The following is a 134,014-nucleotide window of genomic DNA, read 5'->3' as shown; positions in this document are numbered from 1 at the left end:
GAATGATTCTATGGCGCTGGCTATTCAGATTGATCGGCGTTTGCGGGAGCGCAAATCCGCTAAACCTTTGGCGGTGTTGTCTGAACAGACACCTGTCTCAATGCAATGTGATAGAATCCTGACTAGAACCGAACGACAAAATCATAGACGTCAGAATGGGCTGTGTTTTTACTGTGGTGATTCTACACATGTTATATCAACATGCTCTAAACGCCTAACCAAGGTTGTCAGTCCTGTCACCATTGGTAATTTGCAGCCTAAATTTATTTTGTCTGTGACTTTAATTTGTTCATTGTCTTCCTACCCTGTTATGGCATTTGTGGATTCAGGTGCTGCCCTGAGTCTTATGGACTTGTCATTTGCCAAACGCTGCGGTTTTGTCCTGGAGCCTTTAAAAGTTCCGATTCCTCTCAGAGGAATTGATGCTACGCCACTGGCGGAAAATAATATTGGACACAAGTGACCATGTGCATGACTCCTGAACATCGGGAGGTGATTCGTTTTCTTGTTCTGCATAAAATGAATGATTTGGTCGTTTTAGGTCTGCCATGGTTACAGACCCATAATCCTGTTTTGGATTGGAAGGCTATGTCTGTGTCAAGTTGGGGTTGTCAGGGAATTCATTGCGATTCTCCGCCGGTGTCTATTGCTACTTCTATTCCTTCAGAAGTTCCTGAGTATTTGTGTGACTATCAGGATGTATTCAGTGAGTCCAGGTCCAGTGCTCTTCCTCCTCATAGGGACTGTGACTGCGCTATAGATTTGATTCCTGGCAGTAAATTTCCTAAGGGATGATTATTTAATTTGTCTGTACCCGAGCATGCCGCAATGCGTTCTTATGTCAAGGAATCTTTGGAGAAGGGGCATATTCGTCCATCCTCTTCCCCTCTCGGTGCGGGATTTTTTTTTGTGGCCAAGAAAGACGGGTCTTTGAGACCTTGTATAGACTATCGGCTTCTGAATAAAATCACTGTTAAGTTTCAGTATCCTTTGCCACTATTGTCAGACTTGTTTGCTCGGATTAAGGGTGCCAAGTGGTTCACCAAGATAGATCTTCGTGGGGCGTACAACCTTGTGCGCATTAGGCAGGGAGATGAATGGAAAACTGCATTCAATACGCCCGAGGGTCATTTTGAATACTTGGTGATGCCCTTTGGGCTCTCTAATGCCCCTTCAGTGTTTCAGTCCTTTATGCATGATATCTTCCGGAAGTATCTGGATAAATTTTTGATTGTGTATCTGGATGATATTCTAGTTTTCTCGGATGATTGGGATTCTCATGTAAAGCAGGTCAGGATGGTGTTTCAGGTTTTGCGTGATAACGCTTTGTTTGTGAAGGGCTCAAAGTGTCTCTTTGGAGTGCAGAAGGTTTCCTTTTTGGGTTTTATTTTCTCCCCTTCTGCTGTGGAGATGGACCCAGTCAAGGTCCGAGCTATTCATGATTGGACTCAGCCCACTTCTGTTAAGAGTCTTCAGAAGTTCTTGGGGTTTGCTAATTTCTACCGTCGCTTTATCGCTAATTTTTCTAGCGTTGTTAAACCTTTGACGGATATGACCAAGAAAGGTTCTGATGTGGCTAATTGGGCTCCTGCAGCCATGGAGGCCTTCCAGGAGCTGAAGCGCCGGTTTACTTCGGCGCCTGTTTTGTGCCAGCCTGATGTCTCACTTCCCTTTCAGGTTGAAGTGGATGCTTCTGAGATTGGTGCTGGGGCTGTTTTGTCGCAGAGAGGCTCTGGTTGCTCTGTGATGAGACCATGTGCTTTTTTCTCTAGGAAGTTTTCGCCTGCTGAGCTTAACTATGATGTTGGTAATCGGGAGTTGTTGGCCATGAAGTGGGCATTTAAGGAGTGGCATCATTGGCTCGAGGGTGCTAAGCATCGTGTGGTGGTCTTGACTGATCACAAAAATCTGATGTATCTCGAGTCTGCTAAGCGCCTGAATCCTAGACAGGCTCGTTGGTCATTGTTTTTCTCTCGTTTTGACTTTGTGGTTTCGTACCTGCCTGGTTCGAAGAATGTTAAGGCTGATGCTCTTTCTAGGAGCTTTGTGCCTGACTCTCCTGGAGTCTCGGAGCCGGCTGGTATTCTTAAAGAGGGAGTAATCGTGTCGGCCATATCTCCTGATTTGCGACGTGTGTTGCAGAGATTTCAGGCTGGTAGACCTGACTCTTGTCCACCCGACAGACTGTTTGTTCCTGATAAATGGACCAGCAAAGTCATTTCCGAGGTTCATTCCTCGGTGTTGGCAGGGCATCCGGGAATTTTTTGTACCCGAGATTTGGTGGCTAGGTCCTTTTGGTGGCCTTCCTTGTCACGGGATGTGCGGTCATTTGTGCAGTCCTGTGGGACTTGTGCTCGGGCTAAGCCTTGTTGTTCTCGTGCTAGCGGGTTGCTTCTGCCCTTGCCCGTCCCGAAGAGGCCTTGGACACACATTTCCATGGATTTCATTTCTGATCTTCCGGTGTCTCAAGGAATGTCTGTCATTTGGGTGGTGTGTGATCGTTTTTCCAAGATGGTCCATTTAGTACCCTTGCCTATGTTGCCTTCGTGTTGGGGATTTGGTTTGGTTGTCTTCTCGGTATGTCCCTCTGAAGGTTTCCTCTCCTAAGTTTAAGGACTTACTAACCAAAAAATAATAAATGAGGGAAAAGCAAAAACAGCTTACAAACAAGAAAAAACCCCCATAAAATGGAATATTTTATTAAACAATATACTAAAAGACCAAACCCCTATCTAATAGGTCAATATCATGGGGGCAAAAGCCCCAACACGTAGAAACAAACACCCTATACTGGAACAGTCTCAGAGATATATAACAACAACTGTCCTATTTAAAGTGATATAGTGCCAGTGATATATAGTATCCAACTAAACGGGTGTACAGATGTACGTGCACTACCCCTACCAATAGGGCAAAATATTATTTTGCAACCCTACGGTCTCTTCCTACCTAGGTGCGGGGGTTGGCACCCTAAGAAAATGCGAGAATGGCGCCCCCGCTCGTACGATGGCTATCCCTGGTCTCCTACAAATTCCCTATAAGGGATAGAGTGTGAAACAGAAGGCCAGTGGGCTGTAAATAACTTGTCAAAATATGTGTTACTGCTAATACAGCATACTAGGCCCACACCCCGCAATGTGCTGTATGGTAGGGATAGAGGCAAAAGACTAAATATCACTTGTTGAAATTATAGGACAAAGAAAAAATGCCTAATAAACACACAGATAATAACCAGCATTATAAGGGACTGATACCATACAAAACATTAATGCCATAGAAAACATGACCAGAACGAGCCCCCACCAAATATACTTGGATGTAAATCAATACAATCAGTTCAATAAGGAATGCAGCAAATGATAAGTATATATATTATTAATAGTTGCAATATACTCATCTGCTGTAGTAGAAAATCCCAGCCGATCATACATCCAACAATAGTGGCTCACAAAGTGAATCGGGGCAAACAAACTCCGCAGAACATCTCTCGACGCGTTTCCCCCATAACAACGGGTTCATCAGGAGAGTCAGGATATCAGCATGGCAGTATAAAGATAAATACAAAGATAGGCAGCCCTATCTTTGTATTTATCTTTATACTGCCATGCTGATATCCTGACTCTCCTGATGAACCCGTTGTTATGGGGGAAACGCGTCGAGAGATGTTCTGCGGAGTTTGTTTGCCCCGATTCACTTTGTGAGCCACTATTGTTGGATGTATGATCGGCTGGGATTTTCTACTACAGCAGATGAGTATATTGCAACTATTAATAATATATATACTTATCATTTGCTGCATTCCTTATTGAACTGATTGTATTGATTTACATCCAAGTATATTTGGTGGGGGCTCGTTCTGGTCATGTTTTCTATGGCATTAATGTTTTGTATGGTATCAGTCCCTTATAATGCTGGTTATTATCTGTGTGTTTATTAGGCATTTTTTCTTTGTCCTATAATTTCAACAAGTGATATTTAGTCTTTTGCCTCTATCCCTACCATACAGCACATTGCGGGGTGTGGGCCTAGTATGCTGTATTAGCAGTAACACATATTTTGACAAGTTATTTACAGCCCACTGGCCTTCTGTTTCACACTCTATCCCTTATAGGGAATTTGTAGGAGACCAGGGATAGCCATCGTACGAGCGGGGGCGCCATTCTCGCATTTTCTTAGGGTGCCAACCCCCGCACCTAGGTAGGAAGAGACCGTAGGGTTGCAAAATAATATTTTGCCCTATTGGTAGGGGTAGTGCACGTACATCTGTACACCCGTTTAGTTGGATACTATATATCACTGGCACTATATCACTTTAAATAGGACAGTTGTTGTTATATATCTCTGAGACTGTTCCAGTATAGGGTGTTTGTTTCTACGTGTTGGGGCTTTTGCCCCCATGATATTGACCTATTAGATAGGGGTTTGGTCTTTTAGTATATTGTTTAATAAAATATTCCATTTTATGGGGGTTTTTTCTCCTAAGTTTAAGCCTCGCTTTATTGGTCCTTATAAAATTTTGGAAGTTCTTAACCCGGTTTCTTTTCGTTTGGATCTTCCGGTGTCGTTTGCCATTCACAACGTGTTCCATAGGTCTTTGTTGCGGCGGTACGTTGTGCCTGTGGTTCCTGCTGTTGAGCCTCCTGCTCCGGTGTTGGTTGAGGGCGAGTTGGAGTACGTAGTGGAGAAGATCTTGGATTCTCGTCTCTCTAGACGGAGGCTTCAGTATTTGGTCAAATGGAAGGGCTATGGTCAGGAGGATAATTCCTGGGTGGCCGCCTCTGATGTTCATGCGGCCGATTTGGTTCGTGCCTTCCACGCTGCTCATCCTGGTCGCCCTGGTGGTCTTGGTGAGGGTTCGGTGACCCCTCCTTAAAGGGGGGGTACTGTTGTGAGCTATACCTTTTGGCTCCCTCTTGTGGTCACTAGTGATTTGGCACTTGGATTGTCTTTTACCAGGTTGGTACTCACCTGCTTCGTTAGTCCATGGGTGTTGCTATTTAGACTTCCTGGAGTCTCAGTCCAGTGCCTGGCATCGTTGTAATCAGTTCTCTTCTGTTTGCTCCTGTCTTCAGGTCCTGGTTCTTTGCAAGATAAGCTAAGTCCTGCTTTCGTACTTTTGATCATTTGCATTGTTCTTATTTTTTTGTCCAGCTTGTACAAAATGTGATTCCTGATATCGCTGGAAGCTCTAGGGGGCTGATATTCTCCCCCCACACCGTCAGTCGGTTTGGGGGTTCTTGGATATTCAGCGTGGATATTTTGCAGGGTTTTTTGCTGACCATATAAGTCTTCTTACTATATTCTGCTATTAGTCAGTGGGCCTCTCTTTGCTAAATCTAGTTCATTCTTACGTTTGTCTTTTCTTCTTACCTCACCGTTATTATTTGTTGGGGGCTTGTATTACTTTGGGGTCTTTTCTCTGGAGGCAAGAGAGGTCTTATTTTCCCTGATAGGGTTAGTTAGTTCTCCGGCTGGCGCGAGACGTCTAGGATCAACGTAGGCACGTTCCCCGGCTGCTGTTAGTGTTTGCGCTAGGATCAGGTATATGGTCAGCCTAGTTACCACTTCCCTAAGAGCGAGTATTTATGTTTTGCAGACTTGCGGTAATCTCTGAGGTCCCCTGCCATTGGGACCATAACAGAGTCCTTCTCGGAACACGTCCAAATACCAGAAATAAATAAGGACAGCGCCACACAAGTTGGAGAATTTGCATCACATTTATTCTGCTTCCAGTTGCGACGTTTTGATCAAAAGAGATCTTCATCAAGCACAATACACATTACAAAAAACACACTTAAATAGTGTAAACACCACCCCCTAATTGACAACAGCCAATCATAAACATACAAATACATTTTTAAAAATACAATATCAAATCCATGTTTAAAACCACCCCAAAAGGAAATGAGTTGGAAAAGTACCTTGATGAAGGGTTAATGTCACCTTCCTATTGAAAGGTGACATTAAGCCAGATTAATAATGGAGACGTGTCAATTATGACACCTACCCATTATTAATCCAATAGTACGAAATGGTTAATAAAACACACACACATTATTTAAAAGTATTTTAATGAAATAAAGACACAGGGTGTTGTAATATTTTATTATACTGGTAATCCACCTGAAGACCCTCGTCCTGTAAAAAAGGTAAAATAAAAAATCAACAATATCCCATACCTTTCGTCGTTCTGTCAGTCCCACGATGTAAATCCATCTGAAGGGGTTAAATCATTTTACAGCCAGGAGCTGTGCTAATGCAGTCGCTCCTGTCTGTAAAATGTTGTGAATGAATGTAATGCAGGGGAATGTCCTGTAGTTACCTTGAGTCACGGTGATGCGCCCCCTGCTGGATGTCCTCATATGAACTCGAGCGTGGGAATTTTTCCCAGGCTCGAGTTCATATGAGGACATCCAGCAAAGGGGGCATCACCGCGACTCAAGGTAACTACAGGACATTCCCCTGCACTCCATTCATTCCCCGGGGTTTTACAGCCAAGAGCACTGCATTAGCACAGCTCCTGGCTGTAAAATGATTTAACCCTTTCAGATGGATTTACATCGTGGGACTGACTAAATGACGGAAGGTATGGGATATTGTTGATTTTTTATTTTACCTTTTTTACAGGACGAAGGTCTTCAGGTGGATTACTAGTATAATAAAATATTACAACACCCTGTGTCTTTATTTCATTAAAATACTTTTAAATAATGTGTGTGTTTTATTAACCATTTCGTACTATTGGATTAATAATGGATAGGTGTCATAATTGACGCCTCTCCATTATTAATCTGGCTTAATGTCACCTTTCAATAGCAAGGTGACATTAACCCTTCATTACCCCATATCCCACCGCTACACGGGAGTGGGAAGAGAGTGGCCAAGTGCCAGAATAGGCGCATCTTCCAGATGTGCCTTTTCTGGGGTGGCTGGGGGCAGATGTTTGTAGCCAGGGGGGGCCAATAACCATGGTCCCTCTCTAGGCTATTAATATCTGCCCTCAGTCACTGGCTTTACCACTCTGGCGGAGAAAATTGCGCGGGAGCCCACGCCAATTTTTTCCGCGATTTAACCCTTTATTTTACAAGCTACAGCGCCCAAATTTTGCACATACACACTACTAACATTAGTAGTGTGGAATATGAAAAAAAAAGGGATATGAGATGGTTTACTGTATGTAAACCATGTCTCATATCCTGTCGGGTTTGTGAAGGAGAAAGAAAAAGCCGGCAATTGAATTACTGGCTTTTAACATATCTCGCGCTGAATTAAATATAAATACAGTATATATATATATATATATATATATATATATATATATATATATATATATGTGTGTGTGTGTCTCAATGACATATGTATATATATATATATATATATATATATATATATATATATACTGTATATATGTTTTGACGAACATTTGAGCACATAAATCCATTAGATGTCGGTTTTGCAAGCCTGCGAGAAAATATTGCAGTACGGATGCCATACGGATTACATACGGAGGATGCCATGCACAAAATACGCTGCCACACCCAGCCTACGGATGACATACGGATTACTATTTTGGGAACATTTCTGCGTATTACGGCCGTAAAAAACGGACCGTATTTTCATACGCTGAGTGTGACGCCGGCCTATGTCTGAGAAGTCCACGGTGTATTTTTAGCAAAACAAAGGTCCAACCAATCAAAGTGAAGCATCCCCGCTGTCATGGTGATCATTGCTCCAATCATCTTCTAGATCCTTCCATATTGTGTCCCTTTACCAGTAACGATCGGAGTTCAGCCCTGATCGCTGCTGTCACTAGCAGATGCGTCAGACGCCTTGTGTAGAGGGAGCTCCTGAATCTGCTCCGTGACCAGCACCAGTCATGCACCGTGCACTCATGGCGGGTATCAGGAAGGAGACAACTCATTCTGCCATCTGCTATATACAGAAGCTAGAACCTTATTGAAAAAATGCTTTTTAGCCAAAAGTAAATGCTTTCATGTAGAAAACCTCCCAAAAGTGTTCATAAATATTAAATAGTTTTTACCTAGAAGTTTTACTCTGACACTATAAAATTAAATCTCTAATTCCTTATTGTTTCATAGTAAGAAACTTCACTTCACCTTCAAATTCACAATGTCCGAGGTTACCACTAATGCTACATGGGTTAAAAATTTGTTTTTTTAAACTTACTTAACTCAAAGCCCATCTCTCTACCAAAATCCAGGACTAATGTAGTCAGAAACTGACCTTTTTAGTTGCAGAAATTTTTGTACCAAATTTCTGCAATTGTAAATATATAATTTTTGTTTTACTTTGCCACTTTCATCTGATGATACTGATATAGAAAAGGAAATAGGTGTAAATATTCAATGTTTAATATAATTTTTGTATTCTTTCTGACTAGTTTTTATTAGCATTTTTTATTGATGTGCAGTTGTGATACCCCAAGGTCCTGGTTGTCACAGTGGCATTGCTTTCCTCACGGGGAGAGTGATGTCACGCTTGGAAGCGATGGAGGATTCCTTTTGACAAGTAATCAGCACATACAACACCATTCTGACTCCAGGCCAGAAGGGGGAGCTCTACACCCGACTTCAGGGGGGAGCTGCTCTCTCTGGTTGGGAGGAGGAGTCAGTTGCTAGGCAGTTGCTAGGCAGTTAGGAAGAGTTGACAGTTGGTGCCAGACAGCAGACGGGAGCAGTCTGAGGCAGAAGGACGAGTGAGGGGCCGTACAGCCTAAGGTGCTGTAGCTCCTAGATAGCGAGATACAGAAGGAAGAACAGTCTTTAGCTAACATGCCGGAGAGCGGAGAACAGGAGAGTGACAACAAGGGAGAATAGCTGCGACTGACCTACCTCCCTGATAGAGAGCAGATACCGGTAACCGGAAGATCAAGGTTGTGTCATACTCTAGGAGGCACAGCAGAAACCGGTAGGACAGCTAGACTACACGTAACCTGTCCGCCCTAATACCCATGAGACACAGTGACACATAGAGCCCGTGTCATGATAAAGACCCTGTAAAAAGGCTCGAGTCATCTGTCATACGGGTTTGTGTCCCACTTCAATAAAGGACAGAGATAACTGAGAGGACCTTGCTAAGAAGCCATAGGCAGTAAGGGTCTATAATACCACTGCGCTAAAAGGAAGGCTTTTAACGCCACCTAGTTAAAGGGGATTCTGAACTCGCTTCCAAGCCGGCCGGACCCTGCCTGTACCTGTGATCTGGTGCCCTGGACTGGGGCTGCCTGCTACCATCAGTAAACCAGGTAAAGAGACTGCAAACCTGTGTCCTCCATTCTTTATCGCACTACTCACCATCTTCATCTACTACACCGGGAGCCCTGGGGACCCAGCTTCACCTGTGGGAAGCTACACCATCCTAGCTGTCATAACATCACCCCAGTGGACCCTTTGAGGCAGCGTCGGTCATCCCTGACCGAATACCACAGGTGGCGTCACGAACTCTTATTATTTCACACACCCCTTTAAAGACCGTCCCTTTTACATGGGCACCCAGGGCCACGGACCAGGTCGCCGCCACCATGGCACATCCCTTTAAGTACTGGACCCAGTACCGAGTACTCCACTGCCCTGACGGGCGACTCATTTTGGCGTCACGAACAGGATGGACCGACCCAGCAAACGGGTCTTGTGCGCCTAAGAGACTGTGCTTAATTGAGAAACTAGAGAGACTTTATTGAATTGTGTACCAGAGACTTTAATGAGGTTTTGAAACATCGCCATCAAAACATCACCATTACTGCGTCACACGGTGCGCGCCCTTTGTTTTCAAAATAACTGCCAATAGCCGCCAGAAAGAGCGCCGCGAGAAGCGCAGGAAAAGAGGGGTGTGCCATTGTGGGCGGAGCCTGAAGTGAGAGCCGCAAGTGAGGACACCGTGCAGGAGAACCGCAAGTGAAGATGCTGCAAAGCCCTGGCCGGAGGACCGGAAAGAGTGACTAACCGCGCACAGGGGGAAACGCTGCAGACTCCGGAGGACAGGCGTCATCCAAACTGAAGGTTAGCACGGGGGAATGGAAATGTCGGACCTGGGAGGAGAACTAGCGGCGGTTGCAGCCGCATGATGCCCCCAGGCCCAGCGGTGGTCGCAGCCGCGGGTCCCATGATGTCCCCAGGCCCAGCGGTGGTCGCAGCTGCAGGTCCCATAATGCCACCAGTGCCCGCAGCTCCTGCAAATAGGCCAGACACCACCGCAGTAACAGCTCCAATAATGCCGCTATCCATGCCCTATATACCAGGAGCGGCCTGGCTGCCACAATAGTCAGGGGAGTCCCATACGCTAAGTGACTTTAAAGAAATGCCCTGCAGCCTATTTGAAGTATATTCCCTGACAGAACATCAAAAGGTCAACATCTTAACTGGTCAATTAAGTGGCGCAACTCAAAGAAAAGTAAAATCATGGCTGGATATTGAAAAAGGGACTGTGGAGTGGATATTTGCCAAACTTGGGGACACTTTTGAAACTCGCACTGCAGCAGAAATGAGGGTGAGATTCTTTGGATGTAAACAGAGGGTGCAGGACAGTATACGGGACTATGCCCTTAACCAAAATTGTGCAGTCCATGTAAATGCCCCCAAAAGAGAAGATCCAGCTAGCCTCCAGTCCAGGAGGATGCAGGCCTGAGGACCTGCCCTAAAATAAGAAGTAAAAGTGTTATAAATGTAATGTTGTGCATTTGAAAAAAATGTTTGCACTTGTGTTATGTAACGTTCAAGAAAGAAACCTCCCATAAAGGGAAGCAAAGTTGTTTTTTTTGCACTTGTAAATATGTTCTTGCAATGTTAAAGCCTTCTTACATCCCATAAAGGGAAGCTCAAGTTTACCTGTTTATCAGCACTTAAAAATTTTGTATGTCTTTTTAATAACCTGTAACTGTTGTTTTCTTTTCCCAGTCTCGGAGTACTGGATTTAACGGGGGGAAGTGTGACACCCCAGGGTCCTGGTTGTCACAGTGGCATTGCTTTCCTCACGGGGAGAGTGATGTCACGCTTGGAAGCGATGAAGGATTCCTTTTGACACTTAATCAGCACATGCAATAACATTCTGACTCCAGGCCAGAAGGGGGAGCTCTACACCTGACTTCAGGGGGAGCTGCTCTCTCTGGTTGGGAGGAGGAGTCAGTTGCTAGGCAGTTAGGAAGAGTTGACAGTTGGTGCCAGACAGCAGTCTAGAGCAGTCTGAGGCAGAAGGACGGGTGAGGGGCCGTACAGCCTGAGGTGCTGTAACTCCTAGATAGCGAGATACAGAAGGAAGAACAGCCTTTAGCTAACATGCCGGAGAGCGGAGCACAGGAGAGTGACAACAAGGGAGAATAGCTGCGACTGGGTTACCTCCCTGATAGAGCGCAGATACTGGTAACTGGAAGGACAGAGATAACTGAGAGGACCTTGCTAAGAAGCCATAGGCAGTAAGGGTCTATAATACCACCGCGCTAAAAGGAAGGCTTTTAACGCCACCTGGTTAAAGGGGACTCTGAACTCGCTTCCAAGCCGGCCGGACCCTGCCTGTACCTGTGATCTGGTGTCCTGGACTGGGGCTGCCTGCTACCATCAGTAAACCAGGTAAAGAGACTGCAAACCTGTGTCCTCTGTTCTTTATCGCACTACTCACCATCTTCATCTACTACACCGGGAGCCCTGGGGACCCAGCTTCACCTGTGGGAAGCTACACCATCCTAGCTGTCATAACATCACCCCAGTGGACTCCTTGAGGCAGCGTCGGTCATGGTGCATTATGTGGGGCTATTATACTGTTGAGTACTATGTGTGGCTATTATACTGTTGAGCACTGTGTGGGGCCCTTATACTGTGGGGCACTATGTTGGGCCATTACACTGTGGGGCACTATGTGGGGCCATTATACTGTGAAGCACCATGCGGTGCCATTATTCGGTGGAGCACTATGTTGGGCCATTATACTGTGAAGCACTATGTGGGGCCATTATACTGTGAAGCACTATGCAGTGCCATTATACTGTGAAGCACTATGCGGGGCCATTATTCGGTGGAGCACTATGTGGGGCTATTATACTGTTGAGTACTATGTGTGGCTATTATACTGGTGAGCACTGTGTGGGGCCATTATACTGTGAAGCACTATGTGGGGCAATTAATCTGTGAAGCGCTATGTGGGGCTATTATACTGCATGGAGCACTAAGTGGGGCCATTATACTGCATGGAGCACTATGTGGGGCCATTATACTGCATGGAGCACTATGTGGAGCCATTATACTCTGGAGCACTATTTGGGGCACATACTTTTGAGTGCTATGTGGGGCCATTATACTGTGGAGCACTATATGGGTCCCATTATACTGTCAAGCACTACATGGGGTGATTATACTGTATGGTGCACTACGTGGGAGCCATTATACTTGATGGAGAACTATGTAGCGTCATTGTACCGTATGGAGCACTATATTAGTTATATAGGTTGAAAAAAAGACCTAGATCCATCAAGTACAACCTTTCTCCACCAATTGTACATTTTTTCACTAGAATAACTATAACCCACAATGTTATGTGTACTGAGAAAATCATTCAACCCTTTCATATATAGCTGTCAGAATTGCCTTTCTTCCCCCCGCAACGAGTGCTCCCTGGTCCTTAGAATGGTCTTTGGAAGGAGTAAGTCCTCTGTACTGACAACACATATATTTATACATGTAAATGAGATCTATTCTGAGGAGTCTTTTTTCTAAGCTAAATTAATCCAAATTTTCCAATCTCGTCATATGAGAGGTCTTCCAACTGGATCCCGTATTCTAGACGTGGCCTCACAAGTGATTTATAGAGGGGTAATGACATGTTGTGATCTCTGGATTTTATCTCTCTTATTATACACACGAAAATCTTGTTTGCTTTTGCAGTTGCAGCCTGACATTGAGTACTACTGCTCAGCTTACTTATAATGAGAATACCCAAGTCCTTCTCGTGTTCTGTAGTCACGAGTATGGTCCTATTTAATGTATATTCAGCAATAGGATTACTCCGTCCTAGGTGCATTAGTGTACATTTATCCACATTAAATCTCATTTGCCAAGTGTTTGCCCATTCAGTCATCTTATCCAGATCGTTTTGCAATATTGTAATGTCAAAGTCAGATTTTAATATCCTACTTAGATTCATGTCATCAGCAAAGACTGACACTTTACTCTCAATCCCATCCAAAAGGTCATTAATAAAGAGGTTAAAAAGAATCGGTCCTAGATAAGATCCCTGCGGTCCCCACTGCTGACTATATGCCATTTAAAAAACAACCCATTTCCTTTTAGCCAATTCCTTACCCATCTGCATATAGTTTCCCCAGTCCCTGCTTCTGTAGCCTCATTATAAGGTTGTTATGTGGTACAGTATCAAATGCCTTTGCAAAGACCAAATAAATCACATCAGCTGCATTACCAACATCCAGAGTTGCATTCACCTCCTCATAGAAACCCAACATGTTGGTAAGACACAACTTACCGTATTTTTCGGATTATAAGACGCACTCCCCCCCCCCAAATTTGGGGGAAAATGGGGGTGCGTCTTATACAGTAATGCGGATATACCTTATCGGCGTGCCACTGCGGGTTTCCCGTGGCGGTGCTGCGCTGTGTCCTAGTGTTGCAGGGGGCTCTGCCGACATTCTGTGAAAGGCCAGAACCCCCGCAAGTTCTTCCATGGTTTCCTGACTCCTGTGTGGCGGTGGACTCCGGGAAAATGGCCGCCGGGAGGCGGCGCATGCGCAGATCGGGATCTTGGCATCGAGATCTCAGGAGATGAGATCAGCACCGGGGACACAGCGCAGCACTGGGGACACAGCGCAGCATCGGGGACACAGCGCAGCACAGCACCGCCACTGTGGACAGAGGACACAGCGCAGCACCGCCACTGGGGACAGAGCAGCACCGCCACTGGGACACCCGCAGAGGAGTGCCGCACTTTGGAACACCCACTCATCCCAGCCTGCGGCAACGCTTCACTCTTGTCTCCTCCACCAGCGACCCTGCGACCCCCGCTTCACTGCAGCCACCACCCCCAGTAAGCAATAAGACACATGGATTATAAGCACCACTATTTTATTAAAAAAAGTTTTTTCCCCTATTTTTCTCCTCAAAATTTGGGGTGCGTCTTATAATCCGGAGTATCTTATAAAGCGAAAAATACGGTATCTTTCATGAATCCATGCTTGTTGTCATTTATTGTATTATTCTCTTCAATATATTTCTGCAGGTCATCTCTTATAATGCCCTCAAAAACTACGCACACTCCTGATGTCAGACTTACTAGACAGTAGTTGCCTGGATCCACCTTCTTACCTTTGTTAAATATGGGTACCACGTGAGCCATCCTCCAATCCTGTGGCACCACCCCTGTTACAAGGGAGTCTAAGAATATGAGCTACAGCGGTCTGTCAATTACTGAACTCAATTTCTTCAGTATCCATGGATAAATGCCATCTGGGTTGGGGTATTTGTCAATGTTTTTAGTTTGCTCAGACGCAGGCGTACTTCTTCTTGTGTTAAACTAGTTATATCAGGTGGTGATTGTTGCCTTATTGAAATATCCCTGAAATAGAAAGTTCATTGGTTAACACTGATGAAAAGTGAATGTTTTCTGTGTCAGCCTTTTCTTTGTCCTCCATAATTATCGTGTTATTATCGTCTCTTATCCATTTCTTTTCTTTTTTGCATTGACGTATTTATAAAATTTGGGGGGATTTATTTTAATGTCGTTGGTGATTTGTTTCTCTGTAGATAACATTGCTAGCTTGATTTATTTTTTACTTTTGATATTGAAATCTTTATACTCCTGAAATGCTAATTCTGTATTCTCTGGCTTCAAGATTTTGAATGCCCTTTGTTTTTGTCTCATTAAACTTTGACATTTTATTACCAGAGAGTTTTTCTACAGGATTTTAGTATTTCCTTAAACATGCACCATTTATGTTCAGTATCCTCAGTTACAGGGTTACACCAACAAGCAGTTTGCAGCTGTGAGCGCGGATTAATGAATCATCCAGGGTACAGCGGCTAAACTTCCTTTTGTTATTTTTTTTATTAGATTTTTATGTAGGTTAAAAACAAGGCAAAAATGGCTTTACAAGATCCGAAATGTTGAAACAATTACTGTAAGTTCGTGAACTCATATGGACATGAAAATGTTTGCCATAAACAATTATACAAACAAGCTTAAAGAGGTGATGAATCCACTACTGGAAAATGCCGCCTAACTAATCAATACAGTGCCCCATAGAATAAAATACAATGTATACTCACAACTCACAGCAGTGCCACTTAAAGTCATGTTGGTGCCGCTGTCCCAGCATGTTTGTCAAATCTTTCTCAAAACAACTCTTACCATTGGTTTTATCAGAATTTGTTTATATTTCTGCCTACTCCCTACTTCCACCCAAGTCCAAACCTGCAAGTCATAGTCCTCTCCAAACATGGCAATGATAAAGTTTGTAGTAGTTACTGCACAATGCCACTTCTAAATGAGTATTGACCAAGACCAGGCTGAAGGAGAGAGGTTGCAACAACACCCTTAAAACTCTGGGCATCATACATCACACTCACACTAAGAAAATCCCTGTTATTATTTTATCTCTAGAAGCCGAAAAGCGGTCAACTATTTCTTTCGAAATAATGGCCCTATAATGACAATTGACAGGGCTGTCAACTTGTCATCCCTTTTGTATCTTTTTGTTATGTAACATCTCTTGATCTATCTTTGTGACAACCCTGACAGTATTGGGATTAAGATTGACGGTCATAAATAACATTGATTGAACATGAAGTTTTGCACATTTGCTGATAACCTTATGGTTTATAGCTAGCAATGAGCGAATACTAAAATATTCGGATTCATGAAAATTGGCACAAATAATTTCTAATATCCATGTATTCATATCGAATAACGAATCCAATGCAAGTCAATGGGAAAGCCGAATACATTTCTGCTGGACCCAACAAATAGGTCTAGGGGCATGAGAAAAAAGCTGAAATGGATGGGAATGAGCTAAAACTAAAAGGGAATAGCACGGAGCAGATGCCTGCACACCTTTCTGACTCACATATGGTATCTAGGAATAATGTTGTCAGACTATTGCGCCAGTTTTACGGATTTCTAAGAAGACCTACCAAACCAAACCTAAATTTTTGTTTTAAAGGGAAAAATGCTAAGAAACATTTTTTCCTTCATAATTACATGTAAATAACGCAAAATAAAAAAAAAAAATATATATATACATATATGTATATACTAGCTGAAGAGCCCGGCGTTGCCTGGGCATAGTAAATATCTGTGGTTAGTTATAGCACCTCACTTCTCTTATTTTCCCATCACACCTCTCATTTTACCCCTCACATCTCTCATTTTCTCCCTTACACCTCTCATTTTCCCCCTCACTCCTCTTATTTTCCCCCTCACTCCTCTCATTCCCCCCTAACTCTTGTCATTTTGACCTCACATCTGTCATTTTCCGATCACTCCACTATTTTCCCTCACTCCTCTCAATTTGCACTCACACCTTTTCATTTTCACCTCACACCCCTCATTTTCACCTCACACCTCTCATTTTCCCCTCAGTATATACATATTTGTCATCTCCCTTATATATAGTATATACCTGTATGTCATCTCCCCTGAAAATAGTATATACCTGCTGTATGTCATCTCCTCCTGTATATTGTATATGCCTATGTGTCATCTCCTCCTGTATATAGTATATACCTGTATGTCATCTCTTCTGTATATACTATATACCTGTATGTCATCTCCTCCTATAAATAGTATATACCTGTATGTCATCTCCTGTATATAGTATATACCTGTATGTCATCTCCCCTGTATATAGTATGTACCTGTATGTCATCTTCTCCTGTATATAGTATGTACCTGTATGTCATCTCCTCCTGTATATAGTATACACCTGTGTGTCATCTCTTCTGTATATACTATATACCTGTATGTCATCTCCTCCTATATATAGTATATACCTATATGTCATCTCCTGTATATAGTATATACCTGTATGTCATCTCCCCTGTATATAGTATGTACTTGTATGTCATCTTCTCCTGTATATAGTATGTACCTGTATGTCATCTCCTCCTGTATATAGTATACACCTGTGTGTCATCTCTGTATATAGTATATACCTGTGTGTCATCTCCCCTGTATATAGTATATACCTGTGTCATCTCCCCTGTATATAGGATATACCTGTGTGTCATCTCCCCTGTATATAGTATATATGTGTGTGTCATCTCCCCTGTATATAGTATATACCTGTGTGTCATCTCCTCCTGTATATAGTATATACCCGTGTGTCATCTCCTCCTGTATATAGTATATACCTGTGTGTCATCTCACCTGTATATAGTATATACCTGTGTGTCATCTCCCCTGTATATAGTATATACCTGTATGTCATCTCCCCTGTATATAGTATATACCTGTGTGTCATCTCCTCCTGTATATAGTATATACCTGTGTGTCATCTCTCCTGTATATAGTATATACCTGTGTGTCATCTCCTCCTGTATATAGTATATACCTGTATGTCATCTCCTCCTGTATATAGTATATACCTGTGTGTCATCTCCCCTGTATATAGTATATACACTCACTGGCCACTTTATTAGGTACACCTGTCCAACTTCTTGTTAACACTTAATTTCTAATCAGCCAATCACATGGCGGCAACTCAGTGCATTTAGGCATGTAGACATGGTCAAGACAATCTCCTGCAGTTCAAACCGAGCATCAGTATGGGGAAGAAAGGTGATTTGAGTGCCTTTGAACGTGGCATGGTTGTTGGTGCCAGAAGGGCTGGTCTGAGTATTTCAGAAACTGCTGATCTACTGGGATTTTCACGCACAACCATCTCTAGGGTTTACAGAGAATGGTCCGAAAAAGAAAAAAAATCCAGTGAGCGGCAGTTCTGTGGGCGGAAATGCCTTGTTGATGCCAGAGGTCAGAGGAGAATGGGCAGACTGGTTCGAGCTGATAGAAAGGCAACAGTGACTCAAATCGCCACCCGTTACAACCAAGGTAGGCCTAAGAGCATCTCTGAACGCACAGTGCGTCGAACTTTGAGGCAGATGGGCTACAGCAGCAGAAGACCACACCGGGTACGACTCCTTTCAGCTAAGAACAGGAAACTGAGGCTACAATTTGTACAAGCTCATCGAAATTGGACAGTAGAAGATTGGAAAAACGTTGCTTGGTCTGATGAGTCTCGATTTCTGCTGCGACATTCGGATGGTAGGGTCAGAATTTGGCGTAAACAACATGAAAGCATGGATCCATCCTGCCTTGTATGGAGCATCTTTGGGATGTGCAGCCGACAAATCTGCGGCAACTGTGTGATGCCATCATGTCAATATGGACCAAAATCTCTGAGGAATGCTTCCAGCACCTTGTTGAATCTATGCCACGAAGAATTGAGGCAGTTCTGAAGGCAAAAGGGGGTCCAACCCGTTACTAGCATGGTGTACCTAATAAAGTGGCCGGTGAGTGTATGTGTGTGTCATCTCCTCCTGTATATAGTATATACCTGTATGTAATCTCCTGTATATAGTATATACCTGTGTGTCATCTCCCCTGTATATAATATATACCTGTGTGTCATCTCCTCCTGTATATAGTATATATCTATATGTCATCTCCTCCTGTATTAGACCGTGTTCACACGTTATTTGCTCAGTATTTTTACCTCAGTATTTGTAAGCTAAATTGGCAGCCTGATAAATCCCCAGCCAACAGGAAGCCCTCCCCCCTGGCAGTATATATTAGCTCACACATACACATAATGGACAGGTCATGTGACTGACAGCTGCCGTATTTCCTATATGGTACAGTTGTTGCTCTTGTAGTTTGTCTGCTTATTAATCAGATTTTTATTTTTGAAGGATAATACCAGACTTGTGTGTGTTTTAGGGCGAGTTTCATGTGTCAAGTTGTGTGTGTTGAGTTGCGTGTGGCGACATGCATGTAGCGACTCTTGTGAGATGAGTTTTGTGTGGCGACATGCGTGTAGCAACTTTTTGTGTGTCGAGTTGCATGTGACAGGTTAGTGTAGCAAGTTGTGTGCAGCAAGTTTTGAGCATGGCGAGTTTTATGTGTGGTGCGTTTTGAGTATGTGCAAGTTTTGTGTGAGGCAACTTTTGCATGTGTTGTAACTTTTGTGCATGTGGCAATTTTTCCGCGTGTGCAAGTTTTGCGTGTGGCGAGTTTTCCATGAGGTGAGTTTTGCACGTGTGGCAAGTTTTGCGTGAGCCTAGTTTTGCATGTGGCGAGTTTTGCGCGTGGCGAGTTTTGAGCAGCGACTTTTGTGTTTTGACTTTTATATGGCGAGGTTGGTGTATGTGTGGTGAAATGTGTGCTGAGGGTGATATATGTGTTCAAGCACGTGGTAGTGTGTGGCGCCTTTTGTGTGTGTGTTCATATCCCCGTGTGTGGTGAGTATCCCATGTCAGGGCCCCACCTTAGCAACTGTACGGTATATACTCTGGCGCCATCGCTCTCACTCTTTAAGTCCCCCTTGTTCACATCTGGCAGCTGTCAATTCGCCTCCAACACTTTTCCTTTCACTTTTTCCCCATTATGTAGATAGGGGCAAAATTGTTTGGTGAATTGGAACGCGCGGGATTAAAATTTTGCCTTACAACATAACCTATGACGCTCTCGGGGTCCAGATGTGTAGCTGTGCAAAATTTTGTGGCTGTAGCTGCAACGGTGCAGATGCCAATCCCAGACACACACACACACATACATACACACACACATTCAGCTTTATATATTAGATATAAAATTATACCTCCCCTTTAGCATATGTTCACACAGAGCGTTTTGGCTTCAGTTTTTCCTTTTACGTTTGTGAGGGCTCACTTTCCTATATTTGGGAGGTCCCTCCCTCATTCCAAATTGTTAGCTAGATAGTGGAATACATATTCCCCATCCCTTCACAATGCCAGCTAAAACATGCCCATTTAAATTTTGGGCTTCACCCGCCACCACCACGTCCACCACCATGTCATTATGTGGCCCTCGCTTTACATTTTCAGAGTGCCAGCGGGTGCCGTGAAACCTGAGATTGGGAAGGAACCTCAGGTGGCCCTGTATCCTACATTTGGGAGAGCTCTCACTCCTACATTTGGGAGGTCCCTCCCTCATTCAAAATTGTTAGCTGAATAGTGGAATACATATTCCCCATCACTTTAGAATGCCAGCTAAAACATACCTATGTTAATTTTGGGCTTCGCCCGCCACCAGCACCATGTCCACCGCCATGTCATGATGTGGCCCCCGCTTCACATTTTCAGAGGGCCAGCAGGTGAAACCTGAGTATTGTGAACTCTACAGTTCATTTTGGCCATCAGATCCCAATGGTGTCATGGCGGGAGCAGCCGCTGTAAGTTGAATATACAATGAAGGAAATAATTATTAGATCCCTTGCTGATTTTGTAAGTTTGCCCACTGACAAAGGCATGAACAGTCTATAATTTTAAAGGTATGTTAGTTTTAACATTGAGAGATAGAATATAAAAAATAAAATCCAGAAAATCACATTTTATAAATGTATAAATGTATTTTGCAGTGAGAAATAAGTATTTGATCCCCCTGGCAAACAAGACTTAATACTTGGTGGCATAACCCTTGCTGGCAAGCACAGTAGTCAGATGGTTTTTGTAGTTAATGATGAGGTTTGTGCACATGTCAGGAGGAATTTTGGTCCACTCCTCTTCGCAGATCATCTCTAAATCATTAAGATTTTGAGGGGGTAGCTCGGCAACTCGGAGCTTTAACTCCCTCCATAAGTTTTCTATGGGATTAAGGTCTGGAGACTGGCTAGGCCACTCCATGTCCTTAATGTGCTTCTTTTTGAGCCACTCCTTTGTTGCCTTGGCTGTATGTTTTGGGTCATTGTCTTGCTGGAAGACCGAGCCAGGACTCCTTTTTAATGTCTTGCCGGAGGGAGAGGTTGTTACATAGGATTTTACGGTACATGGCTCCATCCATTCTTCCATTGATGTGGTGAAGTAGTCCTGTGCCCTTAATCCAGAGGATAAACAGTCGCACTCAAGAGTTTCATATCATTTGCAAAAAAAGGATTTATTTCAATCACCAGATAAAGAAAATTGCTTCACTGCAGTAGAGAAATGCAAACTATTTCATAAGATAACATTTCGACCATGTCCCTGGTCTTTATCAAACCTTATAATAGAGATTCAAGGAAGGGTAGAGTAGTGTAAAGTTGATAAATACTGAAATCCCAGTGTGGGCTTGTCTGGTGCTGCTTTGGGAATCACTGGTGAACTTTGTCCAGTGCCCTAAGCAGAGAAACACCCCCAAATATGTTTCCACCTCCAGGCTTGACAGTGGGGACGGTGTTCTTTGGGTCATAGGCAGCATTTCTCTTTCTCCAAACACAGCTAATTGAGTTAATGCTAAAAACCTCAATTTTTGTCTCATCTGACCACAACACCTTCTCCCAATCACTCACAGAATCATCCAGGTGTTCATTGGCAAACTTCAGATGGGCCTGCATATGTCCGTTCTTGAGCAGGGTGAACTTGTAAGCACTGCAGGACTTTAAACCTTTACGGCGCAATGTGTTAACAATGGTTTTCTTGATGACTATGTTCCCAGATGCCCTGAGATCATTAACAAGTTCCCCCCGTGTAGTTTTAGGCTGATCTCTCACCTTCCTCATGATCAAGGATACTCCACAAGGTGAGATTTTCCATGGTGCCCCAGATCGATGTTGATTGACAGTCATTTTGTATTTCTTCCATTTTATTACAATTGCACCAACAGTTGTCTCCTTCACACCCAGTGTCTTACTTATGGGTTTGTGGCCCATTCCAGCTTTGTGCAGGTCTATGATCTTGTCCCTGACATCCTTATAAAGCTCTTTGGTCTTGCCCATCTTGTAGATGTTAGGGTACCGTCACACAGTACCATTTACATCGCTACGACGGCACGATTCGTGACGTCGCAGCGTCGTATGATTATCGCTCCAGCGTCGTAGACTGCGGTCACACGTTGCAATCACGGCGCTGGAGCGATGCCGAAGTCCCCGGGTAACCAGGGTAAACATCAGGTTACTAAGCACAGGGCCGCGCTTAGTAACCCGATGTTTACCCTGGTTACCAGCGTAAACGTAAAAAAAACAAACCGTACATACTTACATTCCGGTGTCTGTCCCCCGGCGTTCTGCTTCTCTCCAGAGAAGCTGAGACGCTGGAGGACAGACACCGGAATGTGAGTATGTACTGTTTGTTTTTTTTACTTTTACGCTGGTAACCACGGTAAACATCGGGTTACTAAGCGCGGCCCTGCGCTTAGTTACCCGATGTTTACCCTGGTTACAAGCGAACACATCGCTGGATCGCTGTCACACACAACGATCCAGCGATGTCAGCGGGAGATCCAGCGACGAAAGAAAGTTCCATACGATCTGCTACGACGTACGATTCTCAGCAGGATCCCTGATCGCTGCTGCGTGTCAGACACAGCGATATCGTATGGATATCGCTGGAACGTCACGGATCGTACGGTCGTAGCGATCAAAGTGTGACTGTGTGACGGTACCCTTAGAGTCTGACTGATTAATTGAGTCTGTGGACAGGAGTCTTTTATAAAGGTGACTATGTAAGACAGCTGTCTTTAATGCAGGTAACAAATTGATTAGGAGCGTCTAACTGGTCTGTAGAAGCCAGTACTCTTAAAGGTTGGTAGGGGATCAAATACTTATTTCTCACTGCAAAATGCAAATAAATTTATATAATTTATACAATGTGATTTTCTGGATTTTATTTTTATATTCTATCTCTCGATGTTAAAATTAACCTACCCTTAAAATTATAGACTGTTCGTGTCTTTTTCAGTGGGAAAACTTACAAAATCAGCAAGGGATCAAATAACTATTTCCTTCACTGTAATACAGGAGTTGGGGGAGCTGTATGCTCAATGTCAGTAAATTGGATTCAACGACACACCAAAAGCATTAGAATTAAATTCTTAATACAGTGTATGCAAGCGAGGGCCTGTATTGTGGTCAGTCTATAACCCATGTCAGGAACATGTAATAAGCTTAATTTTACTTGGAAACAGCCTCTTCAGGGAAAAGAGACAGAAGTGCCATTGACCAATCTGCACAAGCCTATGCAGCTCTTATGGAAACTACCCAACCAGACAGAATTTACTTTTTGCATGGGTTTGAGCAACAATGGTGTAATTACAGCATATGGACCAGAGAGTGACGAGGTCTGTGGAGTGTATTACTCAGGTGACAGGCAGTGCTACAAAGGTCAGGTAAAGGCCTTAGCGTGGCAATGACCATGTTCCAATATGTGTAAGGCTGCGGTCTGAATAGGTCTGTGGAGCATATTAACCCAGTCTCTTAGACCTTCTTAAAATGTGAAGAAACTGTGCAATACTCCATCACCATTTTGTTTTTACCAGAATGCTCAAAATTTAAGGGAAGCGACAGTTTAATAAAGAGACACAAGTCTCATTTAGGAGCCTGGAAAAGCCAGGAATGGTCTTTGTCCAGCACCAGACAATGTAAAGTGCTAACAAATATGTATGCCCTATCTAATTAACAATTTGGGAAGAGACATATGTGCTGACAAGGGACAACTGAATGCTGCCCTGGGACAACAAACTGGACGTGGTTGCTGACTGTTGTGTCTGTGCAACTGCAGGTTGTGGACAGAGGAAGGGCCTGTGGTTTCACTCTCAGACACAGATTTTGTACCCAGGAGTTCCACCGACTTACTGGGGTGTTGCGTATGTTGGCAGTATATGGCGAATACTAACAGAGGTATTATGTCGAATTTCCCTTTATAAAGGGATGTGTGGGTAACTAGCAGCATATATATAGAGAGAGCATGTTTAATTACTTAAATTATTATTCTGTGTAAGGCTGAAACCTGAAAAAGTGTGTGGAGCATATTAATGCATTGATGTTCCACAAAGTGCAGACCCAAAAATCAACATCAGGCTCCCAGATACACACTTAAAGAGACCGTGAGATGGGCAACACAATAAAAAATTATAATAATAGAATATATAGAGATTGACAGTAGAAATTTCACCATTGCACAATGTACAAAGGTTTCCAAAATTTACCCAAGGGGTCTGTATCATACATGCCTAAAGAGACCGTGATGGTGACATCACAATAAATTTTGAAGTTATTATAATTGCTAGACATAGGGGGTACAAGTTTCACCATTGCACAATGTACATAGGATTACAAATTTAAAAACATTACCCATGTGGGGTATACATATATGACCACTAAGCTCTTGTAGCAGAAGCAGGAGGAGTAGGATGTGATTTCCAGAACAAAATGGGTTTGGATGGTAAGGGATGGACGTTAAGATAACTTCCAAAAATGGACATTTGGGCTGCTTTTACATTGGATTGCTGTCATCTGTACGGCTTACAAAGTCAGAGGAAATCCAGCCCTTGTTCAATTTTAGAAGGGTCAGCCTGTCTGCATTTTCCATTGACAGCCGTGTGCACCTATCCGTTATGCTTGAACTGGCTGAACTAAAAACCCGCTCAGACAACACATTTGCAGCATGGCATGGCAGCACCTCCTAGGCGTACAAGGAGTGGTTTGGCCAAGTGTGCAGCTTGGACAACCAATAGTTAAAGGGCACTGAAATATCAGGAAGGACGTTGGTATGGTCACTTAAGTACTCCTTCACCATCTTGGTCAACTTCTCCCTCCTCGTTATAGTTACACCCACAGATAGCCCTTGCTGATGTGACGGATTCTTGAAAATTGCCCAGTAGGTAGACATTCCTCCCCCCCATCTGAGTTGCACCTGTTGTCTGCGACCTTCCCATTCTTGTGGGTGAAAAGAGCCGGTACCTATGCCAGCAGCATTGTCTGAGGGTCAGGGCCGGATTTAAGAGGTGGGTGGCCCAGGGCCCATTTTGGAGGGAGGCCCATTTTTCAAGGTGCTGCAATATGTAATGCAAAAACACAAAATGAAACAAACGCAAGTTTATTTGCAAAAATCATTTATGCAGAGTAATTCAAGTAAAATCATTCATTTTTTACAATCCGGGCAATTTCCTTGATTTTCGTTCTGCAAAATCACTAATGATGTCACTAAAGTCCAATTCACGCAGTATATCTGACCTTGTCAGCCCTTGAAGTCCTGAAAGGGCGTTAAAGATTAAAATATGTACATATGTATCTATGTATATTGTAGAAGTTTGGGCTGTCTATATCAAAGACTGCTGCTGGGCTCTATATGTCAGAGGCTTCTGCTGGGCTGTATATGTATGAGAGGCTTCTGCTGGGCTGTATGTTATGATCCCAATGGCAGAGGATCTCTGATATTCTGTCAAGATAGCAAAAATATAAATACTGCTCTAGGGAGGTGGAAACTGGGCTAACCGCATACCTGATCCTGACACAAACAACTAAAAGTAGCCGGTGAACGTGCCTACGTTGGTTCTAGATGTCTCGAGCCAGCCGGAGAACTGACTACCCCTAGAGGGAAAAAATAAGACCTCGCTTGCCTCCAGAGAAATTGAACCCCAAAGATATAGAAAGCCCCCAACAAATAATAACGGTGAGGCAAGAGGAAAACACAAACGTAGAGATGAACTAGATTCAGCAAAGTGAGGCCCAATAGTCTAGATAGCAGAAAATAGATTGTGGACTATGCGGTTAGCAGAAAACCCTACAAAACATCCACGCTGAACATTCAAGAACCCCCACACCGACTGACGGTGTGGAGGGAGAATATCAGCCCCCTAGAGCTTCCAGCGAGTCAAAAATCAAATGTAAAGCAAGCTGGACAAAAACACTGAATAATGCAAACGATCCAAATTGTACAAAACAGACTTAGCTTTTCTTGCATGAGGCAGACTGAAAGGAATCCAGAGGAGACCAAATAGGTCTGGATACAACTGTCGGGGTCGTAACGACAATATACCCTCATTCACCAGTCATTCCAAATTAAACTATAAGCATGTGGTACCGGGTAAGAATGAGTCAGACAGGTAGCTGGTTCAATCTCAGTGCATGCTCGTGTGACTATGAGTCAGCCACGGTCATAGCAACAACTGGCTTTATTCTAGAATACACAACACTAAAAAGGAATGCAATAGGCGGGGTTTAAACAGTAACAGTATACGTCTAGTGTTCAATCTCTTTCTGATTCGTCGGACGTCTTCTGGTGGATTCCTCCTCTTCTTTACATTTCCAAGTTTCGATTTCTGAAGAAATGAATCTTAACCCTTCGGACACTAAACTGAAACGAAACTGGACACTGGCAGCCATCTTTAAATACAGTTACATTCGCAAGCAGATAGGAAAAACTTATTGTTTTACAGTATAAGATATAAAAGTACAAAAAGTATATAAGAAAGTATATTTTCTCCTTGACAATCCCCCCTAAACACTAAGTTTTTTCCCTTAAAGAAAGATCCTTTGAGACTGTCCATGTGATGGGAAAAAGGGGAGGTGGATTTCTTCATCCAGACACCTCAGAAACTCTCCCCTAGCGAGAGGCCTCCAGGCAGCTGAACCCTTCACTAACCTCACATGGAGTTCTCCCACTGTCCCTAAACTAAATCTCTTAGTATCATCTGAGAATGGGGGGTTTTGTCTACTCTCTTAAGGGGGACATACTTAGGGATCTCCCCTAGATCAGTACCATCGTACTCTGGTAAGTCTACTTCTTGATTAAGGAAGGTGCCAGTCGGAGTTGCTTTGGCAATAACCTTTTTGTACAAGGGAATAACACAACAGAGGATTATCGATTCAATTATAAGGAGGGCAATTAGTACCAAACAAACTTATTGAAGGAATCCCTTGATCCCACCTAACCAACTGGAGAAGAAAGATGTGTCTACTCCAGCATACATGACACGTCGTCTTATTGTCCTAATTTGTTCAACTTCTTTTAACAACCTTCAGGTCTTTCGGATCTACATTTCGCCATTCAGGTCTGGCTGTCTATATTTCGTCTCGTAAGTCTTTGGTCATACCATCAATGAATGTATTCACCAATACTCTAACATCAAGTGGGTTTATGGGACTGTACCTCATGTCTTCCCATTTCAGCTGTAACCGTCCAAGTATAGCTCTACACTCTCTCCTTTGTCACATCTGTAGAAAATCTTGATTTGCGTCCTAGCACATCACCTGTTTTTGTGCTCACCAACTACCTAGGCCTGCCTAGGTGCACTTATACGTCCATCATATAATCATTATTTGTCTGTAAAATGAGAAAGGTTGGTTCTCAGGGTCAGCCAATTGCTTTTGCGTAGCTAGCTAGTCAGAGGGCCTCCAGGGATAATACTCCTGTATCTGTCTTACCCTACCTGATGTGGTTGGTTCTCTGGTGGTGGGGAGTGACATGACATGCTGGTCTACAGCTCCTTCCCAAAAGGATTACTCTCAGCCTACTCCTAAAAGTTGATGTCCCCACTATCCGCCAACCACAATCCTGTGTCAGCTTCTTATATCACTACATGTGATCTTGTCTGGACAGGATTCAGTGTAATTCTCTTAGGTCGGGTTGCAGCACGGGTCATACAAGCGTTAGGGCCCAAGTCCTCAACTATATCCTGAAAGGCATCACAGCTATAATTAACAAACCTTTGTTCACTGTAATATATATAATTGATCCATTCAACATTTTTATTAATCTGCATCTGTGGTACTATAGAAGCAAAGCCGGCATAAATCTGGTTCTGGGCTTTAAACTGATCAGGCACCCCCCTTGGCACTCCAATGGCATCAATATATACTAGTGGATCTTCTTCATAACTCATGTGGAGCTGATTGAGACTTCTCCTCTTTCTGGTAAATTCATCAGGTATCTTTGGATCCCAAGATAAAATCTTGAACTGCATGGCTAGTTTACCAAGGGTGCATTGGCCTGTCCATGCATTAGGCAACCTAGGACGGAGCTTACCATCTCCACATAACCAATAAATATCATACATATATTGTGTATATTTGATTAGCAGGTCAGTATCTAGAGGACTGTTCTCTTTGCAAAAACCTGTCTCGGAGATCCCTACTGGTGTACCTGTGGTGTCGTGGGAATTATAGCAGGTGTAATTGTCAGCTAATACAGTTACTCCTCCTGGAACCTTTAGTTTGGGTTTCTCATGAATTAGTGGGACGTAATCTGGGCATTCAGTGGGCTTCAGACCTTTCAACAGATTCATGACACAGTCAGTGGTGTTGTCATCAGGAGAAAGCAATGCATCTGTGTAGATGCGTATTCGCAGCAGCACAAGCAATACATCCTACAGAGATATTCTGGACTCTTACATTGTATCTCACCCATTCTAACCACAGGTTTTTCCTTGGGGCTGTTTGTGTTTCTATGGAGAAAACCTCTTGCCAACTGAGACCTGGAATGGGGATCACTTCATTAACTACATTTTGCAAACGCTCACCTGGGCTTGTTTTAGCTGTACTGGTAACAGGGGCCTTGGTTGGTCTGAAGCTAATATCCTGGAGCTGTATATGGCCTAAATTCCCATGGTATCCACTACTAAATACATAATTATAATGCCTTCCCAGTACATACGTCTGTAGGTCAGCAGATTGGGGCTTTCAAAATTTAGGAGGAGGGGGTGACAACTTTTACCCCATTTACAGCCCCTAAGTGGTTGCAGAAGGGCTGTTAGATGCATTCTCTCACGAAGACTCCTACCCGTCCTATCCTTGGGAACATGGCTTCACTAGGTTTATATCCCCAATCATCTCCCGTATTCCAGGCAGCATCTGACCAATAATAACGGTTATTGTTGTCATTTCTGGTAACACACATATAAAACTGGATGATTCCCTCTACCACCCGTTCAGTCTCGAGGCACTTGACTACATCACAGAAATCAAATCGCAAAATATTTACCGGGGCTGTCAGGTTTACCCAGAGAATAGTGGGACCAGGATTCTTATTTACAATAGGGGCCGAAAAAGTAGGGGCGAGGATGGCCCCCAACCTCAAGATCAAAAACAACAGCAACATTTCCTTTCAGACACTACTGTGACTAAACACTGGTTCGGTCTCTTTTACAATGTGAAGCGTGGATCCAGGTGCTCTTTCCTTCAAGTTTTACTGCAGTGGGGGTGACCAGAATCACCGTGTGGGGTCCTTCAAATCTTGTCTGGAGACAATCTCTGCCCACAAACTTTTTCACATACACCAAGTCTCCTGGCACAAAGGGATGGTGTCCAGGAACCTTGTCTGGGTCTGGAAGAGAACTGAAAACGGTTAAATACACTTTGGCAAGGTGTAAATGTAAGGCCTGCACATAGCTAGTCAAGTCCTGGTACTTGGGTTGCAACTGTTATGGAAAGAAAAAACATTCAAGATTGGGGCTCCTGCCAAACAGAATCTCATACGGTGACAGTCCTGTCTTCCTGTTTGGGGTATATCTTACTGAAAACAAAGCTAGAGGAAGGCGTTCTGTCCATGGTTTACCAGTCTCTGTCATTGCCTTCTGGATTTTAGGCTTAAAAGTTCCATTTAGTCTCTCCACTTTTCCACTGCTCTACGGATGGTATGGACTATGCAATGCTTGACTTACCCCCAGTGCTGCCATTACCTCTGACATGATCTCTCCAGTAAAATGGGAACCCTGATAGCTTTCAATGACTTCAGGAACTCCATACCTGCATATGATCTCAGCCATCAGTTTCTTCGCCGCTGCCTTAGCCGTAGCTTTGGCAACTGGGTAGGCTTCTGGCCAACCTGAAAATAAATCAATGCAGACCAACACATACTCATACGTCCTTACCCTGGGCAACTGAATTTAATCAATCTGCAGTCTCTGGAATGAGTAAAGGGCCGGGGAGTGTGTTTGGATGGGGTTTTCACTGTCCTACTCTGATTATGTGTGGCACATATCATGCAGCTCTGTACCTGCCTGTCTGCGCAGGTGGAAAACCCGGGGGCAATCCATTGTTTCTGTAGGGTGTCACACATGGCCGTCTTCGAGTGGTGCACATTCCCGTGCAGAACCTGTGCCATCATTGGGTATAGTACCTGTGGTAGGCAGACCTTTTCACCCCTCCCCCATAGTCCAGTGACGGTATCAGAGCAAGCCCCTGTCTTTTGCCACCTATTTTTCTCCTCCTTACTTGCCTGTTCTTGTAACCGGGCTAAGATGTCTTTTGACACAAGTGGAGATGGTGGGGTGTCTAGGTGATGTACTTGAGAGGCTACAGGAGTGCTTGCTGCTTTCCTGGCAGCCTGGTCTGCCAGTGCGTTACCCTTTTGTCCGTCCATCAGTGCCTTTGGTATGTGCCTTTACCTTTATGATGCCTGCTTGGGTGGGAAGCTGTAGTGCATTCATAAGTTGCTGGACTGCCTCAGCATGTTTAAAGGGGTGGCCATTTACTGTCAGGAAAGCCCTGGCTCTCCAGATAGGCCCATAACCGTGTGCAATGCCAAAAGCATACCTGGAATCAGTGTAGATTTTTACAGTCTTACCTTCTGCTAGTTTGCTCTGTTTCTTGTGCAGACATATGAGCTGGCATTGACTCTGCCTTGATTACCTCATGTTCTGAGACCACAGCATATCTGGTACAGAAGCGTCCTTGGTCATCTTGGTGACGGGATCCATCTACAAAAAGCTCAAAATCAGCATTAGAATGGGCACACTAGAGACAGTAAGGAGGCCAGCCGTTTCCTAAGACATCAATTCTAGACAATCATGTGGTTTGGAAACCTGATCTTGTTCCTCTGGATCCATTCTAGAAAGAAAAAGAGTCTCCTTTTCCATGTCACCTACCCCTCCCCCATTTGGATCCATAGGAACTGGAAGAAGAGTAGTGGGGTTTAGGACAGTGCACCTTTTTCAAAATCACATTAGTAGGCATGAGAATAGCACACTGAAAACGTAGCTGTCCAGCCATGGACATGTGGCTAGGTCAGTGATGGGCAACCTTTTGAGCTTGGTGTGTCAAAATTCGCCAAAAAACCGAGCATAACTTGGGTGGTGTGTCACCTTGATAAAAAAACATAATTTTGCGACATGTATAGTTTAAATAACAAATATGTATAATTATAATTATTTAACTTACCTGCTTAGTGACTTCTTTGTTCATCTGTCAGTTGTTTTCTTTTGTTTTCTCGCCAAAAAACCGAGCATAACTTGGGTGGTGTGTCACCTTGATAAAAAAACATAATTTTGCGACATGTATAGTTTAAATAACAAATATGTATAATTATAATTATTTAACTTACCTGCTTAGTGACTTCTTTGTTCATCTGTCAGTTGTTTTCTTTTGTTGGTCTTGTTCTTGCTATTATTTAACTTGTGTGGGGTGCCGTGAACTAAGATAAGTGAGGGGGAGGGGGAATTCTTGCGATGGCGAACCTGTGGCATTCCAGCTGTTGCAAAACTACAATTCCCATCATGTCTTCACAGCCAAAGCTTTTGCTTGGAATGGCCAGGCATGATGGGAATTGTAGTTTTGCAACAGCTGGACTGCCACAGGTTCGCCATCACTAAATTTAGTGACTTTTTTGTTGCTGAATTTCACTAGCTAAATGTTCAATTGAAGGTTGGTATTTTGTACACTTCAAGACCAAGCAAGCGCTACTAAGTTCATCTGTCAATCTGTTTCTTTTGTTGGTTTTGATATTATTTAATGCTGAGAATAAGGTCTCACAAAAGTAGGTAGAGGGAAAAATAGTGAGTAAAGCCATTGCTATATTTTTCAGGGTGCTAAAAGTGTCTGGTAACCTATTCCAGGCACTCCAAATTTCCTGTTCATAGTGGCACTCCTCTTGATTCTCCAAGCGGCACCTTTCTAGATTCTCAAGCTTTGACCTCAAGTCAACAAACACCTGAGCCCAGATGCTGTCCTGAAATTCTGCAAGTTGCATCTCCAAATCATCAATTTGTATCCACTGGAAACCATTTAATTCCAAACTACTGTAGACTACTACATCAGGATACTTAATTATTTTCATGGTCTGTTCTAGGCTTCTAAATTGATGAAATCTATCACTGAACTGGTCAAGTAACGAGTCTAAAACATGCTGGTACTGTATATGCAAGGGTTCCATTTCATTTTGTACAGCTGCACTGGCCTTCTCAAAATACTTTGTTACTCGAGGAAAATACTTATAAGTTTTAGTTTCTACATCTCGCTTGAAAATTTTAAGTTTACTTTCAAAAGCTTTTATGTATCCAAACATAACGTCAATACTTTTGCCAAAACCTTGTAGCTTTAAGTTCAGTTCATTAATATGAACAGAGAGATCTGTAAAAAACATCAGGTTGTTGACCCACGTAGAATCATAGAGCTGAGGAAAGTTTCCCAGATCCTTATCCTCAAGAAATAGCTTAATTTCTTCAAAACACTCCACAAAGCGCTCAAGAACTTTGCCTCGGCTCAGCCATCTTACATTATTGTACATCAGCAGTCCACTGTAGGTGGAATCAACCTCCAGTAAAAGTGCAGAAAATTCTCGCTTGCGAAGGGGGCGAGCAGCTATTAAATTAACTATTTTTGTAACAACTGACATTAAGTCGTTTAAGTCAGTGAATCCTGCTTTGGCACATAAAGCCTCCTGATGGATAATGCAATGAAAAGGCACAATCGGATGTCCAATACCTTCCGTAAACAATTTAACAAATCCGACTTTTTTCCCCACCATGTTTGGTGCCCCATCTGTCGTCACTGACACAACTTTAGAAATATCAATGCTTAGGTCACAGAATGTTTGCATAACAACCTTACATATTTCACTTCCTGATGTACTTGTTGGCACTGGTACTAACTGTATCAACTCTTCTTTCATTGTGAGACCATCAGAATATCGACCAATAATGGCCAACTGAGCATGTGATGTGACATCAGTAGTTTCATCAAGAGAGATCGAAAAATATTTACAATTACTTATGTCTCTCTTTAATTGATGTTGTACGTTTGCGTTCAGTCTCATTATTCGGTCTTTTATGATATTTCTACTCAGTGGTAACTCAGATATTCTCTTAATAATTGCATCTTTATTCTGCATATCATGAAACAGAACTGGTGCACATCTTAAGAGAGTATCTTTAATAAATTCTCCCTCACTGAGTGCTTTTCCATGCTGAGCTATGGAGTGAGCAATGCTCAGACTTGCAGATGTTAAATTTGTAGAGCTTTTTACAAATTTAAGGATGGAATTAGATTGGCTCTTATGAAGGTGTAGCTGCCTGGAAATGTATTCCTTCCTTTCATCCTCACTTTTTTTCAAGAGCTGGGAATGATTAGTTTCAAAATGTCTATTTACATTCCACGTTCTGCTTACTACCGTTTCACTACATAGAACGCAAAATGATCTGCCATTTTTTTCTATAATGCCGTACATCTCAGTCCATGACTCTTGAAAGGGTCGGCTACTGCTACTACCACTCCCTTTACTCAACTTTGGTTTCTTATTTTGTGGCTTCTCCATGAGAGAATATTTATAGTTAGCCCTGCAATTAGCAGAAATAGGGGTTAATAAGGATGCACCACAAACAGTAATGGTGGTGAAATTGAGTCTGTACTGCAAGATGGCGTTCCTAATGGCGGGAAACGGCACCCATAGCACAGGCCTCTTCCAGCCTCCCCCTCACTTATCTTGGTTAATTGGCCAATGACACCCCACAGTTCACTAGATGACTAGATGATGGTTGCTGCCTGCAGACAGCACTCACAGGGCCTCCGGACAGCTATCTCTTCAGGCCTCAGAAGTCTCAGAAGGGCCTTCTGGTCGGCGCAGCAGGGAGCAGCGCAATGTCGCCCAAACAACTCAGATCCGACGCAGAGGCCTGGGACTTCCGGGAGCTGCGCCTGGCCTACCGGAAGTCCCAGGCCTAGACGCTCTGCACCGGAGCTCTGTTGTTTGGACCCACAGACCTCCTGCATGGCATCCGATCCGATAAAAAATCGGATCGGATGCCATTGTTTAGCATTCCGATACCGCAAGTATCGGGTATCGGCCGATATTTGCTGTATCGGAATTCCGATACCGAGATCCGATACTTTTGTGGTATCGGGTATCGGTATCGAAACAACATTAATGTGTAAAATAAAGAATTAAAATAAAAAATATTGCTATACTCACCTCTCCGACGCAGCCTGGACTTCAGCGAGGGAACCGGCAGCGTTGTTTGCTTAAAAATCGCGCTTTAACTTCCTTACTTGAAGTCCCGGCTTGTGATTGGTCGCGCGCCGCCCATGTGACCGCGACGCGACCAATCACAGCAAGCCGTGACGTAATTTTAGGTCCTTCAGGATTTTAAAATTACGTTCCGGCGTTGTGATTGGTTGCGTCGCGGTCACATGGGCGACGTGACCAATCACAAGCCGGGACGTCACGGGAGGCAGGAGACGCGCGCATTTTAAAATGCGCGCGTGTCCTGCCTCCGAGCACCGAGGGGAAAAAATTTCAAGCAGGTCGCGCAGGGATTCACTCACCCCTCCCATCTAGTACTGCATTCCTCAGCGAGTCAGCACAGAAGGGAGAACACAAAAGCCCAGCTCTTTGCCCCCCCCCTTTCTCCAAGCGCGTAGCACAGATGAGGAAAGGAGAAATCGCACAGCGGTCCGCTCCCTCCTCCCCCCTTCTACACAGCACTGATAAAAGTTCCGTATCTTCTACAAAGTAACAAATTGCAGCAGTTTTCAGACTTAATTTCTACAAAACTTTCCTATGATCCTCCGTGGTCTGGGCGGAGCCCCAAGGACGGCCCGTACGCACACACACGGCAGGTTTCCACCCAGGTTGGATTCTGCACAACAGTCCCTATGAGGAGGAAGGGCACTGGACCTGGCCTCATTAAATACATCCTGAAAGTCTGACAAAAACTCAGGGATCTCAGAAGGAGTAGAAGAAGCAATAGACACCAATGGAGAATCGCCATGAATCCCCTGACACCCCCAACTAGACACAGTCATAGCTTTCCAATCTAAAACTGGATTATGGGCCTGTAACCATGGCAGACCCAAAACGACAACATCATGCATTTTATGCAGTACCAAAAAACGAATCACCTCCTGATGTACAGGAGTCATGCACATGGTCACCTGCGTCCAATACTGAGGTTTATTCTCTGCCAATGGAGTAGAATCAATTCCTCTAAGAGGAATAGGATTTTCCAAAGGCTCCAGGACAAAACCGCAGCGCTTGGCAAACGAAAAATCCATCAGACTTAAAGCAGCACCAGAATCCACAAAAGCCATAACTGAGTAAGAAGATAATGAACAAATTAAAGTCACAGACAAAATAAACTTAGGCTGAAAAGTACCAATGGCGACAGGATTAACTTTTTTCTTTAAACGTTTAGAGCATGCTGAGACAACATGTGTTGAATCACCACAGTAGAAACACAACCCATTTTGACGTCTATGATCTTGTCGCTCGGCTCTGGTCAGAATTCTGTCACATTGCATAGAGTCAGGTGACCGTTCAGACAGCACCGCCAGAGGATTATCAGATTTGCGCTCCCGCAAACGTCGATCAATTTGAATGGCTAGAGCCATTGAATCATTTAGACCTGTAGGGATAGGAAACCCCACCATCACATCTTTAATGGTTTCAGAAAGACCATTTCTGAAATTTGCGGCCAGTGCACACTCATTCCATTGAGTAAGCACGGACCATTTCCGAAATTTTTGGCAATATACCTCAGCTTCGTCCTGACCCTGAGAGATAACCAGCAACATTTTTTCAGCCTGATTTTCAAGATTAGGCTCCTCATAAAGCAAACCAAGTGCCAGAAAAAACGCATCAACATTCACCAATGCAGGATCTCCTGGCGCCAGAGAGAAGGCCCAATCCTGAGGGTCGCCGCGCAAGAAGGAAATAACAATCTTAACTTGCTGAGCGGAATCACCAGAGGAACGAGGTTTCAGAGACAGAAACAATTTACAATTATTCCTAAAATTCAGGAATTTAGATCTATCTCCAAAAAACGGTTCAGGAATAGGTATTTTTGGTTCAGACATAGGGCTATGGATAACAAAATCCTGAATGCTTTGCACCCTAGCAGCAAGCTGATCCACACTAGAAGTCAGAGTCTGGACATTCATATCTGCAGCAGAGTTTCAGCCACTCAGAGAAAAAGGGGATGGAAGAAGCTAGGCAAACTGCAGCAAAAAAACAAAACAAAAAAACTCAGAACTTCTTTTTAATCCCGCTTCTGCGATGCATTAAACATTTTCTTTTGGCCTGGCATTCTGTTATGATCCCAATGGCAGAGGATCTCTGATATTCCGGCAAGATAGCAAAAATATAAATACTGCTCTAGGGAGGTGGAAACTGGGCTAACCGCATACCTGATCCTGACACAAACAACTAAAAGTAGCCGGTGAACGTGCCTACGTTGGTTCTAGATGTCTCGAGCCAGCCGGAGAACTGACTACCCCTAGAGGGAAAAAATAAGACCTCGCTTGCCTCCAGAGAAATTGAACCCCAAAGATATAGAAAGCCCCCAACAAATAATAACGGTGAGGCAAGAGGAAAACACAAACGTAGAGATGAACTAGATTCAGCAAAGTGAGGCCCAATAGTCTAGATAGCAGAAAATAGATAGTGGACTATGCGGTTAGCAGAAAACCCTACAAAACATCCACGCTGAACATTCAAGAACCCCCACACCGACTGACGGTGTGGAGGGAGAATATCAGCCCCCTAGAGCTTCCAGCGAGTCAAAAATCAAATGTAAAGCAAGCTGGACAAAAACACTGAATAATGCAAACGATCCAAATTGTACAAAACAGACTTAGCTTTTCTTGCATGAGGCAGACTGAAAGGAATCCGGAGGAGACCAAATAGGTCTGGATACAACGATGCCAGGCAAGAGACTGAGTCCAGAGGAGACTCAAATAGGAAACACCCGCTGCTTAACGACACAGCTGGAGCTCAGGCCTGCAACAAGACATACCTAACACAATACCGTTAGTGACCACCAGAGGGAGCCCAGAAACACAGTTCACAACAGCTGTATATGTATGAGAGGCTTCTGCTGGACTGTATATGTATGAGAGGCTTCTCCTGGGCTGTACATATATATGAGGGGCTTCTGCTGGGCTCTATATGTCAGAGGCTTCTGCTGGGCTCTATATGCATGAGAGGCTTCTGCTGGGCTGTATATGTATGAGAGGCTTCTGCTGGACTGTATATGTATGAGAGGCTTCTCCTGGGCTGTACATATATATGAGGGGCTTCTGCTGGGCTCTATATGTCAGAGGCTTCTGCTGGGCTCTATATGTATGAGAGGCTTCTGCTGGGCTGTATATGTATGAGAGGCTTCTGCTGGACTGTATATGTATGAGAGGCTTCTGCTGGGCTGTATATATATGAGGGGCTTCTGCTGAGCTCTATATGTCAGAAGATTCTGCTGGGCTCTATATGTCCAAGGCTTCTGCTGGGCTGTATATGTATGAGAGGCTTCTGCTGGGCTGTATATGTCAGAGGCTTCTGCTGGGCTCTATATGTCAGAGGCTTCTGCTGGGCTGTATATGTATGAGAGGCTTCTACTGGGCTCTATATGTATGAGAGGCTTCTGCTGGGCTCTATATGTCAGAGGTTTCTGCTGGGCTCTATATATATGAGAGGCTTCTGCTTGGCTGTATATATATGAGAGGCTTTTGCTGGGCTGTATATGTCAGAGGCTTCTGCTGGGCTGTATATGTCAGAGGCTTCTGCTGGGCTCTGTATGTCAGAGGCTTCTGCTGGGCTGTATATGTGTCAGAGGCTTCTGCTGGGCTGTATATGTATGAGAGGCTTCTGCTGGGCTGTATATATATATATATATATATATATATATATATATATGAGGGGCTTTTGCTGGGCTGTATATATACAGGGGTTGGACCAAATAAAGGAAACACCTAATGTTTTGGCATCATAATCTTCGAACATGTGATAAACATGCAAACCGTGACATATGGTAATGTTTTGTAGTTGATTATTTGTGTCATGTGATATGTGTATGTAAATTAACTGTTTGTTTTGCAGAAATATAAGAACATTGTTGAGAACCTGATACCAATGGCAGACCTCTCGGATTTTCAAAGAGGCCAAATTGTTGGTGCTCGTATGGCAGGTGCTAGTGTAACAGAAAGTGCCCGAATGCTTGGCGTGTCAAGAGGTACTGTCTCCAAAGTAATGACTGCGTTTGAAAGAGAAGGAAAAACGTCCGCAGTAAAGCACAGGTCCGGCCAAAAGTCAAAGTTGACTGAGAGAGACCGTCGGACTCTAAAGCAAATTGTGAGAGAGGATCGCAGGTTGGCTGCATCAGCTGGTTCGTTATCCTTGGTTGGTTTCCTATTTAGCTCACCTGGAGACTCAGTTCCTTGCCTGCTATCAATGTATTCAGTGCTCTTCAGATTCCTTGTGTCTACCTTGCTCCCAGTCTCTCCAAGACAAGCTAAGTTTTTGTTTGATCATTTTTTGATTATCAGTGTTCATTATGTTTTTAGTCCAGCTCGCTAAAATGTGATTTCCTCGCTTGCTGGTTGCTCTAGGGGACTGAGGTTCTCCCCCCACACCGTTAGTTGGTGTGGGGGTTCTTGAAATCTCAGAGTGGATATTTTGTAAGGGTTTTTTACTGACCGCATAGATTCCCTTTTCTATTTTCTGCTATCTAGTATTAGTGGGCCTCATTTGCTGAATCTGCTTTCACCCCTGTGTATGTGCCTTCCTCTTACCTCACCGTTATTATCTGTTGGGGGCTTCTATATCTTTGGGGATTATTTCTCTGGAGGCAAGAGAGGTCTTTTCTTTCTCTCTAGGGGTAGTTAGTTCCTCAGGCTGGCTCGAGACGTCTAGGATTTTTAGGCACGTTCACCGGCTACTTCTAGTGTGTTTGGATAGGTTCAGATTTGCGGTCAGTCCAGTTTGCCACCTCCCTAGAGCTTGTCCTATGTTTGTTACTTAGCTGGAGTATTTGTGATCCTCAACCACTAAGGATCATAACAGTATAGCAGGACCAGCAGAGTTATATCCGAGGTTCATTCTTCGGTGTTGGCGGGTCATCCTGGGATTTTTGGTACCAGAGATTTGGTGGCTAGGTCCTTCTGGTTGCCTTCCTTGTCGCGGGATGTGCGTTCCTTTGTGCAGTCTTGTGGGATTTGTGCTCGGGCTAAGCCTTGCTGTTCTCGTGCCTGCGGTTTGCTTTTGCCTTTTCCGAAAAGGCCTTGGACGCACATTTCCATGGATTTTATTTCGGATCTTCCAGTATCTCAGAAAATGTCTGTCATCTGGGTGGTGTGTGATCGTTTTTCCAAGATGGTCCATTTGGTGCCCTTGCCTAAGTTGCCTTCTTCCTCCGATTTGGTTCCTCTATTTTTTCAGAATGTGGTTCACTTGCACGGCATTCCTGAAAATATTGTGTCTGATAGAGGATCCCAGTTTGTGTCCAGGTTTTGGCGGACTTTTTGTGCCAAGATGGGCATTGATTTGTCTTTTTCGTCGGCCTTCCATCCTCAGACTAATGGCCAAACCGAGCGAACTAATCAGACGTTGGAAACTTATTTGAGATGTTTTGTTTCTGCTGATCAGGATGATTGGGTGACTTTTTTGCCTTTGGCCGAGTTTGCCCTTAATAATCGGGCTAGTTCTGCTACTTTGGTTTCACCTTTTTTCTGCAATTCTGGTTTCCATCCTCGTTTTTCCTCGGGTCAGGTTGAGTCTTCTGACTGTCCTGGGGTGGATTCTGTGGTGGATAGGTTGCAGCAGATTTGGAACCATGTGGTGGACAATTTGAGGTTGTCACAGGAGAAGGCTCAGCGCTTTGCCAACCGCCGCCGCGGTATGGGTCCCCGACTTCGTGTTGGGGATTTGGTGTGGCTGTCTTCTCGGTATGTTCCTATTAAGGTCTCCTCTCCTAAATTCAAGCCTCGCTTCATCGGTCCTTATAAGATCTTGGAAATCCTTAACCCGGTGTCTTTTCATTTGGATCTCCCAGCATCGTTTGCCATTCATAATGTGTTCCATAGGTCTTTGTTGCGGAGGTATGTGGTACCTGTGGTTCCTTCTGTTGAGCCTCCTGCTCCGGTGCTGGTCGAGGGCGAATTGGAGTACGTGGTGGAGAAGATTTTGGATTCTCGTATCTCTAGACGGAGGCTTCAGTATTTGGTTACGTGGAAGGGCTATGGTCAGGAGGATAATTCCTGGGTTGTCGCCTCTGATGTTCATGTGGCCGATTTGGTTCGTGCCTTCCACGCGGCTCATCCTGATCGCCCTGGGGGTTTTGATGAGGGTTCGGTGACCCCTCCTCAAGGGGGGGGTACTGTTGTGAACTCTATTTTTGGGCTCCCTCTAGTGGTCACAAGCGGTACTGTGTAGTGTTGTCTTTCTGCAGGTTGGCTGCATCAGCTGGTTCGTTATCCTTGGTTGGTTTCCTATTTAGCTCACCTGGAGACTCAGTTCCTTGCCTGCTATCAATGTATTCAGTGCTCTTCAGATTCCTTGTGTCTACCTTGCTCACAGTCTCTCCAAGACAAGCTAAGTTTTTGTTTGATCATTTTTTGATTATCAGTGTTCATTATGTTTTTAGTCCAGCTCGCTAAAATGTGATTTCCTCGCTTGCTGGTTGCTCTAGGGGACTGAGGTTCTCCCCCCACACCGTTAGTTGGTGTGGGGGTTCTTGAAATCTCAGAGTGGATATTTTGTAAGGGTTTTTTACTGACCGCATAGATTCCCTTTTCTATTTTCTGCTATCTAGTATTAGTGGGCCTCATTTGCTGAATCGGCTTTCACCCCTGTGTATGTGCCTTCCTCTTACCTCACCGTTATTATCTGTTGGGGGCTTCTATATCTTTGGGGATTATTTCTCTGGAGGCAAGAGAGGTCTTTTCTTTCTCTCTAGGGGTAGTTAGTTCCTCAGGCTGGCTCGAGACTTCTAGGATTTTTAGGCACGTTCACCGGCTACTTCTAGTGTGTTTGGATAGGTTCAGATTTGCGGTCAGTCCAGTTTGCCACCTCCCTAGAGCTTGTCCTATGTTTGTTACTTAGCTGGAGTATTTGTGATCCTCAACCACTAAGGATCATAACGGGCTGCTGCTGGGCTGTATATATATGAGGCGCTGCTGTTGGGCTGCATATATCAGAGGCTGTTTACCTGTATATATCAGAGGCTGTTGCTGTGCTGGCTGTATATGTAAAAGAGGCTTCTGCTGGGCTGTATATACTGTATATGAGGGGCTTCTGCTGAGCTGTATATATATGAGGGGCTGCTGCCGGACTGTATATATCAGAGGCTAAAACGTTAAACAATATCGTGCTAAAGGAAAAAATATATATATACATATGTACTTGGGGCTGGTAGTTTTTAGAAAACCACAAATAGACACACATGTATAGATATAATTGATTTAAGTCCGATCAGCCACCCTCAGAGGTTTATATACTGGGGTTCTGTATTAAACCACTCATATACTACTTCAGTTAGTAGTTAGTGTTTGCATATAAATTAACATATTTGTACGCTCCACATACCTTTAGAAGAAGTTATATCAAAAAGAGCTGAAGAGCTGTATGGAGATGCCTTGTAGTTTGCTGGGTTAACAGCTAATGCCCGTAGATCCGTATAGAGCTTTAACAGGTATGCGTGGTTACTGTGTCGCTCATAGATTGGAGTGATAGGCAGAGCCAGAAGCGCCCCGGCCGGTGGCGTCCCTGGTTGCACGAGGAGGAGAGGAAAAGGAAAAAAGGCCGATGCTGCTCGGCCACACGACCAAAAAGTGACGTCACTGGTCTATGGAATCACAGCGGGGTCGGTTAATTCTGACACAGTAACCACGCATACCTGTTAAAGCTCTATACGGATCTACGGGCATTAGCTGTTAACCCAGCGAACTACAAGGCATCTCCATACAGCTCTTCAGCTCTTATTGATATAACTTCTTCTAAAGGTATGTGGAGAGTACAAATATGTTAATTTATATGCAAACACTACGAACTGAAGTAGTATATGAGTGGTTTAACCCCTTCATGACCTTGGGATTTTCCGTTTTTCCGTGTTCGTTTTTCACTCCCATCCTTCCCAGAGCCATAACTTTTTTATTTTTCAGTCAATTTGGCCATGTGAGGGCTTATTTTTTGCGGGACGAGTTGTACTTTTGAACGACATCATTGGTTTTAGCATGTCGTGTACTAGAAAACAGGAAAAAAAATCCAAGTGCAGTGAAATTGCAAAAAAAGTGCAGTCCCACACTTGTTTTTTGGTTGGCTTTTTTGCTAGGTTCACTAAATGCTAAAACTGACCTGTCATTATGATTCTCCAGGTCAGTACGAGTTCATAGACACCTAACATGACTAGGTTATTTTTTACCTAAGTGGTGAAAAAAAATTCCAAAGTTTGGTAAGAAAAAAGAAAAATCGCGCCATTTTCCGATACTCATAGCGTCTCCATTTTTCATGATCTGGGGTCGGTTGAGGGCTTATTTTTTGCGTGCCGAGCTGACGTTTTTAATGATAGCATTTTGGTGCAGATACGTTCTTTTGATCGCCCGTTATTGCATTTTAGTGCAATGTCGCGGCGACCAAAAAACGTAATTCTGGCGTTTCAAATTTTTTTCTCGATACGCCGTTTAGCGATCAGGTTAATGCTTTTTTTTCTTGATAGATCGGGCGATTCTGAACGCGGCGATACCAAATATGTGTAGGTTTGATTTTTTTGTATTGATTTATTTTGATTGGGGCGAAAGGGGGGTGATTTAAACTTTTATATTTTTTTCACATTTTTTTTAACTTTTGTCATGCTTCAATAGCCTCCATGGGAGGCTAGAAGCAGGCACAGCGCGATCGCCTCTGCTACATAGCAGCGATCTGCTGTTCGCTGCTATGTAGCAGAAAATCAGGTGTGCTGTGAGCGCCGATCACAGGGTGGCGCTCACAGCTGCCGGTGATCAGTAACAATAGAGGTCTCAAGGACCTCTATGGTTACTATTCTGAAGCATCGCCGACCTCCGATCATGTGACGGGGGTCGGCGATGCCATCATTTCCGGCCGCCCGGCCGGATGCGTTAGTTAAATGCCGCTGTCTGCCCGCGCCTATTACGGGCACATGTCAGCTGTTCAAAACAGCTGACATGTCCCGGCTTTGATGCGGGCTCACCGCCAGAGCCCGCATCAAAGCGGGGCTTCTGACATCGGACGTACTATCCCGTCCGAGGTCAGAAAGGAGTTAATACAGAACCCCAGTATATAAACCTCTCAGGGTGGCTGATCGGACTTAAATCAATTATATCTATACATGTGTCTATTTGTGGTTTTCTAAAAGCTACCAGCCCAAAATATATATGTATATATATTTTTTTTTCCTTTAGCGCGGTATTTTTTAACGTTTTACCTTTATATTATACCCGACAGAAGCCAGCACAGCTTCAGTCTAAATACCAGCAGCTTTCCTTTCCTTTAAGTGTCAGCACGTGTGGTTTTTTTGACAAATTATATATCAGAGGCTGTTGCTGTGCTGCTGCGCTCCGCGGTGGAGAATCCTCTTCTCCCACCGACATCGTGGCTCCACCTCCTTCCTCAAAGGTAGCTGAACAAACTCTCATGTGATGTAACCCGAGGGAGCGATCATATAGCTGAATAGGTAGCGCCTAGAAGCTTATGTTGGGATCGGAGAAGGCTGCCGCATGCCATAAGCTAAGCATTAGGTACAGGGAGGGTACTAAGGAAGTCTGGCTAGGCTAGCCAGGTCAGTGGATGCTGACGCAGGTCAGGTGCCATGATTCTGCAGCTCTGCGCCAGCCACTGAGATGTAGGACCGTATCCAGGTCCCTACGCGTTCAATAGTTTCTCTTTTCTTAAATGTTCCTTATCATTAGAAATGGTTCACAGCAGAGACGTGTACTTTACATGTTTTGAGATATTTATCCCTATATTGGTGGGAGGCCCCCGCGTGGTGGGTGGCCCAGGGCCCGGGCCCACCCCTAAATCCGGGCCTGCTGAGGGTAATCTTTTCAGCAACTCTTCAACAATGGCCCTCTGGCATGCATGCACTGAAAAGGGCACGTCTGACTCAGACATGAGAGAAGGAAATTTCTCCTTTTACCATGGGTCAAGAAAGGTGCACAGCCAGTATTTCATGGTGGACAAAATGTCTTTCACGCGAGGGTCTTGGGAAAGGCATCTGGACATGAACAGTGCCAAGTGTAGCACACTACAAAGAGACAAACGTTCAATTTTTTTATATCGCCTTTATGATACATACCAACAGCAGACTCAGGAAAATGAGTGGCACTGGTAAATAGTGATGTTTGAGTATTTCAGCAGGCTTTGCATCAGTCTCACAACTGCTAGATAAATATACGCTATTTATTTAACCAATAGAAAATTATTATTTTTTCATATTGCCTTTATGACACACACCAACAGCAGAGTAAGGAAAATTATTCACACTGGTAAACAGTGAGGTTTGCGTATCTCTGCAGGCTTTGAGCAAGTCGCACAACTGCTAGATAAATATCCACTATTTATTTAACCAATAGAATTTTTTTTATATCGCCTTTATTACACGGCAACAGCAGACTCAGGGAAATTACTGGTAAATAGTGATGTTTGCTTATCTCTGCAGGTTTTTCGCCAGTCGCACAACTGCAAGTTAAAAATTAGTTATTTCAGAAATAGGTAATGAATACCATTGAGCAATTAGCTTTTAAAAAAGATGTTTAGTATATGTTGGCACTGAGGAATATTATTTAGCTGTAAAAAAAAGTAGTTTAGTATATGCTAGTATATAGGATTATTATGTAGCTCCCCAAAAAATTTATTTAGTATATGCTGGTACTGAGTAATATTATTTGGCTCTAAAAAGAGCTGTTTTCTATATTATGGTACTGGATCAAACCCTGCCTCTCTCCCTAATCCCACAGTGTGTTCCTACACTGTACAGCACAATGAAAACTAACAGAGACCTGCAGCATGTACTTGCAATGATAACACCCAGGTATTTCCCTCTCTCTCATATTAAATCTCTCCCTAAGCTATCTCCACCTAACAGAGAACTAATCTTCACTCTCAGTAGCTCGGGTATGTGCACACGATGCAGATTTAGTGCAGAATTACAGCAGATTTTTCTGCTGCAGAAACGCTGCAGAACTCCACTGTGATTTGCAGTACAATGTAAATCAATGTGAAAAAAAGAAGCTGTGCAGAAAAATCTGTGCAGAAACGCTGCAGATTTCAAAGAAGTGCATGTCGCTCCTTTTGTGCAGTTATGCAGCGTTTCTGCACCCCTCCATGATAAAAATCCGCACTGGTAAAATCTGCACAAAAACTGCACAGAAACTGCATCAAATCTGCATCTGCGTTTTCTGCCAGGAGATGCAGATTTAGTGCAGAAAATTCTGCACCACATTTCCTACGTGTGCACATAGCCTAAAAGAGCTTTTTGAAATCACGAACTCTCCCCATATGCTGCTTTCACTCTCCCTACGCTCACACTACTCTGTTTCCAGTTGTAATGTGCACAAAATGGAGCCGGCAGGGATTAAATATCCCCTATGATGCTGTAAGGCTAGCCAATCACAGTAATGCCACAACAAAGATGGCACTGGCATTACTGTGATTGGCAAGCAAGCCCAGCATGTTCAATGGCTGCAAATAAAGCGCCAAACATGCTGGGCGGGTCACTCGGATATACCGAGGTGAATATCAAATTACTCGCCGAGCAACAAATAGCCCGAATAGCGTACTGTGTGTACGAGTAACGAATAGTGCTGTATGTATTCGCTCATCACTATTTATAGCACACATCGCAACATAGCCCTTCTTTTTGATGTCGTAGTTATTTCAGGGAGTGGTCAAACTTTAAAATAAATATTTCCAAGTTGGAAGCATTGAAAATGTCACCTATTTTGCCTGGTGTGGTAATGGAATGGTGTGGTCTAGTAATGGATTGACCTGTCTAGGATTACCAATTTCCTTGGGCCTTTCCAAATTGTTTAGGGCAGACTTTCTCCTCTATTGTTCCAATTCCCTAGAGATGTAAACTACTGGAACTGTAAAGCATTCTCCTGGTTTGTTGCTACTGCAGACCATCCCAATTCCTATTCCCTCTTCTTTTTTAGCTTCATACAACATGCGTTATATGCTTTTATTGTCACGTAATAAAAAAAGATTTGCTTTTCCGTGAAGCTGGACTACCTCCTTTCTTGGATATGCTGTCCACGCTCCAGATCACAGCACTTACATGCTGGATTACATGAGCTGGATTACTTCCTACAATGAGACTGCCCAATCCCAATGCATGGAGGACCTGATAGCCCAGACTCCTGAAGAAAATGACAAATATCACTTGGTTTTATTGAAACACCATCCTATCCTTTCAAACCAATTGTACGCTTATAGCAGAGGTGTCAAACTGCATTCCTCGAGGGCCGCCAACAGGTCATGTTTTCAGGATTTCCTTAGCATTCCACAAGGTGCTGGAATCATTCTGTGCAGGTGATTAAATTATCACCTGTGCAATACAAGGAAATCCTGAAAACTTGACCTGTTGGCGGCCCTCGAGGAATGCAGTTTGACACCTCTGCTTATAGGATGATTTCACTCTAAGGACAAATTATTTACATATAGCTCTTGTAGCAATACGAAGTAGGCTAGGTTAAATCCTAGCTTTGCAGGCTATTGTTAGTACACCTGGCTAGCTCTGCATATAAACAGGCTAGCTGTTCATTTAAGCCAGTCAACTCAGGGAAGCTGACCAGACTGGATGTGACTTGGAGCAGGAAAGAGAGACAAGACAGAATTCCTCTCTGAGAAGATTCTGCACAGGCAGTGTTCAGAGAACTGCAAATATCAGTGGTTGCTATGGACAAGCTAGGACTAGCTCAGCCGTGTATGAGTAGCCAAGGTCTGTTCTGTTTAGTTATGCCTGGACAAGGCTATGGATTTGTTTATGAGATTGTTTTGGTATTGCGCAATTATTTATTTAGCATTTATTATATAGCGCTAACATATTCCACAGTGCTTTACATAATTATTGCTATCCCCAATGGGGCTCACAATCTAAACGCTCTATCAGTAAGTCTTGGAGTGTGGAGGAAAACTAAGTACCAGTAGGAAACCAATGCAAAATGTGAATATCACCTGCGGTTCCCTGAAGCAGACTGAGAATCTATAAACACCCAGGTCCAGGTGTGTCAATTAGAGCCAGAGGGAGGTTGCCACTGGGTCCAAAAGTCAGAAGGATTAAGAAGGAGTCTGCAATTCCAAATGCAGAGACCTTCTGCATCCAGATGCAAAGCGACTGTCTGCTACATCTAACACACCCATGACAGTTGCAGACAGGGCTGATTTAGAGACTGATATGAAAGTATTCATGGAATACTTGGATAGGCAAACTTTCAGACACGTAGGTCTCGGATACTGATTCAGGTACTGGCCGCACTAGAACCAGAGACTATGGGTTCAGGAATTTGGCAACACCAGGACCAGGAACTTTCGGTTTAGGACAGGCCAAACAAGAACCAGACACTTCGCGTTCAGGACACTGGCCACACCAGGACCAGGAGACCTCACAACTCACTAATAGACCACCACATTACCTAATGATTCTATGATGCTTGGTACCTCAATATTGGGGAGGTTGCCTTTTAAACAAGATGCGTCCCTTTTATTGACTGAGAGCCATTTTGAACGCAAGAGCACTGGCCCTTTATAAACAGGGCAGCGCGTGCACTTGGCATGGCAACATCCCTGCATGGAGAGAGAAGGGGAACCATGCAGGGGCATCGGCAATAACATTACAATAGACCATCTGTATATTGTGACCGTACAACCCCTTTAATTTCTTAACAACTTATAAAGTACATTTTCCTTATAGGTTGCAAAGTATGAAGCCAGTTCTGGAGCGGAGCCTGTTTCGTACCAGGCAGTTAGGCTATGTTCCCATTGCATTTTAGCCTGCTGTCAGTGACTCAGTTTGGGCTTACGTCTGAAGCGCCAGACAACAGGATTCAGGGTATGTGCACACGTCCGGAAATCCGCATTTTTTTTTTGCGTATTTTTTCCGTTTTTTTCGCGGTTTTTTTTAGCATTCTGCAAGCGTAATTAGCTTGCAGAATGCTAAAGTTTTCCAAGCGATCTGTAGCATCGCTTGGAAATCTGACTGACAGGTTGGTCACACTTGTCAAACATACTGTTTGACAAGTGTGACCAACTTTTTACTATAGATGCTGCTTATGCAGCATCTATAGTAAAAGATAGAATGTTTAAAAATAATAAAAAAAATAAAAAAATGGTTATACTCACCCTCTGCAGCCTCCGTTCCTATAGATGCCGGTGTGGTTCAGGACCTTCGGTGACGTCACGGCTTGTGATTGGTCGCGAGCGGTCACGCGACCAATCACAAGACAGTGACGTCATCGCAGGTCCTGAACCACACCATCTATAGAAACAGAAGCGGCAGCATGCAGCGGTGAGAGGCGGGAACACTCCGGGGCCATCGAAAGTGAGTATATGACTATTTTTTATTTTAATTCTTTTTTTTTTTTTACCAATTATATGGTGCCCAGTCCGTGGAGGAGAGTCTCCTCTCTTCCACCCTGGGTACCAACCGCACATAATCTGCTTACTTCCCGCATGGTGTGCACAGCCCCGTGCGGGAAATAAGCAGATCAATGCACTCCTAGGTGTGCGGAATCCCCGCAATTCCGCATTTTTAATGAACATGTTGCTTTTTTTTCCGCGATGGGATTTTTTTGCGGAAAAAATCGCAACATTTGCACAAAAAATGCGGAATACACTGTAAATAATAGGAGGCATAGGTTAGCATTTTTTTCGCGTTTTTATAGCGAAAAAACGCGAAAAAAACGCAAAAAATCCTGAACGTGTGCACATGGCCTCAGACTATTGTGATGATGAGGCCATCAACTATAATGCTTCAGAGTTACATTATGTTTTGTCAGACATCACTTTCGGCAATATAACCCTATTTGAGCAGAGCATCAAGACGTGGTCAACTGCGTCTTCCTTGGCCTCCAAAAACCTACTGATAGCAGGTTCATGTACCTTAGGGTAACAAAAAAAAAGAAATAAAAAGGATTAAAAATTTTAAAAAAGAAAGTTTAAATCCCCCTTCCCCCTTGAAAAATAAAAAAAAAACATATATGGTATCATGTTCAAAAGGGTCAGATTTACCTAAATATAACATTTAAACAGTAAGTTGATCATTGCAAAGAAATAAAATCAGAACCTCAGATGTGCATTTTTTCATGCACTGTGCTTACCCCCCCCTCCAAAAAATGTATGCAATAAATCGCAATATCACATTAACCCCAAAGTGGTATTAAGAAAAACATCAGCTCAGGGAGCAAAAAAATAAGCCCTTACACAAATTTATTGACAGAAAATGAAAAAAGTTGTAGGTCTCATAAAATATCAACACAAAATTATTTTTTTAGATTTTTAAAATGTATTTTTATTTATTGTATTTTTAAAAGAGAAAAGGTAATGCAATCACAAGGCACACGTGATGAAGTGCCACAACAAAAAGAACAAGAAGTACTGTCTTATCATAGGGATCTGAAAGCAACCCGAGCCAATATCACAAGTTGTACCTTGAACCTACACTTGCTTCAGCCCCAAATTTTTCATTTTCACAAGCATAACAGGATGAAATGCTCCATACAAATTGTTGTGCAATTTGTCTTGAGTACACCGATATCCCATAAAGGCGGACTTTTAAAACATTGGACAGTGAAAATTAAACATTTTTGGCACAAAAAATGTTGTTTTAGCCCAAAATTTCTAATTTTCTCAAAGGTAACAGGAGAAAATGAACCCCAAAATTTGTTACGCAATGTCTCCTGAGTATGTCAGTTCCCCATATGTTGTCAAAAACTACTTTTTAGGCACAGTGGAAAACTCAGAAGGGAAGAAGCCCCATATCAGAGTGCAGATATGCAAGTGCCATGTCACATTGGCAGAGCCTCTGATGTCTCAGGACAGCAGTTGCCCCATAAGTGACCCCATTTTATAAACTACACCTCTAAATGAAATAATTTAGAGGTCCAGTGATCATATTGACACAACGTGTTTCACTAAGTTTTATACCATTGAGCAGTGAAGGAAAAGAAAATTACGTTACCACTATAACTTTACTACGTTTTAGCCCCAGATTTTACATTTTTACAAGGAGAAATACGCAAAAATTACCACAAAATTTGTCACACAATTTCTCCTGAACAAGGCAATCCACCATATGTGGCTGTACAGTACTGCTGGGTCACACGGCGAGACTCAGGAGGGACGGAGCGCTAATCGACTCTTGGAAAACACATTTTCGTAGAATAGTTTGCGGACTCCATATACAGAGCCCATAAGTGCCATAAGAGCAGAATCCCCACCCTCCTCCTCAATTGACCCCAATTTGGAAAATTTTACCACTCTGGCAAACTTATCTACAGATGTAGTGAAGGTTTTGACTCCATGGGTGTTTTCCAAAAACAAGCTGCAATGGATGTTGCGAAGTGAAAATGCAAATGTGCCAGTATAGTGCCCATACATTGTGCCCAGCTCGTGCTTCTGGAGACACGCACCCCATAAATTAAGTGGGATCTAATCGCTATAGAAATGCCAAAGATGTGGACACTAGCTGCGGTTTAGACAAACTGTGGGGCTCAGGAGGGAGGGGGCATTTGGATTTGGGAGAGCAGATTTTGCTGAATTTCTTTTAGTGGGAGCCATGTCACTTTTCCAGAGACTTTGTGCTGCCAGTAATGTAGAATTCTCCTATATGTCTGTTAACAGATGATAAACCTGAGTGGGGACTTGTTTTTTTGTGGGTTGAGTAGAAGCTTTTATGGGTGGTATTTTGGGGTACAAGACATTTTGGATCACATTTATCCTGTGATCTAAGCTGAACACTTACATCGGGGGTTTCCAACTAAATCCACAAAATCAATGATTTGGATGAATCCCAAGATCCACTCAATATAACGAGAACCAAAAGGAAAAAGAATCAGCATAAAGTCCAGATAAATATGTAAACAAACTTTATTAACAATTTATTACAGGTTTAAAATGAGCAAGGCGATAGCCGAAACGTGCGTCGGGGGATACAGGGGTGAAGTGCCAATCCACGCCGTGACTTGTTTCCACATTACCTGGTATGTATAGTATTATATACTTAGTATGAAATATGCTTGTCAGCTAATCTTATGGACCTGTGTGTCCAATGCAGGCTTCTTTGAATCCTATGCACAGTCACTTTAACTTTCTGCTATACTAGCCTTGGCTATAATGTGGGCATATATATACTACAGGCACATACCCCCTGTTTCTGTAGGTGCGTGCTGAGTACAGCACGGGGACCACTTCCCTCTGCTCATTTTAAACCTGTAATAAATTGTTAATAAAGTTTGTTTACATATTTATCTGGACTTTATGCTGCTTCTTTTTCCTTTTGGTTGTTGATTAATTTAGGCAGTGGTCCTATATGTTCCTGCCCTTGGTCCCAGTTTTTCTGTACTGAATATACCCTATCTGGGTTTAAATACTATGTTGGTGACCTTATATTGTTCCACCTTAGTGTTTTATCAATATAACGAGGCAGACTCCGTCACACTTTTATGCACGCCAAAAAAGACGGACACCACTAGATTATAGGTCAGACGGTGTCCACATTGCATAATTATAGAGAATCTTCCGCCGGGGGTTCTGTCTGAAACACATAGTTCAGAGATTTACATGGAAATTCCGGTGTAAGCGCTCAGCGTAGAGCGCAGGATAAATGTGATCAGAGCCTTAGTGTGATCAACAAATCAACAGCAGGTAAAGAATTAGTTTTATTTATTTTTCTACGCCATTCCTTATGTGGTATAAGTGCTTAGACGACTTTATTCTTCGGGCCGGTGCGATTACAGCGATACCAGATTTATAACGATTTTTTTTTTCAGTTTGGCTGCTGTACTGTCACACATTAAAATATGCTTTTTTAAAAAATATATATACGGTAGTTTTTCATTGCCATATTTTGAGAGGTATAATTTTTCCATATTTCTCACAACAGTCATGTGAGGGTTTTGTTTTTTGTGGGACGAGTTTATGTTTCTATTGGTACCATTTTCAGGCACATAACATTTTTTATCGCTTTCTATTCCGATTTTTGGGAGGCAGAAAGAACAAAAGCCAACAATTCAGGTTTTTTTTATGCCATTCACTGTGTTAAATGTGATAAGGCAGCTTTATTATTCGGGTCAGTATGATTACAGTCCCCTCCCTCTCCCAACCTTCCAAATTTCGCATCCATAATACTATAATGCCATAATAGAAATCAAAGAAGAAAGGAAAAGAGAAGAGCAGAACAAGCGATAAGGAAATAGGGAGAGGAAGGGAGATGGGGAAGGGGGCGACACAAAAAAAAGAAAAAAAAATAGAATTATTCTTACCGTTAATTCGGTTTCTAGTAACCCACCACGACAGCACACCTGGAGGATGTTACCCCTTTCCTAATAGGGACAGGAAATGACAAGAGGTTAAATAACCCCTCCCTCATCCTCCCCTCAGTGTTATTATAAAGGACCACAGGAGAATGAATGCTTCAAATTATATTTATTCTTTTCAGAACGTATTTTAAGCAAAGGGAGGGATTACTCCTGCTGTCGTGGTGGGTTACTAGAAACCGAATTAACGGTAAGAATAATTCTATTTTCTCTAGTAACCCCCCACGACAGCACACCTGGAGCAGTACCCAAGAGTAATTTTTAGGGAGGGACTACAGCACTAAGGACTTTTTCTCCGAAGGCTAAGTCTTCTTTTGACATCAGGTCAAGCCTGTAATGTTTGGAGAACGTATGGACCGAGGACCACGTAGCCGCTCTGCAAATTTGCTCGATGGAAGCACTGGCTTTCTCGGCCCAGGAGACAGCTGTTGCTCTAGTAGAATGGGCTGTGAGCTTTCCTGGTGGTGGAAGGCCTTGAATTTGATAAGCCTCCAGGATTGCTCGTTTGATCCAATTTGCAATTGTGGATCTGGAAGTCTTCTTCCCTTTATTCTGGCCGAGAAGATGAATAAACAGATTTTGATCTTTCCTAAACTTCTCTGATGCATGAAGATAATAAGAGTACCATTCTTCGAACATCCAAGGTATGGAAATGTTCCTCTTCCTCATCCTTTGGTTCTTGATAGAAAGATGGAAGAATTATCTCCTGCGATTTGTGGAAATCGGAGACTACCTTTGGGAGAAAGGATGGGTCTAATCGCAGGATAAGCCTGTCTTGAAGAATCTTCATGTAGGGCTCATTGATTGATAGGGCTTGTAGTTCACCCACTCTTCTGGCTGTTGTTATGGCTACTAGGAAGGTGGTCTTCCAAGCGAGTTTATCCATGGTTATGGAAGATAAGGGTTCAAACGGTGGCAGTGTAAGTCCTTTCAGGACTATATTCAGGTCCCAGGATGGAACTATATTTATGGGTCTTGGAGATATGCGGGATGCCGCCGTCATGAATCTTCTTACCCATCTATGTTCAGCTAAAGACTGGTCAAAATAGGAGCTCAAGGCTGCTACTTGTACCTTGAGGGTGCTGGGTCTGAGACCCTTCTCTAGCCCATCTTGTAGAAAATCCAGGATCTTGGCTAGGTTTGGCTTATCTGGGTTAGGTTGTTCAGGAGCACACCATGTGATGAACGTCTTCCAGATCTTATGGTAAATAGAATTAGTAACCGTTTTGCGGCTTTTTTGTAATGTTTTAATTACCCTCCTTGATAGTCCTCTAGTTCTCAAAATTGAGAATTCAGAAGCCAGGCATTTAGGTGTAGCCTCTCGGGATCTGGATGCAGTATTGGCCCCTGGTAGAGAAGGTCTTTGACCGGTGGAAGTGCTATTGGCCCATCTATCTTTAGACTGATGAGGGCCCCGAACCAACCTCTTTTGGGCCAAAGTGGAGCCACTAGGATCACCTTGAGTTTTTCTGCCCTTATTTTCTGCAGGACTTTTGGTAGGACTGGCAATGGCGGGAAAGCGTATGCTAGCGTGAATGTCCATGGCTGGACCAATGCGTCCACAGCTAACCCCGGATTCATCGGATCTAGCGAGAAGAACTGGTCTACCTTTGTGTTCTGGCTGTTTGCGAACAAGTCCACTTCTGGCTGACCCCATCTTTTGACTAGTATCTGAAAGACTTCTGGGTTTAGGCTCCATTCTCCTGGATGGACCTCTGTTCTGCTCAAGAAGTCGGCTTGTACGTTTATCTCCCCTTTTATATGTAGGGCGGATATGGAGAGAACATGTTCTTCGGCCCACGAAAATATTCTTGCTGATATTGTCTTTAGATCTTCGTGTCTTGTACTTCCCTGGTGGCGAAGGTGAGCAACTGTTGTCATGTTGTCTGAGTATATTTTTATGTGGGAATTTTGTACAAGAATTACCGCTGTTTTGAGGACTTCTTCCACTGCCTTTAGCTCTTTGAAATTCGAGGATTTTTGTGCTATTTCGGCTGACCAGGATCCCTGGAATATGTGCTGGTCTACCGTGGCTCCCCAACCTTTTCCACTGGCATCTACTGTTATGGTCACTGCTGGGACCTGCAACCAGGGAACTCCTCTTATTAGGTTCTCTTTTTGTAGCCACCATGTTAATGAGGACTTTACATACGGTGGTATCCGGATCTTTTTGTCTAGAGAACCTGGGGATCCGTCCCAGCTTGACAGAATAAATGTCTGAAGTATCCTGGTGTGGGCTTGAGCCCATGCCACCATCTGGATGCAAGATGTCATGGTACCTAGAACCGACATGGCCCATCTTAGAGATACACACTTCTTGTCCCGTAATGTTCTTATCTTTGATGTAAGCAGGGACCGCTTTTGTTCGGGTAAGAAAGAGGTTTGTCTGTGGGAGTCTAATAAGACCCCTAAAAAGATCTTTGTTGTGGACGGAACCATATCCGATTTTTTGGGGTTTATCACCCAACCCAGGGATGACAGGATCTGGACTGTTGTCTGAAGGTGTTCCTGTAGAATTGGAACCGTGGGGCCCACTACCAAGAGGTCGTCGAGGTATGGGATTATGCATATCTGCCGACTTCTGATGTACGCCATCACCTCGGACATGACCTTTGTAAAGATCCTTGGAGCTGCTGATAGTCCGAATGGGAGGACATTGAACTGGAAGTGGTCTATAACTTCTCCCCTGGTGATTGCAAACCTTAGGAACTTCCGATAGGTTGGATGGACTGGGACGTGGTAATATGCGTCCTGTAAATCGATGGTTGCCATGACGAAGTCTTGCCCTATTAAGGGTACTGTTGATCTGATGGACTCCATTCTGAATCTTCTGTAGGTTACATATTGATTCAGCGGTTTCAGATTGATTATCATCCGATGGGTTCCGTTTGGTTTCCTTATCAGAAATAGGCTGGAATAATGGCCCTTGTTTCTTTCGTCTTTTGGGACTGGGGAGATCACATTGTTGATTAAGAGATCTTCTATCCCAGTTATCAGGGTGGACTGTAGCTTTGGTGTTGATAACGTTGTAGTTTTCATTCTTTTTTGGGGGTATGATGTAAACTCTATTTTCATCCCCTCTTTGACCAATTTTAAGGTCCACTGATCCACCCCGATCTTTTGCCAGACTGGGAGGAAGTTCGAAATCCGACCCCCCACTATGACGGCGTCATTGCTTTCTCTGGTTTTGGGGTTGTGAAAGAAAAAGATTCCTGTCTTTCCCTCCTTTCGGATAGCTCCAGCGACCTGTTTTACCCTTCCCTCTGTATTGAGGGGTATGCTCCTGCTGAGCGCGGAAGGGTTTTTTCCTAGGGTTTCTAGGTTCTGGTAAGGTCTTTTTCTTGTCTGAAGCCTTTTCCAAAAGATCATCCAAGGCTGGTCCAAACATATACTTTCCTTTAAAGGGAATGGAACACAGCCTCATCTTGGAAGTCATATCCCCAGACCAGGATCTTAGCCAGAGTGCACGCCTTACTGAGTTTGACAGTGCGGATGATCTCGCCGTCATTCTCACGGATTCTGCAGAAGCATCTGCTAAAAAGCCTGTTGCTTTCTGGAAGATAGGCAAGGAGGCCAGAATATCTTCTCTTGGAGTACCTGAGGACAAGTGCTCCTCTAGCTGTCCTAGCCAGCGATGCATCGATCTAGCAACGCAAGTGGATACTGAATTGATGCTCAGTAAAGATGCTGACGTCTCCCACGACTTCCTTAGTAGTCCGTCCATCTTGCGTTACAGAGGGTCTCTCAGTTGGGAGGCATCCTCGAATGGTAGCGTGGTCTTTTTGGCTACTCTGGCAATCTGGACGTCCACTTTTGGGACTTCTGACCAGCATGACGCTGTTTCGGCATCTACAGGAAATCTGTCTTTAATTTCTGCTGGAGTAGTCAGCTTCTTTTCTGGGGATTCCCACTCGTCCAGAACTAAATCTCGGATGTTTTGGTGAATAGGAAACACCTGACGCTTCCTAGAACGAAGTCCTCCAAACATCTCCTCTTGCACCGAGTGGGCCGTCTTTTCTTCCTCAACCTCCATAGTTTTCCTTACAGCCGTAAGGAGTTCTTCCATATCAGATGAAGAGAAGTAGTATCTTTCTTGCTGGACAGTTTCAGAGTCCAGGGATAATTCACCCTCCTCTGGGGGTTCGTCCGATGTCTCTCCCTGAGAGTCCTCCTGCTCTTCCTCCTGTGGATTAAGTTTTCTTTTCTTAGCCTCAGGAGGGGCACTAGGAGATGGTGTAGGTTGGGAAAGAGTGGCTAGAGATGTTTTAATCTCCTGCTGGATTAAGGTTTTAATCTCTTCTATCAGGGATGGCCGTTCCTCGCTGACAATTTTGTCTGTGCATTCTTTGCACAATGATTTTTTATATGAAGAGGACAGCTTCTTCATACAGACTGCGCATTTGCGGGTCATTTTTGTTTTGCTTCCTGATGTGGGTTCCTTGTCCCCCTAAAAAGAAAGGGGAGAAGGAATCATAAGACTACAACCCACATCAGGGAATGGACACCCGGGGCCAGATTACTCACTGGGGCCGGGATGGTGCTGTGTTCTGCAGGTGCAGAGCGCGAGGAAGCAGACATCTCCATAGTCTTCACCACACAGTGGTCCTACCTGCGATGTCTTCCTGTCCAGGGCCTGAATATATAGGCGACCGGACGTAGCACCTGTCCTCCTGCATGAGGACCTCCTCCTCCGGTGTCCGGAAGTACGTGGGGGGAGGACGCCGACGTCTTCCCTGCTATCTGCCTAGCGTTCCTGGCTGGAACGCACGAGGAACTTCCTGATTCAAAGAAGCCGGCCGGCGTCTGACGTCATATCCGGCCGCCGGCTTCAGACCGGAAGTACCTACACGCGCGCGTGAACGGAGGAGGAGAAGGGCTGGAGAGCTCCGAGAGGCCTCCAGCCGAAGAACGCCCCAGACCTTACCCGCAGGTGCGGAATGGCGGCGGTGAAGAGTCCCGAGTCAGAGGAGACGGGAGCAGCGACAGGGAATGGACGTAAGTCTGATCCCAGCTGCCCGGCCAGATTGTCTGTATACCCCCCGGTGACCGCTGCCGGCACAGTGCACCTGGGATGACCTCTTCATCCCTAGTAGGGACAGGAAAGAACACTGAGGGGAGGATGAGGGAGGGGTTATTTAACCTCTTGTCATTTCCTGTCCCTATTAGGAAAGGGGTAACATCCTCCAGGTGTGCTGTCGTGGGGGGTTACTAGAGAAAAAGAGTTTAGTATTGCGGTAATTGTACTGACTTGGAGAGTCATACTGCCAGGTCATTTTTACCGTTAAATGAACAATGTAAAAATATCCCCCCCTCCCCCCCAAACAATGGAGAAATGGTCTTTTTGCAATTTCACTGTAGCCGGAATTTTTTTGTCATTTTCTAGGACATTGTGAGGTAAAATGAATGGTGTCATTCAATACAACCTGTCCTGCAGAAAACAGGCACAAAGACGGCTATGTTGTTGGAAAATAAGCTATGGCTCTTAGACAAGGGAGAAGGAGTATTGAGAGCGCAAAAACAAAAATTATCTTTTCATTAAAAGGTTATGTGCAAGAAAATGTCTCGAAAGGGCAAAACCTCATTAGATCCAATCTCTCATTTTCTCCATGGGAAAAACACAGACACAGATTTGTGGAGATAAAAGGGGAAGTTTCCCGCCAATGGATCCACTACTGCTGCCGCTCGGGGCATTGGGGGATGCCGGCGACGCTGAGCGCTTCGCTTCCACCATGACCTCGGCCTGTGGGATTATTAGAGCCATTTTCCATGTTTTAGTTGCAATGTTTACCCACAGTACTAGCTTACTGACTACTAGTAGGTTTCTGTAAAGGTGTGAACAAGGCCCACCGCAGCCACCCAGCTATACAGGACGTGGCACGCTCTGCAGCCACCCAGCTATACAGGACGTGGCCCACTCCGCAGCCACCCAGCTATACAGGACGTGGCCCACTCCGCAGCCACCCAGCTATACAGGACGTGGCCCACTCCGCAGCCACCCAGCTATACAGGACGTGGCCCACTCTGCAGCCACCCAGCTATACAGGACGTGGCCCACTCTGCAGCCACCCAGCTATACAGGACGTGGCCCCCTCCGCAGCCACCCAGCTATACAGGACGTGGCCCGCTCTGCAGCCACCCAGCTATACAGGACGTGGCCCGCTCGGCAGCCACCCAGCTATACAGGACGTGGCCCGCTCCGCAGCCACCCAGCTATACAGGACGTGGCCCGCTCCGCAGCCACCCAGCTATACAGGACGTGGCCCGCTCCGCAGCCACCCAGCTATACAGGACGTGGCCCGCTCCGCAGCCACCCAGCTATACAGGACGTGGCCCGCTCCGCAGCCACCCAGCTATACAGGACGTGGCCCGCTCCGCAGCCACCCAGCTATACAGGACGTGGCCCGCTCCGCAGCCACCCAGCTATACAGGACGTGGCCCCCTCCGCAGCCACCCAGCTATACAGGACGTGGCCCGCTCTGCAGCCACCCAGCTATACAGGACGTGGCCCGCTCGGCAGCCACCCAGCTATACAGGACGTGGCCCGCTCCGCAGCCACCCAGCTATACAGGACGTGGCCCGCTCCGCAGCCACCCAGCTATACAGGACGTGGCCCGCTCGGCAGCCACCCAGCTATACAGGACGTGGCCCCCTCCGCAGCCACCCAGCTATACAGGACGTGGCCCGCTCTGCAGCCACCCAGCTATACAGGACGTGGCCCGCTCCGCAGCCACCCAGCTATACAGGACGTGGCCCGCTCCGCAGCCACCCAGCTATACAGGACGTGGCCCGCTCCGCAGCCACCCAGCTATACAGGACGTGGCCCCCTCCGCAGCCACCCAGCTATACAGGACGTGGCCCGCTCTGCAGCCACCCAGCTATACAGGACGTGGCCCGCTCCGCAGCCACCCAGCTATACAGGACGTGGCCCGCTCCGCAGCCACCCAGCTATACAGGACGTGGCCCGCTCCGCAGCCACCCAGCTATACAGGACGTGGCCCGCTCCGCAGCCACCCAGCTATACAGGACGTGGCCCACTCCGCAGCCACCCAGCTATACAGGACGTGGCTCTAACTATACGCGTACAGTAGTCAGCCATTTCCTAGAGTTGCCTTTTCCCATTTCATAGCGGAAGTCTGCCCACCGCCATCTTGGTGCACCCCGTGTGTAGCACTTCACTTCAGCTATTCTCGGCCCATCCCTAGAGAAAAATAATATTAGCGAGCACCAATATGAAAGGCACTTCCGTTATTCCTCGAAGCCCCTCGCACATGCGCAGTTTTGGAGGACAATGATCAATTGCTTTGTGCTCTTGCCCGGCCTTTATGCCGTTGGTAGGCGGGGCCGCAATGCCGTTGGTAGGCGGGGCCGCAATGCCGTTGGTAGGCGGGACCGCAATGCCGTTGGTAGGCGGGGCCTCTGTGCGCCCTGGCATTCGATTCGTCCATACCGGCGGTGACGTGTTTAACGTGCGGCGAGAGTGCACCATTGTTGGCGCGCATTGTGTTTCTCCCGGCTCCAGCCCTCAGTCGTGGTAAATCGGTACCCTGGTGCAATTGTGCAAAGCTGGAGATGAGCGGAGGAGTGTACGGCGGAGGTATGTGAGGGCCGGCAGCCATGGCGCCAGTAAGGGAAGACGCAGTGGAGACCATGCATGCACATGACACGTTTGTGTGTGCGGTGCCGCAGGGTGTGACCGGTGCTGTGGCCGGGTACGTGTGAGGCAGTGCACATCCCCCTCACACTGCAGCACAGCAGTGCCCTCTATAGTCGGGGGGCTGCAGGATGATGTGACGTCAGTGGTGCGCATGTGTAGACTTCTCCCCGAGCTGCACCAGCATGTGCACAGAGATGGCCTGAAGTGGTGGCTGGCCGGACCTTAAGCCACAAACTGGTTGCCATGGATACATCACCTGCTGCTGTATCCGGAACGCCATGCTGCAAAGCGGTTCTGCAGGTGCCTGGCAGCAGCTTATTGTTATAGTTTGGGTACAGGGTCTCATGAATGTCTGCAGTGTGTGCCCACTGCTCAGTGTCGGTGATCGGAGGCGTCCTGGCTTGTAGCTGGGCCATACAGAAGGAAGCTGTGAACATGTCCGCTGGATACGACCATGGCGGGGTTATTGATAAGACAGCCATCCTGCTGCAGGACAGAAGTTAAAGGGTTAGTCCGAAACCCCAAAGTAATATTCCATGGCTAAATCTATAACTTCTGTAATTTAAGTGCTGGTAATATTCCCTCTATATCACCCGCTTCCTGTGATGATTTGTTTGATGATGCCTGACACTACCGTCGCTCCTCTTTATCGGGGGATGTTGGGACATCCTGACACTTCCGTTGCTTCATTTGCCACCCTGGAACGAAGCGTCATCAGGGGCGGTAACGCGTTTGTTCTCTTGGCCCATGACTAGACGTCATCACTTGCATCCGTTTCATTAGCTGGGCATCGTATTCTGTTCCTCCCGCGTCACTCCCCTCTGCGATCCCTCCTCGGGGCACTTGTGACGCATACGCAGTAGAAAATACACAACCCAACATCTGAACCGGATCTCAGTGATGACGTCTTGTTTCATGGACCAAGAGAACAAATGTGTTACCGCCCCCTGATGATGTCTTGGGGCAGAAAAGGGAGTGACAGCAGTTTCAGCCAGCAGATGATAATTCGTTTGCGTATCCCATCATGCACTGAGGATTTCCAAATGAATCATCATAGGGAGTGGGTGATACATCAGAACCCTAAGTTGTAGTAGAATGAATGCTAGGGCATTTTACCATGACTTGTATTGCAAATCCAATCGAACTTGGACATGCTGCAATTCAAAATGACACCATTTTTTGTTTTTTAACTCTTTTTGGATTTTTTTCACCACTTAGATAAAAAAGAACATAGACATTAGTGACCTCCGAGTATCTATGACTGCTCGGAGATTTAGTTTTCATCTCCGCAGCTGAATGATTTACAGCTATTAGCCAGGCTGAGTACATGTGGGGATTCCTTAGTAACCAGGCAACCCCCACATGTACTCAGCCTGGCTAGTAGCTGTAAATCATTCAGCTGCCGCAGTGAAAACTACCGTAAGTCTCCGAGCACTAACAAATACTCGGAGGTCACCCGAGCAACAAGTACACTCACTCATCACTAATAGACATGTTTGGTGTCTATGAACTCGTAATGACATGGATGATCATAATGGCAGGTCAGTTTTGGCATTTAGTGAAAATGGTTAAAAAAAATAACTGGGGATTGCACTTTTTTTGTAATTTCACCGCACTTGGAATTTTTTCCCGTTTTCCATTACACGATATGTCTCCATTTTTCGTTATCTCGGGTTGGCTGAGGGCTTATTTTTTTGCGCACCGTGCTGAAGTTTTTAATGATACCTTTTTGGTGCAGTTACGATCTTTTGATCGCCTGTTATTGCATTTCAATGCAATGTTGCAGCGACCAAAAAAAGTAATTCTGGCGTTTTGACTTATTTTTTCTCATTATGCCATTTAGTGATCAGGTTAATCCTTTTTTTTTTTAATTGATTGGGCGATTCTGAACACAGTGATACTAAATATGTGCATGTTTGAGAGATATATATATATATATATATATATATATATATATATATATATATATATATATATATATATATATATTATATATTTTTATTGTTTTATTTTGAATGGGGCGAAAGTGGGGCTATTTGAACTCTTACAGTACCGACCAAAAGTTTGGACACACCTTCTCATTTAAAGATTTTTCTGTATTTTCATGACTATGAAAATTGTACATTCACACTGAAGGCATGAAAACTATGAATTAACAAATTTCGAATTATATACTTAATTTCAGTTGTTTCACACTTTTTTATGTCTTATATTTTAGGTTCTTCAAAGTAGCCATCTTTTGCTTTGATGACTGCTTTGCACACTCTTGGCATTTTCTTGATGAGCTTCAAGAGGTAGTCACCGGGAATGGTTTTCACTTCACAGGTCTGCCCTGTCAGGTTTAATAAGTGGGATTTCTTGCCTTATAAATAGGGTTGGGACCATCAGTTGTGTTGTGCAGAAGTCTGGTGGATACACAGCTGATAGTCCTACTGAATAGACTGTTAGAATTTGTATTATGGCAATAAAAAAGCAGCTAAGTAAAGAAAAACAAGTGGCCATCATTACTTTAAGAAACGAAGGTCAGTCAGTCCGAAAAATTGGGAAACCTTTGAAAGTGTCCCCAAGTGCAGTGGCAAAAACCATCAAGCGCTACAAAGAAACTGGCTAGCATGAGGACCGCCCCAGGAAAGGAAGACCAAGAGTCACCTCTGCTTCTGTGGATAAGTTTATCTGAGTCGCCAGCGTCAGAAATCGCAGGTTAACAGCAGCTCAGATTAGACACCAGGTCAATGCCACACAGAGTTCTAGCAGCAGACACATCTCTACAACAACTGTTAAAGGGCCACTGTCACCCCCTCCAGCCGTTATAAACTAAAAGAGCCAACTTGTGCAGCAGTAATGCTGCAGTCTAACAAGGTGGCTCTTTTAGTTTTTGATTCCGTTATTCCCTCAATAAAGCGTTTTAAAATTTGCCCTTACTACTTGTCTGCAGACCTGGAGGCGGTCCGAAGCCTCCTCTGTGAATCTCCCAACGGCCGTCACTCTTCTCTTCTGGGGATGTGGTCGCCGCCCCCTTCGCGCTGTTTCTTTTTAAATCCGGCGCCTGCGCTGTGCGTGCCTGCCTGTGACAGGCGCAGTCTTCATTGTCCGTCATAGCTCAGATGCAGGGTGCCTGACTGCACCTGTGCCGGCAGTGAGGCCACCCTGTTGCTGAATCCCCGCCCCGCACTGTGTTATTCATTATGCACAGTGCGGGGCTGCGGTTCCTGGGCATGCGCACTGCGCTGTTAAGACGCTCCCCCAGCTCAGACGCTCCCCCAGCTCCCCCGCCTTCCAGCGTTATTTGCGGCTGCTTCATTCCAAACGCTGGCAAGGAAACCTGTATATTACGGCAACGCTGGAAGGCGGGGGACCGGGGGAGCGTCTGAACAGCGCAGTGCGCATGCCCAGGAACCCCAGCTCCGCACTGTGCATAATGAATAACACAGTGCGGGGCGGGGATTCAGCAACAGGGTGGCCGCACTGCCGACACAGGCGCAGTCAGGCACCCTGCATCTGACCTATGACGGACAATGAAGACTGCGCCTGTCACAGGCAGGCACGCACAACGCAGGCGCAGGATTTAAGACGAAACAGCGCGAAGGGGGCGGCGACCACATCCCCAGAAGAGAAGAGTGACGGCCATTGGGAGATTCACAGAGGAGGCTTCGGACCGCCTCCAGGTCTGCAGACAGGTAGTAAGGGCAAATTTTAAAACGCTTTATTGAGGGAATAACGGAATGAAAAACTAAAAGAGCCACCTTGTTAGACTGCAGCATTACTGCTGCACAAGGTGGCTCTTTTAGTTTATAACGGCTGGAGGGGGTGACAGTGGCCCTTTAAGAGGAGACTTTGTGCAGCAGGCCTTCATGGTAAAATAGCTGCTAGGAAACCACTGCTAAGGACAGGCAACAAGCAGAAGAGACTTGTTTGGGCTAAAGAACACAAGGAATGGACATTAGACCAGTGGAAATCTGTGCTTTGGTCTGATGAGTCCAAATTTGAGATCTTTGGTTCCAACCACCGTGTCTTTGTGTGACGCAGAAAAGGTGAACGAATGGACTCTACATGCCTGGTTCCCACCGTGAAGCATGGAGGAGGAGGTGTGATGGTATGGGGGTGCTTTGCTGGTGACACTGTTGGGGATTTATTCAAAATTGAAGGCGTACTGAACCAGCATGGCTACCACAGCATCTTGCAGCGGCATGCTTTTCCATCCGGTTTGCGTTTAGTTGGACCATCATTTATTTTTCAACAGGACAATTACCCCAAACACACCTCCAGGCTGTGTAAGGGCTATTTGACCAAGAAGGAGAGTGATGGGGTGCTACACCAGATGACCTGGTCTCCACAGTCACCCGACCTGAACCCAATCGTGATGGTTTGGGGTGAGCTGGACCGCAGAGTGAAGGCAAAAGGGCCAACAAGTGCTAAGCATCTCTGGGAACTCCTTCAAGATTGTTGGAAGACCAGTCCCAGTGACTACCTCTTGAAGCTCAAGAGAATGCCAAGAGTGTGCAAAGCAGTCATCAAAGCAAAAGGTGGCTACTTTGAAGAACCTAGAATATAAGACATAATTTCAGTTGTTTCACACTTTGTTGTTAAGTATATAATTCCACATGTGTTAATTCATAGTTTTGATGCCTTCAGTGTGAATGTACAATTTTCATAGTTATGAAAATACAGAAAAATCTTTAAATGAGAAGGTGTGTCCAAATTTTTGGTCTGTACTGTATATTTTTGTAATATTTTTAAAAACATTTTTTTTCACTCTTGGCATTCTTCAATAGTATCCATATAAAAAGAGAAATAGCGCAATAGGGTTTTATCCGAGTTTAAGTAGTCAATGCAAAGTAATAGCACTCACCAGATGTCGCTTAAGACGAGCATTGGAGAGATTTGCTGCCGCAGATCCACGAGGGACTGGAATTTGAGAATACAATATAGGAGAACGTGGTCAAATTCTGTGCTGCTGAATCACTGTACTCCAAAGGTATTATAAAAAGTGTTTTTTATTCATCGCGTTTCTGAGTTTCAAAACTCCTTCATCAGGAAATACCACATTTGGTATTTCCTGATCGAGTTCTTTGAAACTCAGAAGCGCGTTGAATAAAAACCACTTTTAATAATACCTTTGGAGTACAATGATTCAGCAGCACAGAATTTGACCACGTTCTCCTATATTGTATTCTCAATAGTATCCATGAGAGACTAGAAGCTGCCATAACCCGATCGGCTATGCTTCATACAAGCAATGATCAGATCGCCTGTATGTAGCAGAATTGCTGACTTGCTTTGAGTGCCGATCACCAGGCGTCGCTCATAGCAAGCCGGCAGTGACAACCATAGAGGTCTGTAGGAGACTTCTGATTGTCATGCCAACCCATCGGTAACCCGCGATCACGTGACGGGGGTCACCGATGAGGGGGTATCCAGCCCAATGCCAGAAGCGCACGTTAAATGCTGCTGTTAGTTTGACAGCGGCATTTAACGTGTTAATAGCCACGGATGGATCGTGATTCCACCCGCGGCTGTTCCGGGCACACGTCAGCTGTTCAAAACAGCTGACATGTAGGGAAAGATGTGGGCTCAGCGCCGGAGCTCACATCAAAGGGGGAGACACGACATGTACGGCGCATGTCGTGAAGGGATTAAAGGTCTAGTCAGGGTGTGTGTGGCTTTTTTTTAATTTTTTTTTTATATCTATAATATTATGGGATTAGTAATGGGGGCATCTTTTAGACGCCTTTCCATTACTACCCTCTGAGCTTGATGCCACCTGACAATACAAAGGTGACATAACCACCCCACCCCAATTATCACACCACTTTCCACTGGACCAGGGCAAGTGGGAAGAGAGAGGCTAAGTGCCAGGTTTGGATGCACCATTTCTGGGGCAGCTGAGAGCTGATGTTTTTAGTCTGGCAGGGGCCAATTAATTAGGCTATTAATATCGGCCCACAATGGCCTGCCTAACCTTTTCTGGATATTGATTATAGGGGGACCTTTACACACATAAATGTATTTGTTTTTCTTGGGTCCCCCATTTTACTAACCAGTAGAGGCTAAGTATACAACTGTGAGTTGATTTTTAATAGACTGGGAAGCTCCATTAATACCTTCCCCTGGCTATAAACATCAGCCCCAGCTGTCTGCTTTCCCTCTGCTGGTTAATGAAACGTCTGGGTATCCCACACCATTTATTTATTTTTTCAGAAAATAATTTGGTATGTAAAAATAAATACATGTGCAATAAGCTACATGAGCACTGTACTAATAAAGATGTCAGTCACATATATAATATCTATGTATTCTATGTATAGCTATTCTATTCTGTAGGTTTACGCTGTGATTTTATGGTACACGGCAGATGAATTGCTGGCATTTAAGAGGACGTTGCTGTGTAAAAATTGGACGGCACTCGCATGATCCGAGTATGTAGCCAAGCTGCCTTCAGGTGAATGGAGAATGGGATTTCTGTCCTGTCAGAGACCACAGGAGCACCCTCTAAGTTGGAGCAACATGGTTACAGCTCTTTGAATATACTTTTTATAATTTAAAAGGGTTGTACACTACTAGGACAACCCCTTCTTAAACTACCGTAAATGTTTTCCCCTGATAAAATAATAAAGGCTATACTCTCCTCCGGTGCCGCTTCCATAAGAGGAAGTCAGAGATCGGCTGCAGCCTTGGCTTCCTCTTCACGTTCAGTTGGTCTGCAGGCGGGGACAGTGACGGCAGCCCTGATTGGACGCCGGGCATCACGTGTCACAACTCTGCATCACAGCCCTCGGGACCACGAGTGCCGACACCGCTGGAATGGAGCCGAGGTGAGTATAGGCTTTATTATTTTGTAGGGGCTGAACATTTAGTTTAAGAAAAGGTTATCCTAGTAGTGGACCAGGGCTGTGGAGTCGGAGTTAGTTTTGGTTGGAGTCGGTAGAAATGTACCGACTCCAGCTTTAAAGGGACACTGTCACCCCCTCCAGCCGTTATAAACTAAAAGAGCCACCTTGTGCAGCAGTAATGCTGCAGTCTAACAAGGTAACTCTTTTAGTTTTTGTTGCTGATATTCCCACAATAAAGGTATTTATAATTTTGCTCAAATACCTATCTTTGAACCTGGAGGCAGGTCTGAAGCCTCCTCTTTGAAGCGCCCAACTGCCGTCAGTCATCTCTTCTGGGGCGATTGTCGCCGCCCCCTCAGCGCTGTTTTCGTCCGAAATCCGGCGCCTGCGCTCTGCTCTTCTGCCTGGAGCAGGCGCATAGAGCATTGGCCGTCCTAGCTCTGATGCCGGGTTCCGGTCTGCGCCTGTGCGGGCAGTGCGGCCACCCTGTTACTGAATCCCCGCCCCGCACTGTGCATAATGCATAAGGCTGGTTTCACACTTGCGTTTTTGAACGCATGCGTTTTTTTAAAAAAACGCATGGTGCAAAAACGCATGTAAACGCATGTAAACGCTGCGTTTTTTTGACGCATGCGTTAAACGCGTGTGTCCAAAAAACGCAGCGTTTACACGCGTTTACATGCGTTTTTGCATGCGTTTGCGTTTTTTTAACATTTTTCCAAAAAAAAAAATATAAATAAAAAAAACCCCAGACACAACCAATGGGAATAGAGAGGGCGTATATGATTGTCTCTCAATATATTGACCCTAGGGGAACAGAAATTTTCAGAGCTTGCTACTGTTTCCGGTGTCACGATGGATCTTTCTATGGATAACTTTTATTTCAAACTGGAGTTCAGCTTCAAGATTTTCATTGCCTGTGTTTTTGCTTGGGAGCAAGACCGAAACCGCCAAAGATGGAGAAGGAGACAGCGTCGGCGTTTTTGGAGGCACCCCATCATTGAAGTGCGTGAGAGCCGTGGAGCATATCACACGCTCTATGCGGAGCTGAATGCCAACCCGGAGAAATTCCAGGATTATACCAGAATGTCTCAAGATTCTTTCCGGGATTTACTGGCTCGTGTTGAAGGATCCATAAGGCGACAGGACACACGGCTCCGTAGAGCGATTCCACCTGAGGAACGTCTGTTAGTGACATTACGGTACGTTCCTAAACTAAACCAATGACCGTCAACTTTGTTGTTATGACATGTTTTCTATGTTTTTTTTTTTTTATTATTTATTTTTTTTTAAAACACACCATTAGAACCGATTTTTAATTTTTTTTGTTTTTGTTTCTTTTTCTTCTAGATTTCTTGCCACAGGAGAGAGTTTATCTTCCCTGCACTTCCAATATCGCCTTGGAATCTCAACCCTCTCCGGAATTGTTGTGGACACCTGTCGTGCGTTATGGAATGCACTCCGTGAGGAGTTTATACCCGTACCCACCGTGGACATGTGGCGGGAAATTTCAACTACATTTTTGAACGTGTGTGATTTCCCAAACTGTTTAGGGGCGGTGGATGGAAAGCACATCCGCATTGTCAAACCGGCCAGAACCGGATCTGAGTTTTATAATTATAAAAAATATTTTTCGGTAGTGCTTATGGCAATAGCGGATGCGGAGTGTCGCTTCATCGCCGTGGATATTGGAGCTTTTGGCCGTGGCAATGATTCCCAAACCTTCAAGAGCTCGGATATGGGCCGTCGGTTGTATGGCAACAATTTTAATTTTCCCCCTCCACAGCCTCTCCCCAACACTCAAGGCCCACCGCTGCCATTTGTTATGGTTGGGGATGAGGCCTTCCAAATGTGTGAAAATCTCCTGAAGCCCTATTCTAGTAGGGACTTGGACCACACTAGAAGAATATTCAACTACAGACTGACCAGGGCCAGAAGAACCGTAGAGTGCAGCTTTGGCATTCTTGTTGCTAAATGGCGCATTCTTGCAACAGCCATCAATCTAAAAGTGGAAACAGTGGACGAGGTGGTCAAAGCCTGTGTGGTGCTACACAATTATATAATGGCTAAGGAGCGACCCCACATTGAACTTGATGAACCTGTTGCACACCCATTGCCTGATTTTCAGCATCACCCGATGCGGTCAACTGCAGCCGTTGGTCTTATGCGGGACCAATTTGCGGCCTATTTTGTGTCCGATATTGGACGTGTGTCATGGCAGGACAATGTTGTTTAACCCCTTAACGACCGCCGATACGCCTTTTAACGGCGGCCGCTAAGGGTACTTAAACCACAGCGCCGTTAATTAACGGCGCTGTGGAAAAAGTGAATAGCGCCCCCCAGAGTCGGATTTTCTCTGGGGTCTCGGTTGCCGAGGGTAGCCGAGACCCCAGAGAACATGATTCGGGGGTTTTTTACCGACCCCCGAGTTGCGATCGCCGGTAATTAACCGTTTACCGGCGGTCGCAACAAAAAAAAAAAAAACGCGATTTGCCGTTTAATTTCTCTGTCCTCCGATGTGATCGCACATCGCAGGACAGAGAAATGTGGTCCCCGATGGCCCCCAATAGCCCCCCAATACTTACCTACCTCCCCCGGTGCTCCTCGTGTCTCCCCATGGGCGCCGCCATCTTTTTTCCGGGAAAAAATGGCGGGCGCACGCGCAGTGCGCCCGCCGCCCGGCACCCGGATGTTCTTTGGGGTCTCGGCTGCCGGGGGTAGCCGAGACCCCAAAGAACATGATCGGGGTCGATTTGCACCGACCCCTGCTTTGCGATCGCCGGTAATTAACAGTTTACCGGCGACCGCAAAAAAAAAAAAAAAAAAAAAGCGATCAGTTATTTCTCTGTCCTCTGATGTGATCGCACATCAGAGGACAGAGAAATAGGGGGATTCGGGGACCCTATCATACTCACCCGGGGTCCCTGGGTCCTCTTCTGTCTTCTCCTGCCAGCCGGCTTTTTCATCATGGCGGGCGCATGCGCAGTGCGCCCGCCATCTGCTGCCATCTGCCGGCCGGCAGGAGAAGACAAGTTGGGGCTAAAATTAGGGTTAGGGTTAGGGTTAGGGTTAGAGTTAGGGTTAGGGTTAGAGTTAGGGTTAGGGTTGGGGCTAAATTTAGGGTTAGGGCTAGGGTTAGGGTTAGGCTACTTTCACACTAGCGTTTTTTGGCTTCCGTCGCAATGCGTCGTTGGAGAAAAAACGCATCCTGCAAAAGTGCTTGCAGGATGCGTTTTTTCTCCATTGGCTTGCATTAGCGACGCATTGCGACGGATTGCCACATGTCGCATCCGTCGTGCGACGGATGCGTCGTGCTTCGGCGGACCGTCGACACAAAAAAAACTACATGTAACTTTTTTGTGCGACGTGTCCCACATATTTCAGTGCCACGTATTTAAGTGACACGTGCCACGTATCAAAGTGCCACGTGCCACATATTTCAGTGCCACGTATCAAAGTGCCACGTGCCACGTATCAAAGTGCCACGTGCCACGTATCAAAGTGCCACGTATCAAAGTGCCACGTGCCACATATTTCAGTGCCACGTGCCACGTATCAAAGTGCCACGTGCCACGTATCAAAGTGCCACGTGCCACATCTTTCAGTGCCACGTGCCACGTATTTAAGAGACACGTGCCACGTATCAAAGTGCCACGTGCCACATATTTCAGTGCCACGTGCCACGTATTTAAGTGACACGTGCCACGTATCAAAGTGCCACGTGCCACATATTTCAGTGCCACGTATCAAAGTGCCACGTGCCACGTATCAAAGTGCCACGTGCCACGTATCAAAGTGCCACGTGCCACGTATCAAAGTGCCACGTATCAAAGTGCCACGTGCCACGTATCAAAGTGCCACGTGCCACGTATCAAAGTGCCACGTGCCACGTATCAAAGTGCCACGTGCCACGTATCAAAGTGCCACGTGCCACGTATTTCAGTGCCACGTATCAAAGTGCCACGTGCCACGTATCAAAGTGCCACGTGCCACATCTTTCAGTGCCACGTGCCACGTATTTAAGTGACACGTGCCACGTATCAAAGTGCCACGTATCACGTATTTCAGTGCCACGTATTTAAGTGACACGTATCACGTATAAGTGCCACGTGTCACGTATTTAATTGCCACATATTTAAGTGCCACGTATCAAGATTTTCCATGGAGAACAGACACATCCAGAGATATGTCTGCTCTCCACGGCTGCAGCAACACACTGACAGGAGCCATAGTTCCTGTCGGTGTGTCACTGCGCATGCGCGAGCGAGTTTACCGGCGGTCATTGACCCCGGCACTCTCGCTTAACGGCAGTGCTGCGTGGGAAAGTTCAACGCAGCTGTACTGCTGTTAACCGAGACGCCGGAGTCATTGAACTCCGGAACAGTACGCGATACACTGCTAGGAGCTTCGCTCCTGGCAGTGTATCGCCGGAGAGCAGCCGATCGGCGTGGGACACTCGTTTTATGGATTCTGCGGACAGGGAGTATGAATTTGGTTTATTATTTTTGGATTTTTTCCTGGAGGATCGAGGGCTTCGCCTACAAGTGTGCTGTTGGTGAGTATATACTCTGTGTTATATGTTGTATGTACTGTGTGTCATGTATGTGTATTGTGTGTAGGTGTTTTGTGTAACTTTACAATTGTGCTAAGTCGCCGGACACAGGGACAACTCTCCCATCCTAATACCGGATGGGAGTAGTAGTCCCATACGGCGACTTAGCACAATGGTGGCACTAGCGTCGCATGGGGACACACACACGCACACACACGCACACACACGCACACACACGCACACACACACACAGAAGGACTCCATGCTGCTTCACTGGGGGGCGGGGGCTTCCCTCTTCCTGTCCGACGTCACGTCCGGTCCTGGGTGTCAACCCCTCCGTACAAAGACGCCGACACCCAGGACAAAGGCGCTGTGTGTGGAAGGTAATATGGGGCCCTAGGGGGATACGCAGACACGCCGCTGCGTAAAGAATTGACATGTCAATTCTTTTTACGCCGGCGTGTTTGCAGACAAAAGCGCCGCGTTTTTTTGCGGTGTGTCTGAACGGCAAAGTGAATTTCTCATTCACTTTGCCGGCAGACGAAAATGACATTGCGCATTTTTGAAAAGCGCCCGCAAAATAGCGCTCAAAAATGCGCTATGTCTGAAAGTAGCCTAAGGCTTCTTTCACACTTGCGTCGGTACGGGGCGGTCGCAATGCGTCGGCCCGATGTACCGACGCACGTTGTGAAAATTGTGCACAACGTGGGCAGCGGATGCAGTTTTTCAACGCATCCGCTGCCCAGTCTATGTCCTGGGGAGGAGGGGGCAGAGTTACGGCCACGCATCCGCGGAAATGGCGGACGCGACGTACAAAAAAAAGGTTACATTGAACTTTTTTTGTGACGACGGGGGCTAAAGTTATGGTTAGGGTTGGGGCTAAAGTTAGGGTTGGGGCTAAAGTTAGGGTTAGAGTTGGGATTAGGGTTAGGGTTTGGATTAGGGTTGGGATTAGTGTTACGTTTGGGATTAGGGTTGGGATTAGGGTTAGGGTTGGGATTAGGGTTAGGGGTGTGTTGGATTTAGGGTTTTGATTAGGGTTATGGTTAGGGTTGAGATTAGGGCTGTTTTGGGGTTAGGGTTGTGATTATCGTTAGGGTTGTGATTAGGATTATGGATCGGGTTGAGATTAGGGTTAGGGCTGTGTTGGGGTTAGGGTTGGAGTTAGAATTGGGGGGTTTCCACTGTTTAGGTACATCAGGGGGTCTCCAAACACGACAGCCAATTTTGCGCTAAAAAAGTCAAATGGTACTCCCTCCCTTCTGAGCTCTGCCGTGCGCCCAAACAGTGGTTTACCCCCACATATGGGGCATCAGCGTACTCGGGATAAATTGGACAACAACTTTTGGGGTCCAATTTCTCCTGTTACCCTTGTGAAAATAAAAACTTGGGGGCTAAAAATCTTTTTTGTTGGAAAAAAATATATTTTTTTATTTTCACTACTCTGCATTATAAATTTCTGTGAAGCACTTGAGCTTTCAAAGTTCTCACCACATATCTAGATAAGTTCCTTAGGGGGTCTAGTTTCCAAAATTTGGTCACTTGTGGGGGTTTCTACTGTTTAGGTACATTAGGGGTCTGCAAACGCAACATAACGCCCGCAGACAATTCTATCAAAGTCTGCATTGCAAAATGGCGCTCCTTCCCTTCCGAGCTCTGCCGTGCGCCCAAACAGTGGTTTACCCCCACATATGGGGTACCAGCATACTCAGGACAAATTGGACAACAACTTTTGGGGTCCAATTTCTCTTGTTACCCTTGTGAAAATAAAAACTTGGGGGCTAAAAAATCTTTATTGTTAAAAAATATATATTTTTTATTTTCACGACTCTGCATTATAAACTTCTGTGATGCACTTGGGCATTCAAAGTTCTCACTACACATCTAGATAAGTTCCATGGGGGGTCTAGTTTCCAAAATGGGGTCACTTTTGGGGGGTTTCTGCTGTTTAGGCACATCAGGGGCTCTCCAAACGCGACATGGCGTCCGATCTCAATTCCAGTCAATTTTGCATTGAAAAGTCAAATGGCGCTCCTTTGCTTCCGAGCTCAGCCATGCGCCCAAACAGTGGTTTACCCCCACATATGGGGTATCGACGTACTCAGGAGAAATTGCACAACAACTTTTGTGGTCTAATTTCTCCTGTTACCCTTGTGAAAATAAAAATTTTGGGGCAAAAAGATCATTTTTGTAGAAAAAATGAGATTTTTTATTTTCACGGCTCTACGTTATAAACTTCTGTGAAGCACTTGGGGGTTCAAAGTGCTCACCACACATCTAGATAAGTTCCTTGGGGGGTCTAGTTTCCAAAATGGTATCACTTGTGGGGGGTTTCCACTGTTTAGGCACATCAGGGACTCTCCAAACGCGACATGGCATCCGATCTCAATTCCAGCCAATTCTGCATTGAAAAAGTCAAACGGTGCTCCTTCACTTCCAAGCTCTGCGGTGCGCCCAAACAGTGGTTTACCTCCACATATGGGGTATCGACGTACTCAGGAGAAATTGCACAACAACTTTTGTGGTCTAATTTCTCCTGTTACCCTTGTGAAAATAAAAATTTTGGGGCAAAAAGATCATTTTTGTAGAAAAAATGAGATTTTTTATTTTCACGGCTCTACGTTATAAACTTCTGTGAAGCACTTGGGGGTTCAAAGTGCTCACCACACATCTAGATAAGTTCCTTGGGGGGTCTAGTTTCCAAAATGGTATCACTTGTGGGGGGTTTCCACTGTTTAGGCACATCAGGGACTCTCCAAACGCGACATGGCATCCGATCTCAATTCCAGCCAATTCTGCATTGAAAAAGTCAAACGGTGCTCCTTCACTTCCAAGCTCTGCGGTGCGCCCAAACAGTGGTTTACCTCCACATATGGGGTATCGACGTACTCAGGAGAAATTGCACAACAACTTTTGTGGTCTAATTTCTCCTGTTACCCTTGTGAAAATAAGAATTTGTGGGCGAAAAAATCATTTTTGTGAAAACAAATGCGATTTTTTATTTTCACGGCTCTACGTTATAAACTTCTGTGAAGCACTTGGGGGTTCAAAGTGCTCACCACACATCTAGATAAGTTCCTTGGGGGGTCTAGTTTCCAAAATGGTGTCACTTGTGGGGGGTTTCCACTGTTTAGGCACATTAGGGGCTCTCCAAACGCGACATGGCGTCCGATCTCAATTCCAGCCAATTCTGCATTGAAACAGTCAAACGGTGCTCCTTCACTTCCAAGCTCTGCGGTGCGCCCAAACAGTGGTTTACCTCCACATATGGGGTATCGGCGTACTCAGGAAAAATTGCACAACAAAATTTGTGGTTAAATTTCTGTTTTTACACTTGTGAAAATTAAAAAAAATGGTTCTGAAGTAAAATGTTTGCAAAAAAAAGTAAAATGTTAATTTTTTTCTTCCACATTGTTTTAGTTCCTGTGAAGTACGTAAAGGGTTAATAAACTTCTTGAATGTGGTTTTGAGCAGCTTGAGGGGTGCAGTTTTTAGAATGGTGTCACACTTGGTTATTTTCTATCATATAGACCCCTCAAAATCACTTCAAAGGTGATGTGGTCCCTAAAAAAAACATGGTGTTGTAAAAATGAGAAATTGCTGGTCAACTTTTAACCCTTATAACTCTCTAACAAAAAAAAAAATTGTTTCCAAAATTGTGCTGATGTAAAGTAGACATGTGAGAAATGTTATTTATTAACTATTTTTTGTGACATATCTCTCTGATTTAAGGGCATAAAAATACAAAGTTTGAAAATTGCAAAATTTTAAAAATTTTCGCCATATTTCCATTTTTTTCATAAATAATCGCAAGTAATATCGAAGAAATGTTACCACTAACTTGAAGTACAACATGTCACGAAAAAACAATCTCAGAATCAGCGGGATCCGATAAAGCGTTCCAGAGTTATAACCTCATAAAGTGACACTGGTCAGAATTGTAAAAATTGGCTCGGTCATTAAGTACCAAATTGGCTCTGTCACTAAGGGGTTAAATGTCCTGTTGTATGTTTATGTTTACCAATTATTAAACACTGATAAACATTTTTCTAATTAATAAACTTTTTTGTGTTCACCATGTCTAATATCTTTTTCCTGTCTAAACAAAGGTTGACCAAAGATGGGCAGTAGATATGTATATCATATTTTGTAATCCAAAACCAGGAGTGGGTGATAGTTGTTGAGGTAATAAATTTTAAATTTTTCATCGTAATTTACCTATGTTGCACTCCCTATTTTGGTTTTCAAAGAATGATATAAACCACGGGCCCCATACTTATAATAATGGTACAAAATTTTTAATTATTTTTATTTATTAATTCTAATATTGTTGACGTCATTGCGTCAAGACTGTCACGGTCTCTATATCCATCAAGTCAAGTGTAAGCAATAATAAATTCATGATAAACATATACATGATCATGAATTCACAATTTCTTACACCTGGCCTGGTGAGCATAGATATGTAGAGTGTGAGAACACTTGTCCCATCTGTTTGACAACCATTGTCACATAATGAGCTATATAGAATATGGTGAATATACAAGGCAGTAATCAACTTAATCGGTCAGGTATATATTTTGACATATGACCGTTTCAGTTAATTTCTGAACTTGATTTCCACCATTTTCTCTTTGTACAGTGACACTACACTAGGTACAAAAATAAAAGAGTATGGAAATAAATACTATTTTTTTGGCCAACTCATATCTGTATACTAAAGAAACACATATAGATGTTGTCTTGTATTTTATACTACTGGAGATATGTGTAGGCCAAAAGAATAAGTGTGTGATGAAGTTTATTGGTGTGTATTGAGAGAGGTGATAGACACAATAAACCAAACATAATTTTTTCAAATAAACTTTTTTTTTATTGAGGAAAAAGAAAACAAATTTATTTTTTGGTACCGCGCCGGGTTGAACCACGCCGGCTTGGGGTTGAGTAACGTAACTGGGGGGTATTCAGAACTGAAGCCTGGCTCACCATGGAGGAGGCAGAGGTGGCAGGAGAATGGGCAACAAAACTTGAAGGGTCTGGAAGTTCGGGGATGGGGCTTAAAACATGAGGGGCTTGAGACACACTGGAATGTTGAGACACATCGGTAGGTGATGGGGGAGGAATAATCAAAGTTTTTTGTTTTTTATGCGTTTTGCCAGTTTTACGTTGGGTTTTCCGGGTTGGGGGAAGTCTTCTTGGGCTATGTTGTACAGTGTGGGCGGGAGACACGTCAGGACCCGGCTCCACACAGTCAGTCTCCATTGTGGAGCGCTCGGCAATGTCTGAGTCCAATGGGGGGAAAGATAAACTCACGCCTGGGTCCTGGTGCCTCGTTGGGGGTGGGGAAACAAAAACCCTTCCAGGATCCTGGTGCCTCGTTGGGGGGGGGGGGAAAACAAATCCCATAACAGTGTCCTGCTGCATTGCTGGTGGGGGGGAACATAAAGCCATGGATGTGTCCTGCTGCATCAGGGTGGGTCCTGCCTGGAAAGGTATGGCTTGGTCGTGCTGCATCATGGGGGGCCCGGTGCGATACGCCATGGATGGGTCCTGCTGCATCGGGGGGTGTCCTGCCAGGAAAGCAACGCCTCGGTCCTGCTGCATCGGGGTGGGTCCGGTCCGGTATGCAACGCCTCGGTCCTGCTGCATCGGGGTGGGTCCGGTCCGGTATGCAACGCCTCGGTCCTGCTGCATCGGGGTGGGTCCGGTCCGGTATGCCAGGCCTCGGTCCTGCTGCATCTGGGGTGGGCCGGTCCGATATTGCATGGATGGGTCCTGCTGCATCGGGAGGGTGCCGGCCCGATAAGCCATGCCAGGGTCCTGCGTCCTCGTGGTGTCAGCGGAGGAGGTCCAAGCCGGAGCAGCGGTCGTCACGGTGGTGGCGGTGGGATGTCCAACAGCACTCGTCATCGTGTTGGCGCTGTAGTGGAGTACACCTGTAGAGGGAATAGAGGTGGCCGTGCAGTGGTATGCAGCAGAGGTAGGAATAGTGTTTACTTGTGACAGTGACGGCACAGTTGGATAGGCCGCCACATTACGACTCTGACTCTGCTGCATAGCCTGCACAAAAGCAACATTGCAGGCCTGCATCACACTCAGCTGGAGATCAGGGCTAAGGTGTTCCGACATGCCCTCTAGGATTTGATTGAAAAAATGCTGAGCTGGCTTATTGAGGTCGGCTTTCAATTGATCAACGCTTTTGGCGACATCCTGGATGCGGCAATTTAAGAGATTATGGTTCGCATCCATTCTGTCACCTAAAGCCTTGATAGCATCATGTAAAACCGAGCTCAAGTGTAAAAACTCGGGCATGAGGGACCTATCCGAAGCCCTCTGTCGCTGCCGGGATGAGCCCGCCAAAATGGGTGCAGCGAAAGAGGACTGCGAAAGGGGAAGACCTGATGGGCCAGCCCCCTGGTCTCCAGTGAGTGTGGAAGACCCACCTGGTGCTGCGCTGCTGGATGGCTGGGACGGGTCCGTGGCTTCCGGCTGAAGGACCGCTCCAGCACCTGTGGCGACAGTCGTGCAGTGTGTGCTGTGAAAAAACAAAACAGAAAATTAATACCAAACTACAACAAGACGGTACATCCTGTGGAATTAAAAGTGACAGATTATGTCAATGCAATACAACCGGAGGCATGTGAGAAATACTTACGTTCTCATGAGAAGGACCGGTCTCAGGAAGGCCAACACACGGTGGTATTTGTAGAGCCGGTGCCTTGCTCCGGAACCACTAGCTGCACTCTTCTCTGCACGTAGGTCACAGTTGAAGCGGTCCTTCATGGAACGCCAACGTGTCCTTACTTTTTCCACTGTGAAATAACAATAAAATATAATGGTCAGAATAAGAACTTTTGGCCGTGCTCTTGTGACTGTGTGTGATGACAGAAACTACGAAAAGTTTCTTTCATCACACACAGTCAAGAGAGCATGGCCAAGGTCTGTTGCTTCACACTACCGTGCAATACTTACCAAATGCATTACGGACCCGTGGCGTGGAATTCTCCCAGCCATCCCACAACGCTTGGGCCACCTCACTCCACAAACGACGGAGAACACTATTGACGGCGTGCTGTTTATCCCGGCTGTCCCACAACGGGACTCGCTCCTGGACCAGACTGATCAGCAGGTCATTATCAATCCGGTCGTCGTCCCGTTGTGAAACCTAAAATTAAAACAAAATCATTTAAGTTTGCTCAACCACATTTGTAAAAAATAAGACACGAAGATGAGAAAGGGCAGGAATATGAAAGACAACTTTCAGAAAAGGATGATATAAGAAATATGTATAGAAAAACAAGGGTACAGAAAGGAAGTTAAAAGAATATTACAATAAGGACAGTCTGCCTGGTATACATACCCGCTGCCGTCTTCCACCTGGACCTTGACTCCGCTGCTCAGTACCTCTCTGTCCCTCTGTTGAAGTGCTCTATAAAATTAAAAAAAAAAAATTGCCTCATGTGTCGATGTGACAGTCAATACTTACCAAGCTGACGTACAAAAAACATACCTCGCTCACGTGATCCACTTCTGATTGACGTGGCTGGAACTCCTCATCAGACGAGGAAACCGGAGAAGACATTCTGATGCGTGTTGAAAGAAAAAAAATAGAAGAAATTAGGAGATGTAGATCCAAAAAATTGAAAATGAATGCATTGGCTAGGATATACTCACATTGCTCTGTGTCTTGTCCAAGAATGCGTCCGGGCAGGGTGCTGTCTTCTTTGGAGTCTGATGAGAAGTGACCAGAAACTTCCCCCCACCTTCCCTTTATAACCTTGCTGCTATGGGAGAGTCTTATCAGTGTCTAGACATCTTTATCTACAGTTAATTCAGTGGTGCCAAAAAAAACGCATGCGTCAAAAAAACGCATGCAAACGCATGTCAAAAAAAACGCATGCGTCTCCATTGACTCCAATGCATTTTTTTGTCCAAAAAAAACGCATGTAAACGCATGCGTTTTTTTAGGGAAAAAAAACGCCCCTCAAAATACTACAAGTTGCATTTTATAAAATGAACGCATGCAGTTAAAAAACGCATGCGTTCACAAACGCATGCAAACGCGTACACCAAAAAACGCATGCGTTTTCAATGTTAAATATAGGGGAAAAAAACGCATGCGTTTTTTTGGTAAAAAACGCAGCGTTCAAAAACGCAAGTGTGAAAGCAGCCTAACACAGTGCGGGGCGGGGATTCAGTAACAGGGTGGGCGCAGACCGGAACCCGGCATCAGAGCTAGGACGGCGATTCCTCTGTATCCTGACATTGTCAGAGATGTTGCCCAAGTGGTTAATGCTTTGCCACCAACCCAAGTTAGTGTAGAGAGGTTGTTCTCTGCTCTCAAAATAATTAGATCAGATTTGAGGGCATCCATGAAGGAGGATCTGACAGAGGCAATACTTTTTCTGAGGACAAATTTATAGATTTCTTCTTATTAACTGCATAACAGTGTTTATTGCATGTTTACTTACAAGAGTTTATAAAAGTTATTTGCTATATTCTAATTGTATTCTAATAAACATAGTTTTTGCTCTAAGTGGTCTGATTACTTATATGATGGTGAGAAACTGAATAAGCACGATGTTAATATTTTACAACAGTAAATTTATTGTTACGAATTGGCCATTTATGAAGGAGTCGGAGTCGGAGCCTGATAAAATCCAGGAGTCGGAGTCGCAACTGTGGCTTACCGACTCCACAGCCCTGTAGTGGACAACCCCTTTAATCACATTTCCACCTTGTACAGAATTTTTTGGGGAATTCACAATAGTAAAGGTCTTGGCAGTGTTGGCTGGGCTAGTTTCTGCGCTCAGACTTATCTATGTTAACATTTGATGTTTAAACCTTTATTCATGTCTGTATTCATTTTAATAAAAATGTATTTACTTTCTCTTGTAGATGAGGTGGGAGCATTGGTCTTTGATATCGGCTCCTTTTCGGTACGTGCTGGCTATGCAGGAGAAGACTGCCCCAAGGTGAGCAACTGCTGTTTTTAAACTGGCATCTTTGGGCAAATCATGTGCTTTATATACATGTATACTGTTGGCCTAATTAGATAAAGGGGTTTTCTAAGACTTTGATATTGTCTAGCCTTATTGTAGGCCATCAATATTACACCAGTGATTGAGTAGTCTTATCACTCTCACAAATCACCTGATTGAAGGGGCCAAAGCTCTTTGGGTTCTTCATGGTTTGTCAGGCACCTAAGCAAGCAAAAGGTCACCCTGCTCAGCATTAACATCATATCTTTGAAAAACCCTTTTAGGCTGTAATCAAATGTAGTTTTTGTGGCCTTTCAATCCTATCCTTTTAGATTTTCTTTTTGCATCCACTTTTCCCTTCCAATGCTGCCTCAGAGAGCTGTAGTATTTCCTTGGTAAATGCAATTCATATCATTTTTGTAGCAGGGGCTAGTGTTATTGGAGCTAGGAATCAATTATAGAGAGTCTGTCAGCACGATTTTGCAAGTTAGGCCGGCGTCACTCTACCGTAGAGTTTGGTCGAGTGCTATGGGAGAAAACCTCACATAGCACTCGGCCCAGTATTAATCTATGGGGCAGCTCACAGCGTTTTTTTTTTTTCTCAGGCGTATTGGACGTGCGTGTAAAGTCACAGCATGCTGCAATTGGCACCGAGTCTCGCCAATGCAAGCCTATGGGTGCGAGAAAAATATCGCACAGCACTCGGACCATGCGAGTGATGCTCATTTTTTTTACATTTTTTTTTTTTTTTTTGGTTAAAAAGCCGGCAATTCATCTGCCACCTTGTCCATGGAGAAAGCTGGGCTCGGAGACAGCATAAAGGCCCTAATCATAGTGGCACAAGAGTAAGCACTAAGTACCAGTTCTATAGAAGCTGGAATCTACCAGACAAGACAAAACCCAAGGTGCAGACTATGCAAAGAAACCTTAAACAGTCCAACACATAGTGGCAGGATGCAGAATGCAAGCATGAACAGAGTATACCGAAAGTAGCGGGAATTGTATACAGGAACATCTGCACAGCATATGGGCTAAGTCCAGGTAGGAGACCCCAGAAAAAGTGGTGAAGAATGAAATTGCTAAAATCCTGTGGGACTTTGAGATCCAGATGGATAAGCAGGTGTTGGCTAATCAACCAGACATTGTGATAGTAGACCTGGATCAGACAACAGCAACGATAATAGATGTGGCAGTGCCAAGTGACCGCAACATCAGAAGGAATATGAGAAGCTGGAGAAATACCAGGTCCTTAAGGGAGAACTGAAGAAGATGTGGAAGGTGGAGGCAACAGTGATTCCAGTGGTGATAGGAGCACCTCGAGCAGTGACCCCTAAGTTGGGAAAATGGCTACGACAGATCCCTGGAGCAACATCTGAACTCTGTTCAGAAAATCGTAATGCTGGCAACAACTAAGATCCTGCGCAGAACCCTCAAACTCCCAGGCCTCTGGTAGAGGACCCAAGAATGAGAAAGGACTAAAAAGACTACCCCCATTGGGGGGTGAGAAGGAAGTTTCTTTTTCCTTTTTTTTTTTTTTTTTTTTCAGGTTTTTGTTTTTTTGTATGTATATTGCCTTGCGAAAGTATTCGGCCCCCTGGAACTTTTTAACCTTTTTCCACATATCATGCTTCAAACATAAAGATACCAAATGTAAAGTTTTGGTGAATAATCAACAAGTGGAACACAATTGTGAAGTTGAATGAAATTTATTGGTAATTTTAAAATTTTTGTGGAAATTTAAAAACTGAAAAGTGGGGCGTGCAATATTATTCGGCCCCTTTAACTTAATACTGTGTTGCGCCACCTTTTGCTGCGATTACAGCTGCAAGTCGCTTGGGGTATGTCTCTATCAGTTTTGTACATCGAGAGACTGAAATTCTTGCCCATTCTTCCTTGGCAAACAGCTTGAGCTCATTGAGGTTTGATGGAGATCGTTTGTGAACAGCAGTTTTCAGCTCTTTCCACAGATTCTCTATTGGATTGAGGTCTGGACTTTGACTTGGCCATTCTAACACCTGGATACGTTTATTTGTGAACCATTCCATTGTAGATTTTGCTTTATGTTTGGGATCATTGTCTTGTTGGAAGACAAATCTCCGTCCCAGTCTCAGGTTTTTTGCAGACTCCAACAGGTTTTCTACAAGAATGGTCCTGTATTTGGCTCCATCCATCTTCCCATCAATTTTAACCATCTTCCCTGTCCATGCTGAAGAAAAGCAGGCCCAAACCATGATGCTGCCACCACCATGTTTGACAGTGGGGATGGTGTTTTCAGGGTGATGAGCTGTGTTGCCTTTACGCCAAACATATCGTTTGGCATTATTGCCAAAAAGTTCGATTTTGGTTTCATCTGACCAGAGCACATTCTTCCACATGTTTGGTGTGTCTCCCAGGTAGCTTGTTGCAAACTACACTTTAAATAATAATAATAATAATCTCTATTTTTATATAGCGCTAACATATTACGCAGTGCTTTACAGTTTGCACACATTATCATCACTGTCCCCGATGGGGGCTCACAATCTAAATTCCCTATCGGTAGGTCACTTTTTATGGACATCTTTGAGAAATGGCTTTCTTCTTGCCACTCTTCCACAAAGGCCAGATTTGTGTAGTGTATGACTGATTGTTGTCTTATGGACAGACTGTCCCACCTCAGCTGTAGATCTCTGCAGTTTATCCAGAGTGATCATGGGCCTCTTGGCTGTATCTCTGATCAGTCTTCTCCTTGTTTGAGATGAAAGTTTAGAGGGACGGCCGGGTCTTGGTAGATTTGCAGTGGTATGATACTCCTTCCATTTCAATATGATCGCTTGCACAGTGCTCCTTGGGATGATTAAAATTTTGGAAATCATTTTGTATCCAAATCCGGCTTTAAACTTCTGCACAACAGTATCACAGACCTGCCTGTTGTGTTCCTTGGTCTTCATGATGCTCTCTGTGCTTCAAACAGAACCCTGAGACTATCACAGAGCAGGTGCATTTATACAGAGACTTGATTACACACAGGTGGATTATTTTTAGCATCATTAGGTATTTAGGACAACATTGGATCATCCAGAGATGCACAGTGAACTTCTGGAGTGAGTTTGCTGCACTGAAAGTAAAGGGGCCGAATAATATTGCATGCCCCACTTTTCAGTTTTTGAATTTCCACAAAATTTAAAATGACCAATAAATTTCGTTCAACTTCACAATTGTGTTCCACTTGTTGTTCTTCACCAAAAATTTACATTTGGTATCTTTGTTTGAAGCATGATATGTGGGAAAAGGTTGAAAAGTTCCAGGGGGCCGAATACTTTCGCAAGGCACTGTATGTATATATTGCATAGAAGAAAAGCTGGCAATTCAGCAACCACATAGTGTAAAATCACAGCAGGAGCTGACAGCATAGAATACATGGATTACATACAGTAAATACACACAGAATACATATATATACAGATGTCAATGACGTATACAATTAGTAAAGTGTGTGTGCAGCTTACTGTACATGTATTTAACTTAATAAAAGATTATTTTTCTGAAAAAAAATAAAAATTAAAAAAAAATGGCGTGGGCTTCTACATGATTTTCTTAACCAGCAGAGGGAAAGCAGATGGCTGGGGGTCGATGTTTATATCCTGGGAAGGGGGTAATACCCATGGAGCTTTCCATGCTATTAATATCAGCTCACAACTGTATACTTAGGTTTTACTGGCTATTAAAATTGGGGACCCTAAAAAAAATGAGGTAGGGTCCCCCTGTAATTAATAACCAGCAAAGGCTATGCAGACAGCTGCGGGCTGATATTAATAGCTTAGGAAGGCTAGAAACATGAGCTCTCAGCCGTCCCAGAAAAGGCGCATCTCTAAAATGTGCCAATTCCGGCACTTAGCCTCGCATTTCCCTATTTGCCCTGTAGGTGTGGCAGGTGGGGTGATAGTTGGAGGGGGGTTGATGTCATCTTTGTGTTTCAGGTGACCTCAAGGTGACTGGTCTAGCACTGCTACATGGCATGGCTAGATGGCAGGTTGCATGATGCGACCATACAGCCTGTCATCTAGCAGAGACGCTGAACACCATGTGCTCAGTGTCTCCTTGTGAACTCCTATTCCCTGTCTGACAGCACCACGAGCAGGAGAACTTTCTTGCAGGGTAACGGGTCCCCACACAGGGCTGCCGATACAGTTGAAAGTGCGATGCCAAGCGAGTCAAATCTATTTGGGGACCCAAATGGCTTTGTGGGGCAAATATACTCACACTGCAGGCCAGATTTGGCCAGCAGGCCCGAGTTTGACATATCTGGATAAGGAGGACAGTCCACAGCCTATTATTGTTCTCTCTGCTGTGTATGCTATCTGCACATCTAGAACATTTATTTTTAGGGCATGTTCCGCGGTCCTATTCTATTTAGTAAGAATCATAGCAAAATATTGTAGACACCACACAATTACACTACTGCCTGGTGTGCAATAATGTCTCATCAATGTCTGATCACAAGGGGGTGGAGGAACACTTTAATGCAAAAAACAATGTAAAGTCTAAATTTGAAGGAAAAATTAATTGTAATTTATAAAAACAGAAATTAGTAGTTTTCAATGGTTTCATTTTTATTCAATTTTGCAGGTAGACTTTCCTACAACAATTGGTGTAGTACTGGACAGGGAAGATGGAAGCACTCCGATGGAGACAGATGGTGATCAAAGCAAAGCCAGAGGGCCTATCTACTATATAGATACCAACTCACTCAGGGTACCAAGGGAAAACATGGAGGCTTTCTCACCGCTCAAAAACGGAATGAGTAAGATCCCTTCACTGGTTCACTCCGCTAATTAAAAACTGTTATTGTGCTCCATTTCTGCACATTCTGGTCACATTTTGCCATTGTATGGTGTAATTAGATATTAGTATCTAAACAAATTTGGATTGACTGTCGCCACGCTTTTCCAGAAGAGGATGTCATAGACGTTTTCCTCTTAAGACTATTCATCATATGTCTGCTAGATGCCTAATAAATATAAGGTTGTGAAAAGTTTGCAAGGTCCAGTGTGCCCCTCCATACAATACATGTCAGCCAAGTTAACCCCACATCACGACAACTGTGATACTTAGAGTATGTTCATATGACATTTTCTTCAGGCGGGCAAACTGGATGAGGTTTTCATAAGGAACACCGCTCTATGAAATGTCACAATTTTTATGTTATTTATTTGTTATTTTTTCTTTTAAGAGTCTTCCTGAAACTGTTTGTTGGTTTGAAGTGCATTAAAGGGAGTCTGTCAGTAGCATCAATCCTCCTAAGCCATCTACGCTTCTCAAAAAAAAAATAAAGGGAACACTAAAATACCACATCCTAGATATCTCTGAATGAAATATTCCAGTTGCAAATTTTTATTCATTGCATAGTGGAATGTGTTCAGAACAATAAAACATAACAATTATCAATGTAACTTAAAATGAATATCCCATGGAGGTCATGATTTGTTATGATACTCAAAATCAAAGTGGAAAATCAAATTACAGGCTGATCCAACTTCAGTAGAAATGAATCATGACAAGCAAAAGATGCTCAGTATTGTGTGTGGCCTCCATGTGCCTCTATGACCTCCCTACTGGGCATGCTCCTGATGAGGTGGCGAATGGTCTCCTGAGGGATCTCCTCCCAGACCTGGACTAAAGCATCTGCCAACTCCTGGACAGTCTGTGGTGCAACATGACGTTGGTGGATGGAGCGAGACATGATGTCCCAGATGTGCTCAATCGGATTCAGGTCTGAGCAATGGGCAGGCCAGTCCATATCTTCAATGCCTTCATCCACATGAGGTCTGGCATTGTCCTGCATTAGGAGGAACCCAGGGCCAACCGCACCAGCATATGGTCTCACAAGGGGTCTGAGGATCTCATCTCGGTACCTAATGGCAGTCACGCTACCTCTGGCGAGCACATGGAGGGCTGTGCGGCCCTCCAAAGAATTGCCACCCCACACCATTACTGACCCACTGCCAAACCGGTCATGCTGAAGGATGTTGCAGGCAGCAGATCGCTCTCCACGGAGTCTCCAGACTCTGTCACGTCTGTCACATGTGCTCAGTGTGAACCTGCATTCATCTGTGAAGAGCAAAGGGTGCCAGTGGCAAATTTGCCAATCCTGGTGTTTTGTGGCAAATGCCAAGAGTCCTGCACGGTGTTGGGCTGTGAGCACAACCCCCATCTGTGGACGTTGGACACTCAGGCCATCCTCATGGACTCGGTTTCTTACTGTTTGTGCAGACACATGCACATTTGTGGCCTGCTGGAGGTCATTTCGCAGGGCTCTGGCAGTGCTCCTCCTGTTCCTCCTTGCACAAAGGCGGAGGTAGCGGTCCTGCTGCTGGGTTGTTGCCCTCCTACGGCCCCTCCACATCTCCTGGTGTACTGGCCTTTCTCCTGGTAGCGCCTCCAGCCTGTGGACACTACTCTGACAGATACAGCAAACCTTGTCACAGCTTGCATTGATGTGCGATCCAGGATGAGCTGCACTACCTGAGCCACTTGTGTGGGTTGTAGAGTCCGTCTCATGCTACTACGAGTGTGAAAGCACAACCAACATTCAAAAGTGACCAAAACATCAGCCAGAAAGCATTTGTACTGAGATGTGGTCCGTGGTCCCCACCTGCAGAACCACTCCTTTGAGTGTGTCTTGAAAAATATAAATCATTTCCATCTGTTGTCTGTTCCATTTGCACAACAGCATGTGAAATTGATTGTCACAGTGTTGCTTCCTAAGTGGACAGTTTGATTTCACAGAAGTTTGATTTACTTGCGTTTATATTCTGTTGTTTAAGTGTTCCCTTTATTTTTTTGAGCAGTGTATATGGGCATGTAGGTCATAGGAAGCTGAATAAAATACGATATCTGATGTCTTTTTCCAGAGAAATGCATGTTTTTTATTATGTAAATGACCTGTCAAGATCTATACCCGATACTGAACTGCTTGAGAATTTGCTTCCAGAGACTATTTTAAATGAAAGGAGCGCCCACATGTTTGGCATTTCTGTAGTGATGACAGCCCGCCTAATTTACGGGTGCGTGTCTCCAGAAGCATGTACTGGGCACAACAATGTACTGGTGACTACAACGTACTGGGCACTATAATGGACGTTTACAATTTTCACTCCGCAACATGTACTATGGCTTGTTTCTGGGAAACACCCATTGAGTCAAAATCGTCACTACACCTGTAGGTAAATTGGCGTAATTTCCAAAATGGGGTCACTTGAGGGGGGAAATCTGCTCTTCTACCATTTATAGGCTCTATATAAGGAGTCTGCAAACTATTCTAGGAAAATCTGCGCTCCAGGAGACAAATGGCGCTCGTCCCTTCAGAGTCTCTCCGTATGGCCACGTAGTACTGTATAGCCACATATGGAGTATTTCTACATTCAGCAGAAATTGTGGTACAAATGTGCATGCCATTTTTACCCATTTCCCAGTATGAAAAAGTTAACTCTGGGGCTAAAACAAAATTTTAGTGGTAAAAAAGTAAATTTTTTCTTTACTGCACAATGGTATAAAATTCTGTTATGCACCTGTGGTGTCAATATGATGACTGCACCCCTAGATGAATTCGTTGAGTGGTGTAGATTGTATAATGGGGACACTTATATGGGTTCTGACACCTTAGGGGCTCTGCCAATGTGACATGGCATCCTCAAACCAATGCCTCAAAATCTGAACTACAATATGGCACTTCTTCCCTTCTGAGCGTTACTGTGCCTCAAAAGTAGTTTTCAACAAAATATGGGGTATTTGTGTATGCAAAAGTAATTTCACAAAAAAATTTGGAATTAATTTTCCCCTGCTATCCTTGTAAAAGGGAAAACAATTGGGGCTAAAACACCTATCTATCTAATATATATATATATATATATATATATATATATATATATATATATATATATATATATATATATATATTATTTTTTTTCACAGATCACCGTTGTAAAATTCCGTGAAGCACCTGTGGGTTCAAGGTGCAAACCACATATCTAGATAAATTTCCTCTAGGGGTCTAGATGTTACATGACATCTGCAAACATTCCATCAACGTCTGCACTTTCTACTGCTATCTTTATGAAAATAAAAATAAAAAATTGGGTCTTAAGTAAAATTGTTCCTTTTACATTCCATTAATTCATTTTAACCCTTTTAACTTCCTAACAAAAGTTTCAAAAGTTGTGCTGATGTAAAGTAGACGTAAATGTTGTTTATTAACTATTTTTTGTGACATAAACCACAGAGTTAAGGGCAAAGAAATTAAGTTTAAAAAATTGCAAAATTTTCACCAAATTTCCGATATTTTCCACAAATAAACACAACTCATAGTGAAGACTTTTTACTACTATCATGAAGTGCAATATGTAATAAGAGAACAGTCTCCAAATCACTGGGATCCATTGAAGCGTTCCCAGAATTATTGTATAAAGTGTATTGTATAAAGTGGCACTGGTCAGAATTGTTAAATTTCTCTTCATCATGGCGGTGAAAATGGGCTCGAGGGTGAAAAGGGTTAAGAAATTAGTAAAATGCAAGCTGTTCTTTTTTTTTTTTTTTTTTGCGCAGAAACTTTTTACAAAATGCTCCTGAGGATGATAAAGGTGTCTTCTGGGCTTTTTTTTTTTTTTTCTTTCTTTTTATTGTAAAGTTCTGCGTGGAGGAAACCTCCTCATGAACGCCTGTTGAATGGTTCACTAAGTACTTTTAACAGCTTCACTTTTTCAGACACCTGGTGTGGTTCAGACTCAAAAAGCCTGAGCATGGGAACAGCATGCTGTTTTAACATAAAAATTAATGTGACTATTGTTTGGAGTGGTTTGAGTGCTTTTTCTGGCAGTTTTTGAAGCAGACCTCTTCCTAACCTGTCGGGGAAAAAAAAACCTTTCATGAAAATACCCTTAGGTCTAGTTCTCCTTGAGACGACACATGGTACCTGTCTGTATTCCGGATGTAACATTTGGAACTTCCTAGGCAGTACGTTGCATCCAACTACATAGCTAATCAGAGGTACAATGCATCCATACAATTTATGCCTTACTGGCTCTTATTTAGATGGTCGGGGATTTTCTCGTATGTTTTTGCTAATTAGTTTCTAATTTTAAGTTTGTGCCAAAGAATCATGTATGGTTGATTTATGGTAGTAATATAATATAATTTTTTTGCTTTTTTTTAATAGTTGAAGATTGGGACAGCTTTCAAGCCATATTAGATCACACGTACAAAATGCACATCAAGTCAGAAGCGAGCTTACATCCGGTTCTGATGTCTGAGGCTGCTGTAAGTACCATTATTCTTTATTTATAAGTTTGGAAAGCAGAACTAAATGTCCATCATGGAGGGCATTGTGTGGCCTTATAATTTATTACTTCTGTTTCTTTCCTCTTCAGTGGAATACGAGGGCAAAGAGAGAAAAATTAACAGAACTGATGTTTGAGCACTATAATATTCCAGCATTTTTCCTCTGCAAAACTGCAGTTCTCACTGCGTATCCTTTTTAGTTATACAACTACGAGATGGTCCTCATGTACACCTATGTATTTTGCATCAGTATTTTTAAGCCTAACCCAGAAGCGTAGATTCACCAGAATTATTTTGGACCTCTTGCTGACTGTGACTAATTCAAAATATGCAAAGATGAAGTGATATTATACCTTTTCTCTAAGAGTACATCATATTACTCCTTTCTAGAAATTAGTCAGTGAGAGGAGTTTTAAAGCAATTTGCTGCATATCAACGTGCGTTCGGATCACGTCTGAGGCTATGTGCCCACGATCCGAAACTGGCAACGCTTTGGACGCAGCACGTTATCACTGCTTCCAACCAAAGTCTATTGAACGCAGGTGAATCCGCATGTGTTCACAGAACCGTGTGGATTCACCGCATCCAATGTCTTCTACGGGTGAAATTTCTCTTGCGGAAATTGACATGCTGCGGTCTGGAGAGTGGTGCCTCATGTCCGTCTCTGCAGGTGAGCATTGGGCATCTCTGGACGCATTTTTTGAAATCCCATCCACTATGCTGTAACATTTGGACGCTGTGGAAGTACAGTGTCCAACCCGCAGCGTTTGCTGATCGTGGGAACATACGTTGAGTTGTGGTTTTCTTTAGTAAGAGAAATCACATGTTCGTTTAATAAAAAGCGTGTACTTTGTGTACTCTACTATGTGTGCACGCTCAGTCTGGATCTGTGCGCTCCTCGGAGATCTTTAGAGTGAGTGGGGGGTCCTCAGAGCCCAGTCCCCCATCAATGTAAAGAGAGTATAAAGACAAAAAAATCTCTAAATATTATTTGTAAATGTTTTGCTTATTGAGCAACAAGTGTCTTCTATCACTGACCACAAACTATCTCTTAAATGGCAAGGAGTTAAAATCTGTTATAATAGTTTTATGACCCTACATTCAGTGATAAATTATTAACCTAATACAGAAAGCCCCCTTATAGACTTCTTCTTTAGAGTTAAATGATTCCTTCACTCCTTGGATTAGCTTTGCTAATGGTCGATCTACCGGTCTGATTTTGGATAGTGGTTCCACACACACTACAGCCATTCCAGTACATGATGGATATGTACTTCAACAAGGTAAGACAACCTCCATAAAAGCAAAGGTCTTTGCTCATACTCTAGCGACTACTTCTTATGCTCCGTTGGAATGAAGTGATTTGAATAAGCACCCTGGCTTTTCTCTTATCCCTCTGGAACAGATCACCCGTGTTTGTATCTTTTTTTCATGCTCCATCCTGAACTTTAGAAATGACAGGTTTTTTTATTCCTGTCTGTGCTCTATGTTATCCCATGGTTCACCAGTACATGCCATGGGCAGCTAAAGCATGTACCTTCTCCTCCTGTTGTGGCAACCGTGTGATTATTCTTGTGTGTGAAAACAACTGTGGGCGCTGCACACCGTGTATTAACACTAATAATCTTACTGCTGCAGATAAACGGACATAACTACCAAAAAAGTCCGAAATGGAGTAACCAAACACCAAAAGTCAATAAATATATATCTATCTGCGCTGTAGATTACAAGGAAGACCTATTAATGAAAACAATATTGTCACCCAACATGTACTCTACCGTGAGTTGCCCAGTTGAAAATTAGTTGCTAGCTTGCTATAAAATATATATATTGATATTTACCGGGCGGTTGCAGTCCAAGTCTCCTGGATTGATATCACAGGTTGCCACGTGTAGCGCAGTCAGAATCTTCTGAATAGCTGAACAGTAATGGTGTTTCCAACGTTCTTTCTTTTTGCCAAAAAGGTGAGGAACGGGTGAAAAAGATCTGTCCCGGCCGGTGACAGTCACCCCTTACCTCGTTAATAATGAGCCTTAGTCTTCAGCGTGAGCCGGCGCTTCCACCCGCTTAATGCCGACGAGGCGCAGAGAAGCTGCAGGACCTCGTGTGACGTCACTACCACGTGATGTTACACGTGAACGGCTGAGAACTGCACACAGAACCGAAAAGGAACTATCCTATCCAACGCGTTTCGAAGTCGGCAGACTTCTTCCTCAGGGATGGTGCAGTGCAGATAGAAATGATTTATATAGCATATAGCAAGTGGAAGCGCATGACCTATTTATTAAAAGCAAAGAGTTCAATTTCGCTATTCAACCCATTTGGGATCCGGGTATTCATCTCAAAAATCCATTTACTCTCCTCCCTCGACATCTGATGAATGAAGTTACCCTTCCGCCAATTTTTTTTGACCACTTTAATCCCGGTGATTACAATGTCCTTTATAGAGCCGTCATGATATTCTTTGAAGTGCTGTGATAAGGGATGACCTGAAAATTTTTTATTAATGTTCCGTAGATGTTCCCCTATGCGCACATTCAGAGGGCGTATAGTACGCCCAATATACAATTTGTCACACGGACATTTAATGCCATAAATTACTCCACGGGTGGAGCAGGTGATAAAATCTTTAATTTCTGCTACATTGCCTTTACACATAATATTGGATTGCTTTTTCGTTTTTAATTCTCTACAAGGTAGACACTTCTTACATGGAAAAAAGCCGCCCAGATTTTGCGATGCAAGGGATGATTTTGTCAATGTGGGTTGGCGAACAGATGGAGCTATAATATCACCCAAATTTTTCGCCCTCCTATACACAAATCTTGGGCATTTCGTTAATGTATTTCCAATCACCTTATCATCCTTAAGTAAACTCCAATGTTTATTAACTATTTTTTAAAAAAAATAGCTGTTAGAGTTATATGGCATTATTATGGGAATTCCTTCATCTTCCATATTATTACTTTTATTTTCCCTTGGTTCAAGTAAATTTTTTCTTGATTGCTTACCCACCTGTTCCTTAACCCGTGTCAGGGTCTCTTTATTATAACCTTTCTGACAGAACCTCTCTATTAGAATATTTGACTCTTTGGTGAAGTCCTCTGGTTTAGAGCAATTTCTATAAGCCCTTATGAATTGGCTCTTAGGGACATTCAGGAGCCAACTAGGTAAATGACAGCTCTTTAATGAAATGTAATTATTCGAATCAGTCGGTTTGTGATATAAGGTAGTTTGTATCCTATTATTCTCAATAAAAATCTTTAAATCTAAAAAATTAATTTCTTTATTATTATTAGCTGTAAAATTTAAAAAATAACTATTTTTATTAAGATCATTAATAAAATCTGATAATAAAACAGGGCCCCCTGCCCAAATAAAAACTATATCATCTATAAAACGCTGCCATAGGACCAGGTTCGCCGGTAGGAGTCCCCCATTATAAATGTAGTCCTCTTCCCACTTGCCAACATAGAGATTGGCATAGCTGGGGGCGAACCTGGTACCCATGGCAGTGCCCCACTTCTGGGAGTAGTAGTTCTTCCCAAAACAAAAGTAGTTGTGGGTGAGTATAAAATTTATGCACTCAATAATAAATGAAATTTGATCGCCCGGCAAAGTTTCATCTTTAGATAAAAAGTATTTAGCAGTTTCACAACCTTTCTGATGTTGGATGACTGTATACAGAGACGTGATGTCGAGAGTGCCCATGATGTAATGATCCTGCCATTGAACGGTTTGTAATACCCGTAAAATATGTGCACTATCTTTTAGATAGGATGGAAGTAAAGGACATAATTTCTGTAGATGGCAGTCGACATACCTCGACAGGTTAGTTGTGAGGCCTCCTATGGCTGAAATGATTGGCCTACCCGGTGGGTGTAATAGATCTTTATGTACCTTAGGGAGGTAGTAAAAATAAGGGATTCTAGGGTATGTGATGTTAACAAAGTCATATTCAGATTTATTCAAAAAGTTCTTATGTAATCCCATTTTTATTAAGTTTTGCATTTCGCAAATATATCTATCGGTTGGGTCCGCCTTAAGTATTTCGTACGTACATTTATCCCCCAGTAGACGTAATGATTCCTTATTATAATCCTCAGTATTTAGTATTACTACTCCACCCCCTGTTAAGGAACAGGTGGGTAAGCAATCAAGAAAAAATTTACTTGAACCAAGGGAAAATAAAAGTAATAATATGGAAGATGAAGGAATTCCCATAATAATGCCATATAACTCTAACAGCTATTTTTTTAAAAAAATAGTTAATAAACATTGGAGTTTACTTAAGGATGATAAGGTGATTGGAAATACATTAACGAAATGCCCAAGATTTGTGTATAGGAGGGCGAAAAATTTGGGTGATATTATAGCTCCATCTGTTCGCCAACCCACATTGACAAAATCATCCCTTGCATCGCAAAATCTGGGCGGCTTTTTTCCATGTAAGAAGTGTCTACCTTGTAGAGAATTAAAAACGAAAAAGCAATCCAATATTATGTGTAAAGGCAATGTAGCAGAAATTAAAGATTTTATCACCTGCTCCACCCGTGGAGTAATTTATGGCATTAAATGTCCGTGTGACAAATTGTATATTGGGCGTACTATACGCCCTCTGAATGTGCGCATAGGGGAACATCTACGGAACATTAATAAAAAATTTTCAGGTCATCCCTTATCACAGCACTTCAAAGAATATCATGACGGCTCTATAAAGGACATTGTAATCACCGGGATTAAAGTGGTCAAAAAAAATTGGCGGAAGGGTAACTTCATTCATCAGATGTCGAGGGAGGAGAGTAAATGGATTTTTGAGATGAATACCCGGATCCCAAATGGGTTGAATAGCGAAATTGAACTCTTTGCTTTTAATAAATAGGTCATGCGCTTCCACTTGCTATATGCTATATAAATCATTTCTATCTGCACTGCACCATCCCTGAGGAAGAAGTCTGCCGACTTCGAAACGCGTTGGATAGGATAGTTCCTTTTCGGTTCTGTGTGCAGTTCTCAGCCGTTCACGTGTAACATCACGTGGTAGTGACGTCACACGAGGTCCTGCAGCTTCTCTGCGCCTCGTCGGCATTAAGCGGGTGGAAGCGCCGGCTCACGCTGAAGACTAAGGCTCATTATTAACGAGGTAAGGGGTGACTGTCACCGGCCGGGACAGATCTTTTTCACCCGTTCCTCACCTTTTTGGCAAAAAGAAAGAACGTTGGAAACACCATTACTGTTCAGCTATTCAGAAGATTCTGACTGCGCTACACGTGGCAACCTGTGATATCAATCCAGGAGACTTGGACTGCAACCGCCCGGTAAATATCAATATATATATTTTATAGCAAGCTAGCAACTAATTTTCAACTGGGCAACTCACGGTAGAGTACATGTTGGGTGACAATATTGTTTTCATTAATAGGTCTTCCTTGTAATCTACAGCGCAGATAGATATATATTTTTTGTGTGATTATTCTTCCCTCCTTATATTCTTCTAAATGGGCGAATAGAAAATTATCGCTATACAGTGAAGTAGGCTGAACTTTGATTTTTTTTTTACATTTCAAGACTTGGTCCATATGAGTGTGTTTCACGGTCCTTACAAAGGAGTGTAATGCCCAGACTGACTGCCGGTCTCCCAACCTGAAGTTACAGCCTAATAGACATATATTAGTTTGTAAGCTCGGTTCGGGCACCAGCGGTCAGACTGTGAAGTACGCCTATCTGAACCCAGCCTAAGGCTCCCCCCATACACATTAGACTGTCGGCCAATATTGACTGGTTCAGCAGACAGTCTAATGTGTGTAACGGCCTGTGACAGATGACGTCGAAGGAGATGAGGATCCAAAATGTCTGATTTTAGCCTGGCAATCTTTGTTCTTCCTGAAATAAGACGCCATTGGCCAAACCATCATTCTGCCAACAACTACAGTATGTAAAGTGTATAAGGGGCTTACTGTAGCTGTCTAATAATCATCAGTATTTATGATAGTATTTTCTGTCTCCTCCTCTCCCACATTCACTACCCCAAGCACAATCATGTGGGAAAAGGAGTTTTGTATAGTCCACATTGGTTTGTCATACAAGATATCTGGGAGACCCCCGTGAGAGAACAGAAAAGCATGTAATACAGTTTCAGATAGAAAAGTTAAATGAAGAAATACTAGCTATGTTATTTATAATATATATTTGAGTTAGTTAACATTTTGTGCATGTATACAATTTTTTTTTTCATGTATTTTAACACATTATGAAATACTGCATTTAAAGGGGTTCTTGTCTACACAGAATGACTGTTCAAACCAAGTACAGGCGCTCAGTGCACCATGGCATGGACAAACCTATAACTGCATCTTCTCACCTGCTTGTTTTCCATCTATATCCACTCTTCTCTGGCTCTATGAAGCCAGAGCTGTCAATCAAAGAAGCGGATGGGTGTTGATAGAGGGAAATCAAGCAGGTGGGCACATGCGCTGTGATACACTGAGTGCCCGTACTTGGTTTGAACACCAGGAGTGCTATGTTGGCATTGTGATTTCTAGTCGCAGCCTTTCAAATTCCAAACCCCTTTTCCCAAACAATATTCTATTTGTTACAGTTGTCAGTTTGGAGGACAGTGAAATTATTACATACGGTTGTTTCTAAGTTATAGTGTAGCCAGTTCATCCTATTCTGCAGATTCACAAATGGGCAGGAAACCCCTTGGGCAGAAGCCTATTTTCTTCACATCTGGGGAAAAAAAATCCTCTCCAAAGTCAAAATGTACCCATTTCGTTTTTTGTTTTGTATTTTTTTTTGTTTTTTTGTTTTTCTTTTTTGTGATTTGTTTTTCAGCATAGATCATTTTAGTGTAGGATTATTTTTTAAAACCAGCGCATATGACGATTAGATCTAAGTGCGAATATTTGAAGCAGTTGATGGAAGATCCGCCTGGATTTGAATTAAGGCCACATTCAGTATTTGGTCAGTATTTGACATCCATATTTGTAAGCTAAAACCAGAATTGGTGGTAAATACAGAAGTGGTGACGTGTTTCTATTATAATTTTCCTCTGATTGTTCCACTCCTGATTTTGGCTTACAAATAGTGATGTAATATACTGACCAAATACTAAAAGTATGAACTTGGCCTAAACTTGTAGCTTTGTTCAAGAGGTTTTAACTTTTGATTCTTCTTGACATCCCCCCCACCCTTTTTTTTTTTTTTTTTGTAGGTATAGTAAAATCCCCTCTTGCTGGTGACTTTATCACTATGCAGTGTAGAGAGTTATTTCAAGAAATGAGCGTGGACTTGATCCCTCCATATATGATTGCTTCAAAGGTAAGAAATATTTAATACTAAGGATGAGTGAATAAATTTGAGTATAATTGAAATCTACTTGAACTTTACAGAAGTCCAGATTTGCCAAAATGTTGTTTTTTTGTTTTTTTGTAATTCGCTTCTGCTCAGATTCAGCAATGTGGCAAGTGCTAGCAACTAACTTTCTTATCCATGATTAAAATGTTAAAAAAATTAAAATAAATACTGAGCGGCTCTTCTTGCAAAACCTCAGAAAATCCTAATAAGGGACAATAAATTGACAAAGAATAACTTCCCTGCGGATCGAATTTCCCAGAAAAAAAAAAGGCACAACCGGGCACATTTAAATTTGACCTGATGGGCTCATCTCTCCTTTCTCCATATGATAAAGGTGTAAGGTATGACATGATCTGTGATGCCATCCCGTTTTTGGGCATTTCAGGAAGCCGTACGGGAGGGAGCTCCAGCTAATTGGAAGAGAAAAGAGAAGCTACCTCAAGTCACTCGCTCTTGGCATAACTATATGTGTAGTGTAAGTGCAAGGTTTCTTCTGTTGCACATATGTTTTTATCTTCCTGTTGCATTAAAGGTATTCATATTTCCCTTCTTTTGTTCTCTAGTCTGTAATACAGGATTTTCAAGCGTCCGTTCTTCAAGTGTCGGATTCCACCTACGATGAGCAGTAAGTCTCCAAGGTTTGCATATTTGTGCAGAGAAATCCACAGCAGACTACAGTAGCAGAAAAGTGGATGAGATTAATCAAATCTTATCAATATGTTGTAGATCTTTTGCAGTGCTTTTTTTTTTTTTTTTTTTTTTTTTTTTTCTATTCGTATGTCAATTTTCACTGCTGATTTTACCTCTCTTGAAATAGAGCAAAACAGGCAGTGATCTTTGTACCAGAAAAAATTCCCTTGTGTGCATTGCAATGTGGAGAGCATTTATTTGTGCTGTTTTGTCACATTTCTTCAGGGTGGCAGCCCAGATGCCTACTGTTCACTACGAGTTTCCAAATGGTTATAACTGTGATTTTGGAGCTGAGCGTCTGAAGATTCCAGAAGGATTGTTTGATCCTTCAAATGTTAAGGTCAGTTTTCTTTTTTTATTTTTTCTAACTAAATTTTGTGGTTTCCATGTTAAATGTGCAATTAAAATGACTACAGCTATGTCCACAAAAAGTGTTTTTTCATGTTCTCTAATCACTTTTTGTTCAGTGTATTAAAAAAATATCCCTTTGATCACTACAGTTAACGGCAGATGCTGGCTGTATAGTGTAGCTGCCATGTGTTCTATGTGAAAGAGGCTCAGGAATAGAGCCAGCCCGCTCCAAACACCCAGACATGTTACATGATATCATAGAGTGTTAAGAGGTTAAACATTTTTTATTTGATAATTAGATTTCTACACTCGACTGCCTATGAAAGTCAATGGATCATTTGACATATACTAAAGATGTGTTTTTGTCTCCAGGGTTTGTCCGGTAATACTATGCTTGGGGTCAGTCATGTAGTAACTACAAGTGTTGGAATGTGTGACATTGATATCAGACCGGTAAGTGTTACTAATGGCTTATTAATCAGTCTAAGGCTGTGTGCACACATTCAGGATTTTTCGCTATAAAAACGCAATACAACTGTGAAAAAAATGCATACATTAAGCATCCTATTACTAGAATGTAATCCGCAATTTTCGTGCCCATGTTGCGTTTTTTTCCTCGGCGGAATCGCATTCCGGAAAAAAACGCAGCATGTTCATTCTTTGTGCGGAATCGTGGCGATTCCGCACACCTAGGAATGCATTGATCCGCTTACTTTCCGCACGTGGCTATGCCCACCATGCGGGAAGTAAGCGGATCATGTGCTGTTGGTACCCAGGGTGGAGGAGAGGAGACTCTCCTTCAGGCCCTGGGAACCATATACCTGTAAAAAAAAGAATAAAAAAATCATGATATTCTCACCTTCCGGAGGCCCCGGCAGCCTTCCCGCTCCTTGCAATGCTCCTGTTCCCAGGGATGCTTTGCAGCAATGACCTGTGATGACGTAGCGGTCTCACGTGATGCTACGTCATCTGGGGTCATTGTCGCGAGGCATCGCTGGGAACGGGAGCATCGCGAGGAGCGGGAAGGCTGCCGGGGCCGCCGGAAGGTGAGAATATCACGATTTTTATCATTATTTTTAACATTAGATCTTTTTACTATTGATGCTGCATAGGCAGCATCAATAGTAAAAAGTTGGTCACACTTGTCAAACACTATGTTTGACAAGTGTGACCAACCTGTCAATCAGTTTTCCAAGCGATGCTACAGATCGCTTGGAAAACGCTAGCATTCTGCAAGCTAATTACGCTTGTAAAATGCTAGTGTTTAGCGGGAAAACGCATGCCAATTCCGCATGCGTTTTACCCGATGCACAGTTGCGGAATTGCCGCGGAAATTTCCACGGCAATTCCAGACGTGTGCACATAGCCTAGTACTTCCATGTTATGAGAAGGTTAACCTTATTTTCTCTTCGCCACGACAGCACCCACTTGAGAGAGGGGATCCGCCCCTAGGAACAGGAAACCCTATGGAGAGATAAAAGGGGCGGTCCCCCTCGCTCCCACAGTTGGTTTCCTGTTCCTACGGGAGACGCTTGGAGAGAAGAGGATACCCAGCCTGGATGCCGCTTGCGCAGTTTACCTTTATGGGACGGCAAGGGCTCCAGAAGCTGGAAGCAGCATCGGGGGTCCTATGGCAGTTTCCCCCCTCTGCTGGCAGGTACCGTGAGGCCGGGTCCGGGGAGTCGCCTGGCTCACGAAGATCCACCCAGCGGACCTGCAGGGACCGACTCGCTGGGGTAAGGTGATCCTGCGGCGCCATCTCGTATGGTGCGCAGGCAGCGTGGGTCCGGTGTATTGTCCCCCGGAAGCAGTATTGCGAACTTCCGGGGTGAGTCAGGAGGGACGGCGCCTGCGCTGAAGCTGGTGGAGGCGCAGGCGCATACAGCAGAGCCGCGACCCGGATGTAGCGGTCACTTCCGGGTGCGGCAGGAAGCAAGATGGCGGCCCCCATTAGAAAAGGACGCCGGCACTGATCCTCCGGCGTCCATCATGGCATCTCCGCAGGACCCGGCGATGGCTTCATCTGAAGTCACCGCTATTACGCCTGGCAGCCACACAAGCAGCAGCTGCAGATCTTCTTCTAAGAATGCCAGAGACAAAAAGTCAGGCCGGTCGGTTCCATCTGTGCCTCCGTCTCCTCCTCATCAGCCGGTATTGCAACAACAACCTCACTGGGTGAGTGTGTGTGTCTGTACCCTTTTTAGGCTGATTATACTCCCCCTCTTTGTCTATATTCCTTAGGCAAAAAGAACGGGGAAAACCAAACACATACAATGTGCTTTATGCTCTCAGCCGCTCCCCGATAATTATTTAAAGAAGCTGTGCCAGCCTTGCATCGAATCCACCTTACGTGAGGAATCTTCAGTAAGGTCGGAAGATATAAGGAGTATGATTAGAGAAGAATTGCGGGCCTTCCGAAGCTCAGAAAAAATTCCCGAGAGTAGGAAAAAATATAACTCCCCTAGGTCTGAGCAGTCCTCTGACATTGAGGATAAAGATTCGGATGGTTCCCAAAATATCATTTCCTCAGATGATGAGCGAGATACATGCTTTCCCACAGACAGTATCGATAATTTAGTAAGATCAGTTTGTAACACCATGGGTATTGAGGACACAAAAACCCCTAAAACCCCACAGGACGTGATGTTTGCAGGCCTGTCAGAGAAGAAAAAACCTTCCTTTCCTGTAATTCCAGCAATAAAAAATGTAGTAAAAAAGGAGTGGGAAAGCCAGGGACAAAGAGGATTACCGTCTTCGTCAAAAAGACGCTATCCCTTTAATGATGAAGATTTCTCCATATGGTTAAAAGCCCCGAAGGTGGATGCAGCAGTGGCCTCCACTTCTAGGAAATCTTTGCTACCCGTGGAAGATTCCGGCTCCTTGCAAGACCCGCTGGACCGGAAGGCGGATACCCTCCTAAAAAGAGCATGGGAATCCTGTACGGGAGCCTTCAGGCCGGCTATATCAGCCACATGCACTGCCAGGTCCATGTTGGTCTGGTTGAACGATTTAGAAGAAGGATTAAAAAGCGGCCTTTCCCGAGATAGATTAATCTCTTCCATGCCGTTAATTAGGGGAGCTACAGCCTTTTTAGCGGATTCCTCAGCTGATTCCATACGACTAGCGGCCAAATCGGCAGGTCTGACTAACGCGGCTCGTCGAGCCTTATGGCTAAAGGGGTGGAAAGGAGATCCCCAAACAAAATCTAAATTATGTGGTCTTCCATGCCAGGGTGAGTACCTATTTGGTACTAAGTTAGACGAAATACTAACTAAAGCGGGTGAGAGGAAGAAGGGGTTCCCCAATAACTCTTATCTTCCATCCTACAGGAGAGCGTTCCGAAAGCCCATCTTTAATAGGAGAAAGGACTATAAAAACCAAGACCGCTGGGCTAATAAAGATTTTAAACAAAAAGGAGCGTTTTTTGGGAAACGTCCATTCAAACCTGAGGATAAACCCCGTTAGGACAGATCTACCCGTTGGTGGTAGGTTGTCTTTCTTCTCATCACAATGGCTGACAATAACTTCCAATCCGTGGGCAACTAGCCTTATATCTACGGGTCTAAAATTAAAGTTTGCCCGAGTCCCTCCGGACTCATTCTTATTGACTTCCTTAAGGTCTCAATCACAACAAGAGGCCTTGGAACAAGAAATAACAAATCTCCTGTCCAAAGGGGTACTAGTGGAAGTACCTTTTCATCAAAAAGGAAGGGATTTTTATTCCCCTTTATTTTTGATTCTGAAACCAGACGGATCGTTTAGAACAATAATTAACCTGAAGAGACTAAACGTCTTCTTAGAAAACCAAACCTTTAAAATGGAATCTATACGATCAACCATTAAGCTTCTTTTTCCCCATTGCTTTATGGCAGTGCTTGACCTTAAAGATGCGTATTATCATCTACCAATCTTCATCGAACATCAGCAATATCTTCGGGTGGCAGTTATGATGGGGGGTCAAGTAAGGCATTATCAGTATACAGCAATGCCCTTTGGACTGTCGATAGCCCCGAGAGTCTTCACAAAATTAATGTCGGAAGTAATGTCATATTTGAGATTAAAAGACACACTTGTAATACCATATTTAGATGACCTTTTGATAGTGGGTAACTCCTTTTCCCAATGCCATCAGCGAGTACTTCATACAATTTCGTCCCTGCAGGAATTGGGGTGGTTAGTAAACTGGGAAAAATCCAGATTATCCTCCACAACTCGTCAAACATTCCTGGGACTTATTCTAGATTCTACTAGTCAGAGGTGCTTTCTTCCCGACTCTAAACAAATAACAATTATAAACAAAGTACATTCGGTGATTAATAACCCCCTAATCTCCCTAAGAGAAGGGATGTCTCTTCTTGGTTCCTTCACATCGTGTATCCCGGCTGTCCCATGGGCTCAATACCATAGTAGAAAATTACAGTATAAAATTCTACAAGAAGAGAGGTTACAGGGCCAATTAGATAGTCGGTTATCTTTACCAACAGACGTGTTAAATTCTCTTACCTGGTGGTTAGATCAGAGTCATTTCACCAGTGGGGTTCCCTGGGTGGTTAAACCTTCAAGAACAATCTTTACCGATGCCAGTCCTAGTGGTTGGGGAGCACACTTAGGAGATCAAATAGTTCAAGGTCTGTGGTCTCTTGAAGAATCGAACGATTCTTCTAATAAAAAAGAACTGAAGGCTATCTATCATGCCATATGTAAATTTCTTCCACAGCTACACGGAAAGCATACAAGAATCCTTTCAGACAACATGACAGCAGTGGCATACTTAAATCACCAAGGGGGAACAAGATCAGAAGCTCTCATGTCTATAGCCGCCGACATTCTATCCATAGCAGAGGAGCACCTCCTATCCTTGTCTGCACTACACGTGAGAGGAGTCGACAATCCAAAAGCGGATTTCCTCAGCCGCCACACTCTCCGCCAGGGAGAGTGGGTTCTCAGCCGACGTATCTTTTTAATGATAGTCAAAAAATGGGGCACTCCCGAGATAGACCTCTTTGCGACGAGACGAAACAGACAAGTCAAAAGGTTCGCTTCATTGTTCCGATCCGACAATCCAGATATCTTCGATGCTCTGCAAGTCCCATGGACATTCCAGAAAGCATATGCCTTTCCCCCACTAATACTTCTTCCAACAGTGATCAGGAAGATAAGGGAAGACAGAGCTCATGTGATCTTAATAGCTCCATTTTGGCCCAAGAGGCCATGGTTTTCCTGGCTGAGAGCCATGTCAATCTCAGACCCATGGATCCTTCCGGAGGATCAGGATCTTCTCTATCAAGGCCCCTTCAACCACCCTCAGGTGAAGGGACTGCGGTTGACAGCCTGGCATTTGAGAGGCAGCTGCTAAAAATGAGAGGATTTTCTAACAAAGTAATTGACACTCTGCTACTAAGTAGGAAAAAATCCACCACATCCATTTATGTGAGAGTGTGGAAAAAAATTTTAAACCTCTACCCAACAGCACTATCAAACAAAATTCATATCCCTATGGTCCTAGAATTTCTTCAAAAAGGGCGCGATTTAGGTCTGGCAGTCAGTACCTTAAAAGTACATATTTCTGCGCTTGGTGCTTTATATGGTCACGATATTGCAGGTGACAGGTGGGTAGCTAGGTTTATCGCAGCTTGCCAAAGGTCAGAGACAGTCCAAATTCCCCATGTACCACCTTGGGATGTTAATTTGGTCGTCGAAGCTCTAACAGACCACCCCTTTGAGCCACTACATTCAGCTCACATAAAACATGTCTCCATCAAGACAGCTCTTCTTGTTGCTTTGGTATCAGCCAGAAGAGTAAGCGACATACAGGCATTATCGATAGATCCACCATTTATGTCTATATTTCCAGATAGAATTGTCCTAAAAACAGACCCTTCCTACTTGCCCAAAGTATGTACTAAATTCCATAGGTCACAAGAAATTTTTCTTCCCTCCTTCTATGATAACCCTACGAATCAGGAAGAACAAAAATACCACACATTAGATGTGAGGAGAGCCATATTAGCCTATTTAGACAGAACTAGCGCCTGGAGGAAGAGCAGGGCTCTCTTTATTTCCTTCCAGGGCCATAGGAAAGGAGATGGAATCACGAAGGGTACCTTATCTCGGTGGATTCGGGATGCAATATGTCTGGCCTATTCATCCAAGGGGGAGAACCCGCCTGAGACTGTAAAAGCACATTCCACTCGGGCGATAGCATCATCCTGGGCCGAGCGAGCGGAAGTTCCAATAGAACTGATATGTAAGGCCGCAACCTGGGCTTCTCCTACTACATTCTATAATCACTATAGATTGGATTTGTCTTCTTCATCTGACCTGTCCTTTGGTAGATCAGTTCTTAACACTGTGATCCCTCCCAAATGACTATCTCTGAAAGTCTCTCAAGTGGGTGCTGTCGTGGCGAAGAGAAAACACCGGATTACGTACCGGTAATGCTCTTTTATAGAGCCACGACAGCACCCCTTTACTTCCCACCCTATTAAGTTATTTTTATAAAAGCACGATTAAGGGTGTTTTTTGGTTCTTGTAGTTAGCCATACTAAATTAACTAATGATAAATGATGAAATCAAATTGCCTACTAAATCTGGTGGGCGGTTCCTCGCAATCTCTGTAACCCAACTGTGGGAGCGAGGGGGACCGCCCCTTTTATCTCTCCATAGGGTTTCCTGTTCCTAGGGGCGGATCCCCTCTCTCAAGTGGGTGCTGTCGTGGCTCTATAAAAGAGCATTACCGGTACGTAATCCGGTGTATTTCCCAGTTCAGGATGTGAATACTAATGCCGTTCTGCTGGTGCTCGCACAGCACAATCACTTAGGTCCCACAAAAGTTAAAGGGAACCTGTTACCAGGTTTGACCAATATGAGATAAGGACACCATGTTTCATGGCTGATATACAGCATTCTATAGTTCTGTATATCTGGCCCCAACCGGACCTACAAGACAAGAAAAAGAACTTTTATTGTACTCTCCTCCAACACGGTCCGGTCCGAGGGGTGTCGCTAGTCTTGGTCCGGTGCCCCCATTCTTGCGATACCATCCTGCTTCATGTGGATGACGCCTCCCTACATCTTTCACTCAGTCTCCCCGGCATTGTGCTCCTGCGCAGGTGTACTTCTCTGCCTTGACGAGAATAAAGCAAAGTACTGCAGTGCGCAGGCTCCGGGGCTCTTTGGCTTTTTTTGGCGCAGGGACACGTCATCCACACAAACAAAGAAGGAGGACGCCATTGTAAGAAGAGAGGCGCCGGACCAAGACCAACGACGCCCCTCGGACTGGACCGCCCCGCTAGTGAGTATAATAAAAGGTCTTTTCTCCTACACCTCATTGGGGGACACAGGACCATGGGTGTACTGCTGCAGCCACTAGGAGGACACAAAGTAATACAGAAAGAATAGCTCCTCCCCTGCAGTATACACCCTCCTGCTGGCTCCAAGTGAACCAGTTTTTGCTTAATGTCTGTAGGAGGCACTTGGGTCTGCTTTCAGACCCCACCGTTTTTATTCTATTTTTCCCTTAACGGAGCGAAAGGGGGCGACAGATCCTTTCTAGGTTCCGATCTCCCCCGAACCATCAACAGGCAAGAACGTGGCGCGTCCCTCCCCGTACCTTTTCCTGCACCGTTGGAAGCCAGCCCTAAGCTCACGTTACGGGCAACGGTTGCTTCGTGTTCCGATCTCCCCCCTCCATAGCAGGCGACCACATGGAGTAGCCCTCCATTTACCTCTCCTGGAGCCAGGTGCATAGCCGGACATGATGTTTATGGTGTCCGTGCAGCTCCCCACTGCATCACCACTGTTACAGCGGATGATGGAAGGCAGCAGAAGCTCTCCACCCCCTCCCTGACTACGGCGACGGTGGATTGAGCAACGGCCCACCGCATCTACCCTGAGTACACCTGTGGGGCTGAGGCGCTGGGGGGTCATGGTCCCTGGGATAAGGGAGGTCCGCAGATACCTTAAAGCCCGGGTCCGTGGGTCACATCGGTCCGCACAAATAGTGGTCGCGGTGCTGCAGTCCGCAACCGCAAGCTTAAAATTTAGCCCCCGGCTTTCTCTCTTCCAGGCCGGAACGTTGGATCCGCCCACCAGCAGTTGCCGCCGCACACTCTCTCTGGCGCTTCTGGTTCTGCCTTCTCTTCCTGATCTCGGCGGCCATCTTTGGACACCCACAGGGCTGATGTTGCAGCGCTGCTCCAGCGTTTTGAATCACCGCTTCAGGGATTAGCGATTTCTGTGGACACATTGCGGACCTCCCCCCGGGGACTCAAGAGACAGGACCTGGGTAAGCTGCAGAAACATAGCTTAACCCTTCCCCTGCTAGTAAGCGCTCTCCTCAAGGCCACACTGTCTCAATCAAAGCCTAACAAAAAGTCTGGGAAAACCCACACTGTGTTTTTTGCTGCTTGTACCTCTTGTAAGGAATCTCTACCCCGGGGTCACAATACAGCGTTATGCTCAGCTTGTGAACTGGTGACTGCTCAGGAACCACCTGTTACTGATACTGAACCCAGTGAGCCTAGTCCCCCTGAGTGGGCTACCTCCCTTACCCGGTCTATGGCATCCCTGGCCAAAGCATTAGACTCGTTCCGAGACCCTTCCTCTAACCAGGGCACTCTTACGGACAACGCTTCCGATGAACAGAACCCCTTGTACACTAGGGGTCGTACCTTACCAAGGAGCTCTCGCTCTTCCAGGAAAAGGACTCATGCCTTGTCCCCAGACCATCACCGGAATCGGGTTCTGAGAGTTCCATTTCTCGCTCCCCCTCCCTTGGGGATAGTAGAGAACCTGTCTCAGAGGACGATTCTGACACGTTCCTAGATCAGGAATTTCAACACGATCAGGAGACTCTCGACTCTCTCATTGAGTCAGTAAACAAGGCCCTGAAGCTTGATGAGGAACCTTTATCTAAAACGGATCATGCTGTGTCCTTTAAGAGGACCAAGCGGGCTCACAGAGTGTTCGTCAATCATCCCGATTTTAAGGAAATCGTTGAATTTCACAGGATCCGTCCAGATAAACGCTTCACAGGGCAAAAGCCTATGGAGTCAAAATATCCCTTTGCTCCTGATCTAAGAAAGGATTGGTCACAGTCTCCTCCGGTAGATCCTCCAGTATCGCGCCTAGCTACTAAAACTATTTTATCCTCTTCAGAGGGCGCCTCGATTAAAAACCCCACCGATCGTCAGATCGACAATATGGCTCGTTCAGCTTTTGAAGCCTCAGCAGCCGCAGTCTTTCCATCTTTTGCCACTACGTGGGTGGCTAAGGCTTTGGACCCATTGGGCTGAGGTCTTGTCTTCAGCTGTTCTGGATACCAATCTTCCCCCCCGAGGTAGCAGACCTTGCTACTCAGATAGCCAGAGCTGGGGATTTTCTAGTGACCGTGTCTCTGGATGTCGCTGACTGCGCTTCTCAAGCAGCAGCAAACGCCATCACCATTTGGAGGTCCTTATGGCTCAGGGACTGACGTGCGGATTTTGCTTCCAAAAAGTAATTGACTTCTTTACCATATCAGAACGGTCGCCTTTTTGGCGAAAACCTCGATCAATTAATTTCAGACGCCACTGTAGGGAAGAGTAAATTTCTCCCACAACAGAGACCCTTTCAGAACCAGCAACAGCTGGTCCTCTACTTCCACATCTTCCAGACCCGGCCAGGCACAACATAGGGATAGAGGTCCCCAGACCTCTTACAAAGCTTCCCCTTCATGGAGAGGCAGGCCTAGGCAGTCAGGATCCAGGGGGTCCAGACCGGGCAGATCTCCCACACAATGACTCCCTGTGGTATCCGGAGGACACCCTCAAAGTAGGCGGCTACCTGCTTTCCCTCAGCGACGCGTGGCTCTCGGTCGTTGACGACGAATGGGTCCGCGACTTAGTGTCCTCCGGATACAAGATAGAATTCTCCTCTCTTCCACCAAATCATTTTTTCCTGTCTTCTCCTCCCAGGGCAAAGGCATCAGAGTTCTTCCAAGCCATAAGCTCTCTAAAAGAAGACGGGGTTATTATCCCGGTACCTCAAAGCGAAAGGTTTCAAGGTTTTCATTCATACCTGTTCATTGTTCCAAAGAAGGACGGTACAGTACGGCCCATACTGGACCTAAAATTACTGAACAGATTCGTTAGGGTACGACGGTTCCGAATGGAATCACTTCATTCTGTCATCGCCTCCATGGAAAAAGGCGAGTTCCTGGCATCTATAGACATCCAGGACGAGTACCTCCACATTCCAATTTTCCCTTCTCACCAGAGGTTCCTTCACTTCGCAGTTCAGGAACAACATTTCAAATTCGTTGCTTTGCCCTTCGGCCTCGCCACCGCTCCCAGGGTATTCACCAAGGTCATGGTGGCCGCGGTGGCCATCCATCACACCCGAGGCGTGGTGGTGCTACCTTATCTAGACGATATCCTCATCAAAGGCCCTTCTTTCTGAGGCTGTGAACATCACAATAGATTCTCTTTCTTGCCTGGGTTGGAAGATAAACTTCAAAAAATCTTCCCCAGTATCGGCTCAGCGAATTACCTTTCTAGGAATGATACTGGACTCGTCCCAGGGGTTGGTGCTTCTTCCCCCGGAAAAGATCTCAGCCTTACAGCGGGAAGCTTATAAGCTCTCTCGACCTCACACTCGCTCTCTGCGCTTCAGTATGAGAGTCCTCGTCAGGATGGTAGCCGCCATGGAGGCGGTTCCATTTGCCCAATTACACCTCCGTCCCTTACAGCATGCCGTCCTGGCTGTTTGGGACAGGAATCTGGTCTCCCTTGACCGTCGGTTCTTCCTTCCCTAGCGAGTCAGACAGTCTCTCAGGTGGTGGACATTGGAGTCCTCCCTGAATCAAGGGAAGTCTTTTCTTCCAGTACATTGGCTAGTTGTGACAACAGATGCCAGTCTTCTAGGCTGGGGAGCGGTGTTCCTACATCACTTCTCAGGGCCGCTGGTCACTTCAGGAATCACGCCTTCCGATCAACATCTTAGAAATTCGGGCAATCAGGTTAGCGGTTCTCCAATTCCATCCCTTCCTGGTGGGTCGTCCCATCAGGATTCAGTCCGACAATGCCACTGCAGTGGCATACATCAACCGACAGGGGGAAACCCGCAGCATGGCAGCCATGAGCGAGGTAGGCTACATTCTCTGTTGAGCCGAGAAACTGCTCATTGATTTCTGCGGTTCACATCCCGGGAGTGGACAATTGGGAGGCAGATTTCCTCAGTCGTCAAGGCCTCGACTCCGGGGATTGGTCTCTCCATCTGGAGATCTTCCACCAGATCTGCTGCCGTTGGGGAACTCCGGACGTGGACCTGATGGCCTCACGGCTAAATTACAAAGTTCTCGACTTCATATCTCGGTCCCACGATCCAGAAGCCATCAGGGCAGATGTACTTGTACTCCCGTGGCATCATTTTCGGCTTCCGTACATATTTCCCCCGCTCCCCTTACTGCCGAGAGTAATCAAGAAGATCAGAGCGGAGGGAGTACCAGTAATCCTGATTGCGCCAGATTGGCCGCGCCGGGCGTGGTACGCGGAACTAGTTCAACTAGTCGCCGATGTTCCCTGGCGATTACTGAATCGCGCAGACCTGCTATCACAGGGCCCCATTTACCACTAAAACTCCGAGGCCCTGTGTTTGACGGCATGGCCGTTGAACCCAGGCAGGTTTCTCTCCGAAAGTCATCTCTACCATGATCAGCGCTAGAAAGCCTACGTCTATGCGCATTTATCATTGCACTTGGAAAACCACCTTCTTTTCCTGGTGCAACAACTGGGGAAGTTCTTGAATTTTCCATTCCTTCCATCCTCAAATTTTTACAAACGGATTTAGACTTGGGTCTCGCCCTTAGTTCTCTCAAGGGGAAGATTTCAGCCCTAAAAAGAAAAGAATGTCCAGCTTCACCGAATCCGTAAAAAAGAGTTTTCTTTATTCACATACTATTAAGCATAGAGGATACAGACTTCAGCACAAGCCATATGGGTAAGAATCTCAACGCGTTTCTGGAGACTAAGCTCCCTTAATCATGACATGTGCTGAAGTCTGTATCCTCTATGCTTAATAGTATGTGAATAAAGAAAACTCTTTTTTACGGATTCGGTGAAGCTGGACATTCTTTTCTTTTTTGGACTCTATACGCCTGAATACAGCGGGTCCGTGCTCCCGAAGATTGGTTTATGCATCACGGGTGAGCTGGTTTATATTCCTTCTTTCAAAGATTTCAGCCCTGCCCGTTCTGTTCCAAAGCAGGATTGCCAACAGATTACAAGTGAAGACATTCATTCAGGGAGTCTGCCATAGGGTGCCGCCCTATATGATGCCATTGAAACCATGGGACCTTAATCTGGTCCTCGGAGTCTTGCAAGAAGCTCCTTTCGAACCGCTACAGGAGGTTTCCCTGTCCTTTCTTTCATGGAAGGTTGCCTTCCTGGTTGCAGTCACGTCCATTAGACGAGTCTCAGAGCTGGCCGCTTTGTCTTGTCAAGTTCTGTTCCTGAATTTTCATCAGGATAAGGTGGTTTTGATAACATCCCCATCCTTTTTGCCAAAAGTTGTCTCCTCCTTCCATCTCAATGAGGAGATTGTCTTACCGTCACTCTGTCCGGCACCAGTACATCTCATCGAGCAGGCCCTCCACACACTGGATTTAGTGAGAGCTCTCAAGAGATATGTCTCGCGGACAGCGTCTTTCCGCAGGTCAGATGCCATGTTTGTGCTCCCGGAAGGGCCAAGGAAGGGGTTTCCCGCTTCCAAGGCACAATAGCCAAATGGATTTGTTCAGCTATTCAGGAGTCCTACCGAGTCAGAGGTCATCCTGTCTCAGCAGGGATTAAGGCTCATTCTACTCGGTCAGTGGGTGCGTCTTGGGCCATTCGGCACCAAGCTTCGGCAGCACAAGTTTGCAGAGCTGCAACCTGGTCCAGTCTGCATACATTTACAAAACATTACCATATTCATTCTCAGGCCTCGGCAGATGCGACCGTCGGCAGACGAATTTTGCAGGCGGCTGTGCTGCATCTGTAACTTGTGGGTACAAGGAGCAATTACAGTTGATTGTTCCCCACCCAGGGACTGCTTTAGGACGTCCCATGGTCCTGTGTCCCCCAATGAGGCATAGGAGAAACAGGGATTTTTGTGTACTCACCGTAAAATCCTTTTCTCCGAGCCAATCATTGGAGGACACAGCACCCACCCTGTTAGCCTCACGGCTTTGGTTTTCTGTGTTGGTTTGGTTTTGACATAGTTCATCCTGGTTAAATGTTAAGCTCCTACTGCTTTGTTACCGAACTAGTTCTCTTGGAGCCAGCAGGAGGGTGTATACTGCAGGGGAGGAGCTATTCTTTCTGTATTACTTAGTGTCCTCTTAGTGGCAGCAGCATAACACCCATGGTCCTGTGTCCCCCAATGATTGGCTCGGATAAAAGGATTTTACGGTGAGTACACAAAAATCCCTGTTTACGTGTCTTGCAGTTTTTGTTGTGGGAAGATACATAGCATTATAGAATGCTGTGTGTCAGACCTGAAAAGTGGTGGCCGTAACTCATATCAACCAAACCTGGTGACAGGTTCGCTTTAAGTGGACAGTGGTTGTTTGCTTTTATTGACTTATTTGTTCTCATCACAGGGATTGTATGGCAGTGTGATCGTTGCTGGAGGGAACACTTTGTTACAAGGCTTTACAGACAGGTTGACACGAGAACTCTCACAGAAGACTCCACCGGTACGTGTTTTGTCCTTTTGCTGATTGATTCACTGCAAAGGGGAGTATGATGACAAGTGCTGTTTTATGGAAGAATGTAATTTTCCTTGAAGGTCTATAAGCATTTGTAAATAAATATCTTATTTACTTTTTGTTGTGAATTTGTAAAATATTGCATATAATTAAAGTCGAGCAAACAGATTTGCAAAGCCCAGTAGCTATGTCAGTAATATATTTGGCTGCTGGATGAGAGCCCTGTGTACCTCCTACTACACGTGGCATGCCTGGCGGTTTTTGTCACTAGTAACACCCCCCCACTCACCCCACAGTCAAATATGTCATGCATGTGTAATGCTGCAAAAATCATATCCTGTTGGGAATATTTACCAAAGAGGCGGTGGGGATGCCACAGGTAATAGTCTATAAGACCAAGACCTACATATGTAACTGCTGGACCATTGTGTTGTTTGTTTTTTTCTCAACTTTAGTCCTCATTCAGACATCAGTGTTTGTTCAAGTAAACAAACAACCCTTCTGCTTGTCATCAGTGTTTTGGATCTGACTTTCTCAGTGTACTGACCATGTTTCAGTTTTTGGCATCAATGATTTTCATGTATCGATAAATGACAAAGCGTCTCATACATTACAATGTTAATTACAGACAGCACACTGATGCCATCCAAGTTCTGTTCGGGATTTTTCAGGAAGCCGTAGACTTGTATTGGTGCTATTTATCCATTATGACAGTAAAAAAAAACAGTTTTTTTTTTTTTATGGATACACGGTCCACAAGAAAAACATGGACATGTGAACTGCCCCATAGACTATAATCGGTACATGCTCTATCACTTTTGAAAACCACACTGTGTCTGAATGAGGCCTTAAATGTACACTGTGTGCAGAATTATTAGGCAAGTGAGTATTTGATCTCACCATCCTTTTTATGCAGATTTTCTAACTCCAAGCTGTGTGTACTTGAATGCTTATTGGATGAAGCAGATCAGGTGATGTGTATTTGTGAAAAGAGGAAGGTGCGGCCTAAGGGCATTAACTTCCTTTTATCAAGGTGTGCAGAATTAATAGGCAATTTGTTTTCCTCCGGAAAAATAGTCCAAAAAAGAGATTTGACTGACTCTGAAAAGTCAAAAATTAAGTGTCGTAGAGGAAGGCAGCACTCTTGAAATTGTTCTGTGATCACACCTCAATATCTTCACAATCAAAAGTTTTGTTGCAAATAGTCAACATGGTCACAAAAACGCAAAAAAAAAAAAAATCACAACTGCCAAAATTTTGAGGATCAAAAAGAAGCCATCCGGAACCCATTATCCTCCAGTGCTGTCATATTCCAGAACTGCAACCTCCCTGGAGTGCCCAGAAGGACAAGGTGTCTGTCATTGTGAATCTACTGTGGATGCCGCGTTGTGGACGACCGCAGCTTCAGAAAGTCTGCATCTTTTAGGCTATGTGCACACGTTCAGGATTTCTTGCAGAAGTTTCCTGAGCAAAACCGGACATTTTCTGCAAGAAATCCGCATGCGTTTTTTGCGCGTTTTTGATGTGTTTTTTTCCGGAGCTTCCCAATGCATTAAATAGTGGGAAAAACCGCAAAAAATCCGCAAAATTAATGACCATGCTGCGTTTTTTACCGCGATGCTTTTTTTTTTTTGCGGAAAAAAAACGCATCATGTGCACAAAAATTGTGGAAGGCATTCTAAATGATGGGATGCATAATGTATGCATTTTTTATGCGTTTTTATAGCGAAAAAACGCAAAAAAAAAAACCGCAGCGTGTGCACACAGCCTTAAAAGAACCATGTTTTTAATCCAGGCAATATTCCATCCCATGCATCGAAATACTCCACTGCTCGGCTAGCCAGTAAAGACCTTTAAGATAAGAGAATATTGTTATTACTTCAATTTATTGTTTTTCTTCTTTTTCAGAGCATGAGGCTAAAGCTAATTGCAAATAACACAACAGTAGAACGAAGGTTTAGTTCTTGGATTGGTGGTTCTATCCTTGCCTCTTTGGTAAGTGAACAATTATTTATTGTTTATTTTTTATTTTTTTAATCACCAGTGATTACTTACTATATGTGAAAAAGGTTTATATAGAAATGTAAAATTATTATAGTTAACGAACAGTGACAAACTGTTAGAGAGGGAGAGGACTCTACCCTTGTGAGTTTACAGGGTAATGGGGAATGAGACAGTAGGTCGGGAGGTTGCAGCATGATAGTGAGGTGACAGCAGTTTCATTGCAAGCTGAAGGTTTTCAAGTTCCGTCTGAAAGTGGGAGAAAATTGGACGTGTTGAGGCTCTGAATTCCGGAGTATGAGTAATGCTTGGGAGGAGTCCTAGAGGTGATCGGGTGAGGAACGTATTAGCGTAAGGGAGAGAGGGAGGTCTTGTGAGGACTGGAGGTTACATGTGGGAAGTTCTCGGGAGATTAGTTTGGAGATGTATGGAGGAGACAGATTATAGACAGTCTTGTAGGTCACTGTTAGTAAAGTAAACTGGATTTGTTGTGCAATTAGAAACCAATTAAGGGACTTGTAGAGCAGAGGGGTGGATTAATCGGGCAGTAGAGTAAAGGCCCCGTCTCACATAGCGAGATCGCTAGCGAGATCGCTGCTGAGTCAAAAGTTTTGTGACGCAACAGCGACCTCAGTAGCGATCTCGCTATGTGTGACACGTACCAGCGACCCGGCCCCTGCTGTGAGATCGCTGGTCGTGTCGGAATGGCCTGGACCTTTTTTTGGTCGTTGAGGTCCCGCTGACATCGCTGAATCGGTGTGTGTGACACGGATTCAGCGATGTCTTCACTGGTAACCAGGGTAAACATCGGGTTACTAAGCGCAGGGCCGCGCTTAGTAACCCGATGTTTACCCTGGTTACCATCGTAAATGTAAAAAAAAAAAAACAGTACATACTCACATTCCGGTGTCCGTCAGGTCCCTTGCCGTCCGCTTCCCGCACTGACTGACTGCCGGCCGTAAAGTGAAAGTACAGCCACGGTGACGTCACCGCTCTGCTGTTAGGGCCGGCACTCAGTCAGTGCAGGAAGCGGACGCCGGGGGACGTGAAGGTGAGTATGTACTGTTTGTTATTTTACATTTTACACTGGTAACCAGGGTAAACATCGGGTTACTAAGCGCGGCCCTGCGCTTAGCAACCCGATGTTTACCCTGGTTACCCGGGGACTTCGGCATCGTTGGTCGCTGGAGAGCGGTCTGTGTGACAGCTCTCCAGCGACCACACAGCGACGCTGCAGCGATCGGCATCGTTGTCTGTATCGCTGCAGCGTCGCTATGTGTGACGGGGCCTTTAAGGATAGACTGGAGAGGTGTTAATTGGGTGGCCACATAGAAGGATATTGCCATAGTCGAGGCGGGAGATGAGAGCTGGGTGTAACATTTTAGTAGATTCACGGTTAAGGAACAGACGGATTCTGGAAATATTTTTGAGTTGGAAGTGGTGAGGCTGTGGATGTGTGTTTTGAAGGGCAGGTCCAGGAATACTCCCAAGGCAATGGACTTGTGGTACCAGGGAATGTGTCATTTAGGCTAGGTTCACATTGCGTTAAGTACATACCGTTAAACGGATCCGTTAACCGTATGTACAGAAAAGAGCCAAATTTCTTGAAAATTTGGCTTCACGTTGACGCTTGCGTTAACGCACGTGACAGCGTTTGTCATTCTGATGTCCGTTCGTGAAGCATCCGTTTGTCTGCGTTTGGCATTGTCAATAAAGTTGTTCTCTTTTTTTTTTTTTTTCCTTTTGTCAGTGTTGGGTGTGGGTGAAATCATATTTCCTGTCACATGACCACATGGACCACCCTCATTAACGCAATTCAAACGTATGCTTTTATTTGGAAATTTTGCATGATTTGCGTCTGGCAGCGTTTGCAATAGCCTTCAATGGCCGAATAGACGCTTTCCGTTAGTCTTGCGTTAGCTTGACCGGACCCGAAAACGCTGCAAGCCGCTTTCCAAGGTCCGTCATAAAAAAACGTAATGTGGCAAACGCATGCCAATTTAGGCATGCGTCACGATGCGTCAGACAATGCAAGTCTATGGGTGCATTACAATGTCCGTTACATTGCGTTTTCACTACTTAAAAACGTGTCCGTTAGACGGACTCCCCTAGCGCAATGTGAACCTAGCCTTACAGTGATGTATACATCAGTTAGGGGTTTAAATGAGATGGAGGAAAGACGATTAGTTTGGTTTTGTCCACATTGAGTTTTGGAAAGCCTGAGGACATAGTTGACACTCTGCCCCGGACACCTCTGCTGTCCAGAATACCAGAGAGTGAGATTTGAGTGGTACTGGAAGCCATGGGACTTTGAGTTGTCCCAGGTCAGAGGTAAAAATGGAGAAGAGTAGGGATACCAGGACAGAGTCTTGAGGGACACCGACAGAGGGTGCGATGAGGAAGTAGTATGAGTGTGAGACCTTAAATGCTCAGATTGTGAGGTATGTGGAGATCTGGGAGTAAGCAACGTCTTTGATACCAATAGAAGAGCATATCCTGGTATGAAGAGGTGGTTGAAATGTGTCAAAGGCAGAGGAATGATCAAGGAGGAGGAGTACAGAGTATGGTCTGTTAGCTTTGATGATAAGTAAATCTTTAGTAATTTTAGTTAGAGCTGTTTGTGGAATTGGGGGGGTCGGAAGTGGATTGTAGATTCAGTGAGCGAATTGGATGACAGGTGGGAGGAAAGTTCAATGTGGATATGTAATTCAAATAGTTTGCTTATTTGAATGTAGTAGAGTGTTCCTGTAAGTACCTTTTTATTATAGTGATACTCCACAACCCTGGATACTTTCCAAAGCTTTTTTGTGAGGTTTGTGTGCCCAGGGTTGTCTATTAATTTGTAAACATCTGCTATGCACGAGATGGGTGATCTTTTTAATAGCTGATGCGAGTGTGGCATTGTAGAAAATGGCTGTGTGTGTTGTGGAGTGAGGGATATGCTGGACCACGTTCAAAGAGGGAGAGTGTGAATGTCTAGGTGTTACAGGTTTCTTTTTAGGGTGTGCTGTAGCTGCTGGACTGTGGAGGCAGATGAAGAGGACAGTGATGACAAAGTGAGTAGATGGTGGTCAGAGGGAGAGGTGAGGTTAGACAGGGAACTAACGGAGGTAAAGATGAGATCTAGTGTATGTCAATCTGCTTGGGTGGATGTGGAGAACTATTGTGTGAGACCAAAGAATGAAGTGAGTGACAAGGGTTTGTAGGTTGCTTACTGGTGGATGTTAGTGGGGATGATGGTGGATGTTAGTCGGGATGATGGTGGACGTGTCAACAGAGCAAAATGTAGAAACCAGGTGTTGAAGTGGTCGATAAAGGCGGTGGCAGAGCCTGGTGGTCGGTATATGACAGCCTTCTGAAAGTTGAAGGGAGAGAGGATATGGACACAGTGCACTTCAAAATAAGGGAGCGTAGAGGTGGGATCGGGTTAAAAGTGCAGTTGTTAGAAAGGAGAAGCCAACTTCCCTCATCATGTTTATTATCAGGGTGAGGAGTGTGGGTTAAATGAAGGCCACCATAATACAATGAAGTAGAGGAGGCTGTGTCAAAGGGTGAGGTGCAAGCCATGTTTAAGTGAGGCCCAAAAGAGATATAATGAGAAATGTAAAGAGGTTGTGAATAACATGTATAGTACAAATGGAGCTGCCGTTCCATAATGCTCCAGAGAGAGGGGATGGTAGGGGTCAAGTGAATGGGTTTTTGGATAGAGAGGTTGTATTTTCTAGTAGCTCGGTAGTGATAGGAAGGAAAAATGTTAGGTTTTAGCTGCGAAAGACCAGGACTGGGATGTATATCACCAACAGAGAAAGGGAGAGCAGGTGGGGGGAGATTGCATGGTTTGTTTTGTGTTTTTAGAAGGAGCGGTCTGAGGTTTAGGAGCAGGTAAGCAGATGAGGTCAAGTGAGGTTGAGTGGAAAGTAGAGATACATATGTAGGTGGTGGAGTTTGGGGATAGCGAAGGAAACTAGAGATTAGTGCAGCAATAATTTTAACCCCTTTCTGACATTAGACGTACTATCCCGTCGAGGTGGGGTGGGCCCCTATGACCAGCGACGGTATAGTACGTCATGCCCTTTAATGCGACACTGCGACTTAAGTCGCGGTGATCGCATTAAAATTCCGACGCCATCTTACCTTGGGGAAGATGGCCTCGGCATCCTGAGGTATGGCGTCCCTCCCCCCGCCTCCCGATCGCTGTGATTGGCTGTTCAATTTTGAACAGCCATCACAGCCTTTCTCATTGTTTCAGCCAATCAGCTTGGCTGAAACAGTGAGGTCCCAGGCTAGGATCGAGTACCGATGTACTCGATCCTGGGGCCGGTGCCTGGCAACCCAAGCACCGGCCAAAACCCCCCCGGATTGGCGCGATCGACGATCACATCGATCGCGCCAATCGCAGGGCACAGCGGCGGTGTTACCGCGCTGTGCCCTGCCTTAAAATACCTGATCCGTAGCCTTCCTCAGCTGCCCTGCTGCTCCGGATCCTGCAGCTCTGATTGGCGCGATCGATGTGATCGTCGATCGCGCCAGTCAGAGGAACAGACCCGCCGGATTGGCGCAATCGACGATCACATCGATCGCGCCAATTGCAGGGCACAGCGGCGGTGTTACCGTGCTGTGCCCTGCTTGGAAATCCATGGAGCCTGTGCCCTGCCTCATCTCCCTGCCACCTCCGTTGCCAGATCCTGCAGCTCTGCCAGTCAGGGCACAGCAGCGCTGTGCCCGCGCTGTGCCCTGATGGTGACCTGCCGGTGACCTGCCTATGATCGGAGCTGTGAGCTCCGATCATAGGCTGGTGCCTAGCAACACCGGCGTCACCAGGGCCTCCTCTGATTGGTGGGATCAATGTGATCATTCGATCCCACCAATGACAGGTCACAGCAGCGGTGTGACCGCTCTGTGACCTGTCTCGCCTGTCCCTGACCTGTCTGACCGCTCTTCAGGAATCCTCACACTTGGTGAGGATTCCTGCAGAGCGGTCACGCTGACAGATTCCCTCCTGTGCTGAGACTTGTGGTGCCACAGTAGCCTGTGACACCACAATTCTTGCTAAAGAAAGAAGACAGAAGAGAGACGAGAAACGTAAGTGTTCATCCCCGATCCCGGCCCGATCTTACTTCACCCCCCCTTCCCCTTCCACCCCCACTTTGAGCCGCGTCCGTCCGTGCCCAAATTTAGCAGCCGCCGAGCGTTGATTGGTGACGCAGTTCACCGATCAACACTCGTGCTCGCTTTTCTTTCCCACATCCCCTTGCGTGCACCCCGCCGCTGCGTCTGAACCTGTGCCTTTCGTTTCTTTTTTTTTTCCCACATCCCCGTCCGCGCACCCCGCCGCTGCGTCTGATCCCGTGCCTTTCGTTTCTTTTTTTTTTTCCACATCCCCTTGCGCACACCCCGCCGCTGCGTCTGAACCTGTGCCTTTCGTTTCTTTTTTTTTTTTCCCACATCCCCTTGCGCGCACCCCGCCGCTGCGTCTGAACCTGTGCCTTTCGTTTCTTTTTTTTTTTTCCCACATCCCCGTCCGCGCACCCCGCCGCTGCGTCTGAACCCGTGCCTTTTGTTTCTTTTTTTTTTTTTCCACATCCCCTTGCGCGCACCCCGCCGCTGCGTCTGAACCTGTGCCTTTCGTTTCTTTTTTTTTCACACATCCCCGTCCGCGCACCCAGCCGCCACCGAACTTTGATAAGTGACGCGGTTCACTTATCAGAGCTCTCGTGCCTGCCGTTTTTTTTCCACATCCCCGTTCACACACCCAGCAGCCGCCAAACTTTGATAAGTGACGCAGTTCACTTATCAGAGCTAGGGCCTGCTGTTTTAGACTTTTCCTTTCACAGGTAATTTTTTTTTTCCCTATTTGATTTTTTTTCCTTTAGCTTTTTCCTTTCAGAATACTTTGCACCAAACACGATCCCCCCCCCCCCACACGTATACATAGTTACCAATAAATATTACACCCAAGCACCATACTCACAAAAAAAATGACCCGCGCTATTCATTGGAGGAGGCATATGCTTTCCTTGCCTCCGACACTGATAGCGAGGGAGAGGATCCCACATTCCTTTACTCTTCAGATTCTTCATCCTCTTCCTCCTCCTCCTCATCTTCCTCCTCGGGTCCTGCGGAACCGCCACGCAGACGCCCCAGGAGAGAAGATCAGGCAGCGCCCACTCCTGAAGATGAACCAGCGCGACCCTCTTCGGACCCCATATGAACCTCGCCCCCCGAAAATTACGAGCCACTGATTCCTGATTTTGTGGCAGAATCAGGAATCAAGTTTGACACCACGGGCCTCACTGAAATAGACTTTTTTAAAGTCTTTTTCTCTGAGGGTTTTATTAACCTCATGGTGGAGCAAACTAATTTGTATGCTCGGCAATTTTTGGAGCAAAACCCCGGTTCATCATTTTCTAACTGGTCTCCTGTAGACGCAGTTGAAATGATGCAGTTTTGGGGCCTGGTCCTCCACATGGGGATCGTGAAGAAGCCAGAAATTCGGCAATATTGGAGTGTAGATATTTTATATAACACTCCAGTGTTCCGAATGGTCATGGTTCGGACGCGTTTTGAGGTCATCCATAAGTGTCCCGCACGAGATGACCCCAATTTTGACCGTCTGTTCAAAGTTCGGCTGGTCATCGAACACTTCAGCTGGTCATCGAACACTTCAGCAAAAAATTTGCTGAAGTGTACGTGCCCAAAAGGGACATCTGCGTGGATGAGTCCTTGGTTCATTTTAAGGGGCGGCTCAGATTCCGTCAATACCTGCCCAGCAAAAGGGCCAGGTACGGAATCAAACTCTACAAGCTGTGTGAGAGTACTTCAGGGTACACCTACAGCTTTAGAGTGTACGAAGGGAAGGACAGCAGGATTGAACCGCCTGAGTGTCCTTCCATCCTGGGAGTGAGTGGGAAAATTGTGTGGGATTTGGTGCACCCACTGCTGGATAAAGGTTATCACCTCTACACCGATAACTTTTATTCCAGCATCCCACTCTACAAAACCCTCTCTGCGCGAGGTACCGCAGCCTGCGGTACTGTCCGCAAAAATCAGAGAGGCCTCCCGAAGACGCTACTTGGGCAGATGCTCAGAAAAGGTGAGAGCAAAGCCCAATGTAGCGACCACCTGCTGGTGGTCAAGTACAAGGACAAGAGGGATGTCCTTCTCTTGACCACCATACACGGTGATGGCAGTGCCCTCGGCAGTGTACGGGGTACCTCTACACAGGTCTGCAAACCGGACTGTGTACTGGAGTACAACAAAAACATGGGGGGAGTTGATCTCTCCGATCAACTCCTCCAACCGTACAGTGCTTTGAGGAAGGCCAAGGTGTGGTACAAAAAGCTGTCGGTGTACATCGTACAAATGGCAATGCTTAACGCTTTCCTGCTGTCACGATGTGCACGCCACACCGATACGACGTACCTTCAGTTCCAGGAGGTAGTGGTTAAGGCCCTGATGTTTGGCACGAGGCTAGGAGCGGGCCCCAGTACTTCCAGAACTGAGGGTGCTCGTATTGTACCAGGTCAGCATTTTCCGGGGGTGGTCCCGCCAACTGATAGAAAATGTAAGCCGCAAAAAAGGTGCCGAGTGTGCTACAAACGAGGAGTACGCAAGGACACCATCTATCAATGCGACACCTGCCCCGACAAACCTGGCCTGTGTATGAAGGACTGCTTCAAATTGTACCACATCTCCATGCACTACTAATTTACTTAACAGGAACCAGTAGATTAGTTCCAAAGAGGGGGCATATCTAAGTAAGTTCCATGGGGGTCTAGGTTCCAAAATGATGTCACTTGTGGTTTTTTTTTACTGTTTAAGCACATCAGGGGCTCTGCAAACGGAACATGACGCCCTCAGAACCAGTCCATCAAAGTCTGCATTCCAAATCGTCACTGCTTCCCTCTGAGTCCCGAAGTGCCCAAACAGTTTTTTCCCACATATGGGGTACCAGCGTACTAAGAACAAATTGGACAGCAACTTTTGGGGTCCAATTTCTCTTGTTACCCTTGAGAAAATAAAAAATTGGGGACTGAAAGATCATTTTTGTGGGGAAAAAATAGGATTTTTTATTTTCACACCCAGGCGTTCTAAACTTTCGTGAAGCACTTGGGGGATAAAAGTGCTCACGACACATCTAGATAAGTTCCTTAGGGGGTCTAGTTTCCAAAATGGGGTCACTTGTGGGGGGTTTCCACTGTTTAGGCATATCGGGGGCTCGCCAAACACGACATGGTATCCGATCTCAATTCCAGCCAATTTTAGCTTGAAAATGTCAAAGGGCGCTCCTTTCCTTCTGAGCCCTGCCATGCGCCCAAACAGTGGTTCCCCCCCACATATGGGGTATCAGCGTACTCAGGACAAATTGGACACCAACTTTTGGGGTCTAATTTCTCCTGTTACCCTTGAGAAAATTAAAAATTGGGGACTAAACGATCATGTTTGTGGAAAAAGTAGGATTTTTTATTTTCACGCCCGGGCGTTATAAACTTTCGTGAAGCACTTGGGGGATAAAAGTGCTCACGACACATCTAGATAAGTTCCTTAGGGGGTCTAGTTTCCAAAATGGGGTCACTTGTAGGGGGTTTCCACTGTTTAAGCACATCAGGGGCTCTCCAAACGCGACATGGCGTCCGATCTCAATTCCAGCCAATTTTAGCTTGAAAATGTCAAACGACGCTCCTTTCCTTCTGAGCCCTGCCGTGCGCCCAAAAAGTGGTTCCCCCTCACATGTGGGGTATCAGCTTACTCAGGACAAATTGGACAACAACTTTTAAGGTCCATTTTCTCTTTTTACCCTTGGGAAATTAAAAAAATTATTGCTGAAAGATCATTTTTGTGACTAAAAAGTAAAATGTTCATTTTTTCCTTCCATGTTGCTTCTGCTGCTGTGAAACACCTGAAGGGTTAATAAACTTCTTGAATGTGGTTTTGAGCACCTTGAGGGGTGCAGTTTTCAGAATGGTGTCACTTTTGGGTATTTTCTGCCATATAGACCCCTCAAAGTGACTTCAAATGTGAGGTGGTCCCTAAAAAAATGGTTTTGTAAATTTTGTTGTAAAAATGAGAAATTGCTGTTCAAATTTTAACCCTTATAACTTCCTAGAAAAAAAAAATTTGTTTCCAAAATTGTGCTGATGTAAAGTTGACATGTGGGAAATGTTACTTATTAAGTATTTTGTGTGACATATCTCCGTGATTTAAGGGCATAAAAATTCAAAGTTGGAAAATTGCGACATTTTCAAAATTTTCGCCAAATTTCCATTTTTTTCACAAATAAACGCAAGTGATATCGAAGAAATTTTACCACTATCATGAAGTACAATATGTTACAAGAAAACAATCTCAGAATCGCTAAGATCCGTTGAAGCGTTTCGGAGTTATAACCTCATAAAGGGACAGTGGTCAGAATTGTAAAAATTGGCCCGGTCATTAACGTGCAAACCACCCTTGGGGGTGAAGGGGTTAAGGACCTATTCAAGGCTAGTGGAAAAGTAATTGTGGGAAAATTTAAGGGAGCTGCCGTTAGTAATAGGTTATCGCCCTTTTCTGTTAACTTCTAGCACATTTCTGGTATATTTGTATTGTGCACCGGACAAGCTCCACTTGACGGAGCGTGTATAGACCAACAAATACTATATAGCTGAAAGGTGGCATTGTTGATGCTATTACAGTAGTGAAGGTGGTTATACTGAAAGAATTTGACCTCTCTCATTTCTCCCTGACCTGTGCAATTAAGAGATGATCTTTCTCTTATTAAAAAAAAAAAAAACAGTGCCTGACCATTGGACCCTTTCTTACTACATGCATGTGTGCCCCTGGGTAACATTTCAGGAAGTAATCAATGATAACTTGCTGTGTTCGCCACTTGTCGGCCTATTTACTTTTAGTAGCTTCTATAATTAATGATTGCATTTCTACATTGTACGGCCTATAGAATCTCAATTGATGATTTGAACCTGTTCTGCATTACAATTGATAGACAAAATATCTTTTGGCCAACAGTCCTAACGTGAAAGAAAGGACATTGGTCTGGAATTAGATTTGTCCATGAACATGTCGTCTAATTGAGATATACAAAGCGATGTCTCTTCATAATGTGGGGAAATGTAACTAGTGCTGCCGTGAACCACATTGACTTTTTGATGAATTTTGGGCTTGGGGAAGACTAAATGCTGATATAAATATTGTGTCCTCGCAACTTCTCAATCTACTTGATCTTTCTTGCAGGGTACATTCCAACAGATGTGGATTTCTAAACAAGAATATGAAGAAGGAGGGAAACAATGTGTAGAAAGAAAATGCCCTTAATCCTTTTCAGGCCACTGCCCCGTCTTGTGCCCTTTTCTGAAATAGCTTTAGCGCACTCAGGAAACCAACGGACTTCTTTTGTAGTTAACAGCCTCCTATAGACGTTCTTCTCCTCAATAGAAATCTGGGTATCGAGCATTTGCACACAGCATCTGTTTCCAAGCAATAACCTCCAATTTTATAATACTCCCTTGGAACCTCTCCTTTCACCAAGACTCCTTCATAAGTGCAGATTCTGACAATGTGATATACAGAACAGGCATCAGTATCAACACACAAGATTTGTTAGACACTGCATTTTTTTATATTTAAGGAAACTTTACAGCAGGTTTTTTTTGTTTGTTTTTTTGTTAATTTTATTCAGCATTTTTGTTGAGCAAACTGATGACTGGTTCAAAATTAAAATTACTGTCTAAATACATATAACTTCTATCTGTTTTTTTATACTGTTGCCAACCAAAAATGACTATTTCTCAGAAAACATCTCAGACAGAAAATGTTTAGTTGCACAATACGGATGTGGTTGTAGTACATCTTTTGAGGCGTGGTTATGCAGCTAAGCTGAGTGGTCACACTGGAGCAGAATAAAGCCTGAATTATCGTAATGTACGTTTCCCTCCCTGGTTGGAATTTGTCGGGGGCAGAGACTCCGTATGGCAGTGGTGGAGAAGGCAGAAAGACCCATGAATGGCCCACTTCCCTGAATCCATGTTTTAATCTCCTACAATAAAGAAAAGTTATTATCCATACACGGACTGCCACCTCATCTTCATCTCTCTGGTTGGATTTGTCACAATGTTGTTTGTTTAGGTGATGCCTGTTGAGCTAATCAGCTGCATGGTTGATGCTGGTTGTAAAAGGTATGAATTACCTTGATTAGTGCTGGTGTCCTCCTTTTCATTGCTAAGACACCGCTGGATCCTATTGCCACCATACCTCCGATGCTGCGGGTGGTAAGGAGATGCAGGAGAGGCGCAGACAGGTACTGTGAGAGGAAGAAGGCCCCTGTGAATGTAAAAGAAAGGCATCTTTTCCCTTCTCCCATGACGGCACCACCCATGACGGCACCACCTGAGAGAGGGTATCCGTCCACTAGGACAGGAAACATACTAAATAAAAAGGCAGTACCTCTCCTCCGCATCAGTTCGGTTTCCTGTCCTTGTGGGAACCTGCAGAATGAAGCAGTACACTCACCCAGGAGGGTGTCCAGGAATGCAGGATGCCATCCGCTCTGCATCGTCATTAAGCGGTCTCGCGGGGTCCGGCAGAAAACCTCAGTCTGGCGGAGATCATCAGGTTCCTGTAGAGTCAGTGTTTCTTGTAACTGTTTACGCTGACAGCGTGTGGTCACCATAGTTGGTATGGTCGGTTCAACGGGGAGGAGAGCAGCAGCTTTTGCTTGCATATCCGCAAAGGCGTTACCAACAGTCTGTGGACTGTTCCTAGGACCGTGGGCCTTGACCTTGATAATGGCCAACTGAGTAGGTAATTTGATTGAGTCTGTGAGGGTTTTAACAGCTTCAGCATTCTTCACTGGAGACCCGGCGGTAGTAATAAACCCTCGATTGGCCCATAGGGCTCCGAAATCATGAGCAATACCAAATGCATACTGTGAGTCCGTGTATATATTAGCCCGCCTGTCTTTGGCCAGAACACATGCAGTAGACAGAGCCTGAAGTTCTGCTTCTTGTGCTGACTGTGAGGGACGGAGTGCAGCTGCATGCACTACAGTATCTTCTGTAGTAACAGCGGTGTGGAATCTGCCAAACTTATCAGCATATCTTGAACCATCCGTGTATAACACCAAATCAGGATTTGGAAGTGGATTTTAGCTGACATTTGATGGAGTAGCTGTCTCTTCAGTCAGGAGTTGGGAACAGTCATGTTGGAGGTAATCCTCATCACTGCCATCCTTCTTGGGGACCGGCAGTAAAGTAGCGGGGTTGATTGTAGTACAGCGATGCAACTTGACGTAGTCAGGCAAAAGGAGTGAACACTGCAGCTGCAAGTGTCATTGTACAGTCAAATGTCTTGGCTGTTGGAGTGTCAGTATTGCCGCAATATCATGCAGGGCAAAAATGTGCATCTCATGTCCAAGAATTATGTCTGCAGTCTTGTCAAGCAACGAGTGAGTGGCGTGAACTGCCCTCATGCAACTTGGTGATGCTCGGGCCACGGGGTCGAGGCGGGACGAATAATAGCCCACTGGCCGTTGTCTATTGCCATGCGACTGTGTGAGTACCCCTGCTGCGTGTCCTTCATTCTCAGACACATACAAATGGAACGGTCGAGTATAGTCCGGGATGCCCAAGGCAGGGGCAGAAGCAATAAGCCGCTTTAATTCAGAGAAGGCACGATAAAGGCTTGCCATACAAACCGGTGATCTTTCCTTATAGTTCACTATACCGTCTTTCAGGGCATTGTAGAGAGGTTGCATTATGCGGGATGTGTCCGGTATCCACTGATGACAATAGGTACATAGTCCAAGAAAACGCTGGAGTTCAGTCTCATCTTTTGGAAAAGAAAGGGAGCTGATGGCTATTTTTCTTTCTTTTGTGAGGTGTCTGACATCCTGAAGGAGACAGTGACCCAAAAATATCACTTGACCAAGGCAGAACCGGAGTTTCAAGGCCGAAACCCGACAGTTCAGATCTGCCAGATACTTGAGGAGGCCAACAGTGGCAGCAATGGCTTCCTGCTCTGTTTGTGCACACAACAAAAGATCACATACTGAAGCAGCGTGACATAGGGGTGATCTAACTGCCAGGGTAAAAGACACTCGCCCATATTTTTTGCAAACTGATTGGGACTGTTTTGGGCCCCTTGTGGCATAACTGTTCACGTCAATTGTCGTCCCTGATAAGTGAATGCAAACAGAAACTGGCAATCTGGGTGTAATGGAATGCTGAAGAAAACATTGGCAAGGTCTATGAATGTGAACCAAGCAGCATCCTGAGATATCTGGGACAAAAGACTATGTGGATTAGGCACCACCGGAGTTTCTAGAACAGTAGCTGCATTAACTTCCCGTAGATCTTGTACCAGCCCGGTACACAGGGGGTTGGCCGGGTGGGGTCTTTTTCTTAACGGGAAACAAGGGCGTGTTACATGGGGAAACACAGGGTACCAGGGCACCATTATCGAGTAACGTTTGTATTTGCCCCTTGAGGCCCCGCTCCTGATCATGTTTCAAAGGGTATTGATGGACTTTGGGAAAAGGGGCATCAGGTTTGAGAAACACTTTTACTGGTTCTACAGGCATTTTCTCTATATCATCTGGCCCTTTTGACCAAAGTTTGGGTGGTATCTCTGAGAGATATGGGGTGAGTCGCTGGTCCCTCAATCATTATCGGGGGTGGATCTGGGCCTATCAGGGCCATCATTACCGTGGGAAGGGCGTGTAGGATACAGATCTCCTCATTGTGTTCATCTGCATAGGGGTTATATAATGTAAGGACTATCTGACCATCATCTTGGAATTGTATTCTGGAGCAGAACTGTGATAATAAATCTGCCCCCAGTAAATTTACCGGACATGCGGGAGAGATTACGAACTGAGCAGTAAACTCAGGGAAAGGTCCCACAGGGATGGGTTTTGTAAGAGTATGTTTATTGGGTCTGCCATCTACTCCAATTAAAACAAGCTCTTGATCTGAGAATTGAATAGGGATATCCGTAGGTACATCTGATGACTTGATTATGGAATTGGCCGCTCCAGTGTCTACCATAAACTTGACGAGGGGCCGGCCACAGCGCCAGCACTGCAAGCGAGAATTGGCACGGCGGGGCTGGGGAGGGGGGTTCCCAGACCTAAGGTTAAAAGGGATATTGGAGTATGGGACTGGATTTGTGTACGGTGGGGAGGACAGGAGCTGGAGTCTGTTGTGTGGGCCACTGATAAGGAACGGAGCTGTGTCCTTGTAGCTGGGGTGGGGGCTGAGGTTGGAGCAGGAATCGCTGTGGCTACTGGTTTAACCTCTAATTTCCCTGCTGATGCAGAGTGGGTTAAATTCTTCTGAAAACCTTTTTTACTATTTTCAATGCATCATCCGGAGTGGAAGTCTAGATGTCAGGTCTAACTGACATTATTGCCTCTTTCAATTCAGAATTGAGGCCGGACATTAAAGCTGCAACAAAAAGGTGTGAATGGGCTTTATTATACAATGAGAATCCCAGATCTTTAAATACTACCATAAGACGCCCATAAAACTTCTCGGCAGTCCAGGATATATTGGTGCCTTGGGGTTAAGGGGCATAGGGCTTACAGTCAGAAGAAGAGGCTTAATTTCCTGGGGCGGGACCATATCACCTAACAGGGAGCCCCCCCCCCCCCATCCCTGATCATTATTTTTAATTATTTGTCTTTCTAGCACATTACCCTCAATCACTTCCTCAATTCCTTCTTGCACCACAAAACATCCTTTGTCATAGTAGTAGACAGCTTTCCTTTTTCAACGTAACAATAACAGAAACATTCAGAACTCACTTCCTCTATTGATCCTCAATTTGCTATATATATCAACCACTCAACTTGAAGCAGGTGAATCTTTTACCAGTCTTTCAATCACACTGATAACCAAACAATCACTTACAAGTTTCCTTCTAAAACTAGGCACCATATTTTACTTTCAACTTACAATATTTCTTTCTACTTCAATACAGTACTGTTGCTTTAAATAAAACACAGATCTCCCAGCGCATACTACACCAAGAACAGAATTTACAGAGAATCTTGAGTGCAGCTACGTGCCCCCTCCCATTCGAGACTTCAGCAGAGATAAGAACTCACAACATTCCTCAATACAGAAAGGAGAAAGCAATCACGCAGCTGCTCAGACTGCCCCTCCCATCAGATTTTTAGAAATTTTACACGGAAACAGAATGCAGCAGTTCTCAGACTTAATTTCTACAAAACCTTCAGCACACAAATTCTTCTTTTTCTTCAAACATGATTCTCCTTTAAAGCTAAATATCCTTACTTCAGTTGTGCACAGTACTAGAGCGGCCGTATAGTCTGTTCCACTGGGTCTACCTGTCCCCCACTGGCACAACCCAAAATTCAACGCGGTAATCAGTTAAAGGAGGAGGGCGTCTCAGACTATCCCTTCGGACACCTGAATATATGTATCTATATATTCCTGAGTTACATATCTGTTGTGAATTCTGTTGTGGGTTCTGCTCTTAGGCTCCCTCCGGTGGTTATAAGTGGTAGTGCTGCTGTTTGTCCTTCACAACAGTCATCAGCTGCTTCCACTTTGGACGGGGCTATTTAGTCTGGCTCCTTCCTTTATTGAGTGCCAGTTGTCCATTGTTTTCTAGGGATCCACATCTCTGCTTGGTTTCTCCTTCTGGATTGTCCAAATCATCAAAGATAAGTCCTGGCTCTGTTTTTGCAGTCCACATGCGGTGGACTTAATAGTTCTGTGAATTGCTATGTTTTTTCTTGTCCAGCTTTGTCTGTGTTAAGATTCTCAGCCAAGTTGGAAGCTCTGGAGTCAGAGTTACCCTCCATGCCTTTAGTTAGGTGTGGAGATTTTTGTATTCTCTGTGGTGGATTTTGTAGTATTTTTTTATACTGACCGCACAGTACTCTTTCCTGTCTTTTCTTTCTAGGTAGTGTGGCCTCCTTTGCTAACTTCTGTTTTCAGTCTGTGTTTGTAATTTCCCTCTCCTCTCACAGTCAATATTTGTGGGGGGCTGCCTTTCCTTTGGGAATTTTCTCTGAGGCAAGATAGTATTCCTGTTTCTTCCTTTAGGTGTAATTAGTCCTCCGGCCGTAACGAGGTGTCTAGGGAGTGACAGGAACATCCCACGGCTACTTCTAGTTGATGTGTTAAGTTCAGGGTCTGCGGTCAATATAGAGGCCACCTACTCCAGAGCTCGTCCATGCTGCTCCTAGGCCACCAGTTCATAACGGTACAATTGGCCAACAATGAGTTGACCGCATCTCAAAAGAAGGGAAAGAAAGTGCTGAGCCATTTTTTTTTCTGTACTCTGTTGTGTTTTTTTTTCCCTCTTCACTTCTGGGTGGCTCAGGAGTTAGGCGTTGACATGGATGTTCAGGGACTTGCTTCTCGGGTGGATCAACTTGCTGCTAGAGTACAGGGTATTTCTGATTATATCGTGCAGACTCCTGTTTTAGAGCCTAGAATTCCTACCCCCGATCTGTTCTTTGGGGACAGGTCCAAATTTTTGAGCTTTAAAAATAACTGTAAACTGTTTTTTTGCTCTTAAGCCCCGTTCCTCTGATGATCCCATCCAGCAGGTAAAAATTGTCATTTCTCTGTTGCGTGGTGACCCGCAGGATTGGGCATTTTCCCTGGAATCTGGGAATCCGGCCTTGCTTAATGTAGACACCTTTTTTCAGGCGCTTGGGTTATTGTATGATGAACCTTACTCTGTAGAGCATGCTGAGAAAACACTTTTGGCCCTGTGTCAGGGTCAAGAAGCGGCAGAGTCATATTTCCAGAAATTCAGAAAATGGTCTGTGCTTACTAAGTGGAATGAGGATGCTTTGGCGGCAATTTTCAGAAAGGGTCTTTCTGAATCTGTTAAAGATGTTATGGTGGGGTTCCCCACGCCTGCAGGTCTGAGTGATTCTATGTCTCTGGCCACTCAAATTGATCGGCGCTTGCGTGAGCGCAGAGTTGTGCACACTATGGCGTTGTCTTCCGAGCGGAGTCCTGAGCCTATGCAGTGTGATAGGATTGTGTCTAGAGCAGAACGCCAAGGATTCAGACGTCAGAATAGGTTGTGCTTTTACTGCGGCGATTCTGCTCATGTTATTTCTGATTGCCCTAAGCGTGCCAAGAGAATCGCTAATTCCGTTACTATCAGTACTGTACAACCTAAATTTCTGTTATCTGTGACCCTGATCTGCTCATTATCGTCATTCTCTGTCATGACATTTGTGGATTCAGGCGCCGCTTTAAATTTAATGGACTTAGAATTTGCCAGACGTTGTGGTTTTTCCTTACAGCCTTTGCGGAGTCCTATCCCTTTGAGGGGGATTGATGCTACACCATTGGCTAAAAATAAACCTCAGTTTTGGACACAGTTAACCATGTGCATGGCGCCAGCCCATCAGGAAGATTGTCGCTTCCTGGTGTTACATAATTTGCATGATGCTGTTGTGCTGGGGTTTCCATGGTTACAGGTACATAATCCGGTGTTGGATTGGAAATCTATGTCTGTGACTAGTTGGGGTTGTCAGGGGGTTCACGATGACGTTCCTCTGATGTCAATTTCCTCCTCCCCCTCTTCTGAAATTCCTGAGTTTCTGTCAGATTTCCAGGATGTTTTCGATGAGCCCAAGTCCAGTTCCCTTCCACCGCATAGGGACTGTGATTGTGCTATTGATTTGATTCCAGGCTGTAAGTTTCCTAAGGGCCGACTTTTCAACCTGTCTGTGCCTGAACATGCCGCCATGCGGAGCTATGTAAGGGAGTCTTTGGAGAAGGGGCATATTCGGCCATCTTCTTCTCCATTAGGAGCAGGTTTTTTTTTTGTTGCCAAGAAGGATGGCTCCTTGAGACCCTGTATTGATTATCGCCTCTTGAATAAGATCACGGTCAAATTCCAATACCCTTTGCCTTTGCTTTCTGATTTGTTTGCCAGAATTAAGGGGGCTAGTTGGTTTACTAAGATTGACCTTCGAGGGGCATATAATCTGGTTCGTATTAAGCAGGGTGACGAATGGAAAACTGCGTTTAATACGCCCGAGGGCCATTTTGAGTATCTTGTGATGCCATTCGGACTCTCTAATGCCCCATCTGTGTTTCAGTCCTTCATGCATGATATTTTTCGGAATTATCTTGATAAATTCATGATTGTATATTTGGATGATATTTTGATTTTTTTCAGATGATTGGGAGTCTCATGTGAAACAAGTTAGGATGGTATTTCAGGTCCTTCGTGACAATGCCTTGTTTGTGAAGGGGTCTAAGTGCCTCTTTGGTGTACAGAAGGTTTCTTTTTTGGGCTTCATTTTTTCTCCATCATCTATAGAAATGGATCCGGCTAAGGTTCCATTCCATTCATGATTGGATCCAGCCCACATCCGTGAAGAGCCTTCAGAAATTTTTGGGCTTTGCTAATTTTTATCGCCGTTTCATTGCCAACTTCTCCAGTGTGGTTAAACCCCTGACCGATTTGACGAGGAAGGGCGTTGATGTAGCTAATTGGTCCTCTGAGGCCGTTTCTGCCTTTCAGGAGCTTAAGCGCCGATTTACTTCTGCCCCTGTGTTGCGTCAGCCGGATGTTTCTCTTCCTTTTCAGGTTGAGGTTGACGCTTCTGAGATTGGGGCAGGGGCCGTTTTCTCAGAGGAATTCTGATGGTTCCTTGATGAAACCGTGTGCCTTCTTTTCTCGAAAGTTTTCGCCTTCGGAACGCAATTATGATGTCGGCAATCGTGAGTTGTTGGCTATGAAGTGGGCATTTTGAGGAGTGGCGACATTGGCTTGAGGGGGCCAAGCACTGTATTGTGGTCTTGACCGATCATAAGAATCTGATTTACCTCGAGTCTGCCAAACGGCTGAATCCTAGACAGGCCCGATGGTCCCTGTTTTTCTCCCATTTTGATTTTGTTGTCTCGTATCTTCCAGGTTCTAAGAATGTTAAGGCTGATGCCCTCTCTAGGAGTTTCTTGCCTGATTCCCCTGGGATTCTTGAGCCGGTTGGTATTCTTAAGGAGGGGGTGATTCTTTCTGCCATCTCCCCTGATTTGCGACGGGCTCTTCAGGAGTTTCAGGCTGATAAACCTGATTGCTGTCCAGCGGGGAAACTGTTTGTTCCTGACAGATGGACTAGTAAAGTGATTTCTGAGGTTCACTGTTCTGTGTTGGCTGGCCATCCTGGGATTTTTGGTACCAGAGATTTGGTTAGTAGGTCCTTTTGGTGGCCTTCTTTGTCACGGGATGTGCGTTCTTTTGTGCAGTCCTGTGGGACTTGTGCGCGGGCCAAACCTTGCTGCTCCCGCGCCAGTGGGTTGCTTTTGCCTTTGCCGGTCCCTGAGAGGCCTTGGACGCATATTTCTATGGATTTTATTTCAGATCTTCCTGTTTCCCAGAGGATGTCTGTTATCTGGGTGGTCTGTGACCGGTTTTCTAAGATGGTTCATTTGGTACCTTTGCCTAAGTTGCCTTCCTCTTCTGAGTTGGTTCCGTTGTTTTTTCAGCATGTGGTTCGTTTGCATGGCATTCCGGAGAATATTGTGTCCGATAGAGGTTCCCAGTTTGTTTCTAGGTTTTGGCGGTCCTTTTGTGCTAAGCTGGGCATTGATTTGTCTTTTTCTTCCGCATTTCATCCTCAGACAAACGGCCAAACCGAGTGAACTAACCAGACTTTGGAAACTTATTTGAGATGCTTTGTGTCTGCCGATCAGGATGATTGGGTGGCTTTCTTGCCATTGGCCGAGTTTGCCCTTAATAATCGGGCTAGTTCTGCTACCTTGGTGTCACCATTCTTTTGTAATTCTGGGTTTCATCCTCGTTTTTCTTCAGGGCAGGTTGAGTCTTCTGATTGTCCTGGGGTGGACTCTGTGGTTGACAGGTTGCAGCAGATTTGGGCTCATGTTGTGGACAATTTGGTGTTGTCTCAGGAGGAGGCTCAGCGTTTTGCCAACCGTCGTCGGCGTGTGGGTTCCCGGCTTCGGGTTGGGGATTTGGTCTGGGTGTCTTCTCGTCATGTTCCTATGAAGGTTTCTTCCCCGAAGTTCAAGCCTCGGTTTATTGGTCCTTATAGGATTTCTGAGATTATCAATCCAGTGTCTTTTCGTTTG

At 44.7% G+C, this 134,014-nt stretch overlaps 2 protein-coding genes across 5 annotated transcripts; one reads left to right on the top strand and one right to left on the bottom strand.

Annotated features, from left to right (window-relative positions):
• The first annotated feature begins 59,770 nt into the window (after nt 1–59,770).
• LOC143808139 (actin-like protein 6A) lies at nt 59,771–124,661 on the top strand. 4 transcript variants are annotated; one of them, XM_077290468.1, is made up of 15 exons: nt 59,923–60,059; nt 66,441–66,558; nt 80,400–80,476; nt 85,091–85,265; nt 89,676–89,776; nt 89,887–89,984; nt 90,986–91,080; nt 97,011–97,117; nt 97,539–97,628; nt 97,717–97,778; nt 98,069–98,183; nt 98,567–98,647; nt 111,816–111,911; nt 113,832–113,918; nt 124,155–124,661. In XM_077290468.1, the coding sequence occupies exons 4-15, from the start codon at nt 85,148–85,150 to the stop codon at nt 124,233–124,235; spliced, it is 1,131 nt and encodes a 376-aa protein (XP_077146583.1). In that variant the 5' UTR covers nt 59,923–60,059; nt 66,441–66,558; nt 80,400–80,476; nt 85,091–85,147; the 3' UTR covers nt 124,236–124,661. The 4 variants fall into 4 exon arrangements, with proteins under 4 accessions (XP_077146580.1, XP_077146583.1, XP_077146582.1 ...); XM_077290465.1 differs by lacking the exon at nt 66,441–66,558 and having other exon boundaries at nt 59,771–60,059; XM_077290467.1 differs by lacking the exons at nt 59,923–60,059; nt 66,441–66,558 and adding an exon at nt 60,151–60,174.
• Nucleotides 76,102–79,444, bottom strand: LOC143808993 (uncharacterized). The gene is made up of 6 exons (XM_077292171.1): nt 79,012–79,444; nt 78,862–78,930; nt 78,474–78,666; nt 78,157–78,313; nt 76,899–78,036; nt 76,102–76,113 (listed from the first exon to the last, which is right to left on the bottom strand). The coding sequence occupies exons 1-6, from the start codon at nt 79,081–79,083 to the stop codon at nt 76,102–76,104; spliced, it is 1,641 nt and encodes a 546-aa protein (XP_077148286.1). The 5' UTR covers nt 79,084–79,444.
• Nucleotides 124,662–134,014: the final 9,353 nt, after the last annotated feature.

The sequence above is a fragment of the Ranitomeya variabilis genome, chromosome 2, assembly GCF_051348905.1.
Source record: "Ranitomeya variabilis isolate aRanVar5 chromosome 2, aRanVar5.hap1, whole genome shotgun sequence".
In the NCBI taxonomy this organism is placed as follows: domain Eukaryota; kingdom Metazoa; phylum Chordata; class Amphibia; order Anura; family Dendrobatidae; genus Ranitomeya; species Ranitomeya variabilis.
The sequence above is the reverse complement of the archived record's forward strand: the minus strand, read 5'-3'. Positions and strand labels throughout refer to the sequence as shown.

What these genes read in the sequence shown, in the direction of transcription:
- LOC143808139 (XM_077290465.1), top strand. Translation starts at nt 60,035, where the DNA reads ATGAGCGGAGGAGTGTACGGCGGAG. An exon ending in TTGATCCTTCAAATGTTAAG is followed by an intron (nt 98,184 to 98,566) that starts GTCAGTTTTCTT and finishes TTTTGTCTCCAG; the next exon opens with GGTTTGTCCGGTAATACTAT. An exon ending in GTGACATTGATATCAGACCG is followed by an intron (nt 98,648 to 111,815) that starts GTAAGTGTTACT and finishes TTCTCATCACAG; the next exon opens with GGATTGTATGGCAGTGTGAT.
- LOC143808993 (XM_077292171.1), bottom strand. Translation starts at nt 79,083, where the DNA reads ATGTCTTCTCCGGTTTCCTCGTCTGATGAGGAGTTCCAGCCACGTCAA. An exon ending in AAGTGGATCACGTGAGCGAG is followed by an intron (nt 78,931 to 79,011) that starts GTATGTTTTTTG and finishes TTAATTTTATAG; the next exon opens with AGCACTTCAACAGAGGGACA. An exon ending in CAGGTGGAAGACGGCAGCGG is followed by an intron (nt 78,667 to 78,861) that starts GTATGTATACCA and finishes TTTTAATTTTAG; the next exon opens with GTTTCACAACGGGACGACGA.